Source organism: Acipenser ruthenus, chromosome 4 (genome assembly GCF_902713425.1).
Source record: "Acipenser ruthenus chromosome 4, fAciRut3.2 maternal haplotype, whole genome shotgun sequence".
Taxonomy (NCBI): domain Eukaryota; kingdom Metazoa; phylum Chordata; class Actinopteri; order Acipenseriformes; family Acipenseridae; genus Acipenser; species Acipenser ruthenus.
In genome coordinates this window covers 96,986,036-97,130,214 of record NC_081192.1, presented here as the reverse complement: position 1 = coordinate 97,130,214, position 144,179 = coordinate 96,986,036, and the positions used below count along the sequence as shown (strand labels likewise).

Here is a 144,179-nt window from a genome sequence, read left to right as displayed (position 1 = left end):
ATCGATGACAGAAAAACTGTGTTATATTTTGTCGCCGGTAATGTGTTTTTGTCGTCTGTTTAGTGCAGCAGGACCACCATTTGTAGAAAGCCAGTTCCAGAGTTATTTTCATGAAAATTAAGCGTTTGAGTTTAAATGGGTATTTTGAAGAGCTGTAAACTGGAAGCAGGCACAGGGGTCATTCACAGAAAGTCATCAATATCAGACTAATAGCAAGCCAATGATTTCTGTGCTGAAAAGTCTTGCCACTAGTGTGATATTGATGACTTATCTAATAAGTTAGCATTGTATTCTCCAAAATACTGTATGTAAAATTGAAAACGGAAAACTGCATTTCTTAGCAGTTGCGGACATCATAATACAAAACAATTGAATGATATATGGCTGTGGTTCTGTTTTATAAAACAGTACTGTAGCCGTTATGAACGAATCACCATCAGTGCCAAGAAGGTGTTCTTTTAATAGAAGTTCCTGTTCCTTTAGCCAGAGCATTTACAATGGGAAAAATAAGTTTCACCCCAAGGGTGTTCCCTTAGGGAAAGTGTTCTCTTAGTGAGTGACAGTGGAACTGACTACAGTCAGACGTAGTGACTGCAGGTGTCATGGAAGCTTCCCTTCAAAATTCTGTGAGCACACCTCAGTCGTGCCCTGAACCCCACCTCTGCTTTTTAGTCCTCGGGCTTTCTCAAGCAGACTGAAAATGTTGTCAAATGGTGGTAGTTTTTAGATATAAATGAAATCATTACTTCATAATTCATGGTACATTTTTACATTACTATAGTTATCTGCTTACCCAATTGTGAAGTCTCTTGGCAAGGACATTATTTAGAACAGGTTATTGAGAGGATCATAACCTGGGTATATATGGAGGCGTCTGTCTATCCAACTTAGTACATACTGCGAACTTTTTGTACAGTACCAGTACATGACACGGAAAACGTGAAATTTCAGGCTAATTACTCTTTAACTGTTTAGCACAAGAGTTTAAGGAAATCGTACTGTAAATGATTCTCAGACAATTTCTTTAATAGCTTGCAATATTGAACAATAGCCCTTTATAAGCAGGCATTAAGATATCTGCCAAGAAGAGATCAGAGATCTGGAATGAGAAACATGTCATAAAGTTGTAAAACTAGAAGATAACAAATTTGTTTCAGGTTTTTATGAACTGTTTTCATAAAATACAGTTGTCATATTTTTCATCCCACCAGGTCAGGTGGTATCCTAATACCTGCTGCACAGAGAGTGAATCTGTATTGTGGTTGATACTCTTTTTTCCCCCTTGCATCATAGGACGTCTCAAACCCGTAACATGTTATCGATTGTTCCTGGCTTAGAGTAATGGATACTGTTGCTTTCTATTTTCCTCCCACTAGGATACATTGCTGTGCCTCCTCATTGCGAGGGAAGGTGTCCCCAAAGCAGCACAATAGATATCAAGAAGGTCTTAGCAAGTTGTAAATTCAAATAGCTGCCACAGCCCTTCTTCAAAGCTTGGTATCCAGTGAGTTCAGATATGTACCATACTTAAAGTATTGTGTGCTGACATCTTATGTTATGGTTTTAAGTATGTTTCTTTTTTGTAGTGTGGCGATAAAGTGATAGCAGGTATATGTATTTGTATTGATATTATTAAGTTCTTAATTTAAAACTGTTAACTTGATGGTTTTCACTGGTGGCTCTGCAAAGTTTACAGTGTAAACTTGGATTTCACTGGAGTGAAGACCTGCCTGGTTTACATAAAAATGTAGTTGACATATTTATTCCTCTTTCACTGAGAATTATAGATCTAAATACAGTAAATATCAGAGTGCAATGTAATATTTGTGTTGAAGTCTGATGTTTGTGCAGCTGATACACATTTGTATGGTGGCTTCTTATGGAGAGGGTTTTTTTTTTTTTTAAGCAATTTCGTACTTTTCATATTTGTTCTTGATTTCTTTTGAATTTTGCAAACTTCTGTTTTCTGTCAGGAAACATCTACAAACATTTGAAAAATGTCAGCATAAAACAGTGTCCCATTTAAGATGATTGTGTTGCAGACAGACTAAGTACAATGCCAAGGTAACTCGAAGGGAGATTACATACCTGTATACTGTTGTATGCTGTAAATCCATAATTGTTTGCCAATCTTGTATTATGCAACTTTCATGATTAATAATAACAATAAAAAATAAATAAAACAACACTAGTATTAAATGCTTGTAAATGCATACTGTGTTATTGGCATTGGGTTTCATATGTCAGATGGTGAAAGATACGCAGCATAGTCTTTCTCCGGCAAGTTTCAGTATAAACCAGTGCATTTTCAGAGAAATTAAACCACAGTCCAGGCTGCTTCTTGTCTCCCTTCAAATAAGATTCTTCTTGCTTCAGTATACTGTAGGTTGAACTTGCCAATGCAAAACTATAGAATAGTTAGAATTGCTTACCTAGTTACTGTGTTTCAGGAGAGAATGTTAGTTTCAGTTCTGACAGTGGATGTTCTTAATTCATCTCAGTTCAAGCAGGTAGCCTAATAGGGATTTCTACAGAAAGTCAGATCAGAGTGATACAGCAAGATGTGCTGAGTAGAAGTCTGGTCTGGAAAGGCATTATTATTGGACCTTGGACACAGTTACACACTCTTGAGGGTACAGTGAATGCCAACAAGAGCATTGATAAGATCCATTAAACCACATTGGTCTCTAAGCTCAACATGGGCCAGTCCTTGCATTTCAGCAGGATAAGTCACCAAGGAATACCTTCATCACATTTGGGTCCAGCTTGACAGAGATGGAGATGAGTTTTTGACTACAGTAGGAAATTGACACTAATGCAGTAGTAATCAATGAGTGGATAACATTAACACTGAGCATTACTCACATACAAATATAATTGTCTGACATCTGCTTTTTCTTCTCTCCTTCTTTCACTCCAGGTGGATGGTGTTGGCTGTGGCTATGATCCGGTTTTATATACAAAAAGGGACACACAAGGGTCTATACAAAAGCATATCAAGGACTCTCAAGTTTTTTCAGACATTTGCATTGCTTGAGGTGAGGAGTGACACTGCCTACCTGTATTCTCTTAATAGATTATTATTACAGAATATGTACTTTCTTGTTTTAGCCAAAATCTTCAATTTTGACTAAAACCATGTTATTACCCAGGGATTTTAAAATTTTAAAAATGTGTGACCTTATTCTTTATAATGAGGTATAATGAGGTATTGAGGCTCTATCATAATCTAGAGATTCACTGTATCAAGGAACTGAACCATGTGTGTCTTTGCCTCCATACATATTGTATGCATGGATCTTGTTCATGGTACAACATTTAGATTTAAAGATGTGGCTGGGGATGTATGTTGTTGCTATTATTATTATTATTATTATTATTATTATTATATGTAGAAGTAGTATAAACGGCCCTCCACATTGCCATTTCCTTTTTTCTACAATCAAATACAGTATACCGGTATTGTCTGCACCTGTATTTTTTTTCTCAAACTCTATTTTGTTCCATGTTCTAGTTTTCAGAACTAGTTTTACACTTAACTGTTTTTTTTTTTTTTTCAGATTTTCCATTGTGCATTTGGTGAGTATTTCATTCTCAGTGTCTAATGAGATCTGTTTGCAATACTACAGTGTATTTGTTTGAAATAACATGGGGGGCAAACTATTTTCTTTGTTTATATAAAGGAATGGTGCGTACCTCTGTGATTGTGACTGGGGTCCAAGTGTGTTCAAGAATCTTCATGGTGTGGTTTGTCACTCATAGCATTAAGCAGGTGGGTAAGAAATGAGGAATCCCTCTGCCAATACTGATATATACTAACAGATTGCCAAATTTACCTGACACATTATTTCTATTACAGCGTTTATTTATTATTCCATGTATGAGATGAATCACATACTGGGAGTATCACATTTACTTTTGATGGCACAGGCTAAACCGGAATTTGCTGATGTTAAACATTAAGCCCAAAGAAAACTATTATGTCATTGCACTGGAATAGAGGCAAGGCGTTTAATATATATATTGCAACTGCTGCTGGTTTATACCATAAGGATACATCGGGGTCTTTAATGATCTAAGCAGGGGCTTATCTAAATACTATCTCCCATGTGTAACCCTGCTGTCATCATGTAAAGGAGGCTGTGGTCTGGTGGTTAAAGAAAAGGGCTTGTAACCAGGAGGTCCCCGGTTCAAATCCCGGCTCACTCACTGACTCAGTGTGTGACCTTGAGCAAGTCACTTAACCTCCTTGTGCTCCGTCTTTTGGGTGAGACATTGTTATTATTATTTATTTCTTAGCAGACGCCCTTGTCCAGGGCGGCTTACAGTCGTAAACAAAAATACATTTCAAGAATCACAGTACAAGTAATAATACAATTAAGAGCAAGATAAATACAGTGACTTTGGTTCTAGCAAGTACAAGTATGACAAAATTCAGTAACGGAGCAGATAACAGTGTCAGTGATAGTTACATACAAAATACTACAGATTAAATAACACAGATTGACAGATTACAGTACTCTAAAGTACAGGATTAAGTGACTCTGCATCTGATGCATAGTTCACACACCCTAGTCTCTGTAAATCGCCTTCATAAAGGTGTCTGCTAAATAAACAAGTAATAATAATAAAGGCTGGATTATACTTCAGTTGCACCACTGTTGCTCCAGGTTATTTCTAGTCTCTCTTGTAGTGTGACTATCTGGTCACCCAAGGGTGAGGGAAGGATAGAGTCTCCCATTGTTCCAAGACTTAAAGGGTACATAAGGACCTTTTTATTTTATTGTGTTACATGTTCCCATGTGTTGCTACAACTGTTTACGTAAGGTGTGTGTGTGTATTATTTATTTATTTATTTATTTATTTATTTATTTTTACATTTTGACCACTTTTTTTAAACTTATAAATTGCATTCCCTGCCTCTAGATGGCTTCCCATGTATCCACATGGACCTCTCAGAACTACATTTCCCATCATCCTCCTGCTCACTGTTAAATCTATCTGTTACATATGTGAGCAGGAGGATGATGGGAAATGTAGTTCTGAGAGGTCCATGCTGGTACATATTGAGGCAGGGAATGCAATTTAAAAGTTTAAAAAAGTGGTCAAAATGTAAAAAAAAAAATGAAAACAATACACACATCTTACGTAAACAGTTGTAGCAACACACGGGAACATGTACCACAATAAAATAAAATGGTCCTTATGTACCCTTTGAGAAAATGTATTGTTTTTTTTTCCCTTCGGTTTGAAATGAACTTTTTCTGAAAGATCCAGAATGAAGAGAGTGTTCTTCTTTTCCTGGTCGCGTGGACGGTGACAGAGATTACAAGATATTCCTTCTACACATTCAGCCTGCTCAATCATTTGCCATACTTCATTAAATGGGCCAGGTGGAGATGCTTGCATTGCTGTGGTTGAAATGCTGTGGTTTTGCATGCTCTACTCACACTGGGAAGGAACCTGTGGGTTAACCTGCAAGTTAAGATTCCAGGGAAGCAAAGCTTTGGAATGCAGGCAGTATGTATTACAATATGTATCATGTCAGTAAAATATATAATATAGTGGGGTAAGGGGTGGTAGTACATAGTAGTTATCAATTATGAGAATGCCACAAATGCATGGTTTCCTTGAGCATGGATAGCTATTTATAGTGGTTATTGTAAGTGTTTCATTGTTTGTTTGTCAACTGTTTTACATATCTTAAGTGACGTTCAAACCGCACATTATGCAGCACCAGGCAAGCTATTGTTTTCAGTCAAGGCATTCACACAGAATAGATACACATTTTTCAACTTTCGCTTCATGACATATCCTACCAGCAGCCAATCAGGTAAAAGTAGGAGGCTCCTTTCCCCCAGAGAAGACAGCCCTCACTCATAAATTGAACAAACAAGATGGAGGAAGAAAAGCTGATGTTGTATGTGTCCGAGCATCCAGAGCTGTTCAAATTAAACGTTTTATTTTATTTCAAACAAACGGGCAAACAGACATGAACATGTTTCGGTTCTCATTGACCTTCATCAGTGTATGGCTAAATAGCTCTCTGCTTTAAAAAAAAAAAAAAAAAAAGTTTTCCCCTGTTAATTTTGGAAAATGTTTTTGATTTATGTTTTTAAAAGCTGAAGCAGCGACAGAAGATAGTTGCTACACAACTCTTGTAAAATGTTAATGACTAACAGAAAAAACGCTGAATACCCCAACAAATCAACTAAATAACCCAGTTAAGAAAATTACAATTTTACTTAAATAATAAGAGAGTCAGTTTTCTGATATAAGTAATTATAGTACAGGTTGTAACTTTAAAAAACAACCCCAATTCTGCCCTCTATGCTGCTTGTGGAAACGTGCATTCAGTACCTCCATGTATGACCATGGTCACAGCAGACCATCCACCTACTTTTCCCCTTTCCGCATTCGGTGTGAACAGGGGTCAGTGGCAACACGAAGCGACGCACAAGGAGGCGGCTGCGCGTCGCATCCGGTGTGAACTTCCCTTTTATGATCAACTTCAAAGAGTAGAAGTGAAAGATGTTTGTTCTTTTTTGCATCCTCTTGCAGGATTTGTTTTTTGATAACTGTACTGCCTCCCCCACACCCCACCTGTGTTAGTTGTTGGTATATCAAACTGTTCATCCAAAAGCTTCTTACTTGACCTCAGACCAGGATACTTAAGACTGCGGAAGCGGCTCCCGAGTGGCGCATCCAGTAAAGGCGCTCCTCGCAGGATGTGCCCTATAGCCTGGAGATCGCTGGTTCGAATCCAGGCTATGTCACAGCTGACCGTGACCGAGAGTTCCTAGGGGGCGGCGCACAATTGGCTGAGCGCTGCCCGGGTAGGGAGGGCTTAGGTCGGCAGGGGAATCCACGGCTCACCGCGCATCAGCGACCTCTGTGGCCGATAGGGCGCCTGTGGCTCTGCAGCGGAGCCGCCAGATCTGTGTTGTCCTCCGGCACTATAGGTCTGGTAGCATTGCTGTGGATCTGCAGTGCGAAAAATGACGGCTTGGAAGGAGCACGTTTCGGAGGACGCATGTTTCAGCCTCCGTTTCCTGAGTCGGCGGGGGGGTTGCGAGCGGGGAGCCGGGGATACAGATAATAATTGGGCATGCTAAATTGGGGTGAAAACCGGGGTAAAAATAATTGGCGACGACTAAATTTAAAAAAAAAAAAAAAAAAAAAAAAAAAAAGACTGCGGAAGCACAGCAGCTCTTGGGAGTGTTTCATGTTCAGCTGCTGCTGTCTGTTTTGGTCATGGAATGCACTTTGTGCATTCCTTTTAGATCTGCTTAAGCAGTTCTCATGGCTCCTGCTATGCTGTTTTACAAACAGCAATTCCTTATGCTTGAATCAGTTTGCATTTTTAAATCTCAGGGTTTTACACATTTCCCCCTTATTGTCTAATTGTATTGTTAATTTATTTCTATATTGATTTTGTTTTTCCTCTACAGATACAACTTGTTCATTGTATTGTACCCAGTTGGTGTGGCCGGTGAACTTTTGACCATTTATGCTGCCCTGCCGTATGTTCGTAAATCTGGCATGCTCTCAGTGAGGCTTCCCAACAAGTACAATGTCTCCTTCGACTACTACATTTGCCTGATCATTGTCATGCTCTCATATATACCATGTGAGTAAAAACATTCATAATTATAAACAGTATTTTTCAAAAAGGAGCAATTACAGTGTGGGATGTAAACTGCACCTTGAAAAAGCATATGCTGTAAACCACCTTTTACTTGCATGCTGTTAATTATAGCTAATCTTGTGATGCCCATGGTTAACGTATTGCTAATGGCGCAATGCACTGCACACCCAGTACTTTAGTTTTGCCCTTCATTAACATTGATGGCATCTAATTTTAAGTTTCTTGAAAATCACTGAAAAAGGTGGCTGTTTATAAAGGGGTTTACAGTTTTAAAAAGTTTTACGGTGGTACAGTGGAACTCACTGGTTAATTAAATAAATTGTATATTGTAGTAAAAAAGGCATTCCCTTTGCTGTTCAAGCATGTGCGTTATGTGATGAACATACAAACAGCCATAAGAGTTTGGGTTAATGCAATATATTGTAACGAACCTCATTTCCTGCAGGCAGGCACATCACACAGGGCAAGGCAATCCACACACAGGCGGAGGGCGGGCGCGAACCCGGGACCTCAGGCACTAAAGCATAGCGCCGATACCGCTGTACAAAAGTGCTGGCTCCATTGCAATGAGCATATATCAGGCTTATGTCTTTTGTGTGTGATTACGTCACCTACCAGCCCTGCTGCTGCCTTCCCCCATGCACGCTATACTATGATGTAAAGAGCTGCAGTTAACAGGTTTTAGATGCTGTCTAACATAGTCTCTGTCTTTATTTTCTGTTGAAGTGTTTCCACAGCTGTTTTTCCACATGCTGCGTCAGAGGAGGAAGGTGCTTCACGGGGAGGTGATGGTTGAAAAGGAGGATTAGTGCATCTACGAAACCCACCACGCTTGTTCTTAGGATAACCAGACTGTACAGCGAAGCACAAAAAAAAATGTGATCCACGTTAGGAGCTCAAGTAACATTCATGGAACTAAAATAAACAGCTGTGCATGAAATACCATGGATTCCGTCATTGATTCTTTAAACAGAGGGTTCCGTGTGGGAAAAGTTTGGAGCTGCCGTTACAACTTTCTGTTATGATATTTCTTCTGTTGCAACCATTTTAACAGTTTTGCTTCTGTAGCTTGATAGATATTCTTTTAAAAAAAGGCATTTCAGAGCCAGTGATGAGAACCAATTTATAATAAAATTTGAGGCCTATTGATTCAATTGGACTGAATTTTCAAATATCTGCTATCTATAATTTGATGGGTTTTGTATATAGTTTCCTGGACCCACCTTCAATATTTTATTTTTGATATTATTGACTGAAAGCCAGTTGTCTTAGGGGTTGGTTTGATCAATCTATACATATATCCAGGAGACTCTTTAAAGTTTTATATTGACACGGTTTCTACAAATATCGTATTCCTTTGAGTTTAAGACACACTTTTTTAACCATTTTTTGTTTCTCAAAAATAGCCTGCGTCTTAAATTCGAGTAGAGTATAGTGATGTATGTATTAAAATCGGCAACAAAAGACCTGACTATCAGAGTACACAAACAGCAACGTGACTGACTGCTGAGAAAAGACAAACAAAGACATCACTGCCCAAATACACAAGCAGCAACGTGGCTTACTGCTGAGAAAAGATGAAACAAAACGTTACTGCCCAATCTCGAATCATCAATGACATACAGTCAGCCATTTTCAAAGAAGCGTCATTATCCTGAGGAATTCAAAGAAGCTTTTACAATTTCAGTGTTTCTAAAAAACAGTACCAGCTTGAACAGATCAGAAATGCTGATCAGACCCCCGTATTTTTCAACATGCCAAGAAATACCACAGTTCACAAAGTGGAAGAAAAACAAGTGCGAGTAATCTCCATATACGTATGTTATGTTCTGTTGATATTGTGCATACCGTTCTGACTGTTGTGTTTGCAATGCGATCAATGCTGTTGTGGTTGCTGGTTTACATGTTGCCTGCGTGATGCCGTAAGTGAGTCAGGGGTGTGCGTACGACAGAGACACCATCTTAAGCACTATAGTACGCAGCACAATAAACGAGCTCCGTGGCTAATCTACAGCAACACTGTTTCGGGTCTGTTTTATATGATACAACAGCGTAATGATTTTGTATCTTTGTAAATGCATATTTATTTGATTTATTTTTTCCTCAAATTGAGGGTGGTAAGTTTGGGCTGCATCTTAAATTCGAGGGTGTCTTAAATTCGAAGGAATACGGTATTGTATATCACTATGGTTCACTATGGTACATATCTTCAAACTTTGGATATTTAAACACGTTTAAAATGCAAACACGTAATGGTTCATGATTATACCAAATAAAAATAAAAAACTGCATTGTGTTTTCTATACAGTATATGTATAGTATATGGGCCCTATCTTGAAATGTGTTTACATATTACCCCTTTTAAAACTAGAAACCCAGAAAAAACAACTGAATAATGGAACTGCTCCAAGCTACAATGTATTGTGTGTTTTGAAATATATGTCTTGAAACAAAGGTGCTTTTTAAAATAAAACTAAAATCATTTCCAAATTAAGTGCAGCTAAAATATCTCCCTCTTTATTAAAAAAAGGCAATATTAGAGCCTAAATTTGAGTACACTGCTTCAAAAGCTGTTTACTTTTTTGTTTTATTATTTAGACTGCATGGCAATATTAAATGTACCGTTCTGTTACCTTTTTATGGTGTTTCTAACCATTGTGAGTGGTTCTTACTGCATTTAGTTAGATTCTGTATTTGTATTCTCTTTTTTGACCTGAGCTCACCCGTAGCTCTCCAGCTCTAATTGACAAATCCTTTTCACCATAGATTTGTGCTATGCCAGCAAAGCCAGCACCGTGGATTGAAAGCAATGCAAAGAAAGCATTCTTCACAGTAGATGTTCACTAGACGGCCCTGCCTCACATTGCTGATCTAACCTAATATTAGAATCAAAAAGGGAAAGAAGCACAGCCTTAATGGCAATGTGAACCTGGGGTCAATTCTAATTATAGTAACAAAAGCAGCATTGTTTGGTGAAATTTCAATTATAATTACAGTGCTGTTTTGTTCAATTACAATTATAGTTGCAATTATGCTGCTGTAATTGCAGTTTATAATTAGTTAAACTAAAAAGTTAAATAGTTACGCACATTAACATGTTTACTCTGTTTATTCTACCAAGCAGTAATCCCAGGTACAAATACAGAAACATACTATGTAATGTTTTTTCAAATAAATTGGGTCACTAAAAGTGGTTGGAAATACAAAAAGAATGTTCACACCGATTCAGAAGGAACTGTGAATGATTAAGCTTAGAAAAGTGTGTAATGGAACTAATTGATCACTGATCTGATAATTACAATTACAAATACAATTATGCAGGTGTGCCAAGGCTCAACTACAATTACATTTGTAATTGCAATTAATTACAATTCTAATAGATCCCAGGTCTGATAGAACCGCTGACTGCAAACATCACATTCTCAGGAGATCCCTGAACACACCATTGTGTAGTCTTTATTGTATGATACTAACATATTTACAACACTCAAAGGTCCCTTTTCCCTGTGATGGCATATAGAGGTCGAGTTTTGTGTTCCATTCAAAATAAGTGGCACTCTTTGTTATCTTATTTAATGGCCCTTTAGACTCAGTCCCTTGCACCCAGGTTTGGTCTTGAGTGGTATTCATTGTTTTTTTTTGTTTTTATTTTCAAATTTATTAGTAATGTCCAGCAATGAACATCCAGCAATAATGTTAGTTTCACAATTAACAACTCAATTAATAAGGTAGTTGGCCCTTAAAAGTAATTGTAACATCTGTGAATGGCTGTGTGTCCCTTAAAAAGAAATTTGAGCCGCCACATTGATGAAGAGCACTGAAGCATGCTTTAAAATGTGTGATGTGTTAAGCACACCACACGTGCATCCTAGACCTTAACTGATGTGGCGATCCGCTTTATTAGCTTAATTGGGAATTCTGTTTTTTATACTTTAAAGATTTCAGGAATGAATTGTAATTGTAATTAATTGCAATTACAAATGTAATTGTAGTTGAGCCTTGGCACACCTGCATAATTGTATTTGTAATTGTAATTTTACAATGTTAAAGCGAGTTATGACACAGATTTCCATTTACACGCAAGTTTTGCCCATACTTTAGAACACAAAATAATGGAACCTGCAACATGACCCCATAGTAGAATGAAAAATGCTAATGCAGTGGTGTCTTTGGGGGTGGCCTGTCTGGAAGTTTGATTGAATAGTAACGCAAGACAGGGAAATAAATAATGCTGGTCATAAAGCAGCTATGTATTTTCTGGATGTACCCCTAAGCGTATTTAAAGAAATGTATGAAACAGTGTCATGTATTCTACACCTGGACAGGTAGTAATACATCTTAAGGCTGTTAGGCCCTTTTGCATGATAGAACTAATACGATTAGATAATTGATGTTAAGACTAGAGATGATAAATATATTTAATGTTAAATGCACTGGAATTCAAAAAAGGTAAAAGTCAAATTGATTTTTCTTAGGAAGATTAAGACATCAATAGGACAAAGTAAAAAAAAAAAATAGGTTTGATACTGTGAATGGAGCAGTAGAGGTGAGCAAAACATACTGTATGTTAGTTATTGTGATGGTGTAATATTTAAATAATGAACAACGACTTTATCCAGCTTGCAAATATAAATAATCTGTGCCTACATGCCAGTTGAAGGAGCTGCTTGAGGCAAGATTCAGTGAATTGCAATAGGAAAGTGTGAAGCCTGTGTAATTATGAACATTTTGGGAATAAAGGAGATGAAAATATTACCCTGCATCCCTCATCAATTCTGTAGTAACTAATGTGCATCTTTTTGGTGAGGACCGATGGTCTTTACAGAAATACTGTATGTTGTATTCACAATCAATAATATGCATATAAAGATAATCGTATAGAAGCTTTCCAAGTTATTTGGGTTTATAAAGATCTTGCAGGTAGATGCCTATTTGCCATCAAGTAGGTTTACAGTTGTACCATGCAGAACAGCATATTCTTTAGAAAACATTTAATCATCCTTTCTGTAAGGTTTGTTTTCTTCTTAATAATAATCAGGTAGTCTCTTCATGTAAGTTCAATCAAGAGTTTTATTCAGAAACAAACACATTCACATTATTACAGAACACATTAGCAACAGAGCTGCAAGTAAACTCCCAGGTCTCACGGGATGGAATATGAGCAACAGAGCTGCAAGTAAACTCCCAGGTCTCATGGGATGGAATATGAGCAACAGAGCTGCAAGTAAACTCCCAGGTCTCAGCAGGTGGAATCCGAGCCCCGAAAGACCTGTTACAAGCTCTAGTATAGCACTCAGCATTCAGAACTGGGCAGACACATGGCAAATGACATTTAAGAGAAAAGTGTAAAGTATTGCAAGCAGCCAATACAAATGTGCATTATAAATATCATATGGGAGATAATGAAATTGAAGAAAGAATCTATGAAAAAGACCTAGGAGTTTATGTTTACTTCTTCTAGACAATGTGGGGAAGCTATAAAAAAAGGCCAACAAGATGCTCGGATATATTGTGAGAAGTGCTGAATTTAAATCAAGGGAAGTAATGTTAAAACTTTACAATGCATTAGTAAGACCTCACCAAGAATATTGTGTTCAGTTTTGGTCACCTCGTTACAAAAAGGATATTGCTGCTCTAGAAAGAGTGCAAAGAAGAGCAACCCGAATTATCCCGGGTTTAAAAGGCATGTTGTATGCAGACAGGCTAAAATAATTGAATCTATTCAGTCTTGAACAAAGAAGACTACGCGGTGATCTGATTCAAGGATTCAAAATCCTAAAAGGTATAGACAATGTCGACCCAGGGGACTTTTTTGACCTGAAAAAAGAAACAAGGACCAGGGGTCACAAATGGAGATTAGATAAAGGGGCATTCAGAACAGAAAACAGGAGGCACTTTTTTACACAGAGAATTGTGAGGGTATGGAACCAACTCTCCAGTAATGTTGTTGAAGCTGACACCCTGGGATCCTTCAAGAAGCTGCTTGATGAGATTCTGGGATCAATAAGCTACTAACAACCAAACGAGCAAGATGGGCTGAATGGCCTCCTCTCATTTGTAAACTTTCTTATATCTATCAAGCGCCTGCCCACTGGGAGTGGAACTTCCCTGCTTTCACCAATAGGCATGTTTGACCCCCTTCACAGGAGGTGTTAGTAGGCGTTTCGTGACGCTTACCTAAAGTTATAGCGCGTCACTTTTAGCATTAGTTTGTGGTTTTAGAACCAGTTATAACCAGTGGCATCCTTCCCCAGTTACAAAAATACAGAAGATAGTCATATGCATGTAAACAGAAAGACTTGCAGAAATGTAGAGGCTGGGGCTACCAGAGTGCATTCTTACACTTCTTAGACAAATGTGGCATTTATGTTGTGTTGTCAGTGATGTGTTATTTATAGACAGAGTAGTGCAGTAACTGAATGGAATAAAAAGTCAATTTTACTGAAGATTTTAAATAAATATCAATGTATTTGCTCAGAACACAGGGTGATGACATATATGGGAATTGCAGGGGGTGAAATTAAAATGGAAAGTATTATCTGTCTACACTGGGTTTTCACTGTTATGTTGTTCACTCTATCAGTTGGTACATACCAGCCCACAAGCAGGTCGTAGGTATAATGATTACTGTTGTCTTGTGGCATGTTTACCAACTGTGGTGGATATTTATAACTTAATATTGATTATCTAGGGTAAGTTAAGTAAACCCCATTGATTAGTCAATAAATTAATTACAGCATCTCAAAAGAAAATATTATTTAACTTTTACCAGTTAATGTAAATAAATTCAATTAAAATACCAAGATTAACTCAAGAATTCAATATGTTATTTTTATGTTCATGATATAGCTAATTTCATATTTTAAACAATATTCTCCGTTGACTTAATAGGTGTCACAAACAATTTTCATTCTTAGAAAACAGACAGTCCCTTACAAATTCTCCAATAGCATAGATTTACTAAATCATGGATTACTGATTGGTCAGATAGAAAAGGCGGCTTCACCTTTCATGAACATTCATAGCTTTGATTATTTCATTTATCCACCAGATGGCACTATTACTCTAGCTTTAACATAGTTGACCTCTTCAATACACAAGTGAAGTGTTGTCAGTAGGTCTGTAAGAATGTAGTACAGTATTTCAAAAGAATCACATGTTGATTGTATCAATTCATTTTTTATTTTTTGAAGCTACAAACCCCAGTTGAAAACTGGTCTTGACTGGATTTTAATCTAATCAAGTCAAGTCTTTTAGGTAATACATTTCTTTAAAGAATGCCTTTGAAAGTCTGGGGAGCCATGGGGGTCCTTTTAATCACATAGTCCTTTTATTTACAATGAAGACCCCCCAAGAGACAAGCAGGCATCCTGGCCTGAGAACTGGTCTCCAAACCTTCCCCAGTTCAGAAGAGATTTTGTGAGAAAGATTCCATTTAGGTTAAATCTTTAAATAAGCTATGCTATATATTTACACATTTATAAATTGTATAGCTTTTATTCTTCACACAACAGTACCGATCTTCTACAAATGGCTGATATTGACCTACTGCATGTTAGCAGGTTAGTAGGTGCCTGCTATAAACTGAAGATAAAACCTGTTCCATTCAATGTGTCGATCACGGTCTCACAATCAAAATCTGCACGGGATTGCATTTTGAGTGAGGAACCTGTTCAAGGTTGGTATTACCAGTGCTGTGCTGGGTCCAGAGCTGTGGCTGTTGTGTGCTCTGCTTCAGTGCTGTGCTGAGTCCAGAGCTGTGGCTGTTGTGTGCTCTGCTTCAGTGCTGTGCTGAGTCCAGAGCTGTGGCTGTTGTGTGCTCTGCTTCAGTGCTGTGTTGAGTCCAGAGCTGTGGCTGTTGTGAGTACTGCTTCAGTGCTGTGCTGGGTCCAGAGCTGTGGCTGTTGTGTGCTCTGCTTCAGTGCTGTGCTGGGTCCAGAGCTGTGGCTGTTGTGTGCTCTGCTTCAGTGCTGCGCTGAGTCCAGAGCTGTGGCTGTTGTGTGCTCTGCTTCAGTGCTGTGTTGAGTCCAGAGCTGTGGCTGTTGTGTGCTCTGCTTCAGTGCTGCGCTGGGTCCAGAGCTGTGGCTGTTGTGTGCTCTGCTTCAGTGCTGCACTGGGTCCAGAGCTGTTGCTGTTGTGTGCTCTGCTTCAGTGCTGTGCTGAGTCCAGAGCTGTGGCTGTTGTGTGCTCTGCTTCAGTGCTGTGCTGAGTCCAGAGCTGTGGCTGTTGTGTGCTCTGCTTCAGTGCTGTGTTGAGTCCAGAGCTGTGGCTGTTGTGAGTACTGCTTCTGTGCTGTGCTGGGTCCAGAGCTGTGGCTGTTGTGTGCTCTGCTTCAGTGCTGTGCTGGGTCCAGAGCTGTGGCTGTTGTGTGCTCTGCTTCAGTGCTGCGCTGAGTCCAGAGCTGTGGCTGTTGTGTGCTCTGCTTCAGTGCTGTGTTGAGTCCAGAGCTGTGGCTGTTGTGTGCTCTGCTTCAGTGCTGTGCTGGGTCCAGAGCTGTTGCTGTTGTGTGCTCTGCTTCAGTGCTGTGCTGAGTCCAGAGCTGTGGCTGTTGTGTGCTCTGCTTCAGTGCTGTGCTGAGTCCAGAGCTGTGGCTGTTGTGTGCTCTGCTTCAGTGCTGTGCTGAGTCCAGAGCTGTGGCTGTTGTGTGCTCTGCTTCAGTGCTGTGCTGAGTCCAGAGCTGTGGCTGTTGTGTGCTCTGCTTCAGTGCTGTGCTGAGTCCAGAGCTGTGGCTGTTGTGTGCTCTGCTTCAGTGCTGTGCTGGGTCCAGAGCTGTGGCTGTTGTGTGTACTGCTTCAGTGCTGTGGCCGTGCACAATGCACACAGGAGCATTCAAGCTGAGTTCCTTTATATTTTAACAGTTTTACTTCCATTCAGAAAATTGTGAACATTTTGGGTTGGAACAATATTTTGGTATCCAGTGGTGAAAAATATGATGAAAATAACAAAATAGCACTATCTACTGGTTGCTGAATGTAACAGCATGGCTAACAGAGGGTTCCAAAAGAACTTGAACATTAGCATGTCTTGCTGTGAAATGCCCTTTCCCTTGTTTTGATGTTGAATGCACTGTAATTGTATTCACTAAAAATGTATGAAAGTAGTTGATAATGTACTGATCTGAACTGAAGCTAGTAAAACCGAGGTATCTTCTCAAGGGTCATACTCACATGTATCAGCTTCTTTGTCTCTACAAAATGCTACTTTGTGTAAACTGTCATTTTCTGCCAAAATGAATGGCTCCTCTACATCCTGCAGAAATACACTTAAAAAGATGTATAAAAAATACATTAGTAAATCATGTTTTTTGATTAACTAAATCATACAGTTTGTATTAAAGAAAAGGCTGGCAACCATAACAACAATACAATACAAAGAAAAGGCTGGCAACGATAACAGCAATAGCTCAAGGGTGCCGATTTGGCGCTATGGCGCTAGATTCTAGCCCCAGGGTACCCCATATAGCGCCAGCAAAATTAAATTCTGGCACCAGTAGACATGTTTAATGATATACCGTATATTGTAACGACCCTGGCGATGGCATCGTCCTGAACATTGTGTTTGTCTTGTTTGTTATGTCTTGTGTATTGTTCAGTGTATTGTAAGGATACAGGGCACGTCTTTAGTGCGTGTGCGTGCATGAGCGTGTGGTGGTCAGACCCTCCCCCGAGGCTGTAAGTGGGGGGGGAGAGCCACGAGCGGGAGAATGCAAGAATAGAGACTGGAGCGGTTGACGTGAATGTGAGGGACAGAGTGTGAGGCTGAAAGAGAGGGCCTACCCTGATGAGAAGAAACGAAGATCCGACAGTGTCTGCGAGTGCCTGAGAAGAACAGAGAGAAAGAAGAAGCGAGTGCTAGTGAGAGAAAGACAGAAAAGGCAAGTGAAAGAGTAGGGAGTGAGTTTTATTAGTTTGGCATGAATCACGGCCCGAACAGGGATTTGCTGTTTATTCATTTTATTTTGGTCAGTAATCAAGTCCATTTCGAATCCCATGTGGTCTCCCTGAGTCTGTTTCCCTCAAATAGCACAGATCACTACTATATATACTGTGTATATATATATATATATATATATATATATATATATATATATATATAGTGTGTTTAAACTTTTTCTTTATTGTTAAAAATAAATGTGTGCAGATGGCACTTAAACAGTGTTAAGACAGAGCTTAGAAATTAACATTAACCTCTGTTCTTTATTCACAAGCACTATCTAGAAATTCCATTTACAATTTGTTTTACTCTTCCCTCCCCTTTGTGTGATGTTTGCAATTATTCTGAACAGTACTCAGTCCTGTTGAGTGTACAAAACATTAGGAACACCTGCTCTTTCCATGAAATAGACTGACGAGGTGAATCCAGGTGAAAGCTATGATCCCTTATTGATGTAACCTGTTAAATCCACTTCAATCAGTGTAGATGAAGGGGAGACAGGTTAAAGAATGATTTTTAAGCCTTGTCACAATTGAGACATGGATTGTGTACTGTATGTGTGCCATTCAGAGGGTAAATGGGCAAGACAAAAGATTTAAGTGCCTTTGAACGGGGTATGGTAGTAGGTGCGCCGGTTTGAGTGTGTCAAGAACTGCAACGCTGCTGGGTTTTTCACGCTCAACAATTTCCCGTGTGTATCAAGGATGGTCCACCACCCAAAGCACATCCAGCCAACGGCAGGCCAGTGGTCGAAAATGGCTCATTGATGAAAGAGGCCAAAGGAGGCTGACACGAATTGTGCAGAGCAACAGACGGGCTACAGTTAGTCAACTGACAGTCCAGTACAACATTGGTGCCGAAAGACCCATAAAAGAATGCACAACTCGTCGTACCTTGACACGAATGGGGTATGGCAGCCGACAACCTAACAGAGTTCCACTTCTTTCAGCAAAACACAAGAAACTGCGGTTGCAGTGGCCTAAGGAACGAAAACACTGGACACTGGAGGATTGGAAAAACATGGGCTGGTCTGATGAATCCCGGTTCTTACTGTTTCACGCTGATGGGAGGACTAGGGTATGGAGAAAACCACATGAGTACATGCATCCATCATGCCGCGTGTCAACATTGCAGGCTGGTGGTGATGGTGTGGGGTGTGTTTTCATGGCACACATTGGGCCCCTTGATAAAACTGGAGCAACGTTTGAATGCCACAGGATATATGATCATTGCCAACCAGCAATTAAGCATTAAAACTGTATTGAAATAATATTAATTCACGTGTCTCTGAATATATGTTAACAGTTTGAAGCATGTTAATATTACAGAAATATGGGTCAGTAAGACACAGACATTTTCATTGGTATGCTCAACTACTGCATTAATCCATTATGTAGCAAAATACAGAAGTCTTGTGACTATCAATGACAGAGAAGTTCCAGAGTTTGCATATGTCATAGCCACAGACTCATGTACCCCACAACACCAAGTGACTTGCAACATGGAATTTGAGAGTTTGGCCAACTTGCTTGTGTTAATAACTTCCATGTAATTTGTTAGATGTAGCCTCTTGATTTCAGAGGAATTCTTTATAATTGATGATTGCAAAGATTAATGTATGTTATGCATTGCTTTGGTAGCATTACCCTTGATGAATTTTAAAATTGTTTTACTGTAGTTCACTTTTAAACAATTTTCTGCACATATAGGATCATTTACATAAAAAAAAAAAAAACATAATATGAAAAAAACTATTGTGTAAAAAATATTGTCAATTACAATGGAAAAGCTTGATGTCATTTTGTTGTGTTTTACATAAAAATAATTAAGAAACTTGTTTTTTTTAGAAACTTGTAATATCAGTAACTGTGTGGCGCTTACAGTTAAGTAATTTATAATATTATAGCTATTTTCCTTTTTTAATAAAAGTCTTTAAATTCAGTAAGTGACTCTTGTGTGATTTTTAAAAATCAGCAGCTGTGCACCTGCTGATTTTTCCAGGACCCAGACCTGTTTTTGCTACCTTCCTGCTAACATTAAAACCAGAATGTTCTTTGCAACCTTTCTGCTAACTCAGAATCGATCACAGCAAGGTTGCAGCTACCTGTAATTTCAATTCTTGCAGCCATTTTGGTTTGCTGAAATATAACAGCAATGTTTCAGATATATTTCTACAACCAAATCTTTTTGGTAAGGTTGTCTTTAAGGCACATTTTTCAAAATGTGCTGTGGTGCTTAGGGTGGTTTAATTACTATTTATTTAAAATACTCTAGTAGTTTTAATAAAGTTAATTGATTATTGTTCCCTGGTATTACAAGGGAAGGCATACATTAAACGCTCAGTTTCTTTCATAAACTCTGTAAACTAAAGGTAATTATTTGCTGCTCTACTGTTACATTGATGGTGCCCATCGGTGAAGGCTCTACCATGTGGTAGGGTGCATTGTTAAATTCACCGCTGCATGCACCGATGTAAAGCGGATTCACTGGGATTGAGAGTTGGTGAACTGCAGCAAAACCAAAATGGCCGCTCCCACTGTGGAAGTTTGTCTTGTACAAAGATACTATCAATGTTATTGTAGATTCAGAGACGCCAAATGTTTTGAAAATGGGTATGGAATTGTGTATTTTTAATGAATCTATAATAGTGCTAATAAACATATTGATAAACAATATCACATTTGTCAACTTATCCAGAGTAGCCGACTGAGCTGGTGACACTGGTGAGTATTCGATATATATATTTTTTTATAGTGTGTTATTTGTCCTTTTTTACTTCAAACAAATATGTTACAAAGTTGCGAAAAGTGGGTGAACTGTATTTGAAAGTGTATCTATTAATATATTCATATTTATAAATATTTACAGTTGCAGGCTAGCTACTTTCTACATTATAATGTAACAACAAGCTAGCTCCTAATTAGTCGGTTAAATATAAATAAACCTTCGTCCCAATAAGCTTTCAGCTCACACAGGTCAGCCACAGCCTTGCATGCCGCAGCAGCAACCTTTCCATTATTATTATCAGCTCTGTTGATTCACCAAACTGTTAAACTTCCCCGCACCGATGAGCAGCAAGTGATGTCACTTCCGACTCAGCGATGCAGAGCACCGATGAATGATGTATATTGCTCTGTTAAATCCACGGGTTCTGTCCCGAAATAATATATACACAATATTTCTAAACGCTCACTAATACACAAAACACAGTCACATATCCACAGTGAGTGCCGTAGTGCTCGTGGTGCAAATACAGTTAATCGTGCTCAAGGTGCAGTGTTGTCCGGGTTTGTGCTGGCCTGTAGCGACAGCTCCGGATTGTGTTAGCCGTCTAATAATAACAAACAAGTAGATTTTAGACAAACAAAACAAACAAAACATTCACAATATATTTTATGTTCTCCTTCCGGTTCAGCATTTAACCATACAAAGGAACAGATCACCTTGCTACACTCACTTGGTTAACGATTGCAAGAACTGCTCATCCAATCCATGGCTGCCACATCGTTTACCTTCTGGGTCGATGATTTAGTGTACCGTAGCTCCGCCCACTTTCTAGATGACCGACTTCTGCCTAACCCTGGGAATGAATTATCTCCATCCAGTCCAGGGCACTCTGTTCCCTTTACACAGTGCCCTCACAGTGGTGGGACTGCGGTGTTCTGTTGGTCGACACAGGAGGGCGCTAGACTGATCTACACGGCGGACTGCCACTCCCCTTTTTTATGTTGTTTACTTGTTTGTTTGTTCCTTTGGACATTTGGATTGGATTATATTGTGCACTTTTTTATAACATTTTTTGGACACAGTTTTTTTTGTTTTCCTTTGTTACTTTAACTCCTAGCCCACAGAGGGAGTAACCCCTTTTACACATTTCTCTATTTCTTTGTTACTTTGTGCCCTAGTTAGCCGAGGGAGCAACCCCGCCTTCTGTATGCAGTTGGCAGCAATATTATTTCCAAACAGATATAAGCACATGGAGTTATCAAGATATTTCTGAGGCTTGGGTGTTGGATAAATGGTTTTGCATGGCACTTGAATGCCATGTTGTCTTCATTGTTAAAAATATTTCATTACATTATAACTAAAAGTGAAAATATCAGATAAAAAAAAAAAAAAAAAGAATCTGTAATTGCATCATCTGGCCACCTGATGTCACCAGACCTGCTTTCTACCTTGCTTAATTTGGTTCCATTGTTTCAATACGGAAGGGAGTTTCACAGACACGCTGAGATTCAAATTAGATTTGGGAAAGGGAGTTTATGCTCGGTGTATACACCAGTATAATTTATAAAGGAACTTTGAAAAAGGAATATGATAAAAAGATGTTTGATGTACTAATCCATTTCAGTTTACTTTCCAGTGTTCCAGGCCAGAAGATTATTGAAATGAGCAATTAATGACTTTAAACAAATAATCATCGTACAGAATAATGTTTTTAATTTTGTTCTTCCTTCTAAGCCATATGTCAGAAAAAAAAGTGTTGCAACATTGTAAACTAAACACTTAGCATTTTTTGAATTTCAAATAGCTCCCAAGCACAGTTCATTACCATGGTAACTTTTGTCTTGCTCTGAATGGGACACATGGCTGCTATTCTTTTCTATAGCCCCAATTGCCATGGATAATGTCCAAAGAGTGAAGTTTGATAGCGTTACTTATGTTTTTGGAGGGTGGCTGCTTGGCAAATTTTTAAAACTTGAAGTTTGATATGTGCCATAACATTGCAGGCACAGCAGACAGCAAAGTTGCCTGTGGTGAATAGCTGTAAGTAAACTTAGGTTGAATGGGTGGTTATCTTATATCTTAATAACCATTTGGTTACACTTGCAGACAGTGTGAAACACAGTCCAGATAGGCACATCCAAAAAGTATACAGAATAAATAATTCTCTAAAGCAGCTCTCCGTATATACACAGTCAATGAAGCTTTAGTGCCAAACAAGTGTTCTTCATGCTCCTGTGTTTCCATGATGCATGGAGTGGGAGTTAGGAGCCATGGTTAAATGTGTGCCAGACACTTGGAAGCTGGTGCAGTAATTGTCCTGACTCATCAGTAAGTTAAATGAGTGTATAAAAAAACAAGAAAAGTAAAAAGATCTTCAAAACAAGAACCCCAATCATACAATAGGTAACAAAAAATGGATTTAAAAACTTTGGTTAGCACATCATTTCAGGAATCAGGATGAGCAAAAATAGGTGGCAGTTTGCAGTTTTGCAGGAAGTGAAGCATACAAACAACCTGCTAACATTTAGACACAAGGTAAGTGGCTGTACTGGAACATGACATCAAGTCACTGGCCCTAATCCCTAGCAGCTTGTTGACCTGTTACATTGTGGGCATGTCAAAGATCACTGGAGTATTAGAAGTTATAGAGGACTTCATGTTAGGAGATTCTAGATTTTCAGACTTCATTGTGAAAATGTATAGTATGCAGCTACAATACAAACAATAGCTACAGGGGAAACATGTTGGAGTCGGTACTTTAGTTCCAAACCTGGAGTGGAAACTTTATTCTTTTTACAGCTCTGCACAAAAAAGAAATGCTTCGCAGATATCCAAGTACTTTTTGCAAACTACATCATGAATGAACAAAACAGCAACACAAAAAGTAGTATTTTTTCCAATGTTTTTATTGACTTACTGAAGCAGTGACTTTTTCTGCATAAACAGCAGGTGGAAAAAGCAGTTTTAATTTGAAAAATGGTAAATAAAAAAAATCAGTACTGTTGTTCAGGATATTGCTATTGTCTTACTGTCTGAATCTAAACTAGAGACTGTAGTAAACTGTATGTCAGCTAACCCGTTTTGCAGACCTACAAAGCCTACATTCTAACATAACTCTATCTGGCGCTCTCAGATAACTGCAGAAAGGCACTTAAAAGCTGTAATTTTTTTTCACTTTTTTTTTCTCAAGAGACTGAGGGTCATTCTTTTCTTGCTTGAATGAAACATTTCCGTAGTCGTGCCGCTAAAGAAACATGCTTAGACTTTCAGATGCCTTACTCCAGTTCATCGTGGTCCTGGGTCATCTCATTGATAACCTGTAAGAAAAAAGAAGAGAGGAAATGCTTGCATCAGGTTTGTGTGTTTGGTTAGAAAAAGAAGAGTGTAAAGCAGATTGCTCTTTTGTCCAATGTTATGAATTTCTAGAGGTAAAGTAGATACAACTGTGTCAGGTCTAGCTAGTTAATCCGATAAAGGGAATTAATCTTTAACTAGTCTGCCTTTAGAAACACTACGATTCTATAAATCACAATGGTTAACCCATTCAAAGTTGTTTTTTAGGGTACCAATTTCTCTATAGGTGTTTTTTTTTATTCCTTTTGCTTGTTCTTTTTGCAAGTATACTTGCTTTTTAGACAGGAAAATGATGTCATACAAACCCCCCCACCCACCCTTCTGGCCTGAAAATCTCTGGGTCACCATGGAAACATTATGCCTCAGAAAAGGGCCCCAGTTTTGAATGGAATGAATGGGTGACATCACAAAAGTGTCCTGTTGAAGCCACTGAATACTATTTTCTGCGTCTTGCTTTTGAATCTAGCACATCTTAATAGCCAACCAATACTCTTGAGGTTATGCACAGTAGATGACGTTTCAATCCCATAATAAAATACAGTTAGCAAAAGGACTGAAGCAGAATTTCTAAACTGCCCTTCAACATGTTAATACAAACACGACTTCAAAAAGTTTGCATTCTGAATGTGTTTATATGGATTTCTAAAGTACATTACTATGTTTTTTACATTGATAAACATAAAGACACATACATGCCCATCTTTAGTCTCAATGGTCTTAATCAGGACCTTCTTGGAAATGGAATCCATAATTGGTCTCATCTCAAGGCTTGTTTCTAGAAAATAAACAAGTTATTATAGAGTAAGTACAGGTTACAGAACAGTTCATTTGTGTATTTTAACACTAGGATACTTTTTTTCAGCAACAGTGGGCTGCAGTCTTCTAAATGAACCCCTCTTTATTTACTCACCACAGTTGTATTTATTGTTCACAAGAGTTATTAGACTGATAAACAACAGAACCAAACTGCCCTTTACCCTCACAGTTTATAGTCCCTCATTCTACAGATAGAATATATATACCGTAAAGAAACGGTGTATAAGTTGGCCCTCCTTTTTGAGACAACAATTTAAGGAAAAAGCCTATAGGTCACACCGGTGTATAAGTCGCTCCCCCTTTTTAGGACCCCCTAAAAATACCAAGAAAATAGACTTATACAAAGGTTTTTACAGTACTTTTTATTCAATTATTTGCTTTCAAAAGCAAATAAATAACAGTGATTTTAAGAATCAATGGCCACTTACCTCTCAGGTTTAAGGAAGAGAAATTCGGCATGGGTGTGGTGATTCTAATAAATAAAATTAAGAAAAATTATATTTTTAAAAGCGTAAAGTCATGTATTTTTACACATGAACGGAAGCATGGGGCATAAAACTCTTATCTTCCCAACAGACATGCAAATATTCACTTGCAGAAATTTTCCTTGAAAGATTTCAAGGTTTCTAATTTGGTATTTCCTGGACTATTCTGGAGCACTAAGTATAACAGACATTGCAAAGACCGGTCGGTAACTTTTATAGCAAAGTGAATGCTAATTTGTATCACCTAACACCAATTCTGGCTCAGCTAGATTGGTTTTAAATACACTTTTTCACTGTTAACCATTTATTTGAATGTATATCTTGTTGTAATACTTTGGATTTAAAGCAATTTTACATGCATTGTATTGTATCTACACTATAGAGTGATGGCGTAACCCCTCCCACCTTCCCAGTACAGGTATTATTGTAATCCATAATGAAGGGTCTGTCTCCACTTACCGGCTCTCCTCTCCCTCCAGCAGCTTCCTGTATGTGGCGATCTCGATGTCCAGAGCCATCTTCACGTTCAGCAGGTCCTGGTACTCTCGCAGGTGACGGGACATCTCGTCCTTCATGTTGCGGATGTCGTCCTCAAGACGAACAATACTGTCCTGGTAGTTGGAAGATTCGAGAGCAAAGTTCTCCTCCATCTCGTGCATCTGGCGCTCCAGGGACTCGTTCTGCGACACACATTAAGCACATGGTTACAATTCACAAGTAACTGCTACATCGTTCAGGTTCGGCAATAACTTTGACGTACTTGTTACGCAGCAGACTAAGAGCCCAATTCAAAAAGCTTTAGTAAAACGTGACACAAAATGAGTGACTGTGGAGTAACACCTAATAACTGAATCCACATAGAGAAGTAGTGCACCACCTGTATTATAGACCATGTCATGATTTTCACAAAGGCCTAAAGACTACAGTACTTACGGTTCCCTTGAGTGCGTCGACTTCACAGGTAAGTCCTTGGACCTGTCTGCGGTAGTCATTGCAATCCTGCTTAGCCTGACGCAGGGCTTCGCTGTTACGGGACGCAGCTTCAGTTAGGTCTGCAAACTGTTCACAAAAAGAAGTCAAAGTGAGATTAGACTTTTTGGTGAAAAACATACTGTGTTGTATTCTCTTTAGTCATAGTAAAACTGAACTCAGAAGCAGAGTCCAAAATACTAAATTCAATATACTATTCAATTCCCTTTTATATTTAAAAGAAAAATATATATTATTAATATAAAATAATTGCATAAAATGTTATCTAATAAAATACTGGAGTCCTTCAACTTGACAAAGCTAAAAAGTCTGGATTTGATGCTGGAAAGGACCCGCCCCCTGTTTTAACAGCTTTATTCATCAAATGAAATGTCATCAACTGCACTTCTAAACAACTTTTGAAAAATGTTTTAGTGGATTTTCTGCAATTAAAAGAAAATGGGTTTACATGGCTACTTTATTTGAAGCAATTTACTAAATAAAAGCGGCCTTGGGAATGTACTGGGTTACATGCAAGGCTTATTAACTGAAATTCAAACCGTGCACAGTCAAAGCTACAGTGCTTACCTTGGATTTGTACCAATCTTCAGATTCAGACATGTTTTTCGAAGCGAGGTTCTCGTACTGCAAACGAACGTCACGCAGAGCAGCAGTGAGATCTGGTTTGGCAACATCCATGTCGATTTGGATATGCTGTTCCTGGATTTGGACCTGCATTTCAGCGATTTCCTAAACGTGGGAAAGTAAGTTAGATATCTCTGAGCACTGGAACGGCTAAATTAATTCTACTGCAAACAATAGAGTGGAATTTGGCAATGACACACAAAATAATTGAAAAGACTGTGATGCTAATTCTTTACTAATAGGACCATGTATGTAAGTGTGAATATTGAAAAGCTGATAGGGCCATAATAACCTTAATTCATTTGTAAATTTGACTTACTTCATCATGGAGTTTCCTCAAAAAGACAATTTCTTCCTGCAGTGACTCAACCTTACGCTCAAGATCCAGACGTGCCAAAGATGCGTTATCAACATCCTGTTGAAAGAAAGTTTGACAAAGTGTGTTCATTTTTATGACAACCGTTTTATCACACAGTTACAGTCCTGTAACAAAAACATGCATAACCTTCTATTGCAGCATCTGGTTATCATCCATTACTGAACACTCTGCATCTATATCTGTCCACTATATTTGGCACATAATAACATCTTTCTTACTAGTCAACAACAACTTGCTTTGTCATTTCCCCAAAACTTGCATAACAATGTTATCAGTAGTAAACCAGCTGCCTCATTTAATGCCTTACACAAAGGCCTCTACTCCATTCAACTCCATTCATTACCCTGACACACCATGGCCTGCATCTGCATTCCACTGAAATCCCAGGGAAACCACCTAGACTTCTCATTTAAGACTGCAGCTGCTTTCTTAACAATTGTTGCACCAAATAACTTAGCAGGAGTGTACCAGCCTTGCCCCGGATTTAAAGCAAGAGTAAACTGAAGGTTATTAACCCGATTACATATCAAAATGTATATTATAGTTTTTACAACTTGCAAACGTGTTATCCCACTGAACATTAAAGGCCATAGACAATTTACCAGTAAATAGTATAAGCTCCATCCTTCCCTATCTATATATAGACAGTGTAGTGATATTCTACTAACAAAAACAGAAGGGGCCACTTATATTAAATACATTGGCACCAAATTATTCTACTTAGGTGAAGGTTTCAGAACAATCCAGGTCAGCCTTAAAAACACTGGACAGAATGTGCAGTGCCCATCATGAGAAAAGCTTATGATAGAGATTGAAGCTGAACATTATTAAGCAGGCTGAAAAACATCTATCAAGCAGAAGCGTGAGAATCTGCCAGGGGATTTCATTGGAATGAATATGGAAATCTCTCATGGAATCAAATTGCAGGGATTTTAATGTCAGCTAGACACAGACGGCTCCAGACATTAACATGGGTTTTGATTCTCCATGCTGGTATTAAAAGAAACAAACATACACTTGAACCAGTTTCATGAATCCCATCAGTAACGGTGGTTGTGTCACTAATTCATCAGAGTTCACTGTCTCATGGCTAGCATTAAGAACATGTAGTTAAATTCGGAATAGAATATGTGGTGTATTTGGTGCATGTCCTGATTAAATAAGACTGTATTACAGGGGAATACTGTGGGTTATCCCTTATAAAACTTTACCATAGTAATAGTATAGCAAAGCATAAGAAAGCGTAGTGAAAGCATGAGAAAGCATTGATAAGCATTGTAAAGACCCACAAGACATGGTAAAGCATATTAATAAACATGATAAACCATGGTAAATGCATAGTATAACCATGGGAAAAGCATGGGGAAAAAATACAGTGCAACAATACCTTTTATAAGGGATAAAGCAACACAAGATTTCTTGATTTAATCTACCTCTACGTTTTGCCAAACTGTCATAAATTTTCCACACATTTAGCAACTTTGTGCATCTTCATGATTATATGTAGACTGAATGGAAAAAAAAGCTGGAAAGCAATCACATCTATTGAACTGATCTAATGGTAGTATTATTATTTCTTTCTTAGCAGACACCCTTATCCAAGGCAACTTACAATTGTTACAATATATCACATTATTTTTACATACAATTACATTATTTTTTACACATTATTTTTACATACAATTACCCATTTATACAGTTGGGTTTTTACTGGAGCAATCTAGGTAAATTACCTTGCTCAAGGGTACAGCAGCAGTGTTCCCCAGCTGGGATTGAACCCACGACTCTTTGGCCAAGAGTCCAGAGCCCTAACCACTACTCTACACTGCTGCCCATAGTGTAGAGTAGTGGAATTAGTACCAATTTGTTTAAACTATACAAGATTCACACACAGTTGGGAAGTGCAATTAAAATGCACAATTTTTGCTTTGAAATAATAATAATAATAATAATAATAATAATAATAATAATAATAATAATAATAATAATAATAACAATAACATACCTGTCTGAAACTATGAAGAGTGTTTTCAGCTTCTTCCCGTTGGATTGCTTCCTCTTGGAGTCTGGAAATTAGACAGAAGAATTAGCGCTACTGTAAGTTTGGATGGCATTCTAATAATAGCCTGCCACACCCATCTAGAAAACTGGCAGGTAGGATTCTGCGTCTATCATGTGAAAAAAAATAGCATTGTAAGGACATTTTTTCATTGGCATATACATTATGAACTTGCTACATAAAATAATGGAATACACGTCCTGTTCCAAAGCTAGTGTTCTTGCACATATAAGTTCCCCTTGGTGTTGAGCAATCAAACGGATTTGTACTACTGCGTGGTACTGTGCCTAAATAGCATACATTTGTTTTTTGTGTACACTGCAAAGCAAAATGTTTTGTATTGAAAGCAAATTGGTAGATCCACTGAAATCGACCATTTAGGCTATATACAAAACTAAAAGAAAGATAGAACAATGGGTAAAGCTTTATAATGCGTGGCATAAATTAATAGATATGCAATTGCATATTAAATTAATGTTAAATTAATATTTAATAAACATGCAATACCTGGTTTCTTGCTAAATGTTAACCAAATGTCGATTGCATATTACGTAAATTTATATCACGTTTTATTACCCTTGAAAATATGTAATAATTTCCCATTGTTTCCATGTCCTTATTGAAAATACAGTTAATCTGACTTAAATGTTAATGGAAAGTAACAAGGAAGAATTTAACGTAAATTTAATATCAATTGCATATCTATTAAATATTAATTTATGCCACGCGATATAAAGCGTTACCGGAAAACGATGAGTAACCTCCCAGACTACATTTTCAAATTCATTCTGATTTTACACATTCACTACTTGATGCAGCCCAATGTAACTCGATACTAATAATATTCATAAGGCGATATGGTTTAAACGTGTTAGTAAAACCTCAACCAGAATGAATGAATGCGCGAGTTAGGTAGATTACAGATAGTTAGTTGAATGAAAACTGGTGTCTGTCGTTAAAATCATTACAAACACTAGCAATAGCCCACACAACTTCTTAAAGCTTCCGTTTTGTGTTGTCTTTTTTAACACACCCTCGAAACCTTATGTTCTAACGCCTGTTCCTGTTTTGTTTTTTTTAATTATTTTTAAGTTAATGCTTGTGCTTGTGTATTGTGATAACTTCAATGAGCGTGTGCAAACTATAAGTATACATTTGAAATATATTTATTAGATAAAGTTAGGGATATTGCAGCATAGCATTAAGAGCAGCGCCAGCTGCAACGCTCACAATGCCACTTCATACCATAAAAACAGGACAGTAACTTCTATTTCTTCTAATTTTGCCACCAAACGAAAATTGCGTCTAAGTTAAAAAGTAAAACACAAAAGTACTCACTTCTCTCTTAGTCTGTTGATGTCATCCCCAAGGTTGTCTCGGTCTACTTCCACCCTCGCCTTTTCGTTGGTTAACTTGTCCACCTGACGACGGAGCTCTCTCATCTCCTCCTCATAGAGGTCTCCGATCTTGGTAGTGCCTTTGCCCTTCAGCTGCTCCAACTCGGCCATCAGAATCTTGTTCTGCTGCTCCAGAAACCTCACCTTATCGATGTAGGAGGCAAACCTGTCGTTAAGGTGCTGCATCTCCGCCTTTTCATTGGTTCTGTTGGCTTTGAATTCAGTGTTGATGGCATCGGACAAGGCGAAATCCAGTGTTTCAGAAAGCAGCCTGGTCTGAGGAGCGCTGCTTCTGAGCCTCGTGGATGAAGATTTGGTCGCGTAGAGAGTCGGGGCTGAGTGGCTGGAGTAGGATACCCTGGATCGGATAGGGCTGGAGTACTGTCGACTTGAGTATGACCGGGTCGAAACCGCTGGTCTCTCCCCACCAAACATCCTTTTGTAGGAGGACGACTGCCGATTCATTGTAGACATTTTGTAATCCTTTCTTTTTTTGAAGTTTCTGTGTTTCTTGGAATTAGGTTTCTTATTTAGCCTCCAGAGTCCAGACCCTAGACAGAACAGCTCCTGCAAGAGTCTACTGCGGGTAGCGGACTTTATTTATACAGTCCACTCCCTATGCAAATTGCATAACGGTACCTGGGTTGAATGATGCTCAGTGTAGCCAGTAAACACGAGCTGGAAGAGCAAATAGTGTGGGTGGGCTGGACTAATTCTGATTAACTCTGCAGAGAGAGAGAGAGAGAGAGAGAGAGAGAGAGAGAGAGAGAGAGAGAGAGAGAGAGAGAGAGAGAGAGAGAGAGAGAGAGAGAGAGAGAGAGAGAGAGAGAGAGAGAGAGAGAGAGAGAGAGAGAGAGATTTCTACAAAGCATCGCACTGCCTCGATTTAAGGGGTGTTTTGTACTTTTACACTTGGGAAATAATTGTATTGTGGCATATATATATATATATATATATATATATATATATATATATATATATATATATTTGAATAACGTGCATCAGATTGCTTTGCTTTGGTTTCAGTGGTTCTATGTAGCAATTTTTTTTTAGAGAAACTCTTCTTCAAAGTTTTGTCGATTTAGGATACTTATTTTATGACTGTTTTTTTTTTTCAAAGGCGCACTTGTATATGTTCCCAATGTGTAAAACTTAAAGTTTACTTAGCCTGCTTGTACTACGACGACAACTACTACTACTACTACAACTACTAATAACTCGTGTGGTATAGAAAGCATTTTCTCGTGAGAATACAGAAGCCATTCTGTTTTCTACACAGCATGATCTTTTAGGAAAATATGAATCCTATGACTTATGTGACTAAAATTAATTGATTTTATGTTTTAAAACCGTTAATAACCGACGGAGGTACCGGTACTGTAGTTTGAAAAGGGACTTTCACCTTTATTTAGTTTTTCACTCAAAAATATGTTTCAATTTGAATTTACACTTTAGGCCTAATACTTTGTAACCTTTTCCTAAAAACAAACAAACAAACAAACAAACAAACCTAATAGCCTATACTTTAAACGTATTTTATAATTTTCAGGGGACCTTACACTTGTACAAAAAAAAAAAGGTTACCAGAGGTTATTCTAAAGAGTGGTATATATATATATATATATATATATATATATATATATATATATATATATATATATATATATATATATATTAGCCTTAATATCTTTACTTTAATCCCACACGTAAAATAACAAATGAAGTTCACAATTTCCACTTTTCTTCAGGGAGTATCAACTGATTGTTTCCTAGCAACAGTTCCTTATGTCACTCAGTCATGAGTTGCTGAAAGTGTGATACTTTCTGTTATAAAAGGGGTATCCGATGTTAACCCCACCATCGTGACGCAAAACATTGTTTTGGTTGTTAGGAGGTGTCTCATTATATCCTAAACATGAAACATACGGAGATGGACGTTAGTCTTCTGCATATAGTTTCCAAAGTTGTAGATAAAATGTATCGTTCTAAAATAATGGTGTCAGCAGCCTTGAATGACATTTACATTTAATGCCAATTTTGTATCCCACTGAGAGCCTTTACTTAGTAAATAACACGTGACTGTTAAGAATGATACCACATTGAATTTGTCTATCAGTTTTAACAGTCACAAGTGCAGAAACATGTTTTAAGATAAAATGCAGAAAATGTCCCGCACAGTCAGTCTGCATTGGTAATAAATTGATAATATTTGTTGTACATTTTATTTAAATCTTTTGCAAATGATCTAATCAGGGATACATACCAAGATAGTTGAGAGCTTGTACTGTGAGTGTGAAAAAGTGGGCGGTAAAAGCCCCGCCCCTAATCTTTCTTCATTAATAAAAATGTACAACACTCTGGGGTACCACTGCACTTGTGAGAGGGTTTGATCATGAAGACCATTACGATCGATTTAAAGAGGACATGATTACCTATTCAATGATACCAAGGTGTTTAGTAGTAAGAGGTCTGAGTGGGATAAGTCAATCTGTTAAGGATAACACCATCATTTTGACCACATGCGTGTGCAGACATTTCTCAATATACGGTACAGTAGTAGCCCTTTTCACTTTTTACTGTATCTCTTTCCACCACCAGAGGCCTCTGCACCCGTCTCCTTCTAGGCAGGATCATTCTTAATTTAGAGCTTTTATTTATGTTCTAGCATATGGAGACATCTTATGTTTTGTAGTATATTCTAGTATATTTTCTGATGTAATTTCTCTATGTTTTGGCAAAATATACTATATCCTACATATATTCTAGCACAACACATTTTTGTTACGACCAATCTAAATATATATTACGCCGATGATAATATGATGATACATGATAAAATAACTATTGCTGTGAACTGTTCTGAATTTACTCACACAGCTGTCAGAGAGCCCGGAACTGAAAAAGAGCGGAACTTTTCACCGCTACATACAGGGCAGGTGGAAGAGGAAGAGTAAACGTCCTGCACACACGCGGTCTGTTTACATGGTATTCGAACATGGAAAAGCTTCGCGTTTTAGAGTTATACAGTGGGATTGGCGGAATGCATTACGCATTAAAAGGTAAAATAAATACCGCTATGCATTCTAAATATATTAACAAACAAAAGGAGCTCATGTGGGTTGTTGCTCGAGTCTGAAGTGAAAACAGTCTGGCTATAACTATATGGTTAGTTGCAGGAGTATTCTATCATTTTAAATAGTTTTGGGAGTGTGATACTAAATTTGATTAAATGCGAGAAATCTGTATTTATCAGGGTCAAAAACGTATTATTTCAGGGTAAAAACTGATACGGTACTAAAGTGTATATGTAGTACTAGCAGCGGTAGATCTAAACATCTGGGTATTAAAACACTACCCTTTCCGAAGAGTGCATACGAAATATTATTATTATTATTATTATTATTATTATTATTATTATACAACCATGTTTAACTTATTCAGTAGATGTCTTTTCCTCCCCCCAAAAACTTTCGTTTTACACTGATGATCTTATCAGCATTACTTTTTCTCTTAAAAAAATACATTTATGGGTTAAAACTAAATGTTAAAATACACATTCATACAGTACTTAAACACTGGTTTATTAGGTGAGGTCTTGAATGTAAACTTGAGTAACATACAGCATCAAAGCTTTTTTATGTTCAGAATAAAGCGATATTTGCACAAAGTAATACATTCTCTAATGTATTTCTGGAGCAGACTACAGAATGCACATTTTGTACAAAGTGTAATTTTTCCTGCAGTGAGTAAGTGTTATGCTGAGACTAATTATACTACAGAATCAGTAGTGAAATGAAAAAAAAAACTGCAACAGTGTGTCTGTGACCTAGTTTTAAACATTGGGAGTATTGTTTTCCTGCCGGTTCTTGCTAATTGTTTTGACTAAAGCTCTGAAAGTGTTGCTCGATGCTTTCCATTCTGTTCTTTCTTTAAGTTGGTAGGAGTCAGAGATTTTGTACTTTGTCATACCACTAGTCACTTTGACAACTTTGGGGTATGAATACTTTTTGGTATGCCTTTGTTCTGTCTAATTTGGCTTTCCTGTTTAGAATAAGTCTGACTGCAGTTGTTGTTTTTTACTTTTACAGTTTAACTGGTCCAGTCAACAAGTCCTGGACCATTGCATTAGATCAATATTAGACTAATGGCAGGAGAAAGATTTTACCCAAACTGAAAAGTATGTCGGTAGGATACAGTGCAACCTCCGCCATGGCCGTGAATTCAAAATTAGTGCAAACAGTATGACACCAAAATGAAATGACTAAGCAGTCTGCACAGAGTCGTATCCAGTCGTATGGGAAAGCACCACCCAGTATCCCTATATTGATATTGACCACATGAATACAGTATACTAACATTTCTCTGCTCAAGCCATAATAGTAAGGTTAATATTTCTAACATAACTTTAAATGTAACATGTTTTAGTGTGAGAGGAGCACTCAGTTAAAAATGTCTAAATACTGTATAGGAGAATCTAAAATCTGCTCGGGGTCTACTTAAATCGCGGTAAATGTACGTATTTTTCACGGGTATGTTGCGGAATAAAATTAGGATTTCGCGGACATTTCGCGGTCATGTTTAAACATTAAATGAACCTAAGTAGACAGTATTTCAGAACACTATAAAGCCTAAACATAGTGGTACTTGCTTCCTTACTAAAGCAGAGTGCTGTCATTTGTTAAAGGCAAGCATTGCCCATACATGAGACTGCACGTCTGCATCCACTGAATTGGTTGGAAGTTAAGGCAAAGCTTTGCCAAGTTATATAGATGTGGAAATCGATTAGAAACAGCTCAAAAACTCGGTTACACAAGGGCATCTGGCATACTTTAATAAAGTCAATGAATGCAGCACGTTCGTTGTCATGTTATTTGTCCCATCCAATAATTTATTTTATTAGTACCGAGTCAAAACAAAGAAGACGTGGCTATTCGGGTCTAAAATTCAAACTGTAAGCAGCAGGTTGAAGCGAGGTGGCTGTGCTGGATACTTTTAGTACTGATTTTACTTGCAGACAGGAATACGTCTGCACTGACTTTCCAGTTTGGTTTCTGAAAGCTGTTTATTTTACGTATTCAGCAGCCTCTGAAGTAGCCTTTTGTTTATTTGTCTAAATAGCGATCGATCGTATTTTCTCTAAATACACATTAAGATATGGAAAACAATTACCTCAGTCTGCATGTAGTTGGGCAATATCTTAAAACGATCATCTGCCGAAATATACTTTGCTTTTTTGTCGTCCATTTGTACTATTTTACCTCCAATGTTAAAAACTAGATTTTAGCAACCTAAATGAAAACAATGCAGCACCAACTTTGTCCCGCCCCCTCCTGCACAGTAAAGACGCACTGATAGGCTGAAAACTTTGTCATTTGAATAGTAAACAAGAATGTTAACTGCTCTGGAGAATATGTTTTGTAAATGTTACCTGTGGACATTTTTTGTTTGTTTGTTTTTTGATTAAGTGCAATGCACATGGGATGGCGAAGGAATCAAAAAGGGCTATCTGCAGAAGAAGACACGTAGTTTGCCTCACTTGCGTTGTGCAGTAGTTCATTTAAACAAGTTTCCTTTGTTTCCCCTCTCTGTACTTGTTTGTATGCATTGGCCACTAAGAGGTGTATTTCGCGGTGACCCCTCAATTTCACGATTTCCGCGAAATCGCGATTTAGGTAGGTCCCTAATCATTCATGTTGCTAATAGTATGTGAAATTGTCACAGAGGAAGGTGGAAAATAAAAGCATTGGGAAATTAATTTGATGAAAATGTAAGGATCTCCATATGGTAAGCATTGCCATTACTAACAGAATACTATCATAATAAACACCCCAAATATTATACAGGGTGTATCACATTTACTATACAATAGTTGTAAACAAAAAATAAGTGTATTTTTCCTTACTACATAGCATTTGACAGTCTTTGTATGTGTGCTTGTGTGAAATTCTTATGCACCAATCAAAAAGGTTTATCTTGGACCTTGTGGTTTGTGAATGTGAGATTTTTTTTGTAACCTATGTTAAAAGCAGGTTTCCTTTTTGTGATTTTACACCAGGTGTCAGTGTATACCTTTACATGTTCTACTGCACCTCTATAAGGTACTGTGTAAGGGTGTGCCCAGGTTCAGAATGTTTAACTGCATTTCTTGCTTTGTGACTGTGTGTGTTGACTATTAACTGGAGTTAACTGCAGCATGCTGGATCAGCTGAGCAGCCCTAGTCTTTCTAGAGATGTCACATGTTTTTGTTTTTTTTTTGTCATTCCGTGCCAACTCAACCAATGCCTTTGCCCGTCCGTCTCAGGTTGTCCTAGAAAAATTCACCTGGGGTTTTTCAGTCACGCTGAGTTCAGAAATGATAGCCATTATTTTTTTAAAAATGTCCCCTTCGACCTATGACCTTGCAAAGGTTAACCTAAAGTGAGAAAGGGACCTTGACCAGAAAAATCACCCTGGGTGCAATTTAGATGCTACCATCATGTGTAGCACCTCGTTCTACTCGTATTGAATTCTGTGAAAAACTTTTGGTTTCAAATCCCACCACTGGTCATTAAACCCCCTTGAAATTTGAATTTTTGCTATTTTTTTATTTATTTTTTTGCACTAGGAAACTCTAAGACGGACAGGCAACGAAATGTCCCTTTTCTGGTTGAGTAGGCGTAGAATGACCCTGTATGCGAATGCTACTAAATAACCTATTTCAAGCACCTTCAGAAATGGTTTGCTACTCAAGACGTAACTTAAGCACCCCTAGCGAAACCACTTCTCTAAATATGCCTATCCAGTTCAGAGTAACCAGTGCAACCCCCCATCACTAAAGCCATTACGCTGGGGAGTGGCATGCCCTGCATGTAAAACACCAAGCAATGTTATGTACTAGTCAATCCTAATAGGGTTGTTCCTCTCACTTTACAGGGAGCTGCATTCCTGCTGAAGTTGTTGCTGCTGTTGATGTGAACACGACTGCAAACGTAGTTTACAAGCACAACTTTCCCAGCACACATTTGTGGCCCAAAACAATTGAGGTGAGTGGTCAAGAGGTGGAAATGCCATTAGAAGGGTTTTAACATGCTCATCTTGCAGTGACACTCTGAATGTAAACGTGCAGTGTTGATAGCTAAAACAAATAACTTTGTTTCAAAAGGCTTGTCTGTTAATCAGTCTTCTAGAATCTGTGTATGCAAAATGATGCATATTTACAAGTATAATACATTGAAACTGTAACCTGATCTCTGAATACTTACACAAGCTACCAAAGGGGTTGTCATGAGTGAAATAACCACAGCACTCTATGAACATTTGATTATTCTGTTTATATACAAAATTTTGGAAAATAAAGTATATTTAAAACTATCGGTAATTTAAAAAAAAAAAAAAAAAAAAAATGAATTGAACGTGTTGCTTAGCAATGCTAAGTGCAATTCGCCCAGTCATTCTGTCGTTGAATTTGAATGAATGCAAGATAGATTCCAAAATGAGATCCGATAAGAAAAATATTCACTCGGGACAATATGAAAAAAAATACTTGATGCTAGGTATCTCAACGCTTGTTGTAAAACAAAAAAATATGATCCAGATAACTGATACAGGTTGCAGTTATTTATGATACTGCATACAATTCTAAAAAACATTAGCATTGTAGCACTCTGGTTTATTTTTTGTAGTTTTTATAAGTGTAGAGGTACCATATTTCAAGGGTAGGTGTGAAGCAACATTACAGTTTGAGTTATCACGACAATTCCCTAGATTTCCTGTTACAGTAATAGATTAACAGTATTTTCTCCCCCATTCACAACTAGTAACCAAAATCCCTTTTTAACTGTGTGGTTAAAGAAAAATAAATAACTTGGTGATTTTTTATTTTTACTGTTGTCTAAAGGTTGGCTGCTTTGTCAGCAGATGGTAATGATGGTTTTTTCAGTGAATTTCGATTCCTCTGGTGTCATGTACAGTACAAGGCATGTACTTATGATTTCTTTAGAAGATAAGAACTATAAAGTTTGTTGGGGGTGTATAACTTAAATAAAAGTAAACCTGCAGATTAAAGTGTAATCTTTATTAAGTCCCAGTTCAGTTTTTGTGTTGTTGGTCTGTTATATTTCAGTTTCTAACATCCTAACCCAGTAATGCCCTCTGCTGCTCCGGTTCAGATTTGTACTTTATAAAATGTGATCTATTCTTATAGACTAAAAAGATAAAGACTTCTTGTCTAAATGTTTTTCACATTTTGTTGCTGTATTTCTTTTTGGTAAACTTGTAATCTTCTCACTGAGTGCTCAAAGTTACATCGCATCTTGGGGCATATTGCGCAAAGTTATGAGGTAAACTTCCATTGCTACGCCGATGACACTCAGCTATATTTGTCATTTAAACCAGGGGACAACTTGGCTGTAGATGCACTGACTAGATGTCTGGCCGACATCAAAAAATGGATGTCAATTTTTTTTTAATGCTAAATTCTGATAAAACTGAGATAATGCTTTTGGGACCCTTAAATCTGACCTAGCTCAAAAAATGTAGTAGTCGCCAATTGTTTTTATCATTTTCTCCCAATTTGGAATAGCCAATTATTTTTAGGCTCAGCCCACCGCTACCACCCCAATGCTGACTCGGGAGCAGCAAAGACTAACACACGCTGTCCTCCGAAGCGTGTGCCGTCAGCCGACCACTTGTTTTTCACTCTGCAGGCCTACCATGCAGCCACCTCAGCGCTACAGCGTCGGAGGACAATGCAGCTTACAGGCAAGCCTGCAGGTGCCCAGCCAGACCACAGGGGTCGCTGGTGCACGGTTAGCCAAGGACACCCTGGCCAACCTAAGCCGCACACTCCCCCCCCAGCTCCCCCTCCCCTCCCCTCCCCCAACGGCGCTTGGACAATTGTGTGCCACTCCCTGGGAGCTCCCGTCCACGGCTGGCAGCGGAATAGACTGGACTCGAACCGGCAACATCCAGGCTATAGGGTGCATCCTGCACTCCACGCGAAGCGCCTTTACCGGATGCGACACTCGGGAGCCCCTTCGGCCAGAGTTTTAACAATAACTAAGAGAACATATCGCTCCTGTTTTGGCAGATTCGCACTGGCTTCCTGTTCATTTCAGGATTGATTTTAAGGTCCTGCTCCTGACATATAAAGCTCTCCATGACCGTGGTCCCCTATACTTAAAAAAAACTCCTGACCCCATATTCTCCTAGCCGGCCTCATAGATCACAGGGTGCAGCCGTGTTTAACATTCCAAGAATACAGAAAAAAAATGCAGGTGGTAGAGCATTCTCGTAGAGAGCCCCTAAACTCTGGAATGGCTTGCCACCATCTGTGATGGTTCACAGTCCTGTAAATTATATACTTGTCTTTACTGCTCTTTAGTTATTAACTTATTTACCTATTTATACTGATGTATTTATTACTTGTTTCTGTTGTTTAAGTATTTTCATTTCTGAATTATTTCTTCTTAAAAAAATATGTTTTTATTTTACTTTATTTTTTCTTCCGTGCTTTGTGGCAAATTTTTGTGAAAGGCGCTATTAAAAATAAATATTGATTGATAAAAAGATGGCATTGTTGTGATAAATTCTGTGCCTACCTTATTTGTGTTTTGAAGAAGTCAGTGCATTTAACATAAGGATGTTCTGATCAAAATTAATAGTTAAAAACCACGAACGACTTGAACTTATTGCAAAATGCATTTCTGGGTATTTGTATTTTGAAAGGTATTAATTACTTCTAATTTATGTATAATCTATTTCAGGGCGTGACACTAAATGATTTTAACAAATTAGCATTTGACATGATTTTGATGAGTCCACCATGTCAGCCATTTACCAGGTACAGTATGAACAACTTTGTTTCCTAACTTTGGTCTTTTGGAATAAGTGTACAACCCATTTCCTAGGCAGCACAGTGTTTTCTGAAGGGGTATGACGGTATAAGAAAGAAATATTAGTAGGTGTAGTTATAATATTGTATTGTTTTTGTAATCGTTTAAAATAGGTGCAATACTGTAATCTAATGGGAAAATATTGTCACATGCTATTGTATCTCTGGCAATACACTAATTTATTCCTAGACATTAGAGGCATTTACAATGAATACCATAGACTAGCTAGACAGCATAAACAAAAAAGTTATAACGCATCAGTGCCTAATTGATCTACTGTAACTGCCAAATATGCCACCAGATTTAGACCCAACTATATATAGTTCTTGTTTTACCTAAAAGATTTTAATTAGGCAGTCATCTGAGCAAGTCATGTCGTATCACACTAATAAATGCACCAGCGAGCCATCTACTGTACCTGCCATAGTGTTTTTGCTGCTCCTGCATTAACGATTATATTTAAATTCTGTGCTTGCAGTAATAAATTCTCAGTGTTCATTTTAAATACTTACGTGCAGTTATTTGTTTACTTCCAGTTGTGTAGTTAAATTATTCTGTTTAGTTTTCCTAATAGGTTTCCCGTTTGTTTATTTAATGTTGTTTGAGGTACATTTGCATATTTCTATAATTGGTTTTAGTGCTAGCAACACTGGTCTAAATAACCATTTTTTACATCAGCTGTTGACCATAAGTTTCATTAACATGCAAAATAGAAATCTTTCATGTTGCGCTCAATTACATAATTTACTAATATTTACTACAGCAGTAGTGCTAAATAATGTTTAAAAAAATAGTTGACCAACAGTAAGATATACTACATTGATTACTGTTCTAAACCTGAGTCAGTGCAGTGGTATGGGCAGTTAATATACTGGTTGAACCCAAAGCTTCATCATGGTAATATGCTTTTTGCAGTAGCAGTTTTTTAGGTTGTTGTTGTTCTTCTCTAAAACCTGCAGACTACAGTAGACGCTGGTCCATATCCTCTTTATATTCAACACAACATGCTCTACTGCTTCCTCAACAGAATCGGTTTACAAGGAGATGTCTCAGACCCAAGAACAAAGAGTTTTCTTTATATCCTCAACATCCTTCCCAGGTGTGTAGATTTTGAATGATTTGAATTTACAAATAACTGGGTTCTATACAAAATTCACCGTAGTTGTGCAGAGAAATTAACAAAATGCACGCATTTGAATTCAAAACATACAAACCAGTAGGCTTTCATCAAGATCTCTGGTAAGCGAGGAGTAATTCTAAGAATAAAACTAAGAACTGCATTTTTAACAATGTGCGTCTGTCTCCAAAGGCTTGACAAGCTTCCTAAGTTCATTCTTCTGGAAAATGTCAAAGGATTTGAAACATCATCTGCCAGGTAATAAACGCCCAGGAAGGTATACATTTGAAATCAATATTATGGTTGTCACAACATGTGGTTGGTTCATGTTTAGGGTAGACTCATTGCTGTTTTTTTTTAAATTAAAAAGCTATTTCACTTTAACCTCTTGTTTTAATCTCTGCCTGGACCTATTATACAGAAAGCATACTAATACATGTTCCCTTACACCAGTTATTCTTTGATTTTTCTTTAGGAATTCATTGGTAGAAACCTTAGAAGAGTGTGGATACAGATACCAAGAGTTTCTGTTGTCTCCTACCTGTGTAAGTACTGTAAAATAAATCATGTTGAATGAAAAATGTGACCACTTCATTAGGAAAATCCGTTCTGTTTCTTCCCACTGTTTGTAACTGTCCTTCATACATACCCATGCATCTTTAAACTGATATTTTTGTTTGTTTGTTTAACAGCTGGGGATTCCAAATTCAAGACTGCGTTATTTCCTTATTGCTAAATTACAACCTGGACTATTCTCTTTTGAAACAACTAACCAGGTGAGTTTTTTGTATTTTTAATAATCTCATTATTATATACATTATATATATATAATTTTCAATACTAGGAAAGAAAAGCAGTTATATAATGTTAAATAATCCCAACATTCAAAACACATTATTATTGAAACCTTAAAGGGACTTTCAATTGCTTTTGTTCTTTTTGTTGCATATAGTTTCTGACTAATTGTGCATGCTGGCATTGTACTGGGTGGATATCCTGAGTACATGATGCATTCGTTTCACACAGTGGGAAGAGCTAGTTTTTTCTTTATTCCTTTCATGTAATTTCCTATCTCAGTAGATTCAGTGGGTTCATTCATTTAAGACATTTCCCAACTACATAAAGATGTTGTTTATAAAGAAAAGGATCTTACTAGATTGTGTGAAAAATTCCACCCTGTCCTCATGTAATCATTCTTATTTCAAGAGATATTTCAGTCCTGTCTTCTGTCTTTTCTTGTTTTATGCAGATTCTGGAAGTTTTCCCGAATTCTGACTCTGTAGATTCAAATGCAAGTAAAGTTTCTGACTGTGCACATAAGGAACTGCCAGCTTGCATTAATGGAATGAAAACAAGTAAGCCAGATGATGGTGCTGAGCCCAGCAGTAGGACTCTGGAAAATGAAGCTGTCATTTTCAAGCTGGAAACTGCTGAAGATTTGGAGAGGAAGCAGAATCAGGACAGTGATGTATCTGTCCGGATGCTTCAAGATTTTCTAGAGGTGGATCTGCAGAATTTAAGCCAATATCTGCTCCCACCAAAGACCCTATTGCGTTACGCAATACTAATGGACATTGTTCAACCAACATGCAGGAGATCAGTGTGTTTCACTAAAGGGTATGAAATAGCATTGAGATACTTCTTACAAATTAAGTGCTATGCAAGTTCCTTGGTAAAGTGCTCCCCCTTTATAAGGTGGCCCTTTATACTGCAAAACAGGTTATACGGCTGTATGGTCATGACTCCTATTTGCCCCATAATGCCATTACACTAACACGAGTAATCTTGTTATAAGCAGAACACAAATAGCACGGTCTCTTAACTATGGTTCCCGACTACAGCGTTATAAAGGTGGAGCACTGTATTTACACAGCTATATTCAAGGCATGTTAAAATATGTTATGCGTTATATGTAAAAAATAAAACATATTCCAAACATGTCTAATCCCTTAAGCATCAACATTATTTAAAATATTCTTCCAGTAGTTATTCTCAATGGGCTGCCACTATTTCTTTTTCAGGTATGGACACTATGTTGAAGGGACTGGCTCAGTCTTGCAGTCTTCTTTGGATGTCCAGGTACAGTGCCGTGTTCTACATTTATCACTTTTAAAAATGAGTAAAGAAGTTGAAAATGTAGGAAAAATAACAAAATTCTACAAGGGTTAAATGTCGATTTTTAAAAGCTTGGAACTAGATTTTGTTTTATGGTCACCAATGCATGTCCATATAGTCATTACTGTGTCCTCTGTCTGTCATCTGTTACCATGACGACTTGGTACAAAGTCTGGTAGAATTAATGTCCTTTCTAAGTGGATCCAATCTGTTACCATTGATCTTGCTGCAGCAATAACATTTTCAAGAGGGTCACATTTACCATCAGATACATGCTAGGGAGCATTACACAATGGAGAAAATCATTCTTATCTGAAATTGTGCTAGAAATATTAACACATTCTGATTTTCGCAAGCTCCCCAGTACTGTGCTCACTGTTCATTCTGCCCCTGTAAACTAGGAGCATGAGGTTTCGTGATCATCACATTTACAGATGCCAGGCTAGGCTTAGGATCTTTTCTATACTGTCTTTATACCTGATCAGGTTCAATTTTATTTTGACTTGTTCCCCCTAGTAAACTGTTTGTCTATAGCAAGCTGCTGGTTGCATAACAATATTGTTTGTTCACAGCTCGAGACAGCATTCAAATCCCTTCATACTTTATCAGATGAAGACAAATTGAAGCAGTTGTTGATGTTAAAATTACGGTACTTTACTCCTAGAGAAATAGCCAATCTTCATGGACTTCCCCCAGAGTTTTGTAAGTATTGTAATTTACAGTTCATTGCTTCTTCAGAGCATGTATTGGTTTTTTTTTTTTTTTTACAATATTGCTTAAGTATATTTTTAAGTGTATTTCAAACAATTACGTTGTTTTATTATCATGATTCTGTGCAGATTGCTTTTTTGTGACTTGTCTTGTATGATTTATTGTCATCTTTGTTTAAGATGCTCTCTCCCCTTTGCTGTAAGCAGTCTTCAGTGCAGTCTTATTATGTGTACTGTATATTAAATGCAATATGTCAATACTTAATACCACGCACACATTGATTCTTAAGGTCAGAATTAAAAGTGTATTATTTTCTATGTTGTTGATGGCAGTAAACATAGTGCTTGCATTTTTACATACATACTGTGGTTGTTCTGTAGATTATGGTTATCTATTTTTTATGATACTAAGTTCTCTAAAATTAAATTTACAGTTGTGCAGGGAGACATGTATGTTACTGACACTTGTTTTTGTATTGATTTCTGTATTTAATGTAACGGTGACTGAGTTAGTTATTTCAGTGTTTTGTTTCTAACACTAGATTTGTTATAGCTAATGATTTAACAAAAATATAAAGATTTTGTGGTTTATAAGTGAATGCACGTTATAAAACCTCTTCATTCAGATTGCTGGTTCAAAGGTAACTGTTTCTTCTGTTCCGCTTGATGTGTTTAAACCCTCATTTCCTCGCCTCAATGAAATGTTTTTGAGAGTTACAGATTAACTGAAGGGTTGTCCAAGCTGATTTTAACTGGCCACTTTCCTGCTTGTGATGGGCTTCAGCGTCGGCTAATTTAGTCAGGCATTTTTTCCTGACACTGAAAATGTTTAAATGTTTCTCGTGCAGCCTTGTATGTGCTGTACATGGTAATTACACTGAACGCAACTGGTACCGTAACAACAGTTTAGTAATATATGTTAAAAAAAAAAAGACAAATAGATTAAGGGGTCTAATTCTGAAGATCTAAGCGACACCAGATGGATATACACACAACTCTTTTTAACCATAGTAATCTTGCTGTTTTTATTATAAACATTAAATGCTGTGCTATGAAAATGCTGTGCAAAGAGGCTCACTGAAAACAGTATCATAAAATAGACCCCTTGATGCTTCCTTTACTTTGAACCTCCCCTTTTATGAATACCTCTTTCAGTATTACTTTATTCATTAAAATGTTGATAACCTAGACACGTGCTCTTCTGGCCAAAGGTAACACAAAAGTATTTAGAATGTCCATTTTTTACCCAAACTGTTCTAAGTGTCGTCGTGTTTGAAGATAGTGAGGCTGCTGTTTACGCTCAGAGGTATGTTCATAAAGGTTGTGGTGTTGTTTTTGTTATTGTCCAAGGACGAATTATGACAGAAAAGGGAGTGCAGTCAATCAATTAAAATACTAGTAAATGTACATTTATCTATCTTTGCAAACAATAATTGACCAGCAACAGAAGTCAGGTTGCAATCTCTTTTTCTGTGTGATTTTCATTGAATGGGTTGTACCTTTACCCGTGTCGGCATTACTGTCTTCCCATGGCACAGACTATGTTGTATGTTACTATGTAAAATAGGGCTAAGGGCGGCATTTCTCTTGAAATCTGATACCATGAATTAATCGGGGTTTCCAAGTGTATGCGGCAGTCAAACAGTTTAACCGGCAGTCCAAGATCCAAAAGTGATCACACTACCAGATTTCATGATGCTTTAGTATAATGAGGATCAGCTAGAAGTCCTACTAGCAAGTCATTGGATATGATACTAGATCATGTTAACAGACTAGTAAAGGAGAAAAGTGAAATAGGCAATGATACAGAGACCACTTCATCTGCATTTGATTCATTTTAGTTCTGTGTTCTTTTTTAGGTTTCCCTGAGAAAACAACTTTGAAGCAACGTTATCGACTTCTAGGAAACAGTCTAAATGCCTGCGTTGTAGCTCGACTTATTAAACTGATGGTGGAATAGCTGGAAAGAGACATTTAAATTGTAGAGTACATTTTGCGTGCATGTTCAGAACCAAGTCTTCATCCGGATGGGACTAAATGTGGCATGACTTCCTTTTAATCAAGACATTTACAATTGATCAGGAGCAGCTATAAGCAACAGACTGATTGTTCATATTTGTTTAACAGCTGATTCCCAGTATTCCAACAGAAGGAATAGTCCTTGCAATGAGGGTAAACTGGATTTAAATGTTTAAATGCAGGGTTGGGTAACTGCTTACATACTGAGGTGAATTATGTAATTTACCCACATAAAAAAATAAAGGGACAAGAAAAGACTTTACTTAAGTTATTTTTTTTGCACATTTTTTTCCATTGATTTTATCTTTTATAATAAAGAATTTTAAATGCATCACTTGTCATTATGTTTTATATTGTATCAATGGCACAATATGGTACAGGGAACTAGTTGTGATATCTGCAATCACATTTCTGTACACTCCCATTGTAAACAAGTATCCTAGTTAACTCATTTATTATGAAACCAAAAAGGAACAACTTTGCAACAACTGTCACTCAAACTGACTGTACTTCATTATATACATAAATGTAGTTTTGTGTTATGTATAGTACTGTAAGAGAGTGCCAAGGTTTTACATTGTTAAAAAGTGGTAACAGCAATAATAAAGATTCCATTGAGAGAGACTGAGGGGAATGAGCATTCCATTCTATTGTACATGTGTTGAATATTACATTTATATTGTATTGCTTTGTTTCAGTTGAGAAGTACTGTGTTTCTATATAAATAGACTATGCTTAATGTTTTATTACTTAAAATATTTAGGTTTTGGCCCCTTTCTTACTGTTTTTTAAGAAACATAGTAATCTAATGTACAGTATATTCTGAATTTTCCATAGAGACAATTGGTCTGGTTCAATTTCCAAAAAGCACTGCCCCTGCTGATTTGTGCTGCTGCTGTACTAAATGACTATGCACACTTATTATTTTCAACTTTTTACCATATCAGCTGAATTGGGTAAAATAAAAATCCTATAGAGAAGTACACAGTTTTCTTACTCAATGATTTTTACACCTCCCTAAAACTTGCAACCCCAATTCTAATATGAATCTTTCCACTGAATGTTTATTTTCTTCGGGGGTCAATACATCACTCCTTGGGTAAAGGTCAAGCTAAAAGGACTGTTTAAGATCGACTAGCAGTGAACACAACAGAAAAGAAACTGCAGACGGATTGAGCTCTGGGAAACAAATATTGCCCTGAGCTCAGTTCAAAATAGTTCAAGCTAGCTGTTATATCTCGACTTTCCAGTTACCTCAATAAGCATTAGTTGTAGTCAGCATTGTGGCAGAATTTTATATATATATATATATATATATATATATATATATATATATATATATATATATATATTCAGTCACCTCCAAAATTATTGGCACCCTTGATAAAGATGAGAAAAAAAGTTTGTATAACATAAATAATACCAGTACTGAGCTATATTGTAATTTTCCAACATGTGGAATATATTTGACTTTATTAATGATTCAATGGAATCAACCAAAATTACACATTTCTAAAATTATAAATTTATTTCCAAAAACAGTCATTGGCACCCTTGTTTTCAGTACTTTGTGCACCCTCCCCTTGCAAGGATAACGGCACTGAGTCTTTTTCTATAATGTTTAATGAGATTGGAGAACACATTGGGAGGGATCTTAGACCATTCCTCCATACAGAATCTTTCCAGATCCTTGATATCCGTCGATCTGTGCTTATGGACTGCCCTCTTCAATTGAAACCACAGGTTTTCAGTGGGGTTCAAGTCCAGAGACTGAGATGGCCATTGCAAAATGTTCATTTTGTGGTCAATTAACCATTTCTTTGTGGATTTTGATGTGTGCTTGGGGTCATTGTCTTGCTGGAAGATCCACTTGCGGCCAAGTTTCAGGGTAGAGTTCATGATGCCGTTGACCTTAACAAGGGCCCCAGGACCAGTGGAAGCAAAACAGCCCCATAACATCGAAGATCCACCACCATATTTTACAGTAGGTATGAGGTTCTTTTCTACACATGCATCCTTCTTTCGACACCAAACCCACCGCTGGTGTGTGTGGCCAAAGAGCTCTATTTTCGCCTCATCTGACCATAGCACCCGGTTCCAATCGAAGTGCCAATGCCGTTTAGCAAACTCCAGGCGCTTACATTTATTGGTTGCTCTCAATAAAGGCTTTTTTCAGGCAACCCTTCCAAATAGCCTATTGGCATGGAGGTGGCGTCTAATTGTAGATTTGGAGACTTGGTGACCCCAAGATGCAACCAAGTTCTGTAATTCTCCAACTGTGGCCCTTGGATTTCCCTTTGCCTCCCGAACCATCTGCCTCACTGTGCGTGGGGTGCAAAATACACTTGCATCATCTACAAGGCAAGTTTGAACTTCTTAATTATTGCCCTAATAGTGGTAAGTGGTATATTTCGTTTTTTAGCTATTGTTTTGTGCCCATTGCCTGATCCATGAAGGTCGACAACCATTTGTCTATTTTCATTTGTGAGTTCTTTGCCTTTCTCCATGGTGATGGATGACACATGGATTTCATATGCGTGTTACCTCATTTTTATACCCCAGTGAAACAGGAAGCCATGGAAGGCCACAATACAGTTCCTTAAGACTGAGATGAACTTAAAGAAGTAGAATGTTAATGCAGATTTCATTTTGTTTGATTTTATTTCTAAGAATCTTTAGGGGTGCCAATAATTCTGACACCTATCTTTTTTAGAACATTTTTTATTACTTGTTAATAAAAATCTTTTTCTCTGAGCAATTGTATTATAATAAAAGAATATGGTTTTACCATATATTTGAGCATAAAATATAGCTCCAATAGCTCATTACCTGTGTTGTTTATTTTATACAGCCTTTTTTGGTCATCTTTATCAAGGGTGCCAATAATTTTGGAGGTGACTGTGTGTGTGTATATATATATATATATATATATATATATATATATATATATATATATATATATATATATATATATACACACACTCTACATTATGTATTATGTATATAGAAAGTATTTCCTGCAATCATACATATTGTGTTGTTCTAATTAAACACTACTTAAATAAAACTAAATTGCATTCAAAGATTCTGTTAATCAACATTCCATATTTCCAGGGAAGGAGCAGTTTGTATTTAAATGTATTTCTAATTCTTAACCTTGGAGCAGCTGTTATCTATTCTACATTAGAAGTGCAAAGTGCATCATCCCGGGTTAAAGTGTCCAAGATTTTTGAGTTAGTGTTCCATTTTGATACCTCTGTCCTCGTGAGTAGTGTGTGAGTGTCAGCAATGATGTCGTACACAGGCCAGCTCCCCTGGCTGCTTATTGTATTTCTAATATTTTCAGGATTAAATTGTGAATCTGAAGAGCATGCACAAGGCAGAAAGAAAAGAGACATTACAAATGACCAGTAAGTACTTTAACATGTATATTCAACAACAGCAAAATCTATATATAGTTTGTAGGTTTGGGGGTTCAGCTCTCCTGTATACAGTAGTGTGTGAATGTATTAGAACACCTTAGGATTTGCCCTTTTATATCCTTTATATACCTACTTGCATGTGAAAATGTTCGACCACTTTGTGCTTTAATTTGGCATCTTAAACAACTTCTAAAAAGTGTCATGCATTTTACCATTTGTGGCTGTGTTCCTTTTTTCTTACTATTTTAAATTTAATTGCGTGTTTGGCCTATTAAAATACAATCGTTAATTAGCCTATTTTGACCATTTTCCAAGATTCATTTCCAGTGGTTTGATTTCATATGCACAACATACCAAAGCTACAGAAGCAATGGGGTGTTCTATTAAGTTTGCACACTACGTTTTAATGGAATTCAGTTTCAGTTAAATCATGAAAATAAAAGCATGTATGTTTTTGTTCGGATTGTGTAATGCATACTGGCCATTAATAATCCTTTGTTTAAAAGGCCCCGCATGACTTCAGATAACGGGAATTTAATTTTCCACACCGGGAATTACAAGAACATAGAATTCAAGACAGGGTCATCGGGAAACGTGAGAATAAATGATCAGGACCTGACACAACTTTTGAATCAGGTAAGACTAAACATTGGGAAGTATTTGTAAAAATAAGAGGGATGCTCTGCAGTTAAATGTGATACTTGGCTAAAATGTAGCTGCTTAGGCTTTCGAAATGTCAAATTTTTTCATTATGTATATGGAAAACTACAAAGCTGTATGTAATTCAATATGTAACTTTATTCAGCAGGTTTCATTCGACTTTATGAACCAAAATGAGTTAATTCTATAGAGTTATGCAAAACCTTTGACCACAGCTGTACAGTATTAGATTTACACTGCCTTTACAGAGATTCAAATACAGTAGCATTACCTCTCTCAGAGCAGCAGTGTGTTCATCCTATTGGGGTGGAGGAGGGAAGAGATTAACAAGAGTGCAAGACAAAGTGAGAGTCAGGGAGGGAGTGAATAAGGCTAGAATGTGATACTGCCAGGAACCAAAAAGGGAGATTAGAATTTTTTTCAAAAAAGGCAAAGGGGAGAATCATTAAAAGTTAACAACAATAAACAAGTCTATAGAGGAAAACATATCTGGAAATGACCAACCAGGAAAAGACACAATAAAACAACACAATTAAAATACAAACTCGAAAAGGAAGGGAAAGGTTAAAGAAAAAAGTGATTAAAAAGATGGGGAGGAGCACAGTTACACAAAGACCACAAAAACTGTATTGATAGCTATAAACTATAGAAGTTAAAACAGTAACATCACAGGCTGGGTTCAGTGATTTCAGAAATCTTCGTTTGTTAAATGTGTTTAGAAGACTTAGAAACCATCAATGCGACTTCAGTTTTTAAACCAAAAAAAAAAATGTTTCAGACCAGTTCTGATTGTAACAGTGTAATAACATGTCCTTAGTGTGATCTGGCAATATAAATACAGCCTGGTACATGAAACTTCAGCTCTTTGGCTACTGTTTGCCACACACCTTGGTTAGTTGTATATGGTATCTGAGTATGCTGATAAAATCCACTGTGTCCCCCTCCCCCATTTAACTTCTGCCTCCTGACATTGCTTTTGGTATGTCATCCTTTTATAATACCAGTACCTATTCTTTTTTTTTTGGTTTTTGTTTTTGTTTTATTATTTAGATCAAGAAAAACCAAGATGACATCACATCAATTAAAAATACTGGTTCTCAAAATGTTTCCAACCAAATCAACCAACTCAATACAAGGGTAAGTGTCTGTCAGTGTGACATTGCACCAATTATGGTTATGAAACCAGAAAAATACTGGTGGCTTGCAAAATATGAAGCAGTGTGCAATACAGTACGTATCAAGTATAAAGCAAATACTCTACCATGCTTTAGTACCATATTGAAAAACACTCCTACAAAGACTTCAAAATATTGACTTGCGTGACAAGGAAAATATATTAATTTTTCTTTATTTGTCATAAAAATAAGAAAACCATTGGGTATTTGTGTTTTTTTTTTTTTTTTAAGTTTATGGCTGATATAGCTGATGGCCACTGCAGTGCTGGATAGAGTGTATGTTTGTTCACATGCAAGCTTGGTCCTTACAGTAATATCCAACAGTGTATTTAGAAAAATATGCTTAAAAGGCTTCTAGATGGCATTTGAAGTTTCAAGGGAGCCTTTGGACTATAAGCATGTGACTGAGCGAGAAGTGCTCAACCATTACAAACTGATGTTTTCAGTGTCCCATAAACATGTATTCCATGTTTATTACAGCAATATAGAACATATTATACCAGTGTCCATCATGTGATCCATCTGTTCATGTCAGCAATTTTTAAAATCCAATTTTTTACAACTTGGGCATTAAGGCATATTCTGCAAACAAGTTTGCCCATCTGACCTTTTCTTGAATGATAGGATATAATTTGATTTATCCCATAGATTAAATGTAAGTCTGCAGTTTACAGCTATTCAGAGTCCCTAAATAGCTTTGGCGAATATTTCTCTATATACAGCACCAGTATTTGCTGCTCAATCCTTTTTTACAGAAGCACTGTATGCATGTATGCATTTTGATTTATCCCTTACTGGGGATGCATACAGTACAGGGTAGGTGCTTCCGTACAGTACGATTACGGACAGACTTGTTAAATGTTAACAATGGTTGGATTTGGGCTTTTTTTGTTAACATTGTGCCATAGAACAAGGAAATAGCATAAATCAACTCAGTATTGTACTGAACTCTCCCTTAAGAGGCTTAAAGCTGGTGCTTGTGTATGAGGACATCAAGGTTGTGTCCTTAGTTGTTTTTTTTGCATCATCAATGCTGATGGTCATGTAAAAATTCTTGTAAAGTACAAAAGACTCCCTAATTGTCTCAGTTGGTTTGCTGTGTAACATAGATTTGGAAGTTGAGCAGTAAATACCAAGCAGTCATATAAATACTTGCAGCTACAGCTTAAAACCTAAGTTTGATCTCGGTAGAATGTCAACTCTGGTTATGACGCTGCGTGCGTGCGTGCGTGCGTGCGTGTGTGTGTGCGTGCGTGTCAGTGTGTGTGTACTACATTCTCCCATAATGTTGTCTTAAATGCACTCTCTTAGAAAGCAGCTGACCTGTTTTACCCTAAAGGTACTTTTAGTTGCTACTCACTTCCTCCCCTTTCTATTGTAAACCCAGGCTCCACTCTGTTAGACACATGCTTGTAGTGTGGATGAATACAGCATTGGGGTTATGAATGACATTTCCAAGATATTGTATAGCCCAGAAATGTAAAGAGGCTGCATTTTTGTTTCATCAGCAGGTCTCCTAGTAAAAGCACTGCAGCCGGAAGTGCAGTGTGAGTCTTGTAAGAATGGTTTGACTCCAGCTCACTCCGAGTCACTTATCTTGATAGGGACGCACAGGAATGCTGCTTTGGCTTTTGTGCTACCACATTGTTAGGGAGCAAAAATCTAACAAGGCCGAGTCGCTTGGTTGCCGTCAAGTAACACGTGCTGTTCAGGTGTCTTGACAAGTCCACACTGAGATTTCCCAGACTGGGCCTGGCCTACAGAGTTCAATAGCTTGGTACCATCTATTTCTAAGTCCTCTTTTATCTTCAGTCTTAATGATTGGTAAGTGGATTACTTTAAACCGGTGTGGGGATATTCTACCTTTTAGGGGCTGTTTAAAAAAAGAAATACAAAACATATTAACAATGTGTAAAATTTGTTACTAACATTATATTTCAATTTCAGTTGACAAGCCTGGAAGGGAAGGTACAGACCTTAGAGCAGGTAATGATGCTCTTTACCTTTATAATAAACTTTATTGACATAAATGTGCTGGAGTGTTTTTTTATTGTCATTCATTAGTTGTTTAATGTGTACTGTTCATATAAAAAAAAAAAAAAAAAACATTTTAATAATAATTAAAAAAATTGTAATCTGGTTTTATATATAAGAACACTAGTTCATAAATGATACAACCCAAATCATAATTTTGGGAATTCAAAAATCCTAAATTATGCTTATTTCCTCCTCTTTCTTTAATTTAGACTGTGCAAAGAAAGAACTGTGGCAGCAATCCATGTCAGAATGCTGGAACATGCTTGAACCTGTTGGATGCTTTCTATTGCATCTGTCCAAACAACTGGCAGGTGAGTGTTCCATTACTGCACATAGACTTAGTAACAGCAATTCCCTTCACTATGCTGGTTATCAGTGTGTTCTATTGGTAAGTTACATTTTTGGGTGAGTGCGGGTGGATATGCAACAGGGTCACTGAAAAGTTTGGCATTTATTATTATTTTTTTTAACACTTGCTTAAATTGTTCAAAATATATGTCATTGCTTTAATACCAAACACAAGTGTGGTTCTACTTGGTACATACATTTGCTGTTAATCCAAATAGTGCATTGATAATTCATTCACTATTGTTATTTGTGTGTTTTCTAGGGGCCGATTTGTTCAGCAGACGTCAACGAATGTCAGATTTATGCTGGAACACCACTAGGCTGCCAGAATGGAGGGACCTGCACTAACACCCCAGGAGGATACAAGTAATCCCTTCTGTTAAATTGACTCGTTTAGCACAGCTAGATACACAGAGACCTACTGCATAGCTTGTCGTGAATTATGAAAACCATTGTGTGGCTGGGAGTTCAGCCATCTTGGAAAAGACTTGGGTCTTGGCTGTAGTGTGTGTGTGTGTGTGCTGTCGAATTCTGGAGGCACTCTTTTTACATGTGAAATATGAACATATCATTTGGATCATTTAAACCGGCTTTCTAAAGAATGACAAAAAATATATACCTATATGGGTACATGCATTTTGTATTAGAAACAGTTACTTTTGCTGCATGTCATGTTTTTATTATTATACCTGCTTGCCCTCACAGTTTATATAATCTACTGTTATAAAAGGTCATAAAAACAAAAATCCAATATGATAAATGTGGCAAAATCACATTTGCCCACAGGCAAAAAAATAGTAAGCAGAGGACTAATATGTTTTTATGAGGGTCTGCAGCCAAAGATAGCAAGGCTTTTTACAAAGAATGCCAGAGAAAAACATCATTTAATCAATGTGTTTTGACAGAGTGTATTTGTACAATGTTTTCCTCTTCTTTTTGGCTGACAACCAACCATGATTTCACTAATGGTTTGAAAGATTTTAGCATGTTTTCTTTTTATCAATAATACTTACCTATTGATTGTCCCTAACAGTTTAATTGTATCCATTGTCCATCTTTTCATTAAAAGTGAAATGCTTGACCTCTAAAATGATGGTGATCCATGCTGTATACTTTGAGGAAAGGAAGAAGGAAAATGTTACAAACTGAATACTTGACAGATTGTTTAACACATTAGTCACTTTGCATTGCTCCTGACACACACCTACTTTCTCTGTCTTTGGAATCTTCCAGCTGTGTCTGCTCTGCAGAATGGTACGGTCCACACTGCACTTCCAAATATGATGACTGTCAGGGTGGATCCCAGGCTCTTTGTGAACACGGCATCTGCATTGATTCAGACAGAGTGCAGCCAGGACAGGTAACCCATGCACTGCCACCCAAAATACAACTGGATTGTCAAAAACAAACAAACAAAAACAAGAATCACAGTAAGCTTGTGAACATTTCACTGGCTTAATTGTAAATATATCATTAAATACAAAATGTGTATGGAAAATCTGCTATAAATCCTAAAGTTTTGCTTTAAATGTTCCGTAAGGAGCTCCCACACATATCACAGATAGTCGCGTTGAACAAGCAGACTGTGAATCTAAACTGTGGGCATTAGAAACAGTGTAGAAAACAAATCAGGGTTAGGGACTTGCATGCAACTTCTGGTCTGATGTAAATCTGTGCTTCTATTGCAGCATGAAACAAATGAGTTTAAAGGCTATACGCTAATAAATTAAGGTAGTAAATATTACCTTAAATGCAGTGTTGTTCTTGTCTCAAATGCTTGGTTTTGAAAGAGCCACGCTTCATTTGGGTAATCTATCTCCAGCAGCCTCTAAGAACTCAGTCATTCAAATATGGGTCTGTCATGAAGTGTGTATTTCCTAACCAAGAATGTGAGACGAGCATAGCAAACAGCACTGCTTTTCAATATTCACTAAATTAGTAGATGTATGTGGTGTAATAGATGTTAATGACTGCTTTATTGGTGTGCATGCCTTCTTTCTGTTTCAAGCCCAAATACAAGTGTATCTGTGACAATGGCTGGATGTCCCCCCCTGGTAGCCCGGCCTGCACAGCTGACGTTGATGAATGCAGCCTCCCGGACCGGCCCTGTTCGACCAACCCTCCCGTCGAGTGTTTCAACACCATGGGCTCCTACTACTGTGGGCCCTGTCCAGCAGGTACTGTAGGGATAGAAGCACAGCAATTGAGGGATTGGCCGAAAGGAAAGAGTTGTTTCATAGACTTGGCCTAAAATATTCTTAAATGGCTACTGTGGTCTCAAAGGGTTGTTTTGCCTGAAGGACCAGGGATAGCCACTGTTCCCCCAAGGAAATGGACACCAGCAGTGGAATAATCCCATTAAAAATCAGCATGTGACACACCACAGAGATAACCCTGCACCATTAAGCTGTAGAAGGATGGCTAGACTGGGAAGGTTATATACAGTAGTATGGATCTTTTGCTAAGGTACAGTAGCATTCTAGAGGAGCTATATGAAACTGCTAAACCGTGCACAGTATATACAGGGTCCACACCTAACTGATTGTGAGGTTACTTGCATTGTTGTATCTCATTTATTTGGTGTAGTTTATATCTTACAGACCCATTAATTTCTTATTTCATTACCAATGTGTTCTAGGTTGGCAAGGGAATGGTTACAGCTGCCAGGACATCAATGAGTGTGACAGCAACAATGGTGGATGTTCCACGTCTCCAATGGTTCAGTGTTTGAACACGATGGGATCCTTCCATTGCGGACAATGCCCACCAGGTAGGAATGGATCCTGTACAGTATCATCAGGGGAAGTGTTTTGTTTGGCAAAACTAATAGCTTCCAGTCTGATATGCAAATCTCCATTCTCTCTGATTCCTCTGATGTTGTCTAGGGTTGGCCTTTTTGTATGAATGAAGATGCACTAACACATCCCTCTTTCTGGTCTACTAGACCCATAATTACAAACATTATGTGTTCATTTTACTGTATTTATCTTTCTGACAGTAATAAGCCACAAACAAAAAACGTCTGACTCCTGTGCAGTTACATCTGACCAGAGGAGTCTGGCCCCAGTTTATGGAACATGTTACAGTAAAATACAATAGAGATTTAAAAAAAAACAAAAAAAAACAAGACAATATAGGGTTAAGGATCATCTGTTCTCTTTTTAAACAAATCTCATTCATATGTGTTCATTTGAATATGTAACTATGTAATGGGGTAAGTGAGAGTGAGATTTCTGTGACTAATGATGGCTGTTACCTGCAATGTGGTCTATTAGGGATTAGCTGTACTTTATCAGCGTAAATTACTTCTTACACAGACCCCTAATCTATTTTTTTCCCTAATGTGTAACCAGGTTACGAGGGAGACGGCAGAGTCTGCACTCAGGCTGACATCTGTTCTGTGAATAATGGTGGATGTCACCCACTGGCCTCGTGTGCAAGCAATCCAGGTACACTCGTGTCTTGTGCTGTTAAATGTATTTTATATTATATTATATTAGGGGTGCAGCGATAAAGATTTTCTTGGCTGATACTGATAACCGATGATTATCTACCCATATAAGCCGATACTGATAGGATAACGATAATAATTGATAGTGCAGGTAAGCTATTGTAAACTACTAGAACAAGAACAACTACTAGTATATGGCCTATCTTTAAACTGTTTTATAATTATAGATGTTAAACAATGAACAGATATTGTTTACTTGTTGTATTTGCTTCAGAAAATGAATACAAAGAATAACTTAGTATTATATTGTGTGCCTGACAGCAGTTTATACATGTGTTTTACAACAGTCACACAAAAATAAAATTTTGCATTTGTACTAGTAGAAAATATATAATGTGACATTTTATAGCAACTTGCTGTCAATATTATAACTTCTGCTTATACTGTACAGTAGAAAATGTAGCCTACCCAATGTCAACTACAACAACTTTTATTAAATTCTTATTTTAAGCATATACTGCTTAAAAATGCAGCACATCTTAAGGGTGTCATAAAAAATATTACATTGCCGGTTACAAAATTAAGTCAAACTTGAATTTCTTAGTTAACAAAAGATGGCACAATAATCAATTTCTGATTCAAAATGCCGCCAAATACACCCGCAACCAATGCAGATTAAGCAAGAACAAAAATTAGAAAAGGTCCTTTTGAAGAACATTGTATAATAATAATAATAATTATAATAATAATAATAATAACCATCAATGTTATTTAGGCTTCAACATAAAACCATTTTTTTTTAAGCATCAGAATAATATTCTACTCACAGTTCATCGTTGGATTTAATGTAACATCAAGTCTGTTCTGCTGCACACAACTAGCTTATCATATTGTTGTCTTCAGAACACCACTCTTTTGAGACATTTTTACTGCAGGTTGATCGCATGCTACACAGTACTGCAAGGCAAATGACTGTCTCAGTGTTCTTGCGTCATTAGTAAGCGTGCCAAACCAAACATTCAATTCTGTGCTGGAAGAAATTCAAGCATGAATATCGGTGTACTTTATCAGCTAAAATAACAAAAACTGGAGATAGACGATTGTGCTTTTTCCCTTATATCGGTGCCATGCCGATAGGCTACCAATTATCTTTGCATCCTTAAAATATAATATATATATATAAAATCAAAAAGTCATTTGTTCATCAAAAGTTTATCGTGACAAGGTGCTTACCACAAAGGAATAAACAATTAGAGCGATTGTCTCTGATACAGCTGGCTGTAGTATCCACTTCTCCCCAGTACCAGAAACCGGTATGGCCGCACACTCTTATAAATCCTTTAAATTACGAACAGTTCAAGTAAGCTGTAAAGGTGGAGAATACATCAAGATAAGACATTGTAAATGGCTGTTATACTATCTGTTTGCAATTTTTTTTCAGGGGACAAAAGCATGGTATCTTTGTTGGAATGATAAGAAGATAGAGTGGCAATGATACAATACTAGTTATCTGATTAAAGTATTGTCAAGTGCGAATAACAAGTTCAATTTAATCTGGTAAATATGCACAGCTACAGATACTTAGTTGACAGCGGATAGTGGAGGCACTTCTATGAACATACTTTAAAACACGTTTTTAGATATATCTCATTCAACATACTCAAAATGTATGTTACAGTTGTACCTATATCTTCAGAACTTCTCATTAAGTTGTAATGGAACTTGGTACTGTTTGCTCTTTCTTTACCACATATTCTTGAGGTTCTTGAAGAATCTACAGCAGCAGTAACTCCATCCGTCAAGGATTTCTTCATTGTATAGGTGGTGTTATGCAAAAATACATTAACACACAGTGTATGTATCACATGTTATTTCACAATGCGATATTCATAAATGTGTTAATTCACGGTCAGGCCTTGTTGACATACATGTATTGTGCTGGAAAAGGGCACTGCACTAGTTCACTGTTTCCAATATTTTCAAATTTGTGGACCAAAAAAAGTGTTTGTTGTTGTATACGTTACAAAATAAATAGCGGAAAGAAACTTAGAGATTGAATGTTTCCTAACCCACTGTTTTTCATAACATTGAGAGTTTGTCAAGTTTAATTTCACATTTTAACAATGAGTCAATGTGCAGGTCCTCAGCAAGGTACTCCATACTACTGTACACTGAATAAGTAATATATCAAGTCAAGGAAGGGTGTACTGCAGTCCAACGGTTATCAAACGTTTTATAGAAAAGCAATTATGTGTTGACGCTTTCAGTATAAACAGGAAATAACTGAACAAAATAAACAACAGGTCCTTTTCTTCCTATTAGGTAGTAACCTCCCGACCTGCGTGTGTCCTCCTGGATATACTGGCAACGGTTATGGGCAGAGTGGATGTGCTCCTTTCAGTGACATCTGCCAGGAACAGAACCCTTGTGTGAATGGCCAGTGCATTGTGAGTGTATGTGTCTGTCTGTCTGTCTGTCTGTCTGTCTATCTATCTATCTATCTATCTATCTATCTATCTATCTATCTATCTATATATAACATATCAATTTCCTTGTGATTTTATTGAAATTGAGTTTTTAATTGACAATGAGTTTAATTTTATGTCATTGAGTAGGCATGCCCTGTGACTAAACTGCAATATCCTACAGTAAAATATTTTTTAAGGTAAACCTAAGTTTTAGTATTCTCTTCTCTCTACTGTTTCAAAACCCCAAAACATCTTAGAGAAAGTTCACTGAGAGGAACAAAAGAAAACAACCCTATCTTTAAAAAATCTGTGAATTAATGTTTGGTGTTTTGGTAGTGATAAACAGCTAATAGCAAAATTGAGATTTTGGTATAAACATAAAAAACTGTGTTTTTGAAGGTTTCGTTAAATATTTCACTTTTTTTATTTTCAAGAGCACTACATCAGGTTATATTTGCAACTGTGATCCAGGATGGGCTGGAGCTACCTGTAACCAGAATATTAACGAATGTACCAGCAACCCGTGTCAGAACGGGGGGACCTGCACTGATGGCATCAACGGCTACACCTGCACTTGTACCCAGTCTTGGACTGGTCCACAGTGTCAGACCCCTCAGCAAGGTACTACATACTGTAACACTGAATAAGTAACATCGTTCGTCAATAAGGATATAGTTTAGTGCAATGGTTCTAAAAGAAAATTCTACTTGGGACCCCTTGAAGTGACTTGCGTCTGCCAGGACCCCTCTGTGGAAAAAAGCCAGTACTAATATATTCTAGAAATACAATTTTATGTAGACCTTTTCAGTATAAACAGGAAAAAAAATAAAATAAAAATAACCAAGTAAAAGCACATCTGTATGAAATTGTTCTAGTCGTATTACAGAAAGCCAAACAACATGACAAATTCCCAGATAGGACCCTCTTGTTATGAACCACTCTTTCAATATGTTCTTAAGTTAAAGGAAATGAAGGAAATAAGACGTGTTGCATAGCAGCTTGATCCATTCCTGCTTTTACTAGAAGTTTTTATTTTTATTTTTATTTTTTTATTTAGAGTCACCAATTGTTATTTTTATTTATTTTCCCCCCAATTTGGAATGTCCATTTATGTTTGAGGGTGTTCTGAGGGCGTGTGAGCGTCCTCCGATCTCACAAGCCTAAAGCCAGAATCGCTTTTACACCGAGCAATCCAGAGCAGAGGTGGGCGTGCTACCGGTCCCGGAGAACAGAGATCAGCCCTGCCTCTTATCCACTCTGAATGTGCTCAGTGTCAGCCTGTAGGGTTTGCTGTTGCGCGATGAGGCCAATGTGACACCCTCTTCAGAGTCCCAAGCAAAGTTCGGCCTCTTTGCACAGCCCAGATGTGAACTGGCGGCATCCAAGCTGTATGCAATATCCTGCGCTCCCAGCGGCAGCATTTTAACTGGATGAGCCACTCAGGGACCCCCTGGTTTTACTATAAGTTTAATACTTCCCAGTTTGTTACCTATGTACTGTGGCTAATCAATATTGTTGTAAAACCTGGAATGGGTGAAAGTGCTATACAATAGGAGTCTTACTGCCACCCCTGTAAATGATTCAGTTGATGCTGTTGTTTTTTTGCAGTGTGTGGTGGATATCTCAATGGCTTGGCAGGTACATTCAGCTATCCCAACACTCCTGGAAGTGACGAGTATGATCACCAGGTCAGCTGTGCTTGGGTTATCAGGACCGACTCAGACAAGGTTTGTGAAGTGCCCCAGACTAACATTTCAGAACCTCTCTAGAGCAGCTTGCTACACCTTTAGTTATGAAATTGGGCTTTTAAAATGTGTTTTTTCTTAGCATGTTTTAACGTTTTCATTTTAGAAATAAGTGGGGCTGTAACAGTTAAAATCAGTTAAGCTCGCTATAAATTGCCAGTCAGGGCCCTAATTCTTTTTATGATTTAATTGACGGCTGTACTGTATTTAGATCCACCGTTGTTTAGATTAACTGAATAAACCATCTAAGGATACAGTACATTTATTCCAGTCCTGCACATAGGATACCATTCAAAGAAATACTGAATAGGCTGGTACAGAGAGTGTAAATTGAGAAGAAACACTGTTTCAGCATAAAAAGAAGTAATCTGGTACTTGAATGCAGATATGCTTTCAAATCTTTTTCCTTTTCCTAGATTCTCCGTATTACCTTCCCGTTTTTCCATTTGGAAAGCAGTTCAGGGTGCAACTATGACTTCCTGCAAATCCATGATGGGGATTCGGCTTCTGGCTTCATGATCGGCAAATATTGCGGCACTGCGGCCCCGGCAGAGCTCTTTAGCTCCCACAATTCCTTGTACTTCTGGTTCCGCTCGGATCACTCCATCAATGCTGGTGGATTTACAGTGGCTTGGGAGTCACGGGAGCCGGGTATTTATTTGAAGATATTGACCGTATGCAGGGGGCTCTGATCTCTACTTGGGCACTGTCAAAAATAGGGCACTTCCCAAATGACTTCAATACAGAAATGCGAAACAATGTTGTAAATCCATCTTTTTAATGTTATCACTAGTCTGCCTTTTCTGTTCAGTAACGCTTTTTTTCTGATACAGCAGGTAGTAAGCTCACTTAGTAGTATATTTAGTAGCAGTAGGTGGTATAGCAGCACTCTCCTGTAGATCCAAATAGTGACGAACAGTTCAAAAAAGGTGAAGAGACAGGTGTCCCATCAAAGTTTATTCATTGATATAAAAAATTGTGTAGAACACTATATATATATATTCAGTTTTGTAAAACTTTATAGTTGTATTTTGTCTCTTGCATAAAGCTGTAAAACTAGTTTGAATTAATATTCTGGTAAAAATAAGATTCTACAAGCAGGGTTCTTAATAAACAGACCAATTTTTGCAAGTTGTTTATTAGACTTTGAAAATATTTGTCTGACTGTCTATTCCCATTGCTTTACTTTTCAGAGTGTGGTGGTGAGCTGACTGGCACATACGGTTCCATTAACTCACCCGGGTACCCTGGCAACTATCCACCTAACAGGGACTGTTATTGGACTATCTCTGTCAACCCTGGCCTGCTCATTACATTTTCCTTTGGGACTTTGAGTTTGGAACATCATGACAACTGTAACTATGACTACCTTGAGGTGAGTCACACTACACAGACACCTTTGAGATTTTAGATTATTTAAGCATTGTGTTTAATTTACACAACTCCCCCTTTGTTGTACCCTAATTGTGATTGTCCTCTTAAAAAACACGTTTTATATTTCCTGCAAAGCCATGTAGTACAGGTGAATGAAAACTATCGCCAGATTATAAACTTCCCAGATTGTCTCAAACAATTATATTTTTAGAAGCTATTAAACCATTTGGCCCAATTAGAATCTGAAAACTTTTATCGAATCTTAAGTATCGAGCAGCCAAAAACATCATCAGGAAATGCCTACAGCATTCTATGTATAATTGTCTAATTAGTCATGAATTTTAAGAATAAGGAAGCATTACTTTTGGTTCACAGGCACCTCTGGCCAAATTTGACTGTAGTCTGTGTTTAATTTACCAGCAGTTTTACAAAGTCTTTCTTTTATGTATTTTTCTAGATTAGAGATGGACTCTTGCCAGAGGATGCTGCCCTTGGTAAATACTGTAGCACCGGATCCCCTCCTCCACTGCAGACGACTGGGCCTTATGCATGGGTCCATTTCCATTCAGACTTCACTATATCCGACAGGGGCTTCCACATCACTTACACAACGTCACCATGTGAGTATTGCCAGACAGTACCCTCGGTTTGGCATAATGTTTATGAAGTAAACATACACTAACCTTAGCTAAGTTAACATTAAAGTCTAAAAAGAATTTCAATTTACTATAACGTTAATGTATTGATGCAGTTACAGCATTTACTTTGGATTTCCACGGTACAACTTTGAGATTATGAAAGACAGGGCAAGAGTAGAAATTGCAGAATAACTGGTGGATGGTGACTGAAATCTGAAAACTGTTAATATCAATATTTCATTTTAACATAGCTTTTTTGAGGCTTTTGGGATGAAGTCTGGGTAACTTCAGTTCAAGTAAACAAGGTACAATTTAGATGAACTTATTTACTCTGTGCCAGCACCCTCATCTCTTTTTTTTTTTTTTTTTAACCATTTGCTGAAGATGTTTATTTGTGTTGAACCCACATTGGAGGTTGTTTCAGTAAAATGTTCTCAGTAAAGTAAATATGCCGTTAGGTAAACTCTGATTTTGCTGCTTGACTTAAGTCACAAGATTCATAACGGATAAAAGAGATTTAAGGTACTTTTAGAAACAGTTCATAAATGTTAAAAAAATCAATTTTTAACCATAGAGTAGACCTCTAAAATTGATGTGTTTAGATAATCGAATGACAGCTGTAGTATCTTTCTTCCTAGTAATCTTCTGGCTGACTAATCAGGGTCTAGTAATACATTATCAGGGTCATGTGAAATGTCATATGGTTTGGCACTTTTGTCTAATGCAGCTTTGTGCTGTTGCAAACACTAAAACTTGACCTTCTTAGTCTTATAAAGAAATACTGTTAATCTAAATTCAGCTTGTTGACATGTTTGTGTTTAGGACAATATGCATTTATGTGAGATCATAAAGTAATCCATGTCCAATAAGAATAATCATTTGGAACGTTTTTACTTGTAAATAAGAACAGTCATTTCAAAGGTTACTGTTTTAAACTGTTTTGCCACAGTGGCTTCATTGGCAGTAAACAGTACTGTCCCTAATGTAACAAACATTAACTTGCCCTGTTTTGAGCCAAAATGGTTTTAAAGCACATGTACAATTCTGTGTTAAAGTTAACATATGGATAGAACATTAACAGAACTTTTATTATTATGTTTGTTATAATTCTCCTAAATGGGCTCTTTGTGAACTCTGTGGCACAACAGCAGTCTGTTTTATGGTCACAGAATAGTGATGGTTTCTTCAAATGTTGTACACAGTTACGTTCTGTGATCCTCTTAGTCAAGCCTCATTACTGGTCGAGAACAGTATAAATGGAGCATCTCATTGCCACATTGTTTCAGCCTCTATCAATGATAAAGTTCCCATGCTTTTTCACATATCCGTTTTACTTAATGTTTATAAACCACAATGCATTTCTTGTAAACATTATGGTGCCCTGTAACCTGTTAAAGATGCATGACCCAGTGGTCCTTGATTTCCTTATACTTTGTCTCACAAAGAACCTGATTTGTTTTCAATAGTACAGTATTAAATCTATAGCCCTTGGTTAATATATATATATGGGCTAGCACTGAAATTGCTCTAAGCAGATGTTACCAGTTGGTCCCCTGTGTATATCTTCCAGCTGATCCTGGCTGCGGAGGGACATACACAGACAGTGAGGGCATTATCATCTCTCCCAACTGGCCTAATCCTTATGCCAACAACAGACAGTGCGTGTACGTCATCAGGCAGCCAGCTGATGAACTCATCTACCTCAACTTCACCAACATAGACCTCGAGTCCCACGGCAGCTGCAGCTTCGACTATATTGAGGTAAACTGATCCGTCATTGATCAGGCTCTGCGTGATCTCTCTGAGGGTTTCACAGAAAGACCATATTATCTGTGATACATTTTAGCCCCCTTAAAGGGATCATTTATATTTTCCTAATATTTTCTCTCTATCTGTTTATTCTGAGATCTTAGATCATTATTTACAATGCTTACTAATAATTTCAGGAACAAGTGCTTCTGAAAAGACTCTTCAAGGCTCATTATTGGGAATTGAGGTGGGAAAGTTTATTAGCATTGCACAGTGCCCTGAATCCAGTGCAGTTCTAATTTGCTTCCCCACAATCTACCCTGAGGAGCCTTTTTAGAGGCAATATGTACTGGATTAGTTAGTAAGCTTGGCAAATAATTATCTAAACGGAAACACCAATAGAAAATTATAAAGAATAATAGGATATTAAACAGGTAAACAATGTATTGTTACTGTGAATTTGTATTTTCCCCCTAATGGGATGACAACTTATTTTGGTCATACTTTTTATGGACCGTTTTTTGTTTGTTTGTTTGTTTATTAACTGTTAACAAACAGCTAATAAACATGTTAATATACATTATATATTTTCTGTTAACTGTTAGTTAATAATATATAATAGGCCAGCTAAAACTGCAAACACCAGAGCCCTATGGATGATCAATCAAACACCACAGCCCTATGGGTGATGAATACCAAGTCGATCATATGCTTGAAAGCGGTTCAAATTGTTACAGTAGTAATGTTTAGCTAATTAAATCAGGTTTTTATTAACCCTAACCCCAAAACTAACACTAACCCTAACCCTAACCCTTAGCTAAAAATTAACAATGTTTGTTAACAGTTAATAAACAAAAAAAACGACCCTTAAAATAAAGTGTGACCCTTGTTTAGAAGATAATTGTGGCCAAAGCTACTAACCACGGTTATCAATAAAAAACAAAACAGAAAAAATTCTGAGGAGGGGTTTCCTCCATTTGCCGTTAATGATGCAAGAACCACATGCAAAGGAAGAGCTGTGAAACTCATGCCCCACGTGGTGAGAAAATGTAATTTGCTAAAATTTCGCTTCACTTACTTTATCTCTATATGGGGCTGCCCAAGACAATGTTTTTTTTAAATTTTATTTAAAAGCTTGTTCCAGGGTTTTGAACAAAAAAGAATGATTGACGCAAGCCATTAGCATAAAGTCAAGCAAACTCTCTTGGCCCACTTGAACTGGAATGACAGTTATTGCTAACTATTATCAAGTTTACATGGAACTCTTTATTTGAGAAACCTGGTATGGAGCGTTTTTTCTCCAATAACTATGAAACAAAAGGACAAACAAACTGTGGTGATACTGCAGACATTCATAACATTGAAGGATAGATGTACTAAGATGGGCCAGTCGCAGCGCAAACATACTGCAATTTTAATTTCTGTTGCAACAATTCGCAAAGTATACATTTTATCATATATATATACTAAGAGAAAATATGTTAATAAAGAGAGCCGCAATATACTCATTTGAATATTTGTTGCCTCATCTTAGCGAGATCTCTAGCATTGCGAGAGTCGTGCGGCATTTTTTCGAATAAATAATGAAAGGCAGTTTAATCCCATCAGATTCTATAGTGGGGGCCCCTGCCTTCACCCCCAAATAAAAAATGTGTTTCTATCAAAAAGCTTTTCAGAATCATACAGTAGCCCCTCGCTAAGCCGGATATATTTGTCCAACATAAGGAGGTGTCGGGTTTAAAAAAAAAAATACAATAAAATCTCACACACATACATTTATAGTGCACAATGTATTTTAAATGTATAAATCATCGCGCTGAAATAACACTAATGTGTTTTGGGTAGGCTACACATTACATTATGAAAAAAATATGAATCTGTTCAGTACGCCTATACAGTGTACAGTAGTAAAATCAAATGAACACCTAGCGCACTTTCTTTTTACTTTAGCCTGTAGCCAACTGGTAACACAAAATAAAGCATGCTGCTGCATTGTACATATTGGTGTACATATTGGTGTACAATGCGAATAAAAGATTATTTTAAATTGAAATGAAATGATTTTAGCATATTATTATTATTATTATTATTATTATTATTATTATTATTATTATTATTATTATAAAACTGTTTGATAAGCTGGACTGATGGAAAGGGTTTGTTTCATTGCCAGTCTGTCTCAGTCTGAAAGGGCAATTCCTAGTGGAGTATTCACTGAGTAGGCTGATAATTGGAATCAATGTTCCTGTCATTCAAGACCTATAATTAGTTTGTTAAACACAGGCGTAAATGCAATTTTTCAATACATTTCTTTGTCTGTTTTATTTTGAATACTGCAGTGTGCATGTCTCTGAGTAGGTGTGTTGAAAATAACAGATTCAGTGCACAGGTATATTGTTATGAACAATGCAGATTCATGGTACAACACTTCTGAAAGCCTACATATGTGTGCATGCCTTCTTTCAGAACTCTTCTTTGCTGCTTTAGCTGAAAAGTACTTGTTTATGTAAACCTGTCAGCTTGTTCCTTATGATTCTGATATGAAGTAAGTGGTACCTGTTGTGTGGTTTCCAACTGAATCCCATTGCTGCCAGTGAAAGCACATTATACCCAGTAGATTTGCTACCATCTGTGCCCTTTGACGGCTTGCCGGCATATGAACATAATCAGGTTTGTTCAAATCAGATCTGTATAAAACAGAATTTCTCAGGGGACATAAGAGGTCCAGATCCGGCCAGAGAGGCTGATATGTATTATAATTTGATAGGCTGTTATTATCTTCCCTTTCTTCATTCAGCTGTACAGTAGGGCTCATGAATGTGAAAGCTCTCTGTTCATTTCTATGAATCATTCTTAAAACTCTATGGGGGAAAAAATAAACAGACTGTCGTTGACTTGTCTGTCATTTTTATTACTGACTTCAGTTATGTCTATTACTTTTCTATTAATTAAGTGTTTTCTTTGTCCTAGATACACTACTACTACTACTACTACTACTACTACTACTACTACTACTAATAATAATAATAATAATACTAATCCCAGTACCACTGATGCAGTGTGTAAATCATGTTTTTCACAACTAGAAATATATATATATATATATATATATATATATATCTCTTTTTTTTTTTTTTTTGACTGATTTGAGTCGAGTTTATAGGTCAGTAAACAGGTCACTCATGCACACTCAAGAGAATTGTGACCAAATATTATTATTTGTTTATTTAGCAGACGCCTTTATCCAAGGCGACTTACAGAGACTAGGGTGTGTGAACTATGCATCAGCTGCAGAGTCACTTAAAACTACGTCTTACCCGAAAGACGGAGCACAAGGAGGTTAAGTGACTTGCTTAGGGTCACACAATGAGTCAGTGGCTGAGGTGGGATTTGAACCGGGGACCTCCTGGTTGCAAGCCCTTTTCTTTAACCACTGGACCACACAGCCTACCAAATACCAACACCAGGGAAAGGAAACTTGTTAGAACTTACTAGCTGTTATGCAGCATGTGAATCTTTCGGATGTATTGTAGGTGCGGGATGGATCCTCAGAAACTGATGCGCTGATCGGCAAGTACTGTGGCTCTGCACTTCCTGCTCCGATTACATCCACTTCAAACAGGCTGTGGATCAAATTCAAGTCTGATGCTTCCATAACAAAAGGAGGATTCCGAGCTATGTACCAAGTCGGTAAGAAATACAAAGACTTACTGCCTTAATACAGAGAATCATAAGCATGTACATGTCTACACCTGCTGTGAAGTGATGGTGAATTAAGTCAAATTTTAGCTGTGCTTGGGTGATTTGACTATTTAAAATCGTCATCCCTCAAATGGTTGGGTCCCATAATATTAGACTGTTTACAATGTTTTGCAAATGAGTGTGTGAGCTAAAAAATAAGTGCCCCTGCCCTCCTTTAGATGTGTAACCTTTAACAGGGCTTGCAATACTGTTCTTTACAGTTAATGCAACCAGAGCTAGCAGCACAGGTCCTAGCTGATTTATTAAGGACAGTAAATTGTTGCATATGATTATATATTTACATATTAAGTGCATATAATACTATTTTATATTCATATACGGTATATTATGTAAATTAACAGGTTTGCTGTTTGTCCTTCATTGCTAACTGTCTAATCGTACAATTCTATTGGATAGATTCTGTTACATCCCACACAAATGCAATTGCTGACGTTCCAGTGCATTTAAAATGCTTCTCATTCAGTTTTGTCACCTTTCAGCTTGTGGAGGAGTCCTGTCCGGTACAGGTACTATTCGCACTCCATACCATCCCAATGCCTACCCCCATGACAAGACATGCGCGTGGGTCATCAGCCAGCCCGCCGGACAGGTGGTCACCCTGAACTTCCTCTCATTTGATATTGAGAGCCACGGCTCCTGTGCTTTTGACTATGTGGAGGTAAGGAAAACCAGATCATAATGATTTGTGTTGGTAGCTGCGGTATTCAAAGTCTTTAATGATATCATTGTAACTATTGTTGGTTAAAGCTCAGGGATGGTACCACCGCCAGCTCCCCCCTGATTGGTAAATACTGCGGCACACAAATCCCAGCCCCGGCCCAGTCCACACAGAGGTCCATGTACATCCGCTTTGTGACGGATTCCTCTGTCACCAACTTTGGGTTCACAGCCGAGTACGGGTCAGCAGAAGCAGGTAATCATTGTGACGCACTTTAAAGAGTTATTTTATACCGCAGAAATGCACATTTAAATAAAACATTAATACATACAGCAAATAAGTATTTTATATTAGTGTGTGATCTACAGTTGTTGACACTACATGTCAATGGCAGTTCTTGGATTTCTTTTTTTGGTAAAATAAATAAATAAATAAATAAAATAGGCAGGTTTTGAAATGTAGCTATTTTAAGTAGCACATTTTAGCTTCATATTCATTTCATATCCAGCAGCAGAATCAGAAATCGAATCCCAATTTCTATAATATACAATCTTGGAGAGTTTCCAGTTTGCCATTTTAACCTTTCTAGGTTGTGGAGAGACTCTTACTGGACCTACTGGAACAATAACTAGCCCAGGCCACCCAACAAACTACCCACATGGAGCCAACTGCACATGGTACATCTCTGTTGTGCCCGGGCACATCGTTCGCCTAACGTTCACTTCGTTTAACATGGAGTTCCACCATAACTGCGACTACGATTATGTTGAAGTGTACGATAATGGCACTGTCACTACCGGAACGAAACTTGGAAGGTAAGACTTTCTTTACTTAATGACTGAAAAATATTACATTAACAGGACAGCCTGTGAATAAACACATACATAGGCACATTGAATGTTAAATGTAATTAGAAGTCACTTCAGTCTTCTGCCATTTGTATTGTGTACTCTACATAACCACATTACACCTTTCCTGAATTGCTGGCTTCCATTTGTAAATTACTGGGTTGATTGTGTTGATACCTTTCAATGGACCAACTTACTTTAAAAATTCAAACACAATGTTTTCTGTTGGTGAACAGTAGTTTTGTATTTCCCGAAGGTTCTGATTGGCTAATCAGTTCATTGGCATTAAAAAACAAAACAAAACAAAAAACTAATAATACAGACCCTCTACATACTAGCATTCTGTATAATTTGCATCATTCTGGTGTCTCATATGTTTGTTTATTTTTTAAACGTTACCTCTGTAAACCAGCACACAGCACAATTTCCTGTTCCCAAGCAGTGCTGGATTAGACAGGTTTTCCTGTATATTGAATGCTGCAGTAGCAGTGTATTAATTTCTGCTGTTCTTGCTAGATATTGTGGAAGATCAGCTCCCCCATCACTTACCAGCACTGACAACATGATGACCCTCCTGTTTGTGTCAGATTCAAGCATATCCACAGAGGGCTTCTCTGCCAGCTATGTGTCCATCAATGCCACCACTGGTAAGCACAAAGCAGAAAAGCATCACGTACAAAGAGTTTAGAACAGGCTTTATAGTGAGTGGGAAATGTTTTAAATCTGTAAAAACTACAGAAGAGTAACAGCTGAACGATAATACGACTGGGCTTGCCAACTTTGGCTCACAACAGCTTTACAAACCATGTAACGGTGATGTCTGAGTTTCAAATTTGAACTGGTGAGGAGAGAGAAAATGTTATTCAACAATAAGAAATAAAAAATTAAAACTTAGAGTCTTTGAACTTTAGTAACCAAAGAAATATTAATATTAAATCATTTAGATATTTTATTTAACATCATGTAATCAAAGAAACTATAAAATGATATTGAGATTTCTAAATGTTACATTTTTAAATGTGTCAGTTTTTCGTTAATTATATGGAAAACTGCAAAGCAGACGTAATTCAATATGGTAACGTAACATTATTCAGCAGGTTTCATTCGACTTTATGAAGCAAAATTAGTTCATTCTTTAGGGTGATGCAAAACCTTTGGCCAAAGCTGTACTGTCAGATGTCTTTGGAAAGCTATAATGAGTAACTGGAACCACAGCACCTCATTCATTATGAATGACGTACAGCAAAGAAGCATATTGTATTCAGTGATTATTTGGTAGATGTTGAAAATCCTTGGAATTTATGCCAAGACTGATGTGGTTCCACAGATAATGCACCATTAATCTCTGCATGCAAGAGTACACAGTGTGCTTATGTGAAGAAGCTCTTGTTGTTAATTCTACCTAATGCCTTAGATAACATCTACTGTGAATATCAACATCCAACACAGAAGTAGAATCTTGACCAGGCTGCCAGTGTCCCACTTCATCTCTCTTATTTTTAAATCTTTGAAAACTGTCGGCTTTCATGTTTTATAAAACAAGGAGAACAAAAGAAATGGAAGCACATACTTTTGTGTAAGCTGGCAGTCCCATTTATAATTCATTATAGTTTTAAGCAAATGGCATTCCTAAAGTCTGCATCTCCCCGGTGAGTGTCAGTATCGTCACAATGGGCAAGCCAGAGGATCTGAGAGACTTTGAAGAAGGTTGATAGTAGGTGCTTGGATGGCAGGTGCTTTTGTATCCAAGACTTTACAAGTAACTCACGTTTCATGAGGCTCACTCTAAACAATGTTGACTCCGTGGGCAGTATTCCACCTCTGTCATCCCTGAAAGAATTATAGATTGGAACATTGCAGACTTGTCTGGTAGATTCAGTGCTCTTCTGCCCTGCCAATGGTGGCCCTATACCTCATTTTTGTGTTGTGTACATTAACATATTTTCCCCCCACTATCTTAGAAGTTACAAAGTCAACACATGGAATGTTCGGTGTGGATATTTACTTGAAGGCTATGTCACAAAATATTCTTGGTTTTGTGCACTAAAGAAGAGTACCAGCTGTAAGATAATGAGACTGCGCTTGCCAACTTTGTATAGTCCAGAAATGCTCTAACTCAGGTCGTGGCCCAACAGTGGAGTCGAGTGAAAGGCAATGGGGAGAGTGAGCATTGCTGCTTCTCATGTTTTTTCATGCTGCTGAGCACAATGCATAGCAGAACATTTGAAAGGATCATCAATAAAAAAAGCTTGCCATGTCAGTGTTTCTGTTAAAGCTGCACTGTAAATGGGTGCACTCTGCTGCAGGTTTAAAACATTTGGTGATTTTCTTCTAGAAAGCATTACCACAGGTTAACGGGAATATAACATTATTATCATTTATTCATTTTGCGAGGCAGGAATGCCATGTGTGAACAGTAGTCCTATTATCACAAATCTCATGGAAAGTGTATTAGTCATTTTACAGTGCAGGGTGTCACAATTATATTGCTGTTGTACTGTACTGAGTCTTGCATATGTTCTCATTTTCCCATCTCTTATATCTAACACTTAGTCAACACTTCCTTCAAAATTCTGAAGTATTTTCAACACTGGTATCCACATAGGATTAATAATGTATTTGGAAAGCTCTCACAAACAAAGATGGTGGCAAATTAAATGAAAGAGTAGACTCAGTGTCTTGCCAGCCACCTGTGGAGCCCCCAGGCATTTTAAAAAAGGCTTCCAATTAAATATTTCCAATCAGGGGGATTGCAAAATTTTAAGTGCATAACACAGCCATCCTATATTGATTTGCTGCCTGATTGTATAAAAAGCTGTCATAAGAATAACTAATAAACAGGACGTTTTTACATTTAAAGTGCAAAGGTTGGCCAGTACTGTTAAAAGGGGCTATGCAGTCACTTTACACTTGCAGATGGCCTTGTTAGTATTGTTATTCAGTTTCCAAACAAAATCAGGTTACAGTTTGCTGCTCAGTCGACCAGCATCTCATGGCTTAAAAGGCATAATACTAAAACAACACACACATTCCCTTGTCCTGTTTTGGTGTAAAAAAATATACAATATTGTCTACTATTTGTCTCTTTTTAGTGACATGTGTGATGGCACTTTTCTGAACATTCTGAATACTATTACACTCTATGGCACTGTGTTTGTTTCATTAGGCTATTGTAATGATAGGAGTTCCCTGTCTAATTCAGGGATATAACTAAGCCTTGATTAGTCAGGCAAATCATACACATTTTGAATGCCCTAAATAAACTCACACTGTAAATCCTGAAATTGCTCAAAGTGCTATGCAATTGGAGTCTAATTTGTATCCTTGCTTTTAAACTCTTGAGTGCTGCTAGTGATAGAAAATGGCTTTGTGGTTTTAGTTTATCATTAAAATAGTGATTGCATCTGAATGCATGGCAAACTAAATGTTTATGGAGTAAAGAAAAAAAAAAGATTGATTGGATAATGTAATTAAAGATGTTTTCCCCCTCAAATGCCACCAAATGCTATGCCAAAAGCCTTTCCAGTTTGTTATTTGCCAAACTCCACAAAAGGTCTTTGTGCTTCTTTTGGTTGGTAGAAATGTGCCAGTTAATTAAATGCCAGCAGTGAGTTCACGATCGCAGTAATTTGATTTTCCATTGCCTGTGGAGATGACTTTATTAGAGCATTGCTTCTCTGAGTGCTTGAACCTCTAAAAACAACCCAAATGCTAGTAACGGTAAATTCTTTAGTGCCCGCATAATGTAACCATACTGCTGCCAGTAGTATTTACGTAATCAGTGCTCATGTATCCCTTCATTTGGTACTATGCTGCTGAACAACGGAAAAAAGCCGGTACATTATAATACCAGCTAGATGCATACATGAATGTCTGTGCTACATTTATTTTGCATGCATGTTCATTCCCACAGTTGCCTTAAAGTTACTTAGCATTGGATTGAGTGTTGTATCACAGAGATGGAAAGACTCCCATTGCATAGCAGTTTGATCCAGCCCTGGGATTACCCTGAGTTTAATGAGACACTTGTTACCTATACACTGTGGCTAATTAAGCTGGTATTAACCTGCTATGTAATGGGTTTCTTACTTTCACCCCAGTATCAATACACAAAGAGTCTGTTCTCACTGTGCAAGGGACACTGTATATACACCATGATACTTTTCCAGTCAAAGTATCTGTTGGTTAAATGTGTTGGAGGGGTGTTGTGTCTAGTACTTGAGATACTGGATGTGTTGAGCCATAACAAGAAGAAAGTTATATGCATGTGTGTACTCTGCATGCGTGTATCTGTTGAAATTACTGATTCAGATGTTATCCATTTAGAGAGCAAAGCATCTTCTTCTTACAGAACCTGAGTATGGGATGAGGCATGGGTGAGCTCATTGGAGCTATTTGGACACCAGCCATTTAAAATCTGTTACAAAGCCCTACAGAATAATGCTGACTAACTATGTCTCCATGTTTCACCCACAAGACAAGCCACAGGATAAATTCTGATTAATTCCCACCCCTCCCCCCCAGGTTATTTTCTAACTCTAAAGTTTTGCTTCCCTTCACAGACTGTGGAGAAGTGTACACTGCACCCACAGGGACACTAACATCACCCAACTACCCCAACAACTACCCCAACAGCCGACGGTGCATTTATAAAATCGTCGTCGAGACAAACCGTCAGATCATGCTGAACTTCACTGACTTTATACTGGAACACACCTACCCCTCTTGTAGTTTCGATCATATTGAAATTAGGTAAGTGGGTTTTCTGAGTCATCGATGGGTTGTTGTACAGTACTGTATATAGTACATCCCTTTACCGGTTCTGTATAATATGTGCTCTGTAAATATGTGCTCTGTTTATTACATTACATGTTGTATGCTGTAATTTCTGGAATATGAAATGCATTATTGAGTTGCCTTGGGTTGATATAACACTGTCAAACACACCAGTGAATGATGTATTATACAAATATTAGCTGGATTTGAGGCTTATAGTGTTAAACTATTTTACCTGAGGGTTGAAAAAGAGACACTGACCAATGGGGCAATAATTGAGCTTTAACTATTAAACAGTTGAGCACTGACATTTACAGTATTACAGTATACAAAACAAAATATACTTAATTTACCCCCCCCCCCCCAATTATTGCAACAGCATTGTTACAGTGTCTTAGCTGGCAATAAATTGTATCAAAGAGGAAGGAAACCTGTTTATTATTCTAGAGGAAAATGTGAGTAAAAAATCGGTACACATTTATATGAAAACTTTATGATGAAGCATATCTTTTAACATTTTACTACATACTTATGTCAATAAGAAGTTATTTCCTATACGATTCATAATCTTATATTTTGCTTTTCCAAATGTCTGTAACAGAGATGGAGGGTATGAAACATCCCCATTGATTGGCAAATATTGTGGAATGTATACCCCACCCCTTGTCATCTCCCATAGCAACAGACTGTGGATAAAATTTTCTTCAGATGTCACTGTGACGTACAAAGGCTTTATGGCACATTGGGATGGGACATTGTCAGGTAGGAAACTTTGTGAAAGCACAGAATTGTATTATGTTGTGCCTTTACAGAAATCAGTAGCGAAGATGGTAAATCTGTTATGAATGAGGCCTTTGCTTTTGTAGGCAGAAACTCAACCATATTGGCCTACACCCTTTGCCGCTCCTCATGCTTTCTAAAACCTCACCAGCATGGAGAGGATGGCTTCCCAACGTGTTGTACCCGTACTCTCAGAGAAGTTAAGAGAATGCATTCAACTTGAACAAAAGGGGTCCAGCAAAATATGTGATTGACTAGGCAGGGATATAGTTTTTAAACCCTTTCTTTGACAACTTTTAAGGTCCTTTTTAATAATGCGTTGCTCAATTGATACGGTAATATTATATCAAGTCATGGTGTTTTTTGGAAGTATGAAGTCTTGTGTTGTTGGTCACAGGTTGTGGTGGAACCCTGACTACATCCACTGGCAGTTTTACCTCCCCTAACTACCCCTTGCCCTACCACCCCAATGCTGAATGCTACTGGCTCCTGAAGACCAACCCTGGCAGTCAGATACAGCTTCAGTTCAGTGACTTCCACCTGGAGTCCAGCACAAACTGCATGTATGACTACCTTGCGGTATGTTGAACTGTTTTACAAGCTACCAAAGAAAAGTAGGGAGGGTAATTTTCTTACTTGTGACATTTAAGGATTTATACTTGAACCTCAGTAGTGTTGTTCCTCGTGAAATACTGCTGTGGACACTAGCTTCTTCTTGGACCTCTCGTGCATTTGCTGAACTTAAGTATATGGGGAGAATAAACTGGAAACCCATCCATCATAATGTAGCACTTTATTTAGTTTAACATCTCAGGATGGTAATATTCAAACTACAGGTTTGAATATTATGTGCATGAGTTGTTATTTCTTATTTAATTATGCAACAATACATGTAAGCAAAATACCTCTTTGCTCTGGTGAAGATGTAGCTAGGCTCAGCAGCTACACAGAGTTACAGAGGTCTATATTTAACATAAGTCCTGGCTGCATTAGAGACAACAGTCTCCCTTGCTAGTTTAAAATCTTCTGCCCCGTCTCAGTTTGTATCCGCTCAGAAGACTTATCTCCAAGTTCACTAGTTGCATCCTGTTTTCATTTATTGAATACAGCACAATGAAGTTTGCTAGCTCTTTTGTAACAGGCAAGTACTGAAGCAGCCAGTAGTAATCTCAAGTACCTCCTTTTTTTTAGCAGACGAGACCCAGCTGTCGCACACACAGTTCCCAACCACTTCTCTTTTATAAAACAGTACCTACATTTAATGTGCAAACAGAGGACATTGTACATTGCAGTCAATTAAACCCTTTGTTTTCTCCACCCTCAGGTGTATAATGGCAACAGTACCAATGCCATGCCGTTGGCTAAACTTTGTGGCAATCTGATTCCTGCACCAATTCAGTCCACCTGGGAAAGCCTCTTTGTCAAACTGCGAACTGACCAGTCTATTGGGGCAGGAGGTTTTGTTGCAACATATAATCAAGGTAAGCATTCCAGCAGGTTCAGACAGAGCTTTCTAAGCTTGGATCCCAATGCCTTGTCTCACATGGACCGTTCAGCATTGTTCCCAAGGCAGTTTGTTCAAGAACCGGCACTGCACAAGCATTGCCTCCTTTTTTGAGACTATTAAACATCACCCTGTGTTCTACAGTTTCTTGAGCTGCCACTTCCAGTTAGATTTTCTGCTGAAGTCAAGGCTCAGTTTTTATTTAACACAGACCAGCGATTCCTTTAAAAGCATCGTCAGCAGCTATTGCATTGTAAGAGAGACGACCTCAGCACAATTACAATTTGAGATTTTGTCAAATATTCACTAAACGTTGGCATGAAAAAACTGTATAGAGCAAGGGTTGCTTTTTATTTTTTGTTGTTGAAGCAACTGGACCTTGTGCTTGAGTTAAATGTATATCATTTAGACAAGTGTAGCAGAGCAGTCCAAATATAACAGTTTCTGAGGTGGTTTTGACCCTTTCTGGGCTTTGCCTATGGTTTCTAGCTACCGTCTGGGGGAAGGGTTGTGTTGTATTTAGTATTGCTCTTTCACGTTTCCTGTTAAAATCAAGCATTACTCTAAATACTTTATTCTTTAATTCTGAGGTTTTGAAGCTTGCCCTGATCCGCATTGGTTTTGATTGGCATGTTGTACTGTATATTATTATTTATTTCTTAGCAGACGCCCTTATCCAGAGTGACTTACAATTGTTACAAGATATCACATTATACATAATTTCACATTATACAGATATCACATTATTTTATACAATTACCCATTTATACAGTTGGGTTTTTACTGGAGCAATCTAGGTAAAGTACCTTGCTCAAGGGTACAACAGCAGTGTCCCCCACTGGGGATTGAACCCACAACCCTCCGGTCAAGAGTCCAGAACCCTAACCACTACTCCACACTGCTGCTGTATAGTGACACAGGTGGGCATCAGTGTACCAGGACATCATGTATCATGTGCAAATTGAAAGCTCAAACATTTATTTCGGCTGACAATAAGTGTGTTGGATTCTCAGTTACATAAGGGCACTCAATTAGACTGTTCTATGCTGTTTTGTACATTAACTATTTACTGACTTAAAAGTTTTTATTCTGAAAAATAATGTAACCCATTATATGCAGGTAACCGACCCAGATATCCTGTTAAAATAATTCAAATAAATATTGTGTATTTTAGAACTTACTCAGTTTTTGTCACAGAAAGTACCCATTGTATGTATATTTAAGAACACTAGTATAACATTGTAAACTGTAGTGTTTTGTCTATTAGAATACTATCATATGTACATTTTTCATTACATTTTTCAGTCTGCCAGGGAGTGGTCATTGCCAATCGCAGCAGGGGTGTCTTGGAGAGCCCCAATTATCCCAATGCTTATCCCCACGGCAAACGCTGCAGCTGGACCATTCAGGCTACAGCTGGCAACACTATCAATTACACATTCACTGCATTTGACCTGGAGGTTTACTGTACTTACGACTATATTAAGGTAAACACGTTTCCTGTTCTCAAGCCAATCCCTAAACAGAGACAAACAGAGGCTTTTTATCTATAATACATTTACTATTGACTTTATTATTATTATTATAGACTGGTTCTAAAACCATTTAATGCCAGCATGTCTTTTTAAAATGATCACATGTGCAGTCCAGGATATAAAGTGTGTGAGCTTTTGTTTAAAGTAGCCAATGAAAACACTACACATAATAACAGGATGCACGCTGTATGATTTCTATACCAGGGCAGGCATTTTGGCTCAGATCTGCAGGGTAACATCACATTGTTGTCTCGTTCTATTTAAAGAAACACAATTTCTGCTATAGGGGAGGGAGAATTTAGGAAATTGACTTGTATCCTAGGGAAGCAAAATGGAAAAGCTTGATTATCGCCCATGGGAGATGCTTATCGGTACATTTTAACATACTGTACATCTATAGAACTGCTTATGGGATTATCATGAGAGTATCAGAATCTGGAGAATGAGGTCAGAAGTATGCTACAAAAATACTTCTGAGACCATGGCTTGATGCAGTGGCAGGCTAACTAAATATTAGTTACCACACATCAGTGTCTACAAAGATTGCTGTTACTTGCAAATAGTATATACAAATTCTGAATATATTTAGTGAAAGATGCCATGTTGACAACACTGGAGAAAGAAGTGCTCTGTTTATTCAGAAAGTAGAAACCACAATTGCAGCAGTAAACCTCACCCCAGGGCTCCTTCAGTGTACTAAGGGGGTGAAAGAGGTGTGGAGCTCTCTTTTGAGTAATGCCCTGCTTTCTGATAATATATTAACCTGCTTTCAATAATGGCGGACAGTGAACTGCTGTGGTTTCTCCCAGTTGATGTGTGTCATGGCAACATTGTATTTGTGGGTTGGGGGTCCTCTAAGATTTAAATAAAGGCAGTAGCTGTTGCTTCCTTTTCTCAGAATTGTAATCTGGTAACCAAGACGTTTTGCTACACAAACATATTACATCACCCCTTTAGTTTAGGAGCTTAGTTCACTGTCCATATGTGAAAGAGACGTTCTTTCATTTCCTGTTTGACGCAGTCTGACCTCTTTTTGTTGTGCATACTTAGAAATCCCATTCACTATTTGTTGTCCTATCTAAAATGATAGTTCTCTTTAGTGTTTAGAGTTACGTATCATTTATTTTAGGTTTACTACGTTTACTGTTATGATTAAATATTGTGGTAAAGTGCCTTGGCACACTTTTAATAAAACACAAAACAAACAAAGCACAGATTTTCCACAGACTGGCGCCACACAGGCCTTAGCCTTCACACAGACAGCTAACACAGCCCTTAACCTGCTTTTATAAACCTGCCTGTAGTCAACTACAGGCAGCTGTCCCTCCTCATCCTGGCTCTAATTACATTCTGGACTACATTTTTCCTCTCTCTGCCCCCTACTCTGACAGAATATTGATAACTGTACTTATTATCTTCTAAGTATTACATTCAGAATGCAGTGCATGTTGCCCAAAGTGGAAAATATATGCTGGTATTTTAGGTACAATTGCTCATCATTTTCTAGCAATGGACACTTTAGCTGTATAAAAACATAAATGCCTGAAGTTTTTGTTATATTTTAAAGATTTTCAAGAGAGGTTAAAAGGCCAATATATTTTCTTAGTGCTGGGCCACTTTTAGACAAATATTATACTATGTTAAACCTCAACATGGTTAAAGACCTCTTTTAGAAAACAATAACAAACCTTCAAATCACCCTAAATCATGAAGTGTATCATTATCATTGAAATTGTTTCCATAAATCATACATTTTGAGGTAAAACTATTTTAAAAAATGATGAATTGTACTACAGCTGGTATACCTAACTTGGCAATGCAAAACATTGCACTCTCTCTTAGTGCTGAATCACTCCCTGTCTAGCATGAGTTACTCAATAGTGTTTTACTATGCGCCGTTCTGCTAGTGACATTTTTTATTTCTGCACACCCTGCTGTCTCACCCTGTATGACACCTCCTAGCTCTCCACTCTGAGAGACACAGCTGTGAACACCATGGTGACTGAAGGAAACCATGTCCAACACATTACGTTTATGCATAGGGGACTCATTTAGCCCAGTCTCACATGGGTCTAGCATCATATTGCTTTTTTTTATATGTATTTTTAGTAGCAATTTCAGTACCAGTTGAGCTCTGAATGTATACTTCCTCAAATGAGTGTGCTGCTGTTGGTCACAAATTAGCCAGTGAAATACATGTTTTTATAAAAGAAAACACGGGGTTGGGTTTAAATTCACACCCTAATGACATTAGCTGGTGTGGCTCAGTGATATTGAAGGACACCCTCCATCTTTAGTGTTCTTTTTGAGGTGCTATGTTTTGCCATTTTCAATATCGTTCTCCCGGTTTAAGAATGCTAGAGACAGATTCAACACTTATGTGTATATAGTAAATAGACTCAGAAGTATTCAGTAGTAAGTTGATCCACCAGATGCGTACAGCTGCACATTTTGGCACCAAATTGATCATTTTGAGACAGTTGAGACAGTTTTGCAACTGTTGTAATCAGTGAAAATGTTGTTTTCTTGGCAAACTCTCCAAATGATTCAGCAGAGGTTCATCCTGTGGGCAGTTTGCTATTGAGTTAACCCCTTTTCATTCTGGGCACCCCCATGCAGTTGAAGTTGGTTTTATGTCACACTATTGCATCCCAGGTACAAAACCAACCTCATCTTTTGTTGTGCAGAACTACAGTAAGGGAATCAGGAAAAAATTGTTTCTTTGGGGGGGCTTTCGCTTTTTATATACGGTATGAAAATACTGTTTTTGGTTACTTTTGGTTTTTGCAACAATATTATGTACAGTAACTCAACAGTACTTCACACTTTTTCAATTCTACCTTATTTCCTTTGCTGCCTTCCACAATGAAATCCTTATGGCCATGGGCATATATTTCTGGTGTTTTTGTGTATTTAGGCATTTTTGTACATTTAGCCACAATTTGCAATTCTGTTTTAAATTCCACAAATATATAAATACTCTCTCGAACTGGAATATAGCTTCAAATCTTGTGACCAAGAACAATCCTTCGTTTCTTATAATCTCCGTTTAAATCTCGCAAGCGTGTTACAATCCTCCAATAGAAATGTAGGAATTTGCTGCCACTCAGTAGTTGGGGTGGCTTTAAAGTATTCAGAACATATTAATGCGAGATACAAGTCAGGAAAGAGGGACATTGTCCAACTGCACTGCACAAAGTTTTTTAGCAGGTTATTTTTAGTTTTTCATGGGGAAAGGGGTCAATGTGAATTGACTAACCAGTGTTTTTCCTGTGTTTTACTGGATATAACTGATTTAATTAATTTTTGTATTGGGGGTGTTTTATTGGTTTTTATCGGTTAAAACCAAAAATCAGAAGTCCTAAATATAATTTATTTCAGTGTTTTTGTTAAATCTTTCAGCCTACTGTTTAGCCCCCACTTTTTCTTTTACAGTCCTTAATAATGGTTTGTTTCAAGAGGTTAAGGTGATCATCCACACCTTCTGATGGGGTTCTGCAGGGTTTAGTTCTAGTCCCTTTAGTCCTAGCACTCCAGGAAGAACAGCAGCCACTCAAGTTGTTGCCTGTGCAATAAATAAGATCAGATTTCTCCTAATCATAGCTTTCATCTCTCTATTGGTTGTCTGCTGTATTCATTTTAGTTTTTCTGCTTGTTTAAAAAAAAAAAAAAAAACTAGAATATTTTTGGTTATACTGCTTCATGTAACGTTATTCAGTTTCCTAAATGCTGCTGGCATGTTGAATAATTACCTTTACAGAGCATGAAGAAGCAGCAGCTGGCAATGGTTCTTACTTGCCAAGGAGGTTAGCACATTCCTTTAGTGTTCACTCTTCCAGTTCTGGAGGCAAATTAATTCCTGCTGATATCTTTAATAGAACCTCCTTCGAAAGGCACTCAACCATATGGTTTCCAACACCCACCTATCAATGGAATTGTTCTAACTTGAAACAACATATTCATCCACTTGGCTAAGTAAAAAGATAAACAAATGCTCTCTTACAAAACTGATGCAAGAAAAAACTTTGTAATTAAAAATGTTATTGTGGGTTGCTTCCCAGTTACTATCGAAGCAGGAACAAATTAGAAACATCCACTATATATGACACATCCTGTTGTACCTGTCTATTTAAGTAATGGATTCACTGTTGTGAAAGATGTGAGTGAGTTTCTGGTTTGTGGTGGAGTTCTTGCTCCACTGTCCTCCATTCTCCTTGCAGTTTGTGGAACCATTCTCGCTACTTGAGAATTATTGTATTTCTTGTTCTTATTGTATGACTTATATTGTAACACTTGAATGTATTTGTATTTGCTTGCGATTGTAAGTCGCCCTGGATAAGGGCGTCTGCTAAGAAATAAATAATAATAATAATAATAATAATAATACTGTCTTAATCACATCACAGTATCATCTTTGTACAAATGTACAAACAAATGAACAAAGTGAAAAAACATCACTGCTGAATGAATCTCCACATAAAATACCCAGTTGCAGCCCTGCTATCAGTTTATGGATCATTTCCACTACATCACCTGTTGCTCCAGCAGTCTGCAGATTGAAATCATACCGAGAGCTGTTTTATACCTGGACAGTTAACAGGTGGCAATATGCTAATTGGTGGGCATATTTGTGACATTGCCAGGTGGCAACCATCTGAAATGTTTTTAAAAAGCTTTAGTCGGCTCTGTATTGCAATGGACACTCTTTTTAGGGCAGTCGTTTTAGTGGAACACATGATCCAGTTGAATAAGGCCAATAAACATGTTACAAAGTCCATTGGTTCCAGTTGGCCTGGGTTTTTTAAAATTGTTTAAGCAGTCTGGTGTTTCACATTACAGTCTGGCTTTTTTTACTACCTCATTATAAACATATGCAGTGACTTCAAGCAACATTCATAGTTGCTAACTTCTAACTTCTCATTATTAACATACAGTTTGCCAGAATGACTTCTGATTAGTACCTGATTTTCGGTTTACAGTATCTCTTTGGAAATAAATATATATAGGTACTGTATAACTGTAGTTGCTGATATTAAGTGAAATGCAAACCCACTATATTGTATGAGTTTATAGAAAAAGGAGGGTTGTTATAAGAACATAAGAAAGTTTACAAACGAGAGGAGGCCATTCGGCCCATCTTGCTCGTTTGGTTGTTAGTAGCTGATTTGCACAAAGTAACTTTATTTTTGTTCTGGCTGTATCTTGTTCTCAAAAAAGTCTTCTTTGTGCTTGTGCCAGCTAATAGCAGTAAGGGTACTGGCATCTTGCACCTTTTTTTAATAAACACATTGCTTTCTTGTAATCCAGTGCCAACTTGAGCTAGCTGTTTGGTTTACTTTAATTGGTATATTAAATAACATGCTTGTTCCCTTGCAATGATTATAAGGACCTTTGTTTCCAGATGTTTTATCTGGAAACCAGCTTGCTGTCTTACTATCAATAAAGGCTCCTTTAACGAGGTGGCTTTTCTGTTCACCTCACTCCCTAGGGAGCCAGCTTTGTGGCTGTGCCAACCACCGCAACTCGGTTACATAGACCCCAGACACTGATTGCTTTGTTCTTCAATGAATATCCTGGTAATCATCAGATGAGATACTAATATTGAGCCCCTTGTTCGTTGGGTGTCTAACTACCTTAGTAGATACACTGTCTGTTCCCAGGTTCTCTGACAACAAGTTTAGGTTTTTTCTCAAATAAAATAAAAGATTAAACACAAAAGAGAAACTTAGAAAATGAAAGAATGAGAACTGGGGGTCTGTTGTCTCTGATGGCATTGTGCTTCATGGATGTTTTAACACTTTATGTCCGCTGAAGGGAGTGTTTGCTGAATGTTTTAGAAAGCTTATTTTTGTTTTGTTGTACAGTACAAAATATTGTTATAATTTGAAATGTGTAAACCTTGTGTTATAATTACTCAAGCTGGCAAATGTATTAAAAGATTATGGACCAAAGGTATATAATAAACAGCTGTTGTAAGTGTTAAACATTATACAGCGGACTAACAATGCGATGACTGTGATGCTTCTGCATCTGCACTTTTTAAAATCAGAGTTGGCATATTATTGCCAAGCGGTGTCTGTTTATATTGCGAATGAAAGTGGACACAAAACTAACCGAAGATATTTTGCCCCTCCACATGTAATGATGTTGAATATGCAGTACAATGATAACGTTTAATTAACTCTTCTTATTTCAGCTTTATGATGGACCAAACGACCAGTCTAATCTCATCGGCACATTCTGTGGCAACACCCCTCCCCCTGCAAACAGCACTACCGGTACCAGCCTGCATGTGGTCTTTGTCTCTGATCCATCAGTGTCTCGTAGCGGCTTCCAGATGCTTTGGTACCAAAACGGTAAGATACCACCCACAATCCCTTCCCAGCTCTCTGTTTCCCATCAACTCTTCTCTGCTCTCTGGCTGCCAACTGAACTTGTACTCCCTTTTGTGTAATTCAGTCATGTTCTTCTGCCACACTGGCTGATGCAAATCCAACGTGTGACATTTCATGCAGCAGCCAATGTATGAGCATTTCAAAAATCTGAGTGCAATATTATGTGCACATCCAAATAGACGAGCACCCGCTAGGTGTCGTCCTCCGTTTCTATATCCTGAGTTAACCCGTGGCTGCACTATAGCAGGGCGGGATGAAAAATGCAGACTTTAACTTTTTTTTAAATTTGCTATATTTACCCTCTTGCCCAATCACAGTGACTAAACACTTTTTCAGATATAGTCCATTGCTGCCTGTTTAGCAGATTTTAGGGGAGTTGACGACTCTTTTTGGAAGTCTGTTTCTGATGAATTAGTGCATACAGATGGCTGAATTATGAAAGAATATTATAATCCGATTCAAGGAATCTGAGTATTGCATCTTTAGGGAATGTAAAATATGTGTAAGATTCAAGCAGTTTTTGTGACAAGAGTGTGTGTGTGTGGTGAAACACCATCATTCAAGGATGCTGTTTTTAAATGTTTCATTAAAGTCAACTTTGAAAAAAAATCATGTTAAAATGTCAATGGCGTATATAATCACCTGACATCGAACGTGTAGACTACCCTGTGGTCAGCGAACGTCTGTGTATGATGGAATATCAGCAACAGTAGAAGTGAATGGGCGGAGACTAAAATCCAAGGTAATAACCGTACTGATATGGAGAATACAGCATGGTTGATGTCATGAAAGGGTTTCTCCATGATGTGTCATGGAATACAGAAGGTAAAACGTGTGCTCTGATTGGCTGAAAGATCCTGAGCAGTCCATAATACTTTCCTACTGTATTGTAATACAACAGACTTGTAATGTATAATGTTTGAGTAAAACTAATTATTTAAAGATGTTTTATTTAAATATGTTTTTTTCCTTTGGATAAGACACACCAAAATTAGGAGGATATTGTTGTTGTTACTTTTAAGGTTTATAATTTATAATCACCAAATAATTTAAAGTCTCGGTTTAAATGAGCTCAGCTATGATATGTGTTATTGTAGCCTGTAAAAGTCACTTTAAAACGTCTTTACCTTTTGAGATGAAGGACAGTGTTTAACATTAACTAGATCTCAGGAATGTGCACAACATCATGTTTTTTATATATATATATATTAATCTCATTATTTACAGTTCTTTCCTCTTTCCTATTAATAGTAGTAGTTTTGTTCTAATTTTTGCATGCCTACCGAACACTAGAGTATCAACATGTTGCACCGGTTATGTACTCAAATTTGACTATTTAACTTTTACAGTTATGAATTGAATACACGTATATGTGCTGAGCTTCAGTGTCAGTACTCACATTGGTCGACACGTTCAGGGGTGCTTTCTAAAGATGCAGTCAACGTTAGGGATGCTGGTGCTAAATAAAAGCAACACAAATAAACAGACCTCAGGAGTAATTTGCATCCAGTTAAAATTTCTAGTCTGAATCAACGGCCTTCCTGTCTCTCACCACGATAGATAGCATAATAGCACTGCCCATGTAATTACTTCACACCCACAATTCAGCTTTGAAGGCTTTTCTGTGGCAGCTGCATTCCGGTGCTGAGGCCCCAATGAGGGTTACTGCTTCAGAGTTTTTTTTTTGTTTTTTTTCCCGCTGCTTCCTTCATATTGTTTAAACAGAAGTTTCTGTATACAGCCACGGCTGCAGGGCTGAATCACCCCTTCTTCTTTTCAGCTCTGAGCATTTTATTGGGATCAGGCATTCAAATTGTGCACAAGCACCGGGAGGTCAAGAAGCGCATTGAGGAGGAATGACATGAACAGGACTGCAGAGGATTAATGGGAACATGGATAATATTGGGTTAGAAGTAGCAGGGAAAATGTCGGAGAACAGTGTTTGCCTCCTTGAGCGATAGAAGTGATGTGACTTTAATGTGTGTGAATTGAAAAGATTTCTAGACTGCTTTCAGGGGAGAGTGGGTGACATCAGATTTCAGGCCTGTGGTTTGAATGTTTTTTTTTTTTTTTTTTTTTGGCCAAGATGATGCAGGCCTTCTTATGAAGAGCTCAATCTTATGGTTGCTGAGAATTATTACAATGAATGTAAACCCTTGTATTTAGAGAGTTTATCAATATGTATAGAAAAAAGTGCCACAGTGATTTGAGAGTTGATATAAATTACCTTAATGACAAAAAGAAAACGTTAAGTTAAAACTAGCAATGTGCTAACAAAAGCATGCCAGTGAAGTAGAGGCTTTAGTTGAGATAGTTACCCGACAACTCCATAACTGCAGCAAACATCCAGTTGTTACACGTGATACACACACACACAATTGGATGACGTTTATAGTCTATATTCCCAGTTAGCTTGTTTTTTTATTAGCTAGAAACAAAGTAAGAGGCACCCATCATGGAAACAAAAGTGTTCTCTGAGACTCTGTCAAAAGTTTTTTTTAAATTTTTTTTATAAATACATTTTTTAAAACATTTTAAGCAGAAATGCCATGTAAAATTCAATTATAAAGATTTTTTTTGGGGGGAAATTACCTTTACGCCAATTGGGTGAAGTGACACTGTATCAATGGGTAATGTAATTTAATTGTTCATTTTAGTAATGCAGTACACTGTCGCTAACCCAAACCATGCTATTATACATCAATATAAATCATAAGTGTGAAAAATATTACTGATTTTTGATAAAATATAAGTATCAAAAACATAAAACAAAAACTAGACAAGGCATTTTTAGTATGGTAAGTATTGAAACCAGATACAACTGAATCATCACATCAATGCTAAATGTATAAAAAATTGATTTAAAAAGATTTGTGCTAAATTATCTCTCTACTTAGCAGCATACATTAAACAGAGTCCTGTTAATGTCATTTATAACATTTAAAACAGAATGAAGTTGAAAAATCCTGACCCAAGTAATTTACAAAACATCTGTACACTGACCATAGAAATTGCTGCCGCATTGTTACGCATCCTCTTCCTCATCCCTGATCATGACTTCTTTATTTTTACCACTTTCTATTTGCTGTTTGGTGTCTTAGTAACCGGTCTTGGGACAGACACATTTTTGGATTTCCTTGAGGGAAGGGGGAAGGGGGAAGGGGGGAGGTGCTGTTGGTGTCAGGCTCTCAAAAGCCTATTCATGGTCATTTTTTGTGGATGAGTCATGCTTTCTATGTCTGAAGTCAAAAATGCAAATAAGTAGAGTTTAGAAAATGGTGCAAATGCTGGTTCTAGTCTAACCCATCAGTTTAGGAAAGGTCTGAAATGCTTCTAGCGCCGGGGTTAGTGAAAGCTTTAGCTATGAGTCCTTGCAATCCAAGGTTTTACGAGTCACATTTATTTAGTTGTTTTTACAGATTGTATTTGATTGTCATTGTAGGTGCCAGTCGACGATGTACAGACATGGCTGTTGTGTAGAGTGACAGTGTTAGGCCACCTTAGCTTTCATTGTCTCTGAATATAAATTTATAGCAGAAATCTGGTTCAGCGTTATGGACCAGCAATCTCATTAGCATCAAGACAATCCAGTGTTTGTCTGGTATGTTCGACTGAGTCTGAATCAAAGCCACAACCACAGTGACACATACAATACAACTGCCACAGCAGTATTTTCTCCTGTGATATACATTATGCTAAATAGCAGAATTAAAAAAAAAAAAAACTGGAGTAGGTAAATGTAGTAAATGTATCTGTATTCTACACTGATTTGGAAATAAGCTCTGATACTCTTTACTCGATCTAATAACTAGGTATGATGGACCTGCCTGCCATACATAACAGATGACCTGGGCACTTTTTGACTGCTTGAAAGAATCAGAATTTATCTCAGAATTAAAGAAATGAAGGCTTAGTTCTTAATGTTAAGAGAAACTGTGCCCATATTGAGCATGTAAAGCAGAAACATACAGATTCCTCTGGGAATCATGATGGTAGTCCTACAATCTTCTTGCCCACTGTCAGATGTCTTAATCTATCAGATACATTGCTCAGTGGTAAAAGTTTTTTTTTTCTTCTTCTACAATGCAAACAGCATAGCCAAATGACTTGAAAGACAGTTTTCTATGTAGTAACTTTTTTTGGGTAACAAAGATAACAAATGTAGTTTTACTTTCCACTAGGGCGGTGCAGATACTTAGGGAATCCAAGCAGTTATCTTTTACATGTTTTAAGTTGTTAGGTATTAATCAAATCAAATACTATTAATAAAATAAAACACCACCAAGACTGGGTGTGGCAGTGACTTTGTCCAGAGCAGATTCCCCACTCTGAGGGCTCAGTTTCCAGTACAATGGCTTTTGACCTCAATAATCTATATACTGCACAGTGCACAGGCTGCATAACTTGCATACATTTAATACACCACCTGTTGATTATATATATATATATATATATATATATATATATATATATAGACAGACACACATACACACACTTCACAAAAGTGAAAATTAATTAAGGAAATTAAAGTTTCATATCCTGAAGTTGGAACACATGAAAGCTGGGCAGGAAATAACTGTCACGCCATGCGGTTTTGCAACACTGTGGGCTGCAATACATTTGTTATATTAGAAAACCAACAAAATAATGAGAATTATACCAAGGGCTGGACTCTCTGTGCAAAATGACTGCATTCTTTAATACTTTATTAAAGGTGTAATGCTAAATATATATAGGTGCTGTCCCTGGTTAAGTAGGTGCTGTCTCTGCCCAAGCCCAAATGCTTAATCATTTCAAATTAGAAGCATAGATGAATAAAGATTGGACACTTGGCAATGAATGTATACTGTTACTGTGCAAAGCATGAACGGGGACCCATAATATGTATATATAAACTCATACACTGTATACGTGCACATCATTTAACTTTTTTTCTCCACACAGGTTGTGGTGGGGAGCTGTTTGGCCCTCACGGCTTATTCAACAGCCCTGGCTACCCCAGCAGGTATCCTGACAACAGAGAGTGTATCTGGCACATCCAGGCAGCCCCTGAAAGCAGCATTCAAATAACCATCCACGAGTTTGATGTTGAATATCACCCTGACTGTAGCTATGATGTCCTAGAGGTACGGTCACTTTTATTTATCAAAACATTTTCATATCACAAATTATGTGTAGCAGGATTTATTTTATGTACTGTATAGGAAAGCAACTGTTGATAGAAACAACTTATGCTTGAAACATCCCTTTATAAATGCTGCAGTACAGAAGCTACCAAAACTATTTTTTCAGTTACCCTGGAATGCCCTTTTTTTATGTAAGTCTGGTAAATATTTTGGTCACCAGGCTACAGGCTGAAGTCAATACCCACTTGTCCTCATGCAGCCTCAGCACTGTGGTACCACCTGCTGGTTCAATACATTCACAAGTTCTTGCCAGCATCTCAAAATGAAACACAATTCATGGAAAGTGGGGCGGCAACTCTTACACCCAATTGAAAAAAGAGCCAGTCAGTCAGTGCTTTTATCTGGTATTTCACAGTATCTGATTTCAGTAAAAAAAAAAAAAAAGCGATCATTACTTCAAATACCGATGGACATTATTTTACTTACAGATAAATCTTGATAACTTGTCATGGTCTGATAATATGCAAGATGTTCTTAAAATATTAAGACCTGAATAAATACAGTATACTGTGCTTGTAAAAGCCTTATAATTAAAATGGAGCCCAAATAAATGAGGATTTTCATGTCACACCTTAAACACAACAGACCCCTCACAATAGAAGTTTTTTCTAAAGACCCTTTCACACTGGTATGCTCTACCCAGGTCAGAACCTACCCGGACAGGACCTGGTGTCATGCGGGTCGGGTAGGCGATTTCACACTGCTTTTGATAAAGTAGGGTTGACCTGGGTGACAGATGCAAGTAAACAATGCATGTATCAATGCCCTGGAAGCAGCATGTTACTGATGCTTCCATCCAACCTTCTCTGGATCGAACCCACGGCCCAAATGTTGATTAGAGCAAATGTTTCTTCATCCCTGCTGCAATCTGGCTCATGGTGTGTCTCAAGCAACACAAATATGGCTAAACAGAATAAACAGAAACGTTCCTTGCGGAAGTGAAACTTTCACACTACGCAGGATTATGACTCGGTTAGCCAGGACCCGGGTCCGGACCCAGTTAGGATTGCCAGTGTGAAAAGGGGCTTAAGTTCCATTCCTCTTCCTGCTTAGAACTGGACAGGAGAGTTTTCACCCTGGAATAGAGGACCCTAAAAAGCACCAGTGGTCTTATCAGGACCTTGACATCCCACCAAGTTTCAAAAGCATGCATTAAGCTTGGTCAGCTTCTACCCTAGAGCCATTATAACCAAGATACTAATTAGACAGCCTAATTAGAAGGACTCCTTATGGTGTTCTATCCCTCACTGAAATCTGGCTGAGGGATACATGAGCTAAGCCTCCTCTTATCCACCCCCATGCTCACATTCAGCATTGATGGGAAACGATTGTAATGATACAAGCTGCATTCAGCATCTCAAAAGGCTATGCTATGTTTTTTTTGGGAAGGGAATCTGTAATTCTTTCATCCAGTGACCACTTTCATTTATTTTGAGAACAAAACCTCCCCCTCAAAAAACAGTTTCCAACTTACAGTCTAGCCATTGAAGAAGTCATCCAGTGCACGTACTGTAAAAGTGGAAAAATGTTTGGAGACTAGTATTATGATGTAATTAAATTAACCCTCTTATCACCAAAGTCTGAGCTTTATTAACAGTGTCAATTTATTACTGTCAGATGTGTGTAACGTGATCAACAGCCCCATTAAACCAGCATTCTGTTGCTCACAGCTTTGGAATGCTGACTTACACTGTAAAAATCAATGGAACTAACAAGGCAGAAAGAATATGAAAAACACAGATTAAACCACAGGCTTTCTACAAATGCCTGCAGCGCTGCTCCTAGTGAGACATGTTCGTCCATTTATTTTAGATCTGAATGGTGTCTTTGAAAGCAAATAGCTAAACAGATGTCCCCCTTTTTTTTTTAACTTCTGCAGCACCATACCCATTGTTACGATTTGCTTCATTTCTACACAGTCATGTGGTAATCATTGGTCTCATCGGTTTATGCCAAAAAGGGTTTGGTTTTTAAACAATAAGCTCAGTCTGCTGCTGGATTTTTTATTCAAGTAATTTACTTAGCAAGTAAACCCTAAACAAACAGAATCAATGAAAGGAGTTGATAGAATTCCCTTTGATTTGATTATATGAAAACTGTGCAGACATAATCTACTTTCCTTTTCCACGACAGCTTGGTCCTTGTAAATATAAAAATGTCCATTCTATAAATTAGAAGCATGAGAGCGGATGGATTACTGTGAAATAACCACACCCCAGGGTCTTAGTCATAAGGCATAGTTCCAGGTCTAATTTTATCTCATGATAATCCAGCCTCTACTGTACAGATGTTACTACAGTGCTCCCCCTTTATAACGCTGTAGTCGGGAGCCATAGTTAAGAGACTGTGCTGTTTGTGTTCCGCCTTATAATGAGACTGCTACTTTTAGTGTAATGGCATTATGGGTCATCATGTTTCCCCACTTAGTTGTCCTCAATGCGTAAACCTCCACACAATACTCCATACAGCAATACCCCTTGTGAACAAAAGATTCAGTTGGAATTAGGAAAACCTGAATAGAAGCTTTTCTTCTGTGTAGTCCTCGTTAGCAATTTTAGCCTTCTAAATAAGTAGTTCGTAATAGAAGGAGTTCCTAATGCTCCTTTCCTTGCATCAAGAAAACCACTGACTGAATGAGGTCGCTGCTGCCTGTAGAAAATAGTTCAGGCTGAACTGCAGCACTGTATTCATCAAGACTGAGCAAACCCTCACTTAGTTGTCACTGTAGTTTTACTGTAGTTGATACTGGTGTAAAATGTGATACGTTTGTCTGTACTGTGCAACGAGAAAGCTGCAATGTCATTCTGCATCGCTGTAGAATTGGCTATTGCAATGGTCTTCGAATGTTGTGTTTGGTATTTATGTTCAGGTGTATGGAGGCCCCGACGTGTCGTCTCCGAGGTTAGCCCAGCTGTGCACAACACGTCCCCCCAACCAACCCCTGCAGGTCTCCAGCACGGGAAACTTTGTCACGGTCCGCTTCAAAACTGACCACTATATAAGCGGGAAGGGCTTCAATGCAAGCTGGCAGGAAGTCCAAGGAGGTGAGGGGGAACACAGGCCACTGTGTTAGGCAAGAATTGTAATTTGTTGCGCTTTTAATAAATTTGACATTGCTTAGACCACAGAACAAGGTACAAAGTGTATAAAAGTTATTTTAGATCTTTCAAATTGCATTTCTCATACTTTTGGTTTAAATGGCTTAAATTATATTACATTTGATTTAGTTATTTCTTAATGTATCCTTTTCTATGACACAAAATACATCTATTCATTCAATCTTAATAACTGCAGGTCTAAATACAGACACTGTGTTGATTAGAATTTGTGTAGCAAGGCTATGGAAATCAAACATCTAACAGTGAATGTGAGTCCCTGTACAGCCTTTTCTGTGTCAAAATATTTAGTGATTTAAATTTATTCAGTCCACCACTGTTTTTGTGAAACGAATATACCCCAGTTGACTTCTTGTTTAAAAATTGTATTTATTTTTTTCAATTGTAACCTAGCATTGCTAGAATAGAGATTTTTATTAGCTTCCATTTCATATATTTACACTTTTTGGGTAAGTATGCAATTTACATCTAGAATAAAAATCAAATAAATTATAACATATTAAAAAAAAAACGTTGGAATTCCTCATCAGACTACCAAGATTAGCTTTACTCTACTTCTCTAAAGTCAGCTTTATTAAACATTATTAAATGCTGGTATATGTTTGAAGTAAAACCAACACAAAATAGGAAAGACTATTTTTTTAATGTTGACCACTGCTGGTTTGTTAAACTCATTGGGTGTGCTGCAGGGTCCGATTCAATTTTTTTGTTTTTTTCCCCCCCGCAGGTTGTGGGGGAGTATTCACAGCTCCCAGTGGAGAAATCCATTCCCCTAACTACCCCAATCCTTATTCTGTTAACGTGGACTGTTCATGGATTATCAATGTGGACCAGGGACACCGAGTTCTTCTGACATTCAATGACTTTGACATTGAAAACCATGACTCCTGTGGCTATGACTACCTAGCTGTGAGTAACTCTATAAATGGATAAATGGATTGTATAACCCTTGTGTTTCTTCTGGAATGCATCATAATATATATATATATATATATATATATATATATATATATATATATATATATATATATATATATATATATATTATGATGCATTCCAGAAAATTCCTATATATATATATATATATATATATATATATATAGTATATATACATACATACTAACAGTTGTTTTAGAGAGCATCTGAGATATAAAGTAGACATTTCCTTCCATGTATTAGCAAGAAAACATTTCAAGAAATAGTCAGTATCCTTTATATTTTACATTTACATTTCTGGTCATTCTCTGAATATGGCACAAAGTCAGCGCTAGACAATCAGCTGTCTGTGACAAATGCAACAACATGTTCATTGAATTTGTCATCTCAAGAATGCGACTGCACTCGGAAATCAAACATACTCTGACACTCCGAGTGCTAGTGGTCAGATTGCAGTGTTTAATCAGGCAGTGTAGATCTGTCTCGTTTTAGTCACGCTTCAATATGTCTAAAAATCTAATAAATAAGAAAGACATAGGTTATTGATATAGTTCACCAAGCATAGGACTCATATTTAACATGCAGCATAAGAAATCTTTATTAACAGTGCCTTTGCACTATGAGACATTTTCCTGCCCTATCTTGGACAAGTTAGTACCACGCCCAGTAGAATTAGCCATACAAAAAAGAACATGTGAGATGTGGGGTTGGCTGTGGACTAACTTGCTCACAGATGCAAGGCTGTTGATATAATTAGTTACTACATGGTGCAGTAATTTTAGCACAGTAAGCAGTACTTGGTTGGAAGAATATAGAAAACCACAGAAATCTGTGAATCTACACCGCCTTTCATCTGGATGGGGAACTCCATATGCATAAATGCGGTCGCCAGATTCTGGGGCTTCCTCCCATGAATTCATGCCTTATAGTTGTTTTGTTTCTTTTGGATAAAGCACAGCTTCCTATGTGTTTCCTCCTTTTTTTCTATGACTTAAAACAAAAATGTCACCATCTTAGTAATCCAAATTCCAGTTGAAATTAAAGAAATGTTAAATGTAAAATTAAACCAGAATGTTATTTGCACATGACACCTATCTATCGCCCTATCTTCCATCTTCCAGTGTTTTCTTCAGAAAGGGGTTACGTACATATATATTGGCTTTAGTGCTTATAGTCAGTAGGGGAAACGGCTAGTTGGTTAGTGACAGGGGAAAAAGGCCCTGAAGGGGTGGGGACAATTTTTACTTCCAGGTTAAATGGCAAGAATAGGCTTTTAAACAGAGATTAATTTCACCAAATGTATTATTGTGCTTTAAAATTAAAATACATGTTAGCTAAACTGCATATTTGAGCTATGTATATAATACATGCAACTGGATGACTGGTGAGATTTATGGAGTTGTTTTGTTAGCTACAAACGGTTTAATAAGCAGTACCTTGCAGACTGCTGACCAGCTAGAACAGCGAGTAATGGAAACTTAACATAAAACACTTCTTTGTGGTGATGGTGTTGTGCACTGAGATGTAAAGAAAGCACCAAAACCTTACTGTTACTCTAGCATACAGCATTCATGGTTTTCTGAAGACCTGTCTAAAGCTGTTCTTGTTCCTTCACCTGCAGGTTTATGATGGACCGAACAGCCAGGCTCCGCTGCTGGGGAAGCTGTGTGGTCTGGACAGGCCTACACCAATCACCTCAACTCAAAGCACCATCTATGTACGCTTCCGATCAGACAGCAGCAATAACCATAAAGGCTTTAGCGCTGGATTCTCTGAAGGTTAGTTCCCAGGAAAGCATGAACCAATCTGTGTATAATGCTAGAACGAGAACTGATGACTGTAGTTATTATTATTATTATTATTATTATTATTTATTTCTTAGCAGACGCCCTTATCCAGGGCAACTTACAATCGTAAGCAAAAACATTAAGCGTTACAATACAAGTAATACAATAAGAGCAAGAAATACAATAACTTTTGTTCAAGTAAAGTACAAGTTTGACAAACCACAATTCAATAATACAGCAGGTAATAGTGATAGTTACATCAGGATATGATTAAATAGTGATAGTTACATCAGGATGTGATTACATACAAAGTACTACAGGTTAAAAACTTGGCAGATTACAGTATTCTGAAGTACAGGATTAAATGCAGTAAAATAGGGGCTGATAAGAGCAAAATAAAGCACATTTACATGAAGGGTGATAGTGTCCCAGGATACAAACAGAGGAGTTCTACAGGTGCTCTTTGAAGAGGTGAGTCTTAAGGAGGCGCCGGAATGTGGTCAGGGACTGGGCAGTCCTGACATTTCCAATGTCAGGACTGTTATGTTTATAATTGAAAATACAGGCAGATTTTAATTAAGACAGAGTCCAAGATTTCCCCAGTTTAAATTAAGGCAGAAACCTGGATTTATTCCATCCAAAATGTGTTGAAGGGGGAGGGTAGAGTACTATCATGGTAATGACATCGTTTGTTTGTATTGCAGTTTGTGGAGCTGTCATCACCACTGATGATATTGGTGGAGCCATTGCCTCGCCTATGTATCCTAATAACTACCCCTCTAATCAGAACTGCAGCTGGATCATTCAAGCCCAAGAGCCATGTATGTAGAACAAAAACAAAACGTGTATGAAAAGCTCACCTTTGTTTTTTTTATAAATGTCATATCTTATGCTTAATGTGTCTATTTTGTGCCCACAGAGACAAATATTGGTTATCATTTTGGAAATATAAACTTAATAAACTCCTTGTGCTGTTTTGTTTTGAATAAAAATGTATTTGGTGGATGTCACCATTCTGTAGCAATAGGCATAGACAGCTAAATACTGAATTTGCTAAATATTTCTTGTGGCCATCCTATTCCATCAGTAATGTTACTCAATATTCTTATCTCGTGGTTAAAGAAATAAATAAGTACATAAACCTCAGAAACTCACACAAACTCTTTTAATCCCAGCCTCTCAAGGACACCAAGATTTCCTTTAACCCTTATCTCCATACTCAACTGCCAAGTCAGTGACCATTCCAACTGTAGGAAACAGCTCAAGTCACACATACAATCATTTTCTAAAGCACACTAGCAGTTCCAGCTTCAAAGCCTATTGTTCTCTGCCCAGTACAAAATAAAATGTGTCCCTGGCATGTACTGACTCATATCCTTTTATTTACACAGTCAACCACGTTACATTGTCTTTCACCGACTTCAGTTTGGAAAACAAAAATGGGAACTGCACAACGGACTTGGTAGAAATTTTGGATGGAAATAACTACGAGGCACCATCAGTAGGTAAGTAATGGTGTGAAAGGAATGATTTATGTAGTGTTCTGGTGGGATGCACTACATTCCCCACTAACACTGTTCTACAGTACATTATTCTGCAAACTAGTTTAGGATTATGTAGGAATTTCCGACACAAAACCCATGTCAGATGAACAGGAAATGGTGTTGTTGTTTCCATCATCCTGCATGGGCCACCATTTTGGAATGATAGTGACTTCCATACTGTACTGTTTAGAATTAAACCCATACCGTGATTCTCTTATTGCTTATGTTGCATTACATAATTCCATGGTTCCAATGTTGTATTGTGATATACAACAAATATGGTAAGTAGATAAAACTACATGACTTCTAGTAACATATAGTTTTACCTTAGAGTTTCTGGTTAAAAGTTATGGATGGACTAATTACAACATCACTAGATGCCCTACTTTAAATGCAAGAAGAATTTGATATTCTTATGCCTTTAGGAATGAGTAAGTGTGTAAGGTTACAGATGTTTTGTGACTGTCAGTGTCAGTGTTTTCCATTTGAAAGAGTGAGAATTGAAGCCAGCTTGCCTGCTTTATCACAATTCTTCTGCATGTTTATTTGACGTTTGTCTTCTTTTTTAGGTCGCTACTGCGGTACTGCTGTCCCACACCCTGCCACATCTTTCAGCAATGCACTGGTAGTGAACTTCATTTCCAATGGTCAAGACTCAGACAAAGGGTTCAGAGCAACATATGGGGCCTCCACATCAGGTAAGCCTCACAATCTACTTTTCTCATATAAACTGCGGTCAATTATTTTCTGTTAATGTCTTTGATTCTGTTTCAGCATGTGGAGGTGCATTATACATGGAAACAGGAGCCTTCAACAGCCCCAACTATCCTGACACCTACCCATCAAATATTGAGTGTGTCTGGAACATCCTGAGCTCCCCTGGCAACCGCCTGCAGCTCTCCTTCACGTAATTATGATTTGACAGTTATATTTGCAGGGAAGCACCTGAAATTAGAATATCTAATATTTTCTTATTAAGCCTCTTTCACACTGGCTTTTCTACCTGAGTCCTGACCAGGTTCCTGGCTACCCTGGTCACAATCCCGCATAGTGTAAAACCATGTACCCAGATCGTACCCGGGTCGGCAGCAACCCGCCTCAGGATGGGAGAGCTGGGTTGAACAAGACAAAATGCATGATGGCCGTTCGTAAGCAGACAAATATTCTGTTTAGCCATATTTTTGTTGATTGAGACACACCATGAGCCAGATTGTAGCAGGGATGAAGAAACATTTGCTCTCATCAACGATTCAATCTACAGAAGTTGAACAGATAAAAGGGTTGAACAGATAAAAGGGAGCATGCCAGTGTGAAAGGGGCTTTAGATGTGGGTAAAACTGGAAAACTCAAAAATGTTCTTTTGTTTTTAATGTTGTTAATTAGGGGGTTTTGAAACACTACCTGGATAAATTAAGAATTAATGGGAATGGGGTGCCTTGTTTTGATCTGCTTTTATTTACATCATCAAAATAGGCCCCAGTCAATTTTCAATGATTTGGCTGACAATATATCCCATTCTCACCACGTATCTCAGACAACAGAGCACAGTTTGCGTGTTCTGCACACTTCATTCACCTAACTTTGCCACGTGTTCACCTGAAGAATGCTGATTTCCTTACCCTTAGTTATTAAGATCAATGTCTTTAGAACCTGCTCCAAAGGTGTATAAGAGATAGAGAATCTATAATGATTAAGGCTACAATTGGCACGGTAATTTTTAATACATTTCACGGGCTACATCAACATACACAAGAGTTTTTAAATAGTACACCAAAACCAATACTATAAAGACTATTGCGTTTGACTACTGACAAGTTTAAATGTTACTTTCGAGTACAAAACTTACAGTACCTATTCAGACTCCGACATAATTTGAGTCGAGGGTCTCCTACCCTGTGCAACAAGTCGGAATGACGTCATCTACAATCTTGTGACGTGTGTCTTTTTTGGAGAGGCGTACACCCTTAACAGGTAGTCAAACCTTTCACCTGTCATTCTAAAATACATAAAATATCTCTCAATGTTACAATGTTACATAGTTTTCCAAGATTCTGAAACAGCATATTGTAAAGAAAGCCCCTGTAAGTCGGTAAACTTCTGTTCTCGGATGCATTTGTTCTTTTACAGAAAACAGCTCACTCACAATTTTTTTGTATTTCAGCTGTCAGCCATTAACATGCTTGCTTGCTCAGCTATCTCATTCACTGACCTACACAGCTACATTAAATGCTGTGTGCATACACAACCAAACAATTTACAGATACTCGCAGATTTGTCTTTTCAGTGCATGACATACTGCAGTTTTAAAGGAAATTAAAGGCAGTGCCTAATCAAATGTGTTTTTACATCCATTTCCAAAATTTCACTTCACGATTTCTGTGACCTCTGTGACAAAATCGTAGCCTTAATAATGACTAGCACTGTTTCTAATCTTTTAATTTGTATTATATAATTTAAGTCAGAATTTTAAGATGTTGCAGTGTAAGACCACAAATCTTTCTACCACATTAGGTTCAGTCGATTAGAGTACCCTTTGTCTTCACCTGCATCAGTTTTTAATATAATATAGGTAAACCTGCTTACATGAAAGTAAAGACCCAATACAAATTCTGCACATATTTCCCTGGTTCACTGTTCTCTTGTTTGCTATGGAAACAGAATGTTGCAGCTCCAGCCCAGTCCGAACTGTGTCAACGACTACCTGGAGATCCGGGAAGGAAATGCCACAGGCCATCTGGTGGGGCGCTTCTGCGGGAATTCCCTTCCTGTCAACTACACCTCGGTCATCGGACACATCCTGTGGGTGAAGTTTGTCTCGGACGGATCGATAGGTGGTGCTGGCTTCAGGGCGACATTCGCACACTGTGAGTTAAAAGAAAAATGAATGACTTTTGATAGTATATTATAATTACATTCCATATCAAGTACAGTACACACCTGTTTAAGGGTGGTACCTCACTATCTGTGCATATACTAAAATACATGCACAAATATAGTAAAGTATTGTAACATTTAGAATATTTTTTACAGTCACAATAACATAGTTCTTATGTTTTAACACATCAGTAACTAGTATTTCCAAACCATGTTATACTCAGCAGATCAATTGCTATACACTAATTAAGTGTAATCCTTATACAGTACATAGGCGCCAGTGTTTCTAACCCAGCCTTTGGATCGGCAGGACGAGGCTGAATGGCTATCTTGCACTTGCCAGCCCAGATCCTAGCCACTGTTCCAGGGGTTAAAAAATAATGAACATGAGTGCTGATATTTTATTGTCATCGTACCTGTTGTTTCCCGTTTTTCTTACTGCAGTGTATGGAAATGAGATTACCGGATCAGCAGGACAGATTGCCTCTCCACTTTGGCCAAGGGATTACCCTGACAATGCAGACTATCGCTGGACCATCACAGTCAATGCTGACTATTTCATCCGAGTTTGGATCCTTGAGATGGATGTTGAGGACACGTACGAATGTTACTTTGACAAACTGAAGGTCCGTGCTTTCCGTAGTGTTGTAACTCTTTGGAACAATTGGAATTGCAGCAGTACAGGAATAGGCAATTGCCTTTGTATACTACAGATATCAGATATGTCTTGATTTTCTATGTCCCACACGTGTTCAGTCATACACTAAATTATAATTCATTGGTGTTGGGGTTTAATTAATCTTCCAAAATGTTATCTGACACTTATAAATACATCTTTTTTGTTATCTGTTTCGGCATTTTTGTTGTCAGAAAACAGTGTAATAAGCAGACACTTTGTGATTGATGCCTGGCTTTAATACCAATCTCACTACAAGCTTCCTGTGCACAACATATTGTAACAAATATATATTATACTTGATCAACTATTTTACCATTGTTTTGATCCACATGTCCTGGGTCGTTAAGAGTGGGATCATCCCCTAAACAAAAATAAAATGACTTGACCACCCAAGGTCTGTTACTCCTGAATAAAACACTGCTTTTCTTTTCTATGCAGATCTTTGATGGCCCTAGTGTTCATTCTTACCAGCTGGGGACGTTCTGTGGGCTCCACCCTCCTCCTCCTGTCAGCAGCTCGGGCAGCTCCATGACTCTGGAGTTTCAGTCCGATGACTCTGTCAGTGGGAGGGGCTTCATGCTGGAGTGGCTTGCGATAGAGGCCTCTGGGGCCCTACCCACCATAGCTCCAGGTCTGTCTGCATGTTTTATTGTGTGATGGACAGAGGCTGCTGTACAAGCAATACATGTTTTATTGCACTTACACTTACAACCAATACAAACCTGAATGGGAGGCAGAGGTTGCTTTGAGTACAGTTGTATTAGTTAATGGAGTTTATGACAGTACATGGTCATACTTGTGCTCTCCATCTCAGCTACCTGTTAAGCTGCAGATGTTTATTTTTGTATATATTAGACTATATATATATATAGTCTAATTGTGGTTTCCAAATGGCTGTGAAGCAGTGAGGTATATTCTTGTAGTAAACACTCAATGTTTAAGATGTAGGACATGAATGTAAATTCTAGGTGCAATTTTACAAGACGATTAAGGGCCCTCTAATTTAAGAAACAAACCCAAGACATTCCTGTCATTAATTCACTGATCTGATTCATGTGCACCTGTTGTTTTTAGGTGCCTGTGGAGGTGCTCTCATGACTGGGGACGCCCCCTCTTTCCTCTTCTCTCCTGGCTGGCCCAATGACTATCAGAACAACCTGGAGTGCACCTGGGTTATCCGCTCTCCAGACTCCACTGTCGAGCTCAATATCCTTTCTGTCGATATCGAATCCCACAACAGCTGCTTCTACGACAGTCTCGTCATCAGAGATGGTAAGACTGAGCAGGTCTCCTTGACTTGTAACCTTGAATGCCGTTCTCACCCCCAACTCTGTCTCAAATGCTTGGTAAAAGAAACACACTTCAACAAAGTCAAGTTTTATAGGGAATTATTAAAAGCACAGCTAATGAGAAATGATTCAGCTTGTATCTTCAGGTTTTAACTGGAAAAGTGCCTTTAGGAGTTGGCGTTTCTAAGAACGTTACATGCTAGATTATCAAAGCTTCTTCTTATAAAGCTCTTGTAGCATAATTGTTTGAGAATAATAATAAAGAAACATCTAACAGATACCCAACTATTTAGGGACATTATTGCAATAACGAGCACTTTTCACAAATTAAACTGAAACATAGTCAGAAACATATCTTGTATAAAGTAAGAACCAAGGTCCAGAAACCTATTGAAAAGTAGTTGGATCGTTACAAAGTATCAAGAGGTGGCTATCTGTAAGAGCCAGCTAACTCTAGTTTACTTTCAGAAAAAAACTTGCTAATAAATAGTTTTGAAAAGTGTATTAAATAAATAAAAAAGGTATCCCCTTAACTTTTTTGAGTTGCTTATTACTGTATGTTGTTTTTTTTGTTTTAATTTTTTTTTTAGGGGAAACCAACGTGTCACCATTACTGGCCACTGTTTGTGGCAGAGAGCTCCCTGGACCAATCCGATCTACTGGCGATGCCATGTTCATTCGGTTTACTGCTGATGGCAGCTATTCCGGAGGAGGGTTCAACGCCTCGTACCACAAGAGTAAGTTTAGGCTACCTCCATTGCATTACAGGGAACCACATTACCACATTTTCTTCTGGTTGCTTAATGATGATCCGAGAGGCGTGCAGTCTACCAGCACGATGCTCTGGGAACTTCATTGTCTAGGTTTCTCTTACCTCATTAGTGAGGCCAAGCAAAGTTGGAACCTTGGAGCACAGAAGGCTACTGTCTTTGTCTGCATAGGGGTTATGGAAATAATGGTTGTATTACACATTGTAACTAATCTCTTATTAAACTTGATCACGATGAGTTTGATACTACTCGAAAGGGGGATTCCCCAAAGCAATCAAATGACTGACCTTGCCTTCATCCACACAAAAGCTAATACTCAGTAGGAGTTCAATATGTATGAAAACCAGCAAGTTTAATTTTGAAACTTCTTTGGTGATAATACAAATGGGGGCCAAAGTAGGTTAACAAGCAATTGATTTCTCCCACACTTTCATGTATGTTGAGAATTCTCAGCTTAACACATATCATGCCTTCCTGTTAGGCTGCGGTGGTCTTCTGCATGCTGACAGAGGTGTTCTCACATCTCCCAACCACCCCCAGACCTACACTCCTAACCTGAGCTGCTCCTGGCACGTGGCTGTGACCAGCGGGCTCACTGTAGCCGTGCACTTTGAGCAGCCTTTCCAGATTCAAGGTTACGGTACAGCTTGCAGCAGTGGAGACTATCTGGAGGTAAACTGGCAAATACACAAATCGTCACTGTTTACACTGTTTACTGTATGACCAGTACTATCCATATTCACCTCTCAATGATGTTATTAGCATTTTGTCAAAACGATATATATTTATATATATATATATATATATGTATATATATATATATTTTTTTCCCTAGTTGAGGAATGGCCCTGATGCCTCCTCCCCACCTCTGGGCTCTAGCAGTGAAAATGGCCGTTACTGTGGTTCAGCTACACCCTCTACCATGCACACCACAGACAACCAGCTCTTCCTTCGCTTCATCTCTGACAGCTCCAACGAGGGCCAGGGCTTCAAACTCACATATGAGGCTCTGAGCCTGGGTAAGTGGCTGGGAACGATGTCCGTTCCTATATACATTTCACATCATGTAAATAACTCTTCGGGCCAAATAGCTAAATGTAATGCTTTAGAAAGAATATATAAATAATGCCACTTAAACCAATGCAAAGTGCTTGTCAGCCCATGTAGTTTCTGAATTCTGAGTTCAATACAGGGGCTAAACTGTTACCCATGTTATTTTGACAGCCTGTGGAGGAAACATTTATATGAGTGATTCAGACCCGTCTGGATATATCACATCCCCCAACTATCCCAACAACTACCCCCAGAATGTGGACTGCTCCTGGACCATCACTGTCCCCAACGGAGAAGCTGTTCAGCTGGACTTCGAGGGCGATTTCTACATTGAGCCTACAGACAGGTACCAACCACTCATCTGTATAGGGCCAGGCTGGAGCTACTGTATGAACACTAAGACAGTTAATGGAACAATATGAACATTCATGGAGCACTTTCTGTATTTCTGGAATTTGTATGGATGAAGAAACCTGATACCTGGTTTAGAAAAGAGACACAAACTTCCAAGCACAGTATAAGAGAATTTGGCAGACTTTCCCGATCCCCTGTTGTTCATGAAGTAGCTCAGGTTACTTGATGATTTGATGCCTGCAAAAAAAGGACCTTTCACTTGAAATCTTTGAAGGGTGTCGCAGCAGGCTATTCTCGGAGAGTCTCAACATACAATAGGAAGGGCTACTGCTGAGATTGGGGTCTGTCTGAACAGATACAACATAGATACACAGATACAACATAGATACAAGTGGGAAATGTAATTGATCTAAACAGAGGCAAATCTAAATACAAAGTGCCATATTTTAGGGGCAGGTCTGTTATGAAAATCTGAGAATGGCAGAATGTGTTGTAGTTGTAGGATTTAAATGAAAGTAGAATTTAGATCCACTATCCTTTAGGTCAGTTTAAACAATTATTTTTTTTTTTTTCCTCTCTAACAGACTTCTATAACATATTGTGATTAAATTGTACACTATTTGTTGTGTTTGAAGTTATGGAATGCATCAAGTTTGCTGTTATTACTAAGTACGACTGGGGAAATGAACAAATAACATATAAAATATACAAATGGTTATTGTTTATTACTCGTCAGTGTTACTCCTCTATTTCCAGTGAGACAGATTGAAAAGCCTTTTTAAAGAGCACTGCAGCAGGTAACCAGGCGACATGCAAAATGCCACTGAATCAAGTTCAGCAGAAACAGCATGACAATGAGTAAACTCACAAAATCCAAAATGCTGACAATAAAATAGATGCATAGGTCGGGCAAAAAACTGTGTACCACTATAGTGCATACATAAATGTTCTCAAATCAGCAGATCAATAAACTACTGAAAACTATATATATATATATATATATATATATATATATATATATATATATATATATATATATATATATCATCATACTAGGGCAGTTTTTAGTGCTAGAATTTCTGAGTTAAAATATATGTATATGTAGCATTTGTACAATATGGAAACAGCCAGCTGTACAGCAGGGTAGAAACATGCTCTGTAGAGCATTCTTGTTGAAAATGGTTAAACTTGTTTCCCTCTATCATAGCTGTTTGTATGATTACCTGGAATTGCGTGACGGTGCGACTCCAAACGCTCCTCTGATTGCCAAGATCTGCGGAGAAGAACACCCCTCCACCCAGAAATCCACGGGCTCTGTCATGTACCTCCGATTCCGCACTGACAGCAGTGTCACACACAAGGGATTCAAAGCCAAGTATTCTATAGGTAAAGTCAAGACAATTGCTGGACACCTATATGATGCTTCACCCATGGTCTTGCTTTTTGAACTTTGCATTCCTTAGAATAACACCCCTGACATTTAGTTCTGTGCCTATTCCAGCAGGGACTCGCCATCACTAACATTAACTAATAAAAGTTTTCAGAACAAATCAATAACAGCCAGTAGTTGAAGGGCTCATGTTTATCAAGGTCCCATAACCCCTAATGATGATAATAGCACATTTAATTAAACAGATTCAGCAAAGTAGTTAAAACAGTGAAATGGAATCCACTCATGTTTTTATTTTATTTTTTAATTATTTTTATTACAGCAACTTGTGGCGGCAGGCTGATTGGACAAAGTGGTACTTTGCACAGTCCTGGACATCCTGAATCCAGTTACCCTGATAATTCTCACTGTGAGTGGTACCTACAAGGACCAACTGGCCACTACCTCACAATAAGCTTTACTGCACTGGACCTCCAGAACTCTACAGGCTGCAGTAATGATTATGTGGAGGTCAGAGAGCACAATGCAACAGGTAAGTGTTGCCTTTTAAACTAGTGTGGCATTTTACATGACGTACACATTTGGAAGAGATGGAGCTCTGAAACAGACATTAGCCCTGAAAGGTCCGTCTGCCCTTTTTTCTGTTCAGTGATGCTACTCAACTCTTACTCATTCACTGCACCTATCTTATGTAACTTTTAGACTTTCCCAATCCTGTTGAAGTTAACAATTTTGTAAAAGTTGTATCCCAAATCGTCGACTGAATTGTACTCTCTTAACATTGCTAACATCAAAACACATTTTACCTGTTACTAACTGTTTTTGAAATGGTAACTCCTTTCTCTATTACACAGGGCGACTTTTGGGTAAACACTGTGGGAACATTCCACCCTCTCCTGTAGACACCTCTGACAGCTATGCCTATGTGAAATTTGTCAGTGATGCTTCTGTTAGTGCCTCAGGATTTAGTCTGCGATTTGATGCCAGTGTTGAAGGTGCGTATTACTGTGCCTTTAGACCAGTAGTATTCACTTGTTTTGCCTTGTTTCAAATCAGGTCCTTTATTGATTGTTTCTTGACTTGAATGGCTGCTATGTCTGCAAATGCAGCGCAGCTCTTGTGAGATTATCAATCCATTTCACTCAATAATGTAACACAACTCACACAACCGTAGAATAATGTTTGTCTGTCTTAGGTTGCCATTTTTTGTTTAACATTGATAATAAATTAAATGCCCCTTGATGGAAAAAAGATTTTGCTGCTTTTTATATCATTTTTATATCTTACATGTGTATAATGTTTATATCTACAGTATATCTGTATTTATACGTTGGTACTATAGCAAATGGCTAATACAGATTGATTGCAAAATTGGTTCTTTTATTTAGCTACTGTGTAAATGCATACTTACAATAATACCTTTTGCACAGTTGTCGCTACGAACTCAAACTCTTTCCTCTCTAGAGTGTGGAGGTGACCTGAATGCAGCGTCTGGAACGATCACCTCTCCCAACTACCCGAACCTGTACCCACACAGCCGGGTGTGTGAATGGAGGATCACCGTGCCAGAGGGCAGACGGGTGACTCTCACCATCAATGACCTGCGCATAGAAGAGCATCAGAACTGCAACTATGATTATGTAGCTGTAAGTACGAGCAAAGCTGCCGGTGTTATCAAATTGTATTTGTTCTTGTAGGTCAGTGGAGTAAATAGCATTAGACAGCCTTGAATATAGAGCTAAGATATTTACCACTGTAAGGAATCCATGAAATAGCATATCACCTTCAGTCACTGTGTGTATAATTGTACCATGTTAAGATTCCTAACTATGTATTTTATAATGCTTTTTTTTTCACAGTTGTATTATGTGACCGAAGGGGATATACGGTATATATTACCCAGTCCAGTGGGGCATCAGATTTAAAAAAATAAATACCATGAATAATGGATTTCTTGCATTAGTGTATACCTCCCTTCTTTATTACTTTCCATTCCATTTGTGGTGTTTCTATGGAGCTCAGATTTATCTTTTTTAAATGAAATTTTGTGGTTGTTTTAAATTTTTACCTAATTAAATGCACAGGAGGCAACTACCAAAAAACCCAAGCGAATGCAAATTATTTCATATGCACTAACTTTAGTGGTTTGTATACCTACCGTTTGGTCCATGTGCTTATTATCGTACCTGTTCCTTTTCCATCAGGTATATAATGGCATACTTCTTAGCGCTCCCATGCTGGCAAGGTACTGTGGAGACGTAGATTCTGGAACACAAGTTAAGTCATCAGGAAACACCATGGCAGTGGTCTTCGTCACAGATGCTTCCGTTTCCAATGGCGGTTTCAGTGCAGACTACACTTCAGATGAAGAAGCTGGTAAGCGACTCCAACACAAGTGTGCAATCAGCATCTTAATGTAGAAGACAGACTTCCAGAATGACTTCAACAGTCCTGCAGATTGTAATATATCAACACTATTAAAACATGATTGCTCCCCAAACGGCTGCTGAAATGGAAATCTAATGGTTACTGTGAGTGAAAAAAACATACTTACTTGTATTGTTGGACAGTGAATTAGATTGTCAGATTAGCCTGTTTAAACAGTGTTTGCACATTTAAACAATCACCTCTTTGTCTGCTTGATGTGTTGTAGTTTGCGGCGGTATCTTGAATGTTCCCGATGGGGGGAATTTCACCTCTCCTGGGTATGATGGTGAGAGTAGCTACGCCAATAACCTGAACTGTGAATGGATCATCCAGAACCCGTCTCACTTGAACTCCTCCATATCCATCAGTTTTGGTGACTTTCACCTGGAGCACCACCTAACCTGCGAGAGGGACTACATTGAATTCAGAATCGGTGAGTAACAATTACACCAGCCCTGTAATACTGCTAAATGCAGGGGCATTTCAGATGATACCTGTTCCGAATCCCTTGAAGAAAGCAGGTAAAGCCAAAGTACAACACAGATAAAAAAAAAAATGTGTTTGCCTTCTTTTTTATGTCTCTTCCATCTGCAAAGTGAAGATGCTTCAAAATGTAAATTGTTTTCACGTTATGTCCATCCCAGGCAATGCTAATGGGGAGTTGCTAGCCCGGTTCTGTGGACAGTCTGTCCCCGCAGTGCCACTTGTGGTTTCTGCCCCTCAGATCTGGGTGCACTTCTTGTCTGACTACACTACGGGGGATATTGGGTTCCTTGCCAAATATGTATTTACAGGTAAATAAAAAAATACTGCCTTTTCTATATACTGTTAGTGTTTATACAGTGCTCCCTATTATAAGGAGGCCCAGTATACTGCAGCAGCTATATAAGTGTGTCGAATTACTGAGTATTTACATAGTAGTTACTTATATTACAATCTTATTATGCATAGTTAAAATGTACTTAATGTGTACATTATTTTGCACAACATAACCCTAACCATTTTCTGATACAATTGTGTACTTACATATTTGGTGCTAATATGTTTTTACATTGTTTTTAACATTTAGATGTCCTCTTCAAATCCCCAATACTTTGTACTGTTCAATGCCGAATGTACTAAGATCAGCACAAAAACCTGAGCAACTAGGGTTAAAACTAGAGTTCCTGTGACCAGTGTTCCCAGAAGAGTCATCACTGCTACTGTGTGTCCATCTCTGTCTCTCAGGCTGTGGCGGTTTGCAGACTGGAGAAAGCGGAGTTGTTGCGAGTCCCAGCTACCCAAGTCCTTATGACAACGTGAACCGCTGTGCATGGTTACTGGAGGCACCTGAAGGCCACACTATCACTGTGAGTTTTTTTTTTTTATCTCTCTTCAAAACAGATTTTTTCTGTAAATTTTGTTAAGTTACAGATTAGTTACTTGCTTAGGCAGACTAATGTTACTTACCAGTACATGTTTACTATGATCACAGTAAATCTGAATTATGGACGCTGTTTGAGCAAAGCAGTTTAAAATATAACATTATTTTGTTTTAATTGAACTAGTAAGTGATTCATTTTCTCAACCTAACTATTTAGGAAAATCACTGCACTGAAGTTCTCACTTGTTCAGAGTGGAAGAATCAGCACCCTTATTCATCATGTTCAAGAAGCAGTCACATAAATGAAAAAGCAAACTTTGCTTTAAGCATGAATAGAGATTATTTTAATCACCCAGTATGAACCTTCTTCACTTGGGCTTATTCAATACAGATAATGGTCCTAAATATTTTAAAATTGTAAATACGTTTGACATAATAATCGCTAATTGTAACTTTTTTTTTCACAGCTCACTTTCACTTACTTTGATGTGGAGCCACACACGGAGTGTAAGTGGGACTCTGTGACTATAATGAATGGTGGCTCCTCAGAATCACCTGTGATTGGACAGTACTGTGGTACCAACTCACCGGGAACTATCCAATCAGGCTCTAACAAACTTGTGGTGGTGTTTGTCTCTGACCACAGTGTTCAAGCAGGTGGATTCTATGCAACTTGGACAACAGATTCATCAGGTAATGTGAATCTTATTCACAAAAGTAACGCATCATTTCAGTAATATTGTTTGTAAACATTCTGTGAAGTTAGAGGGTGTTTTTAAGTATGTTTCATGAATACCAAAAGCTCTTATTTTGCATGCACACAGGACCTACAGTGCAACCTACCATATGTTTAGCTTACTTATTGTCAAAAAAGCACAAGCTGCATTATGTAAATGTCTTTGCACTACATGTGTGAGAAAAGAGTTACCAGTAGTTTTTTAGACAGTATGTTATCAGCGTGTGACAGGAAGAATGAACACTCACAGTCTTTCAGTATAGACACAGTCTTTGAAGATACCTTATCAATGAGATATCTAAACTATTAGTAAAGAGGTGACAAATTAATTTGAAGATACTTCATCCCAAATTTAAAATACACCCATAATGCTGTCTGCTTTTTGAATGCCCATAACCTGTGAGTTCTGTTCACTTTTACTACATTTAGCAATTCCAAACACCCAGTTTCTGCAGAGTCCATTTATTTAAAACGTGTTGTACTCGGAGTTACTGGGAATATACATGTCGATTCCTCTGCACTGTGTTTATGACATAACATGTTCGTTTGCACATGATGTCAAAATGTTTTTCTTTGCTGTGTTTGAGTGGAAAACAAAATGAGGTATTTCATGACCCGCTTGGTTTTTTAAAATACGCATATTGCCTTCAATCTGAAGAGCATTAGTTTGAAATAGCACAACGGCAAGACCAGCCTCATGACATCATGGGTTGCTGACCTTTTAGCAATGACTTTAAGTCTCTCTGGGGCTATCAAGAGACACTAAACCCCAGTCTGCATTTCTGTGGCAGGAGGAACATTACAGGGTTATGAGTAAAGGATTCGATTCCAAAGGGAGCGTAACTGAAGAAAATTTTTATCTGGAGCAACATCATCAATGAATAGTTTTTTTCAATAATATGTTTTTATTCAATGCTTCCCTCTATAGTATAGAATGGCATTAACTTTACAACATTAATGGAGATATTGCAACAAAGTTCATTCACTGTGAAAATGGGTAACATTGCAGGCTTGGGCAATTCTACATGTGCCATACAGAAGATGCAAAGGATTGTTTCAGTTCATTGAGATGAAAGTGTGCTGGTTATAGCTGGCAACCAACAGAGCGAACCAATCAGTTATATGTCTATACTTATAATACATGTGTCATCTGTTTCTCATGACTAAGCACTGATTACATTTATTTTAGTGAGTAGGTTCCAAGAATTATCAAAGTGATCCCAAACTGAATGTATGATATTGTCTTTTAAAGTGATGTTGTTTTTAACAATGTGAAATTTTCTGGGTATCTTGCCAGTACACTCTTGTAAATGAGGCCTCGGTCTCAATGGGTTGATTCCTGGTTAAAGAATGAATGAATAAATCAAACAAATAAATAAGTACACTGATGAGCATGCATTTGACATTTCTACAGGCTGTGGTGGCACTATCCATGCAGATAGCGGTACTATCAAATCACCGGGCTACCCTCAGAACTTCCCACCTAACAGTGAGTGTACATGGAGGATCATTGCCCACGAAGGCAACCATTTGGAAATGAGCTTCAGCAGTGATTTTGAGATTCCTGACAGTAGCGGACTCTGCCAAAGCAGCTATGTAAAGGTTGGTATTGCAGTGGAAGACATATAGATCTGATGTTATGTGTCATAGGTATTTTAGATACCTGAGCATAGCCTCTTATCCCATCCTTGTCTCTTCCTCTGTCTCCTCAGGTGTGGGGAGGCCCTGCTGAAGTGGATGAAAGGCTGCTGGCAACAGGCTGTGGGACAGCTGCCCCAGCGTCGCTTATTGCTCCGGGCAACATGATAACTACTAGGTTCCAGACTCAAGGCCTTGTTGGGAAGGGATTCTCAGCTGCATACACCACCCGTACGTACTTCACAGTGACCCTCATACACCTTGTTTTACAGCATACCTGCCCCCTTGAATCCAAAGAGGCCAGCTAAAAAGAGACTTCAACAGCACTAGGTTTGACAATAGCATGGGGGGTGCAGAATGATTTGTGGTGGAGGCAGTAGTGCCAGGAGGAGGCTGTAAGCATGTGAACTGCTGTTTAGACTATGTGGGGTAGAGGTGCAGAACTTGGATTCTACACTTTCCTTTTTTTCCCATCTCACTAAAATTTAACGTTTTTAAATTAGTTTTGTGAGGTTCTAACCCAACTCTCAGACAATTGTCTGAAGTACACTGTTATTACATGCAAGTTCATCCAGGCCAGGACAGGGACAAAATAATAAGCGACTTCTTACTAAAGAAAAATGAGTTCAGAATCCCTTCACTAATGAGTGGAAATTTCCTAAGAAATTCAGTTCACCAAGCAACTAGCTTAATTCCCTAGTCTTCCAATCGTTATAGTTCCAATTGTCTAATTAAAAAAAAAAGAAGCCTGTTATGCATGTACGTTTTCTATTTTAAAAAATGATATATGGTACTACACTCAGTTAATTGAATAGCTTTTTGCAAGCTATGCTTTCAGATATTATTGCACTTCCTTGGTCAAGATTATGTAATTATTTTTTTGCTACAACCAATTTAACTTTTTAAAATAATATTACTCCTGCAGGGTAGATATTGAAAATATTATAGTACATTTTGAGGGACACATGGGAAGGTGCAAGCAAGGATGTTATTCTTAGCCAACCTGAGAATGCAAGTTTATTAAATGAATCCCATTGTAACCCTGGCAAATCGCTTCACCAGATTTTACATCAGTTTTATCCAGCTAGAAAAAAAAGTCATAGCGTTCAAAACCATATTGTAAATGTATATGTTTTCCCATAGTTGGATCATCCAGGGTAAATAATTTTAAAGGAAAAGAAAAGTGCATTTTAGACACTCTATACTTGTTTATAATTCTCGTTAAAACTAACTGGGATTAGGTATATTTCCTGATACAACTCATTTTCTACATGGTCCTGGCGAAATTTAGCAGTCATTTATTGAAAATGACTTCTTATAATACAAATTCATTTAACACGAATTTCCTGTTAGTACAAATTATTTTGGAGACCCACTAAGGGAAGAAAAATGTGACTAAAATGAATAACCCTAGTTCAAACAGTGCAAAGGGTATTGTGAAATGTATTCACTTGCATCCAGATTAGCGCCTCTGTTCTGTATTATTGTGCTGTTTTGGGATCACTGATGCGTTGATGCATTTCGAGTTGCCATAGTGCTCAAGCATCAATGCCATTTCCATGTAGCAGTGGAAGTGGAGGTGTTGAAAGCAGTGAATAATGCACCACTGTACAAGAAAAAGAAAGGTTGCTGCAGATTTCAACATTCCTGCAAACGCTTTGTCAACTAATTTGAAAAACTGGAATACAATAATACATTGCCTATGAGCAGCAAACTGGATGCTAGTCGTCAGCGTGTCCAATTTGCTCAATTCCCTGATGTTGAGGGCACCTCAAATGCAGTTCATTTGCAACATATACTTTTTAAAAGTTCACTTACAACTGTATTTTCAATAAAATGCACAATTAAATGTATAATACTTTTCTTTGTTTTGTAATTGAAATTTGATTTCAATATTAATGTAACCTTAATAAAAATGATAGTATGCATTTGTCTTAGACTCCTTATAGTACGAATTGCTGACAATACACATTTTTTTGCTGGTCCTTTGAAATTTGTGTTTAGAAGAATTGACTGTATCTGTTGTAAATGCAAAAGCATGGTAGTGCTAACCTCTTTTCTGATTCTTCTATATTTACCAGGCTGTGGTGCTAACTTCACTGCCCCTGCTGGACGTGTTGTGTCACCCAACTACCCAGCGCATTACCCAATCAACAGCAACTGCAATTACCTCATTGATGCAGGCAACCAGAAAATCGTTGTCTTGCGCTTTGAGACCTTCCAAGTAGAATGTAAGTGTGCTCACCCGTGTTCTTTTCAAACCTTCTTGGTGTGACTCAGACGGTCTAAAAACAATTCTGCATATTCAAAGTAGTTCCTGTATTTCTTACACATTATTATAATGTGACAGAAGTTTTGCAGATCATTAAAAGCTTCAGTTACTTTTGGCATTTGGACTTCTTCACTTGACAAAGCAGGCAATATTTTTTCTGTTGTATTATGCATCACAGACTAATGAAAGTCTGTTAAATGAACAGATATGTATTGTCCAGTTGTACAGATCTGTAAAACCTAGCTCAGAATGTCTCTTTAATTCCATTAAGTGCATGGAGTACTAAACAATCATCCAGTTTAATCAAATTCCATCAAAATAAATTCATTTAAAAAGGTACATTTACATTACAGGGTTAGGTACAGTATGAAAGGCATAATTCAGTTTATTTGGATTGATGATGTGCTAATTCAATGAAACTAAGTATTACTCTTACATTTTTTCATAGCATATTGAATCAGGACTGAAAAGTTTCTTGGGTTTTAATAATTCTGCGTTACTTCACAAACAGTTACTTATTTGGGGGAAATGTTAAAAACCAATGCTTGGCTGTTTAAGGTTATTAAAAGATTATAAACATTTCAGTATTCAGGATTGGAAGTGATCGCTAAACGTTTTACTATTGAATGTTGTTAATTTGTGATCTCTTTCCTGCAAAGCTGGAAAACTGGTATAATTTAATAGTCCAGGAGTTGGCCGCCTTTTCTCATTTTATTTACAGTACATGTAATAGCTGTTAGCTGTGTACCACTACCATTGTCATCAATGTAAACTTAATCTCAGGTTCAGACTAGAAATGAACAGAATCCAGTCGGATTACTGATACAACATTTTAATACTTAAAAAAAAAAAAAAGTTTTCATTCATTTTGGAAGGTTTTTGCTTTTATTCAAAAGCTCAATACAACATGTATATTTATTTTAGCATGTATGGTGCCAAAGAATAAACAAGGTCCAGCAGTTGGATTTGATTTTAACCACGTGAAAGCCCGAGCCCTAAATAATATTAGTTAATTAAAGACATCTGCAAAAAGTAAAAGCAAGGCTCTTGTTGTCTGTTACAAAACCATGGCAAGCACTGTCGTTTTTTTGTGCCAGAAATCTAAAATGAGTACTGCATATTCTCCACTACTTTTATTTATTTATTTATTTATTTGTTTGTTTGTTTGTTTGTTTTACAGAATATAAAACATTTATTTAATAAACTAAATAAAAGATGCAGTGCTTCATAAGTGTGCGGGCATTCTATCTTTTGACTTGTTTGTACTAATTCGAACCCTGCACCTTTTTGATTAATGGATGTGCATATAAACACTTCTGATTTCTGCCTTTTAATAAGCATCCACAAATCTTCTTTCTGCAGGACATTTAAACATTTTGGATTATAAGAATGATTTGTTGTATAATGTTAGGTGTGCTCAAATTTGAAAATATTACAGGCCATTCACATGTAAACATAGAGCTGGACTGGAAGAGTCAACTTTGTCCACCGCTGCACTTGATAAAGCTCCTCATCCAGTTATATTTAACCCTATTATACCATGGTCAGGCTGTAACAATGATGGAACATGATAAGTGTCATTGTTCACGTAAGGGTAATGGAAGTGCACTGGCCCATTAAAAGCTGCCCTTCAGCCTCTTTGACATAATAGCCTTGACCATTTAAAGCAAAACTACACTGACATATAAGATTGATTAAATGACATCATGTAAGGATTGTAATCATGATTTGTGCATAGCTGAAGTCCGTTTATCTTCTCAGTCAAGCCATTCATAATGTTATATATGGAATTGATGTTGTATTTACTTAATTACAGCTTTATCCAAGCTTTAGAAATATCATAACAATACACAACATGCTTTTTTTATATAAATTGATGGTTTTATTGATGAAGAACTGGTATTTTGACAGCTGCAATAGTCATGTCTTCCAGTGTTTGCCTCAGTACAGATATACTATTTATATGTTGTTTTATACTGTTCTTTTATTTACCTGTTGCTAAAAAAAGCATAATGCTTGAAAATCTGTGAATGTTTAAGAATCAAATGATCAGTTAAATAAAATAATGACATATTCATATCTATCAATAAAGAACATACTGTAGAGCTAAAAATCTTACCTTATTTGTATTGCCAAATATTTGTAGGTTTCACTTTTCCCTCTGTAAAAGTTGCACAGATTATGATAAACATGTATTTGATAAACTTGAAAATGTATTTGTTAATAGGTACAAAGTGGTATACAGTGCACAGTGCTGTACATGTTCTCAGCCATAGTACAGTATGTTGACTTGGCTTGCTTTCTATTACAGCCCATTCAACCTGTACTTATGATGGACTCAAGATCTACAGCGGGACCACAAATACAGGATCCCCAATTACAACTCTGTGTGGCTCTCAGATTCCCGGTCCATTCACTACTGCTGGCCCAATGCTACTGAACTTCTACTCTGACTCTGTAATAGTTTATAAGGGGTTCCTGGCTAAGTATGAGGTGATCCGTAAGTATCTTCATTCCACTTTATATGGTGATCTGTAAGCCCAATAAATGTCTGTTTCGGACAGTGCAGTGGTTATGCGTAGTATTACCAGTAGTAGGGATTTTCCATTTTACATTAGCATCACTAGTGTAGCTTTGTTGTTTAAGTAAAAGGCACATTATGTAATGCAACATCAGGGGTGACTAACAGCAGCACATTCATTTTTAATGAAGTGATCCATGGTCTGTTAACTTTAAAAAATGTACTAGATGTTTTTTAAAACCCTGTATTTTAGACAGTACCACCTTATTGTACTTTATGTAATAAAGTGAGATAAGGTTGTGGTGTATTAGAGAGATTTATGTTTGACAGTTCCCATTGGAGAGATCAAGTCAGATTTGAGAGAGCTAGTAGTCAGCTCATATTTCATCTGTTGCATTTGGGCGTGGCACCTCCCGTTCAAATGCTTAATGGGTGCAGATTGCGATGCATATTTTTGTTTGTGCTGTATTTTCTAAGTTATATCAGAACCTTTCTATGACGCACATTCAATTTGCCAAACAACAATCTGAGAAAGTGGGTATTTAATAATTATGTATGTCCTTCATTATAACAAACAAGAAACATGCTTAGTCTTGTTTCTAAAAGAAAGTTAATGGTATTGGGAAATCTGTATGGCTCCTGATCTAAAATGTGCAGATTTGAACAAAAAGATTGCTAAAATGACTGTGGTTTCCCACAGATTGACTTGCTTTACCATACATGATGAGTCTGCACAAAATCAAACCAAATAGATTCTAGGAATGAACACTGCTGCCTCTTTTCGGAGCTGAATCCCTCACATGGTTTTCAGAGAGAGGCTTGCTTCTTGCTCTGAGTGACAGTCTCTGTTGCACAGTTTACTGTTGCACTGGAAAGAATATCAACACTTCTAAACAGCCTGTAGAGATGTAAAAACCTGCAGGCTCCACAGTGAAGCACAGTTAGGGGATTCTGTAGGCAGGGCGGTGGCTCGTTCACTGTATTACAGAACATCAGAGGATGATGCCCTGGGCACATTCTTTGCTTGGGTGATTTCCATAAAAATACAAAAACCTCTAGATAAAGGGTATGAAATCAGCAACATGGTTCTGTAGAGCTGTTTCAACACTCCCCTTAAATCATTAGAATGGTGCTGCTCTGTGAATGTTTTCAACAGGGAAATCCATTATAATGTGGTGGTAATCCATTACAGATAGGTCTGATTGAATGCAATGTCTCTGCTGGTGCTCAGCAGGATACTTCCTATGATTCAATGTGTAGTTCAGCCGCCCCGTCCAGTCACTCTCTGCACCCAGGGAAAGATATTCATTAAGAACCAATACTGTATATATATCCACATTGTGTTTCTAGCTGCTTGCTTACAAGCCATTAGGTTATATAATAGGTTGGGTTATAGCTTAATCATAGTTGATTTATACTGTACTGTAGGTTGTTCAAAGTTAGGACATGTGTTTGGAATGACATTATTCTTATGTATGTTCCTTTCTTTTTGTGTTTAAAGCCTGTGGTGGTATTTTCAACCAGTCTACTGGTACAGTCAGCAGTCCCACTCATTCAATTTCTGACTACCACAGCAACATGAACTGCACCTATCACATCATTGTTGGAAACAACAGGGTTGTCGAGCTAAAGTAAGTTATCAATTGCTGCTTCGGAAAACTGCAAAAGAAATGTAGGCTGTGTAAAGTAACCAATGTCATGTTCTAAAGTTATGAACTTTCAGCTACACAAGAGACGAGTCTGATCCAAGTGCCCCCAATCTTTGAAGACAAAAGTGTAAAAATAGTATTCATATTTTCCCAAATACTTTATTACCCTATTGTGTTCTGACAGAACAAGATACAATAGGCTAGCAGGCCAGATCATTGTCATCAATGGAGACACAATTGGAACAAGATTTGCACTGCAGTCCTGATTCTGTTGTGTTGTGTATTGATTAATAATAGTGTGATGTCATTGGTATGTCAAAATATTAACATACTTGTATAGTACTGTTTCACCAGTGACTCATTGCATTTGCTCTTATGCTACCATTGTATTGGTAGATCATTTGTAAGGGCTGAGACTGAGAACTCCACTGTGTCTCTGAACTCATCACATCCCTGTCCACAGGCACCACTGGAATGTGATGCCTCATCCTTATAATGGGGCAGGTCAGCAGTGAGGCCAGGGCTTGTGACACGAGGACAGAGAGCCCTTCACAGAAGAGATTAGGTTTAAAAGCAGTCTCCCAAATACTGGGCGATACAAGCAGATCTGGAAATGCACAAGTGCAGTATTGCACTCTAAACCATCATCATTATTTTGTCATAGAAAATTAATAAAATGATTTGTCATTAATTCCCAAGCCCTTATTGTGAAAAAAAAAGGTCAAAACCATTGTCCTTTTACTTAACACACTAATCTGCTCCATACAGTAGTGTTCACTTATCTATACAATGACTGATCTCTGTATACCGGCACAATGTATATCCTATTGATTAGACACATTTGAATGCAAAGATGCACTGAATAGATGTATATGATATGAGGTTGTGTTTCATAACATTGCTTCACACAAGGCCCTATTTTAATGATCTAAAGAGAAGCGGTATTAGGATATGACACTGTTTTTTTTAATACTTGAATACATGGCAGGAAATTAGACCAGTGGTGTAAACTTTGGAACTGCTATATCCCACCTCTACCATATGAATATAGAGGTGCCTGTCACAGATACACATGGGTCAAATCTGTCATGCTGCAATAATAATTCATGGATATGTCTGGTCCCCAGACGCTAGTGAGAGGTTTAACAAAAGATTTGATGCAAAACATGAAGCTATGAGAGATTAGACACAGGTGTTGCTTTTGAATAGCAAGTGATTAGCCCCCCAATTAAAGAAAATGCATCTGGAGATACAGTAGAAAACAAAAGGTTTTGCTGTGAATCTGAATTTTGACTATGCCCCTGGTATTCATTCTACACATTCAGTGCATTTAAATCAGTGCAGAAGGGCAAGCATTGCTAGTTGCGTTTTGATGTGCGGTCTTTGTTTCACAGTAGAGTGACATATGTAATGTAATGTCTAAACTTCCCTGGTTTTAATGTAGTCCAAAGACAATCTAGTCCAAAGAGTCGGAGACAGTCAGTAATAAGAGATTCTTCAGTCAATGCCATGGTTTTTGATTAGATACAGGGGCTAAGAATTCCCTTTGTTTTTGGTATTTTCAGTATTGTATTACAATGTATGTATTTAAATATCCACTAATGTTTTTTAAAGCCTTGTTTTTTTTTTTGTTTTTTTTAACCAAAATACAAAAGTGATCTGTTTTTATCTTCAGTTTTTACACAACATATTAACCATGAAAGAATAATTGTACTGTTTGTGAAAGATTATATGTCACCGTGTACGGCAATGTAACAAAGTAATATCATTTGATTGTTTTCCATGTAGATTTAATTCCTTCCATCTCGAGGCCTCCTCCAACTGTGCCTATGATTATATAGCTGTCTATGATGGAGCAAACACCCAGGCCCCTCTCCTGGGCAAGTTCTGTGGCATGGTGATCCCTTCAACTCTGAAGAGTTCCTCAAACAATCTGTTCCTGGTGTTTAAGACAGACTACTCCGCCAATGCAGGGGGCTGGAGGGCCACCTTCAGGCAGACTTTAGGTGAGTAACTTAATTCCAGCGTTAACGAAGGTGTGCTGCTCAAAGACCTATACATTGTAATACCAGATTCAATCTTGTCAAAGTACTGCATACTATCAATGCTAACCTAAAGTCATTTCACACATATTTACTACAATGCATTTAACATGCATTCTTGTCATAGCCCCCTTCAAATTATAACTACAGTCCAGTTACTGGTAATTACCCAAGGAGGTTTTTATATATAGTTAACAGGTATATGCAGCATACATTGTTTTTCCACATGATATTATTTCAGCAGTTCATTTAGTTAAAGTGGTTGTAGCTCTGTTGGCATTTCCATCACTTCAAACCTTTTGAAGTGTGGCATCTCTACTTGATAAACCTGCAATATCTAATAAAAGTAAAAGAAACCAAGAGGAATACCAGTAACCAGTGATAATATTTTAATAATTTTTTTAAACCTATTTTTAGTATGATTTTCAGTCACTTCTGTTATCTCATAGCAATATGCACCTTCAGTTTGTATATATTATTAGTTGTTTATGGGTTGAAATGCAAGGTTTCTTAAGCTCTTTGTTCATATGTGTTACTGTACATCCCTATGTGGTTATAATAGACTTAGTGAAGCGTAGCTTGCAAGTGAATCACTAGTCACACAGCCAATAGCAGCTTTCCATGTGGTGTGGCTTTTTCGGGATGACATAAAAAGAAAAAAAAAGGATATACTGGCTAGTGGCTTGTTTCTCTCCACTGTCAAGCTTCACACAGTAATACAATTATTAGAAGTTAAGCAAATCTTAGTGGACAGCAATGGAATGTTGTGGAATACAAAGAACACATTGAAATCAACAGAGTGGATTGTACTTTCATTAAAGTTTACAACTTTTGAAGTTGCTGGTTGTTTTCTAACCCCTTACTTACTGGTGCAAAAAGAGACCCCCAGCCTTAGGAATATATACCAGATATTTAATGTTACAAAACAGCAAAGAGCTATCAGAAGCTGTTTGCATATTTAGGACCCCAGTATAATCCGTAGGGGTTACTGTCTGGAATATTGTGCTGTTTTAGTTTCATGTCACAAATGTTGAGGAATGGCCACATATCATTCCACATGTGTGGCACCGTTTTCAGGCAGTAACCTATTTCTACCACATTTTTTTAAATTCTGTTTTTCTTCAAATTAAGTATTTTATTATTAATATCCCATATTACATTTTTTTTTTTTTTTTAAATGACTGCAGTAACCAGATAACAGGCACACTGGGGGTTAACAGCGGCTGTGAATCATTTTCAGGCTGTGTTTTTAGTTTGTTCAATTCCATGTTCAACTCAACAACTGTTTTAGACTCACAGGATAATACCATCATGTCCATACCAACATATCATACAGTAAAACATTATTTTGTCAACATTTTTACTTAGTTTGACACTGTTTAGTGGTAGTCTTCTCATAGATCAGTGACCCCATTAGTGCTTACGCAGAAAACATGTCTTTAAATATAACCCTTACTGCATCCCACCCTAACCCTTACTAATCTAACTTTAATAATTATACTTAAACTGGAGGCCAGAATTATGGTGCCACCAGCCTTGACACATTTATTGACCCTTTTATATCACTCAGGCCCCTTACAAATATATATTTTGCTCTGGTCGTATTCTCTTTAAATATGTTCTCATTGATCTTTAGGTATGCACACAGGTATAAAGACAGAAAAAGCGCATTTCCTAGCATGTCAGGTTCTGTTTATTAATTCCTGAGGTAAGAGGAATGAGAGAAAGATTTTCTCTCTCAAGATATTATTTGGTGTTGCAGCTGCAATTACAATTGGGTCTGTAGGGAGGTCAAAACAAAAACAGTTTCCCTTTGTCATCAAAATCAGGGTGCCATTCTTTTCATACTGACAGGCAGGAGATGGCCGTGCTTTTATCTAGAGGCAGTTCATTCAAAAACTGGGTATTTGACAAATGTACACACTGGGTAAACCTCCTGATATGAATGTAGATCAGCCCTGCCAGACAGCACTGTATAGTTATTGTTACGGTACAATAGAAGAGTGCATGAGATGGCATGATTTATCATGCCCTTAGGAAAGTGCCTTGAACTGTTGCTGTTCAATACATAATTTAGCTCATTCAACACTAAGTAACTGCACAGAAAGATCACTCCAGGGGTGTTATAAGGTATACTTAATATTAGAGTAGTTTACTGGCCAGCTGGTTTGAGTGGAGTTATTTTTCCTAAACCTGTATACAGATGTGCAGTGTTGAAAGAGTTCATACAGTATATGCAGTTTAAGATGGGATTGTCACTTGCTAATTTGGTGGTCAAATTGGGTAGCAAATAGATCAGACATTGTAGTTCCCTTCTGCATTTGTATATTTATCACCTTCCTGTGTTTAACACAATTTGCTGTCACATGTCCCAAGCATGCCACTTCCTAACAATATCAAAATGGTACCCACATGACCAGAAAGAGGCAGGGGTATTTCTAGTGTTTTGGAGGTTATACACTGTTATGACCTCTACTTATTAGGAGAGACAGTACAATGGAAGGTTAAAGGCTACAGCTACAGTACATGTCAATGCACTTCATGTACATAGTAGGCATTATCAAATAAAAGGAGTTGGTGATAGTCAAAGCAATCTGGTTAGAGGAGCATTTTAGCATGCATTTACAAACCAACCAATAGGGTAAATGCGTGTCTAGCATTCAGAAACCTCAGACCAACAGCTGCGAATAAATGGGAAGTGGTTACAACCTGAACGTTTTTGCAGAAATTTCCAAACCAGGTCTGATTTCTAAAAACTAAAAAGTGATTGAATGGGTAGATTTTCTAGTCATTTTGGTTTTCTGTGACAAAGAATGTGTGTTGGTGTCTGTAGTAGAATGCCTTTGTTTACAGCAGATGCTTCATATAGTCATATATTCATAGTGTCTTAGTAAAATAATGACAATTAAATCTTCTTTGCTAACTTCCACCCCAGGACACAAACTCTGCTTCGTGCAGTGAAGGAGTTGTTGAAGCAGAGGAGTGGGACAGCTTCAGTAATTTGCAATAAGCAATGCAGATTCTGTGCATTGCTTAGCTACCCATCCCTCCTTTCTCCTGGGAGGGGGGAGGGGGGAGGGGGGAGGGTGGGGGGGAGTGAGTTGAGGGTCACCCTTGGGGTAAGCTGGTAAAGGATGATGAATGTACTTCCTTAACACAAAGGGAACTGAAGAAATTAAATATCGGAACAAAGAGATAAATGCAGGTTTTAATGCTGTATCTCCATGGTTTGTTAGTAAAATTACACAATAACTCAGAAGCACAATGTGCGAGCACACAGGGAGATTGAAGGTTGTGGTAATTGCAATTCCTGGCAGGTAGCCCTGTGTTGAAGCGTCCTTGTTTTTGGTTTATTGCACCGGTTGTATTTTTTTCAAAGGGCAGGTTTATTGTTGCTGAATAAATTCCGAATTGGTCACCCATTTTTGACCTGATTCAAACTTTGCGGGTACATTGTAAAAATGCGATTAACCCTGGCCTTCATCTGAACAGTGCAATAATAATGTAACAGGAATCAATATAGATCTAGAGCAGTACTTATTGTTTTTCCATGGGGGTTCATTGAACTGAAGACCATCATTTACCATCATGGGGCAGCAGTGTGGAGTAGTGGTTAGGGCTCTGGACTCTTGACCGGAGGGTTGTGGGTTCAATCCCCAGTGGGGGACACTGCTGTTGTACCCTTGAGCAAGGTACTTTACCTAGATTGCTCCAGTAAAAAAAAAACCAACTGTATAAATGGGTAATTGTATGTAAAAATAATGTAATATCTTGTAACAATTGTAAGTCGCCCTGGATAAGGGCGTCTGCTAAGAAATAAATAATAATAATAATTTACTTTTTATGACTAGTGAGCAGTGACATTCATCTCCTGTCACTGCTGTAAATACAAAACTAGAACCGCACAGTTTCTGACACAATATCAGGATTACATGACAACCTCCGAATTTCTCACAGACCAAAGCTAAAAGGTATACTTGAGTGCTGTATATGCCATGTAAAAGGAGACTACAAAACCAAGAACATATGCACAAGTAATCACTGAAGAAATGTGGTGTGTGAATGTACAATATCAACCCTGCCCAGCCCCGCTTTGCTCTGCTTCTCCCAGCTAGTGGAAAATAACCATCTCTGCTGCTCTCTCCTTCACCTGCCACATCAAACGTTCTCATTATCAACTGTCATTTCAATTCAATGATCAGATTTTAAAACGTCTTAAGTTAAATAAATAAATAAATGGCAGGACAGTATGCCATCAATCAGTGTGCTAGCTAGTTTTGTAAGAACCGTTTTAGCAGTTGGGAGCTGACGAGCGTGAAAGTTGCAGCAGATTAAAGTATTATCTCCTCTCACTGTTTTTGCACTCTCTCTTCCATTCTCCACATTCTGATTCCCCTACGCAATTTATTTTGGATCGGATGTGGCTGTTGCTGGGGGAGGAATATTTTTTACGCTCCTTGTGCTTGACAGACCAGAGTTGAATTTTTCTGCAGTGAAAGGACAGAAATGGCTGTTTGTTTCGGTAGTAACAAGAGCAAGTCAGCTTAAACTCAAAATATATTGTTGTGACAAAACACACATGGGATATATTTAAAAGAACTGTGTAATGGTAACCAATGATATGTGATAACTGACGTTGTGTGAACCCCATGAAGAGTTTCTGAATGTTTATATAATAGGCAATGGTTTAAGAATTAAAAAGCTCAATTTGTAACAAGGAACTCCAGCTGCTTTGCACTAGATGCCAGCTTAGTTCAAATGACAGGCTTCTAATATAGCTATTTCAAAAGCAGAAAACAGCCACATTTGTACTTTTAAAGGGACCTTTTCCATTCTTATTCATTTTGGCAGTGGCATTATTTGTTTAAACAATTAAAGAAGTTCAGTTGCCTTCCCAGTGCTTTTACCCGAGTCATGGATGAATGTAATAACAGGTTTTATCAGCCTTCATTATTGAGGATTAAATACTAAACTGTCACACTTTGTGTTTCATAGGCCAAAAGCAGGATGTATAGACAAGATTCTGAGAGCTTAAATAAGGCCAAAAAACTTCTCCAGGATGTGAGAACAGAAATAACAAGTGAATCTAAACAGCAGGAATAAGTTAGTTAAGATAGCTCTACCAAGCTGCTTTTATGAACCCTAATTAATACAAAACATTCAATAGGTTTTGCTAATATTTTGAGAAACATTGCAGACAATTTATTTTGCTCATCGAATAATTTATAAAGCAAATGTGGAATGGTTATCTATATTACTGTGATTCTTGAAATGTATTTTTGTTTACGACTGTAAGTCGCCCTGGATAAGGGCGTCTGCAAAGAAATAATAATAATAATAATAATAATAATAATAATAATAATAATAATAATAATAATAATAATAATAATAATAATAATAATACCGTAAATTTAAAATATTGTTTCAAGCAATAGCATAATTAGACAATACAAAAACAAAGCTTGCATCTTTGGAACTAATATGTATAAATGGAGAAAAAGCTTGAGTTGTAGATAAAGAGGAATTCAGTGCAGTAAGCATATTTCTAGAAGTGTTTGACTATTATCAGAGAAGCTTCAAAAGCTTGTTCTGTGAGATTATGTAGACCTCTAGTGGTCCCACTGTGGTATGAACGTAACCACTAAACAGATGTGTATAATACAGCATTGCCAAGTCATGACCAAACAGCCATACAAGTATCTGCCAATTAACTAATGTATTTGTTTATTGATAACCATAATTAGATAGACTGCCAGTGATAGATAAACAAATGTACACTGTGGAAAAAAAATTTCATGGTGTGTGCTTGCAGACAGCTAACACCCAGCCCCTCCAGTATGAATTTGATCTGGATTAAAGGGGTCCAACCATTATGCCTCATCTCAAATGTCGGTTGGTTATGCCGGCAGGGTTCTCTATGTTAGATCTCAAAGGGTTTAAGAATGTGGTTGTTAATACAGGCTCACATTAATTAACTTGTCATGCAAATGCTTTAGAAGCTTGCCCAGCTTCAGGCTGTCGGGTCTATAAAATGAATAATTGTTCCTGTCTTTCTTTGTTAATTGAATATGCCTATGTTAATGAATTATTCTTTAGTAAAACTGAATTTGGACCCTGTAGCTGCACTCCATATCCCCAGGAAGGAGCCTGCCCCCTGGATTGTCAGCAATCAGGGTTCAGGGGTTTCCTGTAAATTAGTGAGCGATATATTGAAGTTGGGTCACTCGTGAAGACCCTTGGTGCAGGGCACTATAGGAACCTCAGTTTTACCAGTATAAATAGGTAGTGAAACATGAATTCTACTGCATTTGCTGCTTTGTTAAATTGTATTTAAAACTCCAGCAGAATCAGTATAATGATCATCACATATTGCACAAATTTGAATTTTTATTTTGTTTTGAGGTACAACACCGCCCTCTATTGTATAATATGGCATTTTCTTTAATATATATATATATATAAATATATATATATATATATATATATATATATATATATATATATATATATATATATATATATATATATATATATATATATACACTACCGTTCAAAAGTTTGGGGTCACTTAGAAATGTCCTTGTTTTTGAAAGAAAAGCAAATTTTTGGTCCATTAAAATAACATCAAATTGATCAGAAATACAGTGTAGACATTGTTAATGTTGTAAATGACTATTGTAGCTGGAAACGGCTGATTTGTAATGGAACGTCTACATATGCGTACAGAGGCCCATTATCAGCAACCATCAGTCCTGTGTTGCAATGACACGTTGTGTTTGCTAATCCAAGTTTATCATTTTAAAAGGCTAATTGATCATTAGAAAACCCTTTTGCAATTATGTTAGCACAGCTGAAAACTGTTGTGCTGATTAAAGAAGCAATAAAACTGGCCTTCTTTACACTAGTTGAGTATCTTGAGCATTAGCAATTGTGGGTTCGATTACAGGCTAAAAATGGCCAGAAACAAAGCACTTTCTTCTGAAACTCGTCAGTCTATTCTTGTTCTGAGAAATGAAGGCTATTCCATGCGAGAAATTGCCAAGAAACTGAAGATGTCGTACAACGCTGTGTACTACTCCCTTCACAGAACAGCGCAAACTGGCTGTAACCAGAATAGAAAGAGGAGTGGGAGGCCCCGGTGCACAACTGAGCAAGAGGACAAATACATTAGAGTGTCTAGTTTGAGAACAGACGCCTCACAGGTCCTCAACTGGCAGCTTCATTAAATAGTACCCGCAAAACACCAGTCTCAACGTCAACAGTGAAGAGGCGACTCCGGGATGCTGGCCTTCTAGGCAGAGTTGCAAAGAAAAAGCCATATCTCAGACTGGCCAATAAAAAGAAAAGATTAAGATGGACAAAAGAACACAGACACTAGACAGAGGAAGATTGGAAAAAAGTGTTATGGACAGACGAATCTAAGTTTGAGGTGTTCGGATCACAAAGAAGAAAATTCGTGAGACGCAGACCAAATGAAAAGATGCTGGAGGAGTGCTTGACACCATCTGTCAAGCATGGTGGAGGCAATGTGATGGTCTGGGGGTGCTTTGGTGGTGGTAAAGTGGGAGATTTGTACAGGGTAAAAGGGATCTTGAAGAAGGAAGGCTATCACTCCATTTTACAACGCCATGCCATACCCTGTGGACGGCGCTTGATTGGAGCCAATTTCCTCCTACAACAGGACAATGACCCAAAGCACAGCTCCAAACTATGCAAGAACTATTTAGGGAAGAAGCAGTCAGCTGGTATTCTGTCTATAATGGAGTGGCCAGCACAGTCACCGGATCTCAACCCTATTGAGCTGTTGTGGGAGCAGCTTGTCCATATGGTACGTAAGAAGTGCCCATCAAGCCAATCCAACTTGTGGGAGGTGCTTCAGGAAGCATGGGGTGAAATCTTTTCAGATTACCTCAACAAATTGACAACTAGAATGCCAAAGGTCTGCAAGGCTGTAATTGCTGCAAATGGAGGATTCTTTGACGAAAGCAAAGTTTGAAGGACACAATTATTATTTCAATTAAAAATCATTATTTCTAACCTTGTCAATGACTATATTTCCTATTCATTTTGCTATATTTCCTATTCAAACTCATTTCATGTATGTTTTCATGGAAAACAAGGACATTTCTAAGTGACCCCAAACTTTTGAACGGTAGTGTATATATATATATATATATATATATATATATATATATATATATATATATATATATATATATATATATTTATTTTAGCTTGCAAACAGATTGCTTCCTGAGCATAAGGCAGGATACATGTTTTACATCAAAAAAGGTTACCAAACATTGTGGAAAAAGCAAAAAAGTAGTCAAATGGTTATTGATGATAAACAGTGGGCTGTCCACTCATTTTAATTTTCTGATATTCACACATGGGAGCTGAATAAAACCTCCACTAAAAAGTTGGTCAACACCATTTCAAATTCATTTTTGCTGTGGGAACATGTGAGCTAAAGAATCTCCAGTACTTTATATCTTTGAAAGCATGCATTGTAATAACGTATGTGTCTCAGTTCAGCTTTTACATTTTTGAGGTTTTCTGCAGATTTGTGCACAGCATTTTTAGTTTGGGAAGCTGGGTGGAATATCGCTGTTACCTGACATTCATGTGATTTGTTTTCCTGAACAGGACCACAGCAAGGCTGTGGTGGCTACCTGACCGCTCCCAGTGGCTCTTTTGGCTCTCCTGACATCGACTTTGATGGCAAATATGAGGCAAGCCTGGACTGTGTGTGGAACATTGTGGTTCCTCAAAACATGAACGTCAATCTCACATTTTCAAACTTCATCCTGGAAGGGCCTTCTGGAACAATCTGTAGATATGATTATGTTAAGGTATGGGATCCGAATTTGCTGTGTGTATGTGTCACACGTGAGGTTGGAACACACCATGCATTAGACAAAACAGATCAGACCTGCTTTTATACAAAAATAAGGAGTCTGTAACTAGTGCTACAACAAATACAGTTGGTTGATCCAGTCACTAAACAGTATTTGTGATTGTCTATAGCCATACTAATCTATGTTACGGAATGTTTATACAGATTCAGATGAATTAATTCCTTCCCTGAGGTCACAAGTACTCAAACTACTGTATATGGTTTTCTTAATTTATAACTGTGGTTGTTGTTATTGGTTTCTCGAGAGTGACCTGAGAACAAAAGAAAGAAATAAATATCTTCTTTTACTGATTCAGCCCCAAAAGCCCATACACAATTTCTGCTGATCCTACAGTTGATGTCCTCTCTTTTCAGGTGTTTGATGGAGACAATGAGAACTTCCCACTCGTTGGCACTTTCTGTGGCACCACCGTACCGGCTTCTTTTGCCTCCAGCAACAACTTCCTGACAGTGAAGTTTGTCTCAGATAGCTCTGTCAGTTTCAGTGGGTTCAACGCTACCTACACAGCTGTGGAGTGTAAGTAATGATGATTAAAGATTTAACCCAGAGCCATGAAAGCAGCAGGATATACAATACATGTGTTTTTTATTTTTTTCTTGTTGTGCCTAATGGTATGTCTTGTTGATTTAAGTGAACTGCTGTTGGAAGCAGAGGCACCCCCTTTAGAAATAAGAGCTATTTGCAGTGGAAAAAACAACTGGAAGCCATGAGAAGCTGTAGACAAGTCAGGAGTTTGCTGGCTGAATCACTGGTTTTAGGAAGTCATTGTTGGTGGCATCACAGTTTTCAATACATTTCCAAGGATTGAACTATATACTTTACCTAAAAGGCCTTTTACTATTTTTTGGTAATGTGGGAAAATATGTTTTAGCATCGCCAGCTTCTTTCTGCGTACACTGTACCATTTAAAATAAAAAGTGAACTAAATGCCTGAGGAGTGCTGTAGTCAAAGTGCCCCATTTTGTTTTCTAAAATAACGTCATGTTTTAACACTGCTAAGTAAAGAACTCAGAATGGCAATTTAAATGTAGTACTGTCTGTTGTGCTAAGAGAGCCAGGCTCCAGCAGAGCTGACTGAAACATGTATATCAACTGCACTATCAGAGGAGAGAGTACATTTTAACATGTCACACTCTATCTGTAATGTTAACGGTTTTATCCTCTCTTAAAAAAAAAAAAAAAAGAGTTGTACATGTTTAAAAATTTGATGAATTGGTGTTGATTTAGGATGCACTATGAATGAGTGTTGACTTCAAAGGGAAATTTAGTTTTTTGTTCTTTCAGATTATTTGAATTATTATTATTTATTATTATTTATTTCTTAGCAGATGCCCTTATCCAGGGCGACTTACAATTGTTACAAGATATCACATTATTTTTACACACAATTACATTATACATTAAGCATCGACAGAATTATCCATGCTTCTGTCAGTCCCCATGCCTGTCATTAGGTCTTAATAAAAAAATAACTCCCCTATTGACCTCTGATCAGCCTAAAAGATGACCTCACTAATTTAGGACCACCTCTGTCACACCGTGGTGCATCTGCTGATCTTCACTGGTGATCTCACATGGGTGTGTCCAATGGGAGGATTATTTCCCCCAATGATGAGTCATGATTAGTCATTGAGACATTGAGACAGAGACTTACTAATCCTTTATCATCAGTAGCGGAACCCAGTGCTTGGCAGTAGGCCACAGCAGTGTTTGTGGTAAGAATGTCTTTCATTCTGTCAGTAGACATTTAATAACTTACCTGTTATTAAATGTCATTGTAATCTAAGATGCTGGTCAGTAAAACAGAGTCAAAGCTGGTTGTTGCAGACGACTATTACAGTCAAGGTCATCAGAAAACTTCAGTTATAGCTGCCCACAAACAATATTAATTCCTGGATGAAGAGTCAGCAGTTAATGTTAGTGAAACCAATGGCTTTCAGGATTAAAAAAGAAAGAAAAACTTATGTACAGTATTATTCATAATGTTTTCTTTTGTTCAGTGACTTGTGGTGGGTCTCACAATGCCAGCACCACTCCTCAGACCATCACATCTCCTATTTCCTCCAACCCATATCCATCCTCCACCAACTGTCAATGGACCCTGGATGCACCGGCACAGGAAAATGTCAAACTGTCTGTCCAGCGTTTCCACTTGCCACCCAGTCAGAGCTGTTCCCATGACTACCTGGAGTTCAAGGACTGGCCTCCGGTAAACATAGCAATTACCACTCTCAATCTACCTACAGACATATTTGTCCCTTTAGGATTGAGTTTTGTTCTGTTTCCACCAGTGCCAGTTTGTATCCACTTTCGACAAGGAGAAAAACCTTTTAGGGTTTAGGTAGAATCATTTAAATTAATGTTCTGAGTTGTTTCTTACTATGTGAAATGTTGATGTTGTTGCAGGTTGGGGGGATTTAAACAAACAAAATATGGTCTCCTTTCTAATAAATTAATAAATTGTACAGAAGGCTTAATTATAAAGTAATATAGAAACAGACACAAGTGAATGAATTGCAGTGTGAAATTCACCATTGTGGGTCACAGCAGCTTTAAATACATCTGTTTCATCACTCAAATTAGTGGACATATGCACATGACATATGTAAGTCAATAACCCATAACCTTGAGATTAAAAATGACATAATGTTTAAAGCTACCTAACAATAAATGTATTTGTACAATTATTATTATTATTATTATTATTATTATTATTATTATTATTATTATTATTATTATTATTATTATTATTTATTTCTTAGCAGACACCCTTATCCAGGGCGACTTACAATCGTAAGCAAATACATTTCAAGTATCACAGTACAAGTAATAATACAATTAAGAGCAAGATAAATACAATGACTTTGGATCAAGCAAGTACAAGTGTGACAAAATACGATTCAATGATACAGCAGATAAGTGTCAGTGATAGTTACATCAGGATATGATTAAATACAAAATACTACAGATTAAACACTTGGCAGATTACAGTACTCTGAAGTACAGGATTAAATGCAGTAAAATAGGGGGCAGATAAGAGCAAGTAAAGCACATTTAAGGAAGGGTGATAAATGTCCCAGGGGAAAAACAGAGGAGTTCTACAGGTGCTTTCTGAAGAGGTGAGTCTTAAGGAGGCGCCGGAATGTGGTCAGGGACTGGGCAGTCCTGACATCTGTAGGAAGGTCATTCCACCACTGCGGGGCGAGGGTGGAGAAGGAGCGGGCTCTGGAGGCAGGAGAGCGTAGAGAAGCCAGTCTTCTAGTGCAGGCGGAGCGGAGAGGTCGAGTGGGGATGTAGGGAGAGATGAGGGTCTGGAGGTAGCTGGGTGTAGTCTGGTCAAGGCATCTGTAGGCTAGTTCAAGAGTCTTGAACTAGATGTGAGCGGTGATCGGGAGCCAGTGGAGTGAGCGGAGTAGTGGAGTTACGTGGGAGAAGCGAGGCAGAGAGAACACCAGGCAGGCAGCAGAGTTGAGCTGGAGCGGACGGGTGGCGGACGCAGGAAGGCCAGCCAGGAGGGAGTTGCAGTAGTCTAGGCGGGAGAGTACCAAGGCCTGGACCAGGAGCTGGGTGGCGTAGTTGGTGAGGAAGGGTCGGATTCTTCGGATGTTGCTCAGGAAGAATCGGCAAGTGCGTGCCAGAGTGGAGATGTACTGGGAATAAGAGAGGCAGAGGTCCAGGGTGACTCCAAGGTTCTTAGCGGAGGAAGAGGGAGAGAGTGTGGTAGATTCCAGAGGAACAGAGATAGAGAGATCAGAGGAGGGGGAGGAGGAGGGAAAGAAAAGGAGGTCAGATTTAGAGAGGTTGAGTTTGAGGTGATGCAAGTGCATCCAGGAGGAAATAGCAGACAGACAGGTAGAGATACGGGAGGGGATGGGGAAGGAGAGGAAAATCTGAGCATCATCAGCATAGAAATGGTATGAGAAACCATAGGATGCGATGAAGGGGCCCAGGGAGCGGGTGTAGAGAGAGAACAGGAGAGGACCCAAGACTGACCCTTGGGGGACTCCTGTTGAGAGAGGGCAAGGTGTGGAGGTTGCTCCACGCCAGGTTACCTGGTAAGTGTGGTTGGAGAGGTGGGAGGAGAACCAGGCCAGAGCAGTGCCAGAGATTCCCAGGTCAGCGAGAGATGATAGTAGAATAGAGTGATCAACAGTATCAAAGGCAGCAGAGAGGTCGAGGAGAATTAGGACAGAGGAGAGAGATGCAGCTCGGGCAGACTTTAGTGAGTTGGTGACAGACAGGAGGGCGGTTTCAGTGGAGTGAGCAGAGCGGAATCCAGATTGGAGAGGGTCGAGCAGAGAGTGGTTGGACAGGAAAGCAGAGAGCTGGCGGTGTACAGTCCGCTCGAGGGTTTTGGAGAGGAAGGGTAGGAGGGAGACAGGACGGTAGCTCTGGAGGGAGGTGGGGTCGAGGGTAGATTTTTTGAGGAGGGGAGTGATAGTCTTTTTTGAAGGCAGAGGGAAAGAGACCAGAAAGGAGAGAGGTGTTGAGAAGGGAGGAGATGAAGGGGAGTAGAGCAGGAGCAGCAGCTTGAAAGAGGTGAGTGGGGAGGGGGTCCAGGGCACACGTGGTGGGTTTGTGACCCTGGAGCAGGGAGGAGAGGTCAGAGTCTGAGAGGGGCGAGAAGGTGGAGAAGGAGGGTGAGTTAGTAGGGGATGCAGTGGGTGTAGGGGTTGGAGCAGGAGGGGGTGCGGGGGGGGAGAGGTGTTAAAGAGTTTGCGGATATCTGAGATTTTAGAAGAGAAGAAGGAGGCAAAGTCATCAGGGGAGATAGAGGAGGGAGGAGGAGGGTTTAGGAGGGAGGAGAAGGTAGAGAATAGTTTACGTGGGTTGTTAGTGGAGGCTTGGATTACAGATTGGAAATAAGTACATTTAGCAGAGGAGAGAGTAGAGGAGAGGAGAGTGTGGTAAAGGTCTAGGGCAGCAGGGAGTTTGGTTCTCTTCCATTTCTTTTCAGCAGATCGCAGTGTGATTCTTGCTGAGTGGAGCGCAGAGGAGAGCCAGGGTTGGGGAGGGGAGGGGCGAGCAGGTCGGGAGGTGAGGGGACAGAGGGAGTTGAGGGAGGAGAAGAGGGTGGAGGTAGCAGAGTCTATGGAGAGTTGTGAAAAGGAGTTGATAGGAGGGAGGTGAGAGAGAGTAGTGGAGGCAAGGACAGAGGGGGAGAGAGAGCGGAGGTTACGGCGAGAGGTGACAGTGGGGGTAGGAGGAGCAGGGAGAGAGGGGAGAGACAGAGAAAAAGAGATGAAATAGTGATCAGAGAGGTCCAGGGGGTGACAGAGAGGGTGGAGGGGCAGCAGGCCCCGGAGAAGGTGAGGTCCAGTTGACGGCCAGCTTCGTGTGTAGGAGGGGATGGAGAGAGACAGAAGTCAAAGGAGTGAAGGAGAGGGAGGAATCCGGCAGAGTGGCTGGGGTTGGAGAGATGGATATTGAAGTCACCTAACAGGACAGTTGGAGTAGACAGAGAGGGGAGGGAGGAGAGTAGATAGTCGAGTTCATCTAGAAAGTGAGCGAGAGGCCCAGGGGGACGGTACAGTACAATTAGCCGGAGTTGACAGGGAGAGGTTAGTTGGACTGCATGAAATTCAAAGGTATTAACAGAGAGTGAGGAGAGGTCGGAGGGGACAGAAAAGAGTAAGGAGGGAGAGAGGAGAAGACCAGTCCCACCTCCCCGTCCAGTGAGACGCGGGGTATGGGACAGGACGTAGAGAGAGGACAGGGCAGCAGGAGTTACAGTGTTATCAGGGGACAGCCAGGTTTCAGTGAAAGCAAGGAAATCGAGAGAGAGAGGTGGGAGGCAAAGGCAGAGATGAAATCAGCTTTGTTAGCAGAAGAGTGACAGTTCCAGAGTGCACCAGAGAGTGTGCGGGAGGGGGGGAGAGGCAGAGGGATGAGGTTGGAGGAGCAGCGGCGGACAGAGGGCAGAGGACGAGGGCGAGAGGACAGAACAGGGATGTGAGAGACAGTCATAGCAGGACAGGTGAGACAAATAGGCACAGTGGAAGCAGTGGGGTGGAGGGTACAGACCTGACTAGTAGATGGCTTCTTCCAGAGCGCTGTTAAGTTCGGATCTATTCGAACAGCGTCTCGGCGCAGGCCTCCCTTCGCTGGACTCCCACAGCTAGACTCCCGGCTCTTTTGTTGAGGCTCTTCGGTTTGCTGGAGCGGAAACAACCAGTTCATTGCTGTATTTGATGACAATGTAATAAGGATTGTTTTTAAAGTTCAGTTTCTGTGCCTTGCAGGGTGATTATGGGCAGGTTCACAGATTCTGCGGGACAGACACTACAATCCCAGACTTCTACACATACGGTCGTACGGTTATGGTGACATATAAATCTGATCACTACTTGGTAGAAAACGGATTCAGTGTAACATATGAGATTGCAGGTATGTTTTAAGTGCAACGGATATGTGTTTATATTACCAATGTTCTTTTTTTAGAAAACTCTTCTTTTTCATAACAACATTTTAATTGAAATTTAAAAGGCAAGCAGATATCACACAACTACAATAAATTCATTTTACATCAATTGTCATATGCACATTGTTTTTGTTTTGCTAATATACACAAGCATATGGGCTGCTCCCAACAGACTCAAAAGCAGTATTGGGGAGTAACACATTGCATGTAACATATCACCTTGATAAAATATATCATCAGTGGAAGCAAGCATTGATAGCTGGATCTTTCAAACGGCAGGTTTACCAAATCTCAAAAAAAAAAAAAAAATATATATATATATATATATAGTGCCTTGCATAAGTATTCACCCCCCTTGGACTTTTCCACATTTTGTAGTGTTACAACCTGGAATTAAAATTGATTTAATTGGGATTTTTACCATTTGATTTACACAACATACTTAATACTTTGAAGGTTGCATAAGTATTCACCCCCCTGAGTCAATACTTGGTAGAAGCACCTTTTGCAGCAATTACAGCTGTGAGTCTTTTTGGGTAAGTCTCTACCAGCTTTGCACATCTGGATCCTGCAATTTTTGCCCATTCTTCTTGGCAAAATTGCTCAAGCTCTGTCAAGTTGGATGGGGACCGTTGGTGACAGCAATTTTCAAGTCTTGCCACAGATTCTCAATCGGATTGAGGTCTGGGCTTTGACTGGGCCATTCTAAGACATTCAGGTTCTTGTTTTTAAACCACTCCAGTGTAGCTTTGGCTGTGTGTTTAGGGTCATTGTCTTGCTGGAAGGTGAACCTTCGCCCCAGTCCTAGGTCTCTTGCAGACTGAAACAGGTTTTCCTCTAGAATTTCCCGGTATTTGGCTCCATCCATCTTGCCCTCAATCCTGACCAGTTTCCCAGTCCCTGCCGATGAAAAGCATCCCCATAACATGATGCTGTCACCACCATGCTTCACCGTGGGGATGGTGTTCTCAGGGTGATGAGCAGTGTTGGCTTTGCGCCACACATAGCGTTTTGCGCTAAGGCCAAAAAGTTCAGTTTTGGTCTCATCAGACCAGAGAACCTTTTTACACATGTTTTCTGTGTCTCCCACATGCCTTTTGGCAAAATCCAAACAGGATTTGATATGGGTTTTTTTCAGCAATGGCTTTCTTCTCACCACTCTTTCATAAAGCCCAGCTTTGTGGAGCGTCCAGGTTATATTTTCCCATGGACGGTTTCTCCCATCTCAGCTGTGGATCTCTCCAGCTCCTTCAGAGTTACCATTGGCCTCTTGGTTGCTTCTCTGACTAATGCCCACCTTACCTGGTCACTGAGTTTTGGTGGACGGCCTTCTCTAGGCAGAGTCGCGGTTGTGCCATATTCTTTCCATTTTTTAATAATGGATTTAACGGTGCTCCGGGGGATGTTCAAAGTTTGGGATATTTTTTTATAACCCAAGCCTGATTGGTGCTTCTCCAGAACTTTATCCCTGACTTGTTTTGATAGCTCCTTGGTCTTCATGATGCTGTTTGTTTAGATATGCTCTAACAAACTCTGGGGCCTTCCAGAAACAGGTGTATTTAATCTGAGATCATGGGACACTTTAATTGCACACAGGTGGACTCCATTCAACTAATTATGTGACTTCTGAAGGCAATTGGTTGCACCAGAGCTTATTTAAGGGTGTCACAGCAAAGGGGGTGAATACTTATGCAATCAAGACTTTTCAGTTTTTTATTTGTAAATAATTTTGAAAAATATGTAGATTGTTTTTCCCCACTTTGACATTATGGACTATTTTGTGTAGATCAGTGACAGAAAATCCTAATTAAATCCATTTTAATTCCAGGTTGTAACACTACAAAATGTGGAAAGTCCAGGGGGGGTGAATACTTATGCAAGGCACTATATATATATATATATATATATATATATATATATATATATATATATATATATATATATATATATATATATATATATATATATACTGAACATCAAAAGAAACATATCACTTATATTTGGATAAAATGTGATCGAAAAATGACAAACTGTTTTAGAGCAGGTGCAGTGACTTTTTATTGTGCTGATTAACAATTGACATCATGAAAACGCTGCACAATGATTTGTCGATCTTGGGCAGGTGTTGTGGTTGTGACTCTTGGTCTCCCAGTTCATGGCCTGTCATTGATTGCATGAAGGCGCTGCTTTCTTGACAGACGTGGCATATTGTTTTTTTTCTGTGATTTTCTTTATTGCTTTTATTCAAGCTTGCAATTCAACAGCTGAAATCACTCTTATGCTTCGGTCATAGTCACTCAAGCGCGTCATGGTCAAGGATGAATGATCAAGTGATTAAAAAGTAACCAAAAACATTTTGTCAATGTGCATCATTTATATACCTTATTTTTTTCAAAAATAAATGTGTTATAATAGTGATAAGTTTCTTTTGATGCTCGGTGTGTGTGTATTTTTAATATCAGTTTATATAATAAACTGATATTAAAAATAAATTAAATGTATTTTACTTTAGGTTGCAGCAGAGAGTACAATCAAACCTTTGGATATTTGAAGAGTCCAGGCTGGCCCGGCATCTACCATCAAAACCTGAACTGTGTCATTATTCTTAGAGCCCCACAAAACAACACCATCTCACTCTTTTTTGATGCCTTTGATCTGGAATCTCACACAACCTGCAGCTATGACTACTTGGAGGTGAGTGAATTGTTAAAGTTGTTTTGAAAAAAAAACAGTGTTTCTGCATTTTGAAATGTGTAAAGTGTCTTTTATATGAGTTTGGAAGATTTTAAAATAGGTGTTTCTACACACAAAAAGATAACAGGGTTTCATTGTGTTCATGAAGTGCACAATATTTGTGTTGGGTACATTTATAAAGAGGAAACCTTACATGCTCTTGTACTTGAAACCTGTTTATCAGGATAAGATGTCACTGGCTACTTGTACTGGACACGTGTCATAATCCTTGTTTAAAGCCACACAGTGAATTCTAAAACAAAGTAATTTCTTATAGCCTCCTCCCCAGTTTAGACCAAATCCAATGTATGGCCCCAAGGGCGTAAACGCATACAAACATTGATCAAATGATAAAAGCAATTCAAAGCCTTCACCCTCATTCGCAAGAAGTTACATTTCACCAAATCCTTGAACACGTTTTCACTTGTGTTTCAGATCAGAAATGGCAGCACTGCGTCTGACACACTGCTGGGTAAATACTGTGGTCAGGCCCTGCCTAATCCAGTCTTCCCAAACAGCAACCTGCTGTACCTCCACTTCCAAAGTGATTTCTCACAGAGTCGCAATGGCTTTGAGATCACCTGGACCTCCTCTCCAAATGGTAAGACAAAGGCCTTAAAGTGATCTTGTTCAAAATACATGAATTGTTTCTACTCATACCCATTACAAAGTTATTCTCATCAACGATAGCTTAAAAAAAAGCAATTATTGACAACAAAAGCTCACCAGAGAAGTAAAGTCAGTTTCTTGTGCGATCCTGACTTTTTATCCTGTTGCACAAGCTTGGAGACTGTTTGCCCAAGGTCAAACAGTGATCCGGTGGCTACATTGACATCTCTTGATTCTAAACAGCGGGTTTTGTTCTAGGCCTTGTTGTGCAACTTGCACCAATACCGACTTGGCTTTTAGGAGCAGTGCAAAACATCAGCCCCCATTTATGACATCATAGAGTGCAGAATCATAGTCCACCTATAAGCATAGTTGGTTGATTGGCAAAGTATGAACACAACACTTATTGTGCATGTTTGTATAATAATAATACTATTGTAATGTACATAGTATATGTTGTGTGTTCCCAATTACTTTATACATTGAGTTTTGACATTATTTTTGTAAATGGGTGAATATTTGTAAAACAAATGTACAAGGTCCACACCAAAAACTTACTTTCTGAAGAAAGAGCTTTTGGGACAGTGACTGCTCGAATTTGAACACAATTGACAAAGAGTATCAATGGATCGCCTTTCGGATTGTCCTATCACCCTTCTGAAAAAAAAAAAAAAACTACTGTCCTTTTATCAATTTATATAACCCATAATCTTGGCAAGCCTATTTAAGATTCGTTTCACTAAATGATAAAAATTGAATTTATTTCTAAATGTATTTTGAAATGTATTATTTTATAGGGTGCGGGGGCACACTGTACGGAGACCATGGCTCCTTTACCAGTCCAAACTACCCTGGAACCTACAATAATAACACAGACTGTGAGTGGACCATTGTAGCACCAGTTGGGCGTGTGGTTACAGTCAACTTTGCCTTCATCAGCATTGATGACCCAGGAGACTGTTTGAACAACTATCTGAAGCTGTACAACGGTCCAGATGCAAGCACACCCCCAGTAGGGCCGTATTGTGGACTGGTATGGATTTTCTTGTTTTAATTGTTTTATTTTATGTTCTAGATAAATGTATTGCTCAAAACACATGAAAAAATAATTAGGCTGGAACCTGATGTCTGGTATGCAACTGTGCTTCATGATCTACTGTCATCTAGTGGGATGTTTATTCATCTGTATCTAAGTGAAAAGCTGATAGATTTTGTTTCTCTATTTCATACAGGAAACGAATATCGCTCCCTTTACGTCTACATCTCACCAAGTCTTTGTCAAGTTTCACACTGAATACTCAACACTGCCATCAGGATTCAGGCTGACGTGGACTAGCTAAAGAAAGGGGTTCTGCAGGGAGCGTGCAAGACGGGTTTCAAGACATCATGACAATGTTGTTGGATAAGCCCAAAAAGGACACAAATTAAAAGTTTGCACTGCTGTTTCAAGCCAAATTTTAACTGCCCTTTCCTGTGCAATCTTTTGCAGAAATTTCAGAAATATCGACTGTCGAATTATGTTTAGAAATTATAAAACAATTATTTTAGATCAGTACTTTTGTTTATAAATAAATTGAAATGTTACTTTTGCATAATTTGTATTAGTATGTTTTTTTTTTTTATACGTTTTTGCATGTGTGCTATATCTGTTTACTATGCATTGAAGTGTAATGAACATGACCAGCAAGAATGGTGCCATTAACCTGTGGACTGACCAGCAGCGATTACCTCAGTGAGCATCAGTAATTTCGTCAGTCTTGGATTCAGAACCTGCCTATGAAGGGGCTACTATTTCAATTTGCCAGTCTTACGTATCATGACTGAAACTGACTTTCAACATGGAGATGCAGCTTTTATATATTACAGAACATAGAGTCGTTAAAATATCAAATTGATCAGTAATGGCAGGCTCATTTTCACAACGAAAGTGTTGTATATAATTTACTTCCACAGCTTCCCTTTTGTTTCTTACTGGGTCAGACTAACATTTGAAAACTAGCAACATAGTGAGAGCTATTTAATTATCCTGTCTAGTGTTCTCTTGGCCACATGTCAAGAGATATCTTGACTGCTGCCCAATCAGAGATGTCTTACTACGTGTCTGGGAGATTGTTATAAAAGCAAGACACTGACAGACAGCTCGAATAAGCCGCTGACAAGAATTTGGAACAAGTAACGGAAGATTGCTTTAAGTAATGTTTTGATAAGCTGTGCAATACAGTTTATTTTTAGCTGCTCAGCTTTTTTTTAATTGTTTTTTTACTTGCACCTCAGTAAAACTGCATTTTAGTTAAACAAAATTGACTCAAATATTCTAGTGATGCTCTGATAATTGTCTTTTATATGAGTTATATAACAAGTCATATTAGTAACTGGTATCATTAAACAATATATACTGGTAATGTGTGAATATCTGTGTAAGCATATACGCACACTGTGGGCACAAATTATAAATAATAAAAATTACCAAATGATGCTGCCAGGTGACACCTAACTACAAATAAAACAAAAACAAAAAAAACCCATAAGATTCAAAGGTAATCAATAACACCTTGAAGAAGAGTTCCTTTAATGACGATATCAATTTTTTGTTATTGTTGGGTATTTTTTAGTAATAAAAAACACGGCTAAACAATTCAGCATTGTTCACTTAAGGGTTCCCTAAAATAAGACAATGCATTTACAAAGAAAACAAATTGTTCTTTATGTTTTTTGGCATCAGTTCCAAAGCCTGCGTGTAATACATTCTTGATTTTAAAAATATATATGTATTACGTGTCAGTGTAAAACCTTACACTCTGTGAAACTCTTCCGGCAATGTAATTTCTGGATACATCCAATTATCAGCTTACAGAACTCTCTGCAGACTGTAATGACTGAGCCACTTGCCATCCATCAGCAGCTACAATGCCTGGTATCAACCAAACTTGTACTGTTTTGTCTTTTGAAATATCATTTAAGATTGGAATTAGAAAAAGAAAATGTATTGCTTAAATCAGACACAGTGCACAGCTTAAGCATACTCCTATTTGTTATATCATGGTCTGGGAGGCCAGGGTGTTTTATACAGCTACAAGAAGGATTTATAGAAGTGGATTGACTCTAATTTACAATGTATATAGTTACAATCAGGATGTGTTACAGTACAATATGGTTTACTTTGCATGCAATTGTGAGTAAAATATTTTTGAATACTTGTGACAGAGAGCGAGTTAATCCTAGTCAACAATCTTCCTCCTGACCTGTGAGGGCGCTGTGTAACAGGAACAGTGTGCCCCGGACTGGATGGTTCCGCAGTTCATTCCAGGGTCAGTCGGAACCAGCCATCCAGGATGGGGGTGGAGTCACAATACCCTAGTAGCAATGTGTCAGTCATGGATTGGAGGAGACGTGATTGAACTAGCTATCGGAGGGGGCGTGACTAAAGGTATTTCAGGGGATGTGACGATGCAATCTGTTCCTTTGTTATGGTTACGAAAAAACCTGTAAAGGACTGAAGCGAAAAATAACCGTGTTCCGTGTTGTATTGTCATATTAACTAATATTTGTTTGTCATTATTAGACGGCTAAACTATCCGGGAGCTGCCGCTACAAAGCCAGTATTAAACCTGGACTGCACTGCACCATTGTTTACTATAAACGTGTATTGCACCACCTGCACAAAGAGCACTCGCTACTGGATTAAGTGATCGTGTCTGTATTTGTGTGTGTCTTATTATTTCGGGACTGAACCCTGTAGTTTAACTGAGCGATACACACTGGTGTGTAGAGCCAGTTATTATTAGTTATCGGACAATAAAGAGCTGTTTAACCGTGAACTGTGTTGTTTCAAATCATTCCTGGTAGTCTGTGAAATGGGTTCTGACCACGAATTCAGAAGCTGCTGTTCTGTTCAAGTTGTCTGCCATAGACGCTTGATTTGTAGGCTAGGCCAGCCAAAGTGTATGTACGTCTTTATATCTGTAAGAGCCAGCACCCTTGTGTGCTCAGCAGTGTATTGCCTGCCAAACAAAAGGAAACTTGATGGGGCTGGTTTTTTCATCAATAAAAACACTGTCTGATCTAGCCTGTGCTAAATTAATAGCAGGGAAATAGAACTGGAGATCAACTGCTGCCCTCAAGTGAAATGACCTTAACAAAGACGTTTAACAGAGACACGTTTTAAAAAAACAAAACAAAACTGTATTTGAATAATCAAAATATATACCACTCCGACTGATTGCAAAAACATTACTGGGACAGTAAGAAAGAGACACAACTTTAAGCTACTTGCTCTTTAAAACAAATGTTATAGTATTGAA

General features: G+C 38.0%; 4 protein-coding genes across 7 annotated transcripts in view; 3 read left to right on the top strand and 1 right to left on the bottom strand.

Moving 5' to 3' along the window:
- The window catches only part of LOC117399327 (very-long-chain (3R)-3-hydroxyacyl-CoA dehydratase 1-like), a 14,995-nt gene extending 4,848 nt beyond the window's left edge, over positions 1–10,147 (top strand). For 2 of the 3 annotated variants that reach the window (XM_059023134.1, XM_033998421.3), the window contains exons 2-7: positions 2,921–3,038; positions 3,561–3,579; positions 3,684–3,772; positions 5,272–5,393; positions 7,452–7,630; positions 8,375–10,147. In XM_059023134.1, the coding sequence (XP_058879117.1) occupies positions 2,925–3,038; positions 3,561–3,579; positions 3,684–3,772; positions 5,272–5,393; positions 7,452–7,630; positions 8,375–8,457 (606 nt within the window). In that variant the 5' untranslated portion in view covers positions 2,921–2,924 and the 3' untranslated portion in view covers positions 8,458–10,147. The remainder of the gene's footprint in view (positions 1–2,920; positions 3,039–3,560; positions 3,580–3,683; positions 3,773–5,271; positions 5,394–7,451; positions 7,631–8,374) is intronic. The other variant, XM_033998422.3, reaches the window with a different exon arrangement.
- A 13,049-nt stretch (positions 10,148–23,196) lies between these two features.
- LOC117400255 (vimentin-like) lies at positions 23,197–31,002 on the bottom strand. Its single transcript, XM_033999905.3, has 9 exons — positions 30,354–31,002; positions 28,962–29,022; positions 26,897–26,992; positions 26,521–26,682; positions 25,897–26,022; positions 25,423–25,643; positions 24,907–24,950; positions 24,355–24,437; positions 23,197–23,625 (listed from the first exon to the last, which is right to left on the bottom strand). Exons 1-9 carry the CDS (start codon positions 30,884–30,886, stop codon positions 23,584–23,586), a joined length of 1,368 nt encoding a protein of 455 aa, XP_033855796.3. The 5' UTR covers positions 30,887–31,002; the 3' UTR covers positions 23,197–23,583.
- A 1,646-nt stretch (positions 31,003–32,648) lies between these two features.
- On the top strand, positions 32,649–46,870 carry trdmt1 (tRNA aspartic acid methyltransferase 1). Of its 2 annotated transcripts, none has more exons than XM_033999907.3 (11): positions 32,649–33,471; positions 37,326–37,435; positions 40,157–40,233; positions 41,313–41,384; positions 41,595–41,660; positions 41,878–41,947; positions 42,095–42,178; positions 42,652–43,019; positions 43,424–43,481; positions 44,090–44,219; positions 46,087–46,870. In XM_033999907.3, exons 1-11 carry the CDS (start codon positions 33,408–33,410, stop codon positions 46,185–46,187), a joined length of 1,200 nt encoding a protein of 399 aa, XP_033855798.3. In that variant the 5' UTR covers positions 32,649–33,407; the 3' UTR covers positions 46,188–46,870. The 2 variants fall into 2 exon arrangements, with proteins under 2 accessions (XP_033855798.3, XP_058879115.1); XM_059023132.1 differs by lacking the exon at positions 32,649–33,471 and adding an exon at positions 36,488–36,510 and having other exon boundaries at positions 41,245–41,384.
- A 2,640-nt stretch (positions 46,871–49,510) lies between these two features.
- On the top strand, positions 49,511–143,764 carry LOC117400106 (cubilin). The gene is made up of 67 exons (XM_033999542.3): positions 49,511–49,656; positions 50,175–50,304; positions 51,379–51,465; positions 53,451–53,489; positions 53,750–53,851; positions 54,151–54,254; positions 55,122–55,248; positions 55,897–56,065; positions 56,527–56,658; positions 57,242–57,337; positions 59,662–59,786; positions 60,242–60,428; positions 61,416–61,534; positions 61,969–62,203; positions 62,746–62,927; positions 63,384–63,546; positions 65,135–65,325; positions 68,847–69,003; positions 69,555–69,733; positions 69,823–69,988; positions 70,323–70,548; positions 71,098–71,228; positions 75,144–75,333; positions 75,959–76,119; positions 76,535–76,716; positions 77,462–77,618; positions 78,947–79,128; positions 85,373–85,532; positions 90,516–90,697; positions 93,627–93,801; positions 94,601–94,782; positions 96,431–96,587; positions 97,301–97,417; positions 97,988–98,101; positions 98,710–98,838; positions 98,915–99,047; positions 100,799–101,004; positions 101,459–101,640; positions 102,132–102,324; positions 102,768–102,965; positions 103,573–103,719; positions 104,234–104,424; positions 104,588–104,771; positions 104,977–105,151; positions 106,367–106,545; positions 106,872–107,081; positions 107,404–107,544; positions 108,014–108,195; positions 108,754–108,925; positions 109,203–109,409; positions 109,621–109,770; positions 110,204–110,325; positions 110,807–111,032; positions 112,490–112,677; positions 112,788–112,944; positions 114,795–114,944; positions 117,297–117,485; positions 119,008–119,137; positions 120,944–121,161; positions 129,844–130,049; positions 130,469–130,631; positions 132,116–132,324; positions 136,358–136,502; positions 139,049–139,230; positions 139,705–139,870; positions 140,676–140,911; positions 141,111–143,764. The coding sequence occupies exons 1-67, from the start codon at positions 49,535–49,537 to the stop codon at positions 141,216–141,218; spliced, it is 10,902 nt and encodes a 3,633-aa protein (XP_033855433.3). The 5' UTR covers positions 49,511–49,534; the 3' UTR covers positions 141,219–143,764.
- Positions 143,765–144,179: the final 415 nt, after the last annotated feature.

Bases quoted from the DNA above. Each gene is read 5' to 3' on its own strand.
- trdmt1 (XM_033999907.3), top strand. From the start codon at position 33,408: ATGGAAAAGCTTCGCGTTTTAGAGTTATACAGTGGGATTGGCGGAATG. The intron at 37,436-40,156 runs GTGAGTGGTCAA...AATCTATTTCAG, and splicing joins TGTGGCCCAAAACAATTGAG to GGCGTGACACTAAATGATTT. The intron at 44,220-46,086 runs GTAAGTATTGTA...GTTCTTTTTTAG, and splicing joins TGGACTTCCCCCAGAGTTTT to GTTTCCCTGAGAAAACAACT.
- LOC117400255 (XM_033999905.3), bottom strand. From the start codon at position 30,886: ATGTCTACAATGAATCGGCAGTCGTCCTCCTACAAAAGGATGTTTGGT. The intron at 29,023-30,353 runs GTGAGTACTTTT...TCTAATTTCCAG, and splicing joins ATCAACAGACTAAGAGAGAA to ACTCCAAGAGGAAGCAATCC. The intron at 26,023-26,520 runs GTAAGCACTGTA...TTTTGTGAACAG, and splicing joins AAGATTGGTACAAATCCAAG to TTTGCAGACCTAACTGAAGC.
- LOC117400106 (XM_033999542.3), top strand. From the start codon at position 49,535: ATGATGTCGTACACAGGCCAGCTCCCCTGGCTGCTTATTGTATTTCTA. The intron at 90,698-93,626 runs GTACGGTCACTT...ATTTATGTTCAG, and splicing joins GTAGCTATGATGTCCTAGAG to GTGTATGGAGGCCCCGACGT. The intron at 101,005-101,458 runs GTGAGTTAAAAG...TTCTTACTGCAG, and splicing joins CAGGGCGACATTCGCACACT to TGTATGGAAATGAGATTACC.